Here is a 121,896-nt window from a genome sequence, read left to right as displayed (position 1 = left end):
TCCCAGGAAGTAAGCAGACAAACCCGGGCATCTAACATGATCCCAGGAAGTAAGCAGACAAACCATGGGCATCTAACATGATCCCAGGAAGTAAGCAGACAAACCCGGGCATCTAACATGATCCCAGGAAGTAAGCAGACAAACCATGGGCATCTAACAAGATCCCAGGAAGTAAGCAGACAAACCCGGGCATCTAACGTGATCCCAGGAAGTAAGCAGACAAACCCGGGCATCTAACATGATCCCAGGGAGTAAGCACAAGCTGGAGGGGCCAGTTATTTAACTAAAACTAAACACAAAGCTTTGAGGGAATGCACTGCTAATGAAAAGATCCCGTCTGCCCTCAGAGAAGCACAGTGTGACAAAGACTTAGGCACCTGGCATTGGTGTCAAACAACACAAACCCACATGAATGCCAGACAGCACTTAGAGGCCACAGCTCAGCTCTCTGCCCTCTTTAAAACCCAAGTGGGGAACTCATTTTTAACAATTGTTCCTGAGTTATAATTTTTAAAGATGTTTGTCTGCCTTTTCAAAATATGCTTAACAGCAACAATCTAGCCTTTGAACACCAATCCATCAGACTTCCAGCGGACTACAAAGGACACACACTCACATACACACTCATACAGTGTAATATAAAGTTTGATGTGATTTAAATTAAAAATAGCTTCCACTTTAGATGTCCTAGTACACATAGCTAGGTCAGAACTTACTGTGGGAAATGAAAACACAGTGCCACCAATAAAAGCCAGTCCAGGTTTTGATTTCCTATATGGAAAATTTTAAAAGTGGGAATTTTTCTCACTGTAGGGAGGTCCTCACCAATGACACCCCCCCCCCCCAAGTAGAAGAGAAGGAAAGACAGTGCCTATCTGATGGGCCGGTGACAGTGCCTATCTGATGGGCCGGTGGCCGATGCCTTTGCTTCCATCACCCTCTCCCTGAACAGTCACAAAATTCCCTATGACAGAATATTGCCGCCAATAGAAATGTCTTCCCAGGTCTTCTCCAGAAGGTGTCAAGTGATCATGCTCTTGAAAGAAGCAATAAATACCCATGTAGTCCTCCGCATCTGGCTGTCCCAACTTTTTTCTTGTATTTTTCCTTTTTCTTCTTCTTCTTCTTCTTTTTTTTCTTTTTTGGCAAATTTAAAAGTATATGGCTTCTCTCGCCAATTCTTGTGAGGTTTAGCTTGGTATCCTGCGGTAAAAGTACATATATCCCAGGTCTTTAGGGGGCCTTTCTGAGGCACAAACTTTGTGGTCATTGTAGATCACCCATCTGAAAACAAAGAGAGAAGTCTGTGTCAGCAATGGCCCCACAGTGGGAAGAAGAGTCTCCAATAACTCAGATATTTTAATGCAACCATGGCCAAAACACGGCATAAAAGGAACAGAACCCCACCCCCAAGACAGTGTTTCTGAACCCAGGCTGGCCTCAAACTCCATAAGTCGCACAGGATGTCCCTGAACTGTGCACCACTAGCTGACTAGCTAACCTGAGCCTCAGTGTTTGTGTGTTTAAAAGAGTTGAACATATAACATGCCAGGCACATGTGCATGCCTGTAACTCTAGTACTCAGGAGGCCGAGGCAGGAGGACCTCAAGTTAAAGACTAGCTAAGACTACAAAACAGGTTTGAGGCTAGCCTGAGCTTCATAGAGACTCAGGTTTAAAAACAAAGGTAGGGGAGTATACCTCTTCAACCCACTATGAGAGGCTGGCATGGCGGCACTCACCTCTAACCCTACCCAGCACTATGGAGGAAGAGGCAGTGGGTATGAGTTCAAGGCCAGCCTGCTCTACACTGTGAATTCCAGGCCAGCCAAGGTCTACATAATGAGTCCCTGTCTCAAAACAAAGTAATATGAGAACCAGAAATCATATATATATATATATATATATATATATATATATATATGCTATAGGAACTATATATATAGGAACTACTATAGCATATATATATATATATATATATATATATATATATATATATATATTTAGAATGGCTGAGCCCAGGAGAAGCTTGACACATCTATCCACTACCTTCTAAAAAGACTCACCGTCCCTCCTTCTTGATGTGGCAAACATAATGGCCACTCATTGTAGATGTTCCCATGTGACTGATGAATGCAAACAACTCGTACACTAGGGAAAAGAAAATAATTCAGTTCCAAGGCAGCAGTCGGGAACCCAGCATGCTTCTGAACAGAATCTGGGGCAGCAGGAGACTGACTATGTAGATTAACAGTCCAAGTCTACTAACCTTGCCATGTTGATCACACACACAGAGACACACACAGCACTGCACAAGCACACATGCTCATAAACTCACACTCTTATACACACACTCACACACACTCACACTCACACACACGCATACACACTGATATGGCACTCCATCAGCAAGCAGGAACAGACTATCCTAGTACAGCAAGCACTGCTGATCTAAACTTAGATGTAGAAGCAGGATTAAAATCCCTATTTTCCCAGTCTGGTCAAGCTTGCAGATCTGAAAGATGCATGAGGATGAAAAAGTTGTTTCACTTTTCTGAGCTTGTTTCTATCACTGAGCTTGGAGAAAACAGAAAAGGGAGGAAAGAAAAGGAGAGGAGGGAAAGGGGGAAGGGGGCTGGGAAGAGGAGAGAGAAAGAGGGTTGGAGGGGAGGAAGCAGGAGAGGGAATGAGAAGGGAAGGAAATCAACCACTCTGCAGAGGTTTGTGAAATTTGGGGTCAAATGTCATGTATGGTCAAGAGATAAGATAATCACTGTTTTAGAAAGGGCCAATGGTTCACACAAGATGTCTGACTTACTCATGCTAAAACCTATAAGGATCATAGGATATCACCTTTCTGCTTTTCTAAAGAGATTCAGAGAGCAGGGCTATGCTTATTTGTCGGGCTGTGGGAGGATGTCTTGGTTCTTGGGTGGGCATGGGCCTTTGAACCCCGACTCCCCATTGGAGAAATGGCAGGCGTTCAGCTACGCTCCCAGAATCCAGGCTCCTACAAGCGGTCTACATCTCATTAACCTCAGTAGCTCCTCCCAGAGAGGTTTTTCATCAACATCTACAGCTACAGGTAGAGGGCGTGACTAATAGGCCTCTGCCTCAAGATTTCCATATTCAGGAGTTACCTAAAGACCAGGGGGCGTGGCTCAATTAAGTCCCTCCTCTTTCCCCCCTCCCTGTTTAAGCTGGCACCCCCTGGCTTTTAGGGGGTGCGCACACCATCTACATTCGCCATGAACAATAAAGCTTTGAACTCTTGGACTCCACGTGTCTTCTGGGGCTTGCCGCCAGGTTTCCAGCCTTTGGAACCGGACTTTCTCCTATCTATTGGGACCCGCAGTCCTGTGGCCAGCGTGGAGTACTTCCCTCGACACAGCCGCAGGGCGGACGCTGCTGTTGCATGTATGTGGGAGCCAAGTGCGTGGCAAGCCTGCCCAGGACCCCACCACCGGACCGCCGCAGAGTTTGGTCCCACATTTATTCTCTTCTGAGTTCTTGTTGAGTTAGTTCAAGAAGGAGGAGGAGGAGGAGGAGGAGGAGGAGGAGGAGGAGGAGGAGGAGGAGGAGGAGGAGGAGGAGGAGGAGGAGGAGGAGGAGGAGGAGGAGGAGGAGGAGAAGGAGGAGAAGGAGAAGAAGGAGAAGGAGAAAAGGAGAAGGAGAAAAGGAGAAGGAGAAGGAGAAAAGGAGAAGGAGAAGAAGCAGCCTGGGGCACTTTACTCATCTTAGTCTCACACAAAAACAAAGTGAACTCCATGAACATGTACCGACCCGCTCAGCAAACTCTAGCAGACTACAGTGAGGTGGCGAGAAAGGCAGAGCAAGCCTTTACAGACTTTCACAGTAATGGGTGAGACATCTTCTTAAATGAGTAAGAGACATTCAAACAGGCTTACATATCCACTTCCCAGTAGTCAACTCTCCATGGTCTTTTTCCATAAAGTTCCCAGCCTCTTCTTACCCTTCTTTTCCTTACCCCCATTACTTTTACCTGATAATCAAACCCTCCTTCCCCAAATCATGACCTCTTGGCTGTCCAGATGCCACACTGATGATCTCCAATCTGTCCCATCTTCTGGTACCCCTCACCTACAAAAGTCAGTACCTGTAACTTCAATTTCAGATATTTATCTGCAGATATCCTCTTTCTAGTTAATCCCACTCTGTCTACTGGAACAACTGCTACTGCTTCATAGCTTCACATCTAGAATGCTAATCATTCATACATATGTAAAACTATCTAGGCATGAGATTTGCAGGTCTACAAACCTCAGTAGGCTAAGGCAGAGGATGCAGAGTTTGAGACCCTAATGAAGAAGAAGAAGAAGAAGAAGAAGAAGAAGAAGAAGAAGAAGAAGAAGAAGAAGAAGAAGAAGAAGAGGAGGAGGAGGAGGAGGAGGAGGAGGAGGAGGAGGAGGAGGAGGAGGAAGAGGAGGAAGAGGAGGAAGAGGAGGAAGAGGAGGAAGAGGAGGAAGAGGAGGAAGAGGAGGAAGAGGAGGAAGAGGAGGAAGAGGAGGAAGAGGAGGAAGAGGAGGAAGAGGAGGAAGAGGAGGAAGAGGAGGAAGAGGAGGAAGAGGAGGAGGGAAGAGGAGGAGGAGGGAGGAGGAGGGGGAGGAGGAGGAGGAGGAAGAGAGAGAAAGAGAGAAAGAGAGAGAGAGAGAGAGAGAGAGAGAGAGAGAGAAATGAAACCAGAGCATAACCTCGAATTTTGTACATCTCCAGCAACCTCACAAGGCTCACTTGTCAGTTCTAAGACTATCAATAGAATCATTAAGGTTCTTTACATGTAAAACCATGTCACTAGTTACTTTTATTGACTTGAGGAAGTTTCCTTTATCCCTAGTTTGTTGACAGTTTTCCCTCAGCCTTACCATCCCAGTCAATGGCAATTCTAGTCTTCAATTCCAGTCTTTTAGTAACTTGTGTCAAAAATCTGGGTATCTCTCTTGCTCCTTAAATCTCACCCAGTCACTGTGTCCTTCAATATATATGCAGAAGCCAGTCACCACAGCCTTCTCCACTTGTCCCCCTGGGTCCAGGTCACCAGGGCTCTCTCAGGACTGGTTACAAGTCCCCTGATTTCTGCCCCTCTCTTGTCCCTGACAATTTGGACTACTCTGGGCATGGCTGCCAAAGTGGGCCTTTCCTTTTGTTGTTGTTATTGTTGTTGTTGTTGTTGTTGTTTGTGTTTTGTTTGTTTTAGTGGAAGTCAAACTGTGATCATTACTGTTCCTAACACCCTCTGGTGATTCCTACAGAGCACTGGAACCTCTGATTCTTGCAACAGCCTATTAGATGCCCTAATCCCTTCCCATCTTTCCTCTTACTTCACTCTACTTACTCTGGCCCCTAGTAGGGCCTCAAGCACACCCAGTATGCTCTGGCACAAGCCTCCACACCTTTTAGCAGCCAACTTTTTTCTTCAGTCCTCAGATGACTCCAGGCTTCCTGTCTGATGCCACTTTATAAACACTCACCTATCCTCTACCTCACCCCACTCCGGCTGTGGCCTCACCCTGCTTTGGTTTCCAAACAATGGCAAGTGCCACACACAGTCACATACCTATCTACCAAGTGTTAGCTCAGTCTAGAACACAGCATGACAAAGAAAATTTGTCATTTTTTCTTGAACTATTCTAGGCATAGAAAAAAATGATTTTTATGAGATTATTGAATATTTTAATAACTGAAAGAGGCAAGTAACTCTTCTCTCATGTCCACACTTGTTCTTATAGCTTCTTATATTGAATATAGTTTTATCAACCTCATACCAACATGTAAATTTGGGTATACACTAGTAAGTCAATATTAATAGGAAATCAATCATCTGCTAAGTTTCTGTTGCTATCATATTGACTGGATGAAATGGAATCCTAGTTTAAAAATCAGAAACCAGGAGAAAGAGTTGCAATGACAGTCATCATAACTGGGATTCAATTTTCAAAAGTGTGACCCAGAGATTTTGCATTTGTCTCCCCTCCTCTGAGCCTCCCTCCTAGGCTAAGAATCCACTCTGCCTCAATAGGCAGGAAACGCCACCTTTCCTTAATGAACCTGTCCTTAACACCAAGCAGCTTTGTAAGCAAACCTCTTTAGAACAATTTCATGCCAAATCCCAAATTTTCATTTGAAAAGACACAATGCTACTGTCTCCAAGTGCAGCTCCCCTATAGGTGTTCATGAAGAGAGGACACAGTACTCCCAAGGCTTATCCACCCCATCAACTGTACCCTCAAACAGTGTCGTCAGAAGTTCAACTGAGCATTGAAGGAGCAGTTCCCACCCCAAGCTTGCACCTTAAAGCTATCTTGCTTAGACTGGTTTTTTATACTATCCAAGATCACATGTCCAAGGCCCAGCCCTCCCACACCAATCAAGAAAATGCACCACAGACTGGCCTACAAGGCCAATCCCATAGAGGAATTTTCTCAATTAAGATTCTTTCTTCACAAATGACCCTCGCTTGTATCTGGTTGACACAAAACCAGTCCACAAAGCACTTTCTCTCTGGTTAAAAACTAAATGGGTATGTATACTCAGAATCATAAAAATTTGAAGTTTAGCATGAATTCCAGGCCCATAATTTAAATTAACCATGTTCATCAATAAAAGCAGCTTCCCCATGCATTATTCAAAACTTCCTACTAAGGACTGACAGCAAAAGAGAGGATCTCTTTCAACACATTTGCAGAAGCTAAGTGGGCAAGAGATGCCAATATTTATCTGTTTCCAATAAGACTGAAATGACTATAGCCAATGGGAAAGCTACCCATGGTTCTTCTCTAAGTCCCCTGAGATCCTGTCCCCAAACAAGAACCTCACCATGCACATCCCCTCCTAGACAGAGAGAAAACACAGCTTGAGACAAAAATAAATAGCTCAGAAATGTTGACTTTCAACAGAGAAACATTCAAAGTACCTGGAACAGTTTGAGCACCTGAACAACTGCTACATTCTCCATCTGTAAAGGAACATCCAAGGAACATCCCTCGAAACGACAATCTCAAGCTACCTGTGAAACAAGCACTCTTCTTCCACACAAAACTTGCTCTGTGTGAACTTTATGAAAACTAGCTCAGTCTTTCAAAAGGGGGGGGGGTTTGTTTGTTTGTGTGCTTGCTTATTTATCACATGGTACCACCACCATCCTCATCCAACATAATATCATCTGTACTCTCTACTATTGTTCTTTGAGAAAGCAGCTGTCAGATAAATTCTGTAAAACTAACGTTTATTCTCCTGATAAACTGTCGTCTTCGAGGCATACTGCTTCAGTCTGCTAACTTAGTCCTAGTCCTGGAAGCTTCTAGCCTCTGTACAATCTTATCTCGCCCTAGAATGTTTTCAGCCTCTGAGACTTACTGCCAAATAAGCTCATTCTTTCCTAGCTCTCTCTGATCTCTGGTTGGCTGATTCAACTTAGCTGTTGTGGCTCAAACTCCTCCCCTAGCTGACTGATTCAATCTGGCTTCTCTCTCTCTCTCTCTCTCTCTCTCTCTCTCTCTCTCTCTCTCTCTCTCTCAGACTCTACTGAATTGCTCTGCTTGACCTCATACTAACTTTACAATATGTTCTAATCTTCTGACTCTTTCTCTTTCTCTGGCTCATTTAATCTTCACCGGTGTCTAGCTTATTCTCTCTCTACAACCTGTCTCTGTACCACTGTCCTGGTAAAAGTTCCTCTTTCCTTTCTCCCTCTGCACTGTTCTCTTAAGGAGCTTCCCTTTCCTCTCTCTTCTCTTGAGCGTCAGTCATATCCTATTCTGTCAAATCTATCTCTGATTCATCACTTTGTCTGCCACTCAATTAGACATCACTTTCAAACATGGATGCTTCCTTCTACAAACCAGTTTACCTTCATTGTTTGGGATTAAAGGTGTGTACTAAGGGTGTGTCTATATTCCAGCCAGAGGGATTAAAGGTGTGTGCTAAGGGCTGAGCCACGCCACAACTAGAAAAAAGGGTTTTTTTGGTAAATAACACAATGTTTGCACTGTGAACCCTGCAACAAAATTTCATCAAAGTCTGTAGGTCAAAGAGGTTGACAGCATTTGAATGTCATGTGGATTAAAGGTCACCCAGAGATCACCCACAAGTTAGAGATCCCATGAGTCAAAGCCCACCCTGTAGCCTGCTTTTGTTGAGAAAAGTATGATATGCATACTCAGGGGAGTATGACATAGCTATGAATATGACTGTCAAAATCTGAAAGTAAAAGGTTAGGGTTGTACTCTAATAACTCAAAATTACCCAAAGCAATGACATTAGAGTAACTCTGCTGCCTCCAGTCTGAAGAGTCACCTAGGTTCATCTTACCACTTAACTACTGAACTCCCAAACTTAGGAAGTCACCGCCAAGCTGCACCTTTTGACTAATAGAGATAAAAACCAGTTTCTGTCCCATGGGACCCATATGCTTAAGGATGTAGTTTGAACACATCCCACTTTGACCTAACCCAGATAAGCTCCTCCCAACATTTTTGTTAATTTGTCCTTAAATAGACCAACATCCTGGGCTAGAGCTGTGATTCAGTAATAAAGCTCTGCCTGGTGTGCACAAGATCCTGGGTTCTAGTCTGAGCACTACAAAGTAGTCAGTCAAAAGGCAATAAAAGCGAATACCCTAGTTATTCAGATGTGTTTATGCAGTGGTGGTGTCTGACTGGTTCTCCATCAATCAGCTAATCTGTGAGGTACATTCACTTCATATTCTTAAAAGTCGTAAGTTTGCCTTCTTGAAAATCATACCTTAACTACATGTCATTATACCAATCAACTCCAGCATCAGAATACCTGGCATGAACCCACTGTCACAAGCAATTACTATACACAACCAGCACCAGTCTCCTGAGGGCCCCAGTCTGCCCAGAAAAGAAGAAACAGCTGGTAGATCATTTAGAGGCTGTAAAGCCCAGTGGTTCCTTCTCATCACCTATACTACACCACCTTTGGCATTTGCGTTACAGTATTAACAGCTCACATTTTCGTCACTGTAATTACAACTGGCTACCTCAATCCAGTTGACAACATCCAGACCCTTAGAGACAGAGAGTACTGGAACTATGGTAATCCTGGACAGGTCACCAGAGCCTTAACTCATAGCCTGTTATCCATTTAAAGAGCCACACGTGTTCTTCCGTACCTGCTCACTCTTCCAACAGTCTTAGCCATGGAACCCAGAAGCATAAAAGCCAAGTGCCTCTGCTACAATGTCTCTAAGAACAAGCCACTTAGCAAGTGAGATTGTTGGGATTTCCCTAGAGAACCAAAAGGCAAAACTAACCTCAGCATCTTAGTCTGTTACTCAAGAGAGCTAGGTTTTCCACACTCCCCTGTATCGTCTCCTGACAGCTCCAGTGGCCTGTGCTTGTTCTGGGGCAGGCCAGGCTGCCACACAATCAGAATATCTGTGTAGGATGGTTAACAATGATGGAAGAAATAAAGCTGAAGCTGTTGCTATGGTTACCCATTCCTCAAGGCAGGACTACAGGCAAGTCCCTGGACTTCTCTGTCAGAGGGCGCTGTCTCCCTTTCGCACAAAGTTTAGCCTATAGGTTCTGAATTAGTTTCTTTGGTTTCATTTCTCTTTTGGGGGGCCCTAAAAGTTCAGGACTCCAGTCTCTCTGAGTCTGCACAAGCGTTAATGAGTCAGAAAACCACAGCCTTTACCAATAGTGCTGACATTCTCTTCTGAATAGAAGCAGGTCATTTGCTTATGTTATGCAGCAACCAAGGATTCCTGCATGTTTGTCTGTCTGTGGTCCTGAGGACTGAACCTGGGGCTTCGTGGGCTAAGCTCTCTGACACTGAGCTGTATCCCCATTCTCCATCCTTATCATAATGCTTCAAATTATGAAGATCACGCCTCTCCAAATGTAACAGTCCTCAAGCATTTACACTTAGATGTAAATTAGTTGGCTCCAGATAATGGTTTTTAGGGGAGTTAACTATCCCTTAAGTTGGAAGCTCTGAAGTCTGGGTGAACAAGTACTGAGCAGATGAAATGGGTGTCTGCTTCCTGGCTGAAAACTCTCAGCAGCTGCTGAAGCTGTCTGAACCACAGAAGCAATGCTGGAGGGGGTGCAGGCTTGAAGTAATCACGCGTAATCATATGGTAATTACACCAGCAATCAGTAGGTTCTGTAAAAAGTTAAACACTCATTAAGCACGACATAGAATGGGGATGATTTCGTTACAGCTATGTTACCCTGGTATTGCTTTTAGGGAGTGGTTATCAAGTGAAGTAGCCCAGATAGGCCAGAATAAAGGCTTGATTCCCCCATTTAGAAAATGTTCAAAACTCAACAGAAAATGAGGCATTAGGTCTAAAATGCGAAAGATCCGGCAATAAGTCAGCATAATGAAAAGTGGGCTTTCACCTCCATCCCAAACGAAGACATAAAACTCGATGGCAGACGTGAAACACGGAGAATGGGAAGTGTGTGGTGACAGCTTAGTGGCCGTTGGATCTGATCCTCCTGGTGAGCAGAAAAGAAGGAAGCAAGCCCCTGGCATGCAAGGCTGTGACAAGAGCAGGCTTCTGAAGGCTGACAATGCCCTTCCCAAGCAGTGACACTGCTTGCTCAGTCAGAAAGACAGAAGCACCTGTCGGTTCATTAGCCATGACCCCAAACACTTGGGACCCGAAATGTCCAAGATTCCAAATGTTTTTGCTTTGTTTTTAAATATTTGCATATGTTGGGACCTAAGATAAAACAGAAAGATACTTTCTGCTTCATACACATTTCTTTAAAAGACCTGGAAGGTAAGGTATTATTTCTACTATGCCTGCCTCTGACTGTGACCGATCACATGAGCTCGGGTGTAAACTTTTCCACCTGAGGGATCACGTCAATACTCAGAACCTCCAGACTTGGGAGTGTGTGGGACCCCAAATGTTAAGGTGCTCAGCCCACAGCTCTTTATAACCCACAAAACCTCTAAATGCAGCCGCCGCACATGTCCTCCTTGAGCCTCTACCTTGGCAATAATCACTCCTGAGTCAGGTATCTACCTCACAGTGTACAGTGTTAACCTAATGTGGAAGCTTCTGGTAGCCACTCTCCACTTTCTTACAGCTATGTTACCCTAAAACTGCTTTTCAGAAAGTGGTTCTTAAGTAAAGACTTCATTTCCTAGCAGGCTTCTTGAACGATGTAATATTGGGTAATCCAAATTCTAAATTAGGCAGGTTTGAGAAGGGCCTGACCATTTGCATTGCTGACGTGTTTTGAAGTAAGGGTCTACTGCCCCAGAACACATCTGAACCAGACTTTCAGAAGACTCATACTACTCTCCTCAGCTCAACTTTGAGCTTTCTTGTGTGGGGTCCACAACTTGAACGGGAACATATGACAGACTCTTGGAACCTGAGAAGGCTGGGACAAACCACTCTGTGCTGGTCATCATTAACATAGCTGTAAAGGGGGACCCTGAAAGCCATCTTGGAGTTGTTGGGGAGCCTTGTGAAAATGGAACCGGAATAGAAGCTACAAACAAGAGGACAGAGGCAACCAATTATGGGCCCTGAGCCTTGTGTGTTTTTCTCTATCCCTAATGTGCCTTCAGCAGTTGCAACATCTGAAGTCCCTCTGGAGTTACACCTGGAGCCTGGCCTGGCAAAGCAACTAGAATCTCTCTGTTGTGTAACTAGTTCCTTAAAATTGAAGCATTTCCGAGAGAGAGAGAGAGAGAGAGAGAGAGAGAGAGAGAGAGAGAGAGAGAGAGAGAGAGACAGAGAGAGACAGAGAGAGAGACAGAGAGAGAGACAGAGAGACAGAGAATCAGTTCTTGCAACTGTAGAAGCCAATGAAAGTCACAAGGCTCAGAAAACTCTGAAACTTACAGGACTCACAAGCCAACCTTTCCTCCAAGGTTTTAGAGCAGTGAGAAACTACTGGGAAGAAGAGACTCTACAAGTTGTGCTCCAGGAATGTACCGTTAGAGAGTCCTCACCTACAGTAGGATGGGCATTTTAGTGATGCACAGTGGGATGCAGCCACCTTTGTCTCATTCAGATTCCTATAAGTAACCCCAATAAACTCCCAGGTTAAGTAACCTTGACGTGGGTGGAACAATTTCTTTGGTCTGTCATCAGTGTCACTGGAGTGAGTAGACTATTGCTCCTTTCTCCCCAGGGAAAAAGAAAAAAAAAACTCACAGCAGAAAAGTCTGGTCTCTGGTCAGTACCAACTCCCTTCTTCTAGTGACCTGAAGCCTCAGTTCAATATAGGCAGTCTTTCTTGTATATATTCTTTCATCCTTTGCATTCATCTCCAGTAACAGAACCTACCCACAGCAAGCCAGGACCAGGGACCTTTCAGATAAAAGCAATTGCATCCTGGATCAAATTGCCTAGGGTCTGTTTTGCCTCCATCCCAAGGCTTGCCAGAATTTGCAAAACAATTCATTTTTGCTAAGTTAGACTCAAGATTTCTCAGTATTTGGCTCCTCAAATAGGGACATCTTATGTCTAAATGACATTCACTACCTCTATATCAAATACCTCAACTGATTCACCAGCTAAAATGGGTAGAAATAATTTGGGAATTTAAAATAGTATTCTTGAATGGAACACACATCTCCCCAGGCTAACCTCTATGTTCAATATAACTACAATGGCACCCTACAAAACAGCCCACCACAAACCCAGTAACTCTACAACCCTCAGCAGTGTAAGCAATGCCACCTCCTTGAATTCACTTCATTCTTCCCATGGTCTGCCAATCACTTACTATAGGCCAGTGACAGTTTAAACAATATACAGGAAAACATCTTAAATAAAAATTTAAAGAAGTATCATTCTGATACCCTCTAAGCCAGAAAGAAGCACAATGATTATTTATGAATAAACCCAGAGAGCTCTGGTAGGGTAGGAGGAGGGAATCAAAGAAAAAGTATAACATTGTTCTGTCCCCAAAGACCTGCTTTCATAAATCTTGGAGCCATTCACACAAGAAAATTAGATAGAAAGACCAACCCCAACCCCCACTAAGGGAGGAGTGGCCAATGGGTACATAATGTTGTTTCTGGAAGTCAAGTGACAGGGAGCTGCAGAAGCCTTCAAAGTTTGTATCTCTCCCTTGAAAACTTACAAGAAGCTTAGTCTAAAAATGAAATAAGTGGAGGCCTACCACAACTTATAACATCAGTTATATTCTTCTCCTTTTTTGTTTCCAAGTGTATAGTTTCCAGTGTGTGTGTGTGGGGGGGGGAAGGGTTAGAGACCCAAGGTCAACATCAGGATTGGCTCTCGATTGCTTTTCTACCTTAGTCACTGAGGGTCTCTCAATCAAACCCAGAGCTCACCTAAATAGTGGGTCTTGCTAGTCAGCTTGCTCTGGGGATTGCTAATCTCTGCCTTCTAAGGTTGTAATATAAATAGTACCTTTTCAGAGGATTTCTAGCAGCCCTCCTTCTCCATTGGCACCCTCAACTCTATGGTCTGACCCAAGTGTCTTAAAAGATGCTTGAACACAATTTTATGGTGTTCTGCAAGGACAAAATTCAATATCCAGCAAGACCCGGGTATCCTCACATGGCCCTAAGGTATAGTAAGCCTGGGAGATAATGTGTCTTTTTTTTTTTTTTTTTTTTTTTTTTTTTTTTTTTTTGGTCATTACTGACCACTGACCAACTGACAGCTGGAAGTCTCCATGCCCCTCTGAAGAAAGGAAACCCCGAGGATCAGTGTTGGGAGAATCTTTTTGTAAGATGTTTCTCTGTCCTTCCTTACCTGCTAAGGCATTCTCTAATTGGTTTAATAAAAATCTGACAGTCAATAGTTGCACAGGAAGTGGAAGGCGGGACTTCCTAGTAGAGAGAAAAAGAGACCTTGGAGAAAAGATGAGAAGAGGGGATTCAGCAAGCAGACATGGTGGTAGACAGACGTGAACACGATCGGAGAGGTAGATGGGGCCATGGTGGGATATAGACAGAATTAGTCGGGTTAGAGGAGCTGAAAGGTAATCCAAAGTTAAAGGCCTAAACTTTCAAAATATACAAGAGTCTCTGTGTCCTAATTTGTATAGCTGGCAGGTCCATAGAAATTAGCAATGTCAGAGCCCCATCTCTCTGCAGCCCAGTGTCATGGCAGCTTTACAACCCTTCTACCAAAAGGGCTCAGCATCTCCAAAGACCATCTTGGACATAGATGAAGCAGTGAACCAATGGACACACTGCTCATGAATCACGGATAGCTTGTTTATTATGGCATCTTGTGTTTGGGACTACTGGATTCTGGAAACAAAAACCACAAGACCTTGTAGATCAGTGGTTCTCAAGCTTTCTAATAGTGACCTCCAACCAGAAAATTATTTCATCGCTACTTCATAACTGAAATTTTGCTACTGTTATGAGTTGTAATGTAAATATCTGATAACCCCTGTGAAAGGGTCATTCGACCTCCAAAGGAGTCACAACCCACAGGTTGAGAACCACCACTGTAGATAAATAGGAAATTTGGGAGACTTGTATCTTAATCTTTTCCAACACAGCTAAAATGAAGCATTTCAGTGAGTAAATTTCCATTTTATAGAGGAAGAAGGAAAAGGCTGGTGATGAGGTGAGAAAGAATAGGAGGAAAGGGAGGAGAAGAGAGCAAGTGGCCAAGTTCTGAGCACAAGGTGATGACATCACGGGTTCAGTGATGGAGGGAGTATTTCACAAATAGGGATTCACCTGGCAAGGCCTGGAGCTGACAGGAAGAGAGGATGGTGGCTGAGTGTGGTGCTGTGACACAGGCTGCCGGAAGAAGGATGCAGAAGTAACAAACTCGGTAGAATACAGAGCATGTTATATGGCAGGCTAGAAAGCTAAACGTCATCTGACAGGAAATGACAGCCAAAGAGGAGGCTATCATGACGGTAAGACCATGGATAATGGATGTAAGCTTGTCCCTACCGTTGAAGAGCTGAAGGACCTCAGGGACTCTTCCCACCCCATTTTCTCAAGTGTGAAACTGGCTATGGTAAGACTTCAAGAAATGCTTATATACAAAGTACTTACAATAGTGCCTGGCATCCAGCCACTACATAACAGTTGGCTACGGAGAGACAGAACCGGTCTGCTACTCCTCGCCATCTTGAAACAGCCGTTGAGAAAACTACCAGCCGACAGCCTGGGAATGGGAGAGCCTAAGATTGCTTTTCTATATTCAAAGCATTTCTCTGTGAATATTAATGATTCTTTTGGCCAAAGCTGTCATGCTTCATGAAGAAATGTAAACGTCACTGGAAGAGACACAATTGGATTGGACATGTAGCTCCAAGAGAGACTGCTTGCCTAGGTTGGCAATACCTTGGTTCAATACCCAGCACATACAGAAAGGAAAAAGTCTAAACTGGTACCTAACACACACAGACACACCAACACTCATGTGGCATGACTCTACATTATCTAGATTTTTATCAAATCATGGCAGCCCGAGTGGCAGGGTACACCATTTATGAGAGGACAGCTCTGCACTAAAGTTGGCATCAAAGGTTTCAATACATGGAAGGAGAGGAAGTTGTGGACTGAACGACTGCTGAGGTGATGTCTAGGGCTGGGACTTACTTCCAGACCCATCCTTGACTCTGGGCCCCTCTGGCTTGGCCTCAGACATGATATTCGCGTTCGCATTGTTCTCCATCTCGTTCACAAAGTCACTGTCCTCTTCAAATCCGGGGTGGCTGAAGATCCAGTCCAGGGCTCTTTCCAGGTTATGATTCTGAAGAAAGGAAGTTCACAGTGCATTCAGCATTCAGGTCCTCATCACATCTGGACCATCTGCACCAGATGTCAAGCAGCTAGGCAGGAGGCCCGAATGAACTGGTGCCAAGTACCTCTGAGTGAGAAGCTTGGACTCTGACACTCTCCCACCCACACACTACCACTGCAGTCGCCAGAAAATAGTTCAGAGCAGTGCATTAGCTCCGGAGCCTCCACTTGTCTTAGCTCAGCAGTGCTGCAGGCTGGTGCCAAGGACAAGGGTGTAAAAGGGGGAAGGTCAGCATTCACATGCAGCCCTTTCTCCAGCCAAAGTAATTAAATGCACTGTCTTTTTGACTGAATACATCTTCTGCAGATGATTCTGTGAGATGAAGACGCCCGTGTGCACACCGGGTCAGTGCCTCTGTGTCTTAAGTACTGGAAGAATGGGAAAACAGATGTCTCCGTAGCTAATGGTTGTTTTAATGGAAGTTCAAATGGTTCAAACCAACCAATCATGAAGTTCCTTCTGCCTTCCCCTGTTTGTGACAGCACTAACAAGCTAAAGGATTTGTTCAGATATAGAAACTTCAATGAAGCAAGTAGGGCTCCAGAAAGCACCCAAGGGGGGAAAAATCTCTGGTTTTTTAAAAGGAAAATTCCCATGACCTGGTCAAAACTCACTATAACCTGGGCAATAGGACCTGGCAGGCACCTGGTCAGGACAGGCAAAACGATGTAAGAACAGAATGCCACTCAGAATGAATTCTGATGACAAGAGAGGGTAGGTTTTAGTGTACTTCCTTGACTATTAAACAGATACCTATACCACCCTATCTCCAAATAAATGAAGATATTCATAACTATCAGAAGAACCTCTTTTCTGTAAAGGGACTCAGTGGCAGAGACCTCCAAGACATATTTTGAGAACCTCGGGACATATTTTCCTAAGGTCTTGAGAACAGAAAAAAAAAGCATGATTTCATCTTAAGAACCTTCTTTCCAAGTCAGAACCTTGGCACCCCTTTGCTCTGAAGCTGTCAAGCTCCAGGTAGACCTATGAGCCCCACTAAGGAACAATCAACATCTTGTCACCTTGCCCGGCTCCATATCCCCTTATGGGAAGTTCACCACATGAACCCCTTATTCATTCAGTTTAGTTCTGTGTACACTACATGCAAACAAATTGTCATGAGATGTGATGGGACACAGTCAGACGAAGATGACATAGAATGATCAAAAGGCCTTGGGAGGTCTCTGTTGCTGAAACCCCCTCCAGCAAGGCCAGTTGTCCCAGACTCACAGATCCCCATGCTCACCGTTGCTTGTAGAGCCTGCACTGCCTGATTACGCTGGAATCCCATGGAGGTGATAATAGCTACGATTTCCTCAGGAGGTTGGTTGTCCAGTCCAGTAGCACCAAAGACAGAGGCCCCAGCCCCTCCATAGCCAGGTACGGACAGTGGTTCAGCAAAATCTGAGGAAAATAATTGTACTGAAATTTTTCTGGGTTTTGTCTTGAAGCAGACATTTTAGGAGCAAAGTGGAAAAATACCTACAAAATTATAAATCAAGGGATGTTGTGTAAGGCTAGACATATATGTCAAGTTAACAGAACTGGGAGGTCAGAGAGCCCATAGATAGGTGATTTTCAAGCAGGGTAAACAGTCTATTTAACAACAGTGCTGGCTATCTGCATACAAAACCATAAAGACAGATGTCCCTCCTCACACTACATGTAAAATCAAATCGAGATGGATCACTGTCTTAAACATGGGAACTAAAGGTATTAACTTAATAATTAATTTTAATTTTTTAAATCAAAAGAAAGCACAGGCATCAGTCTTTGTGACATTGGAGTAAACGATTAATAATTTCTTGTATACAACAGAAAAAAATATAATTCATAAAAAGTTGTGCCAGACCTCATCAAAATGTAAAAAAAAAAAATTATTTAGAAGACATCATTAAAGAAGGGAAGACATGGCAAAGCAGAAAGATACCTCTGCAAATCATATTCTAAGAGGAAACCTATATCTAGAACTTAAAAAGAATTCTTAGAACTCAATAATAAAAAGGCAAATAACTCATTATATTCCCAGAATCATTAGTCACTAGGGTAATGCCTCTTAAACAACAGTGACATCCATGGTACATCCAGGAGCCTCTATAACAAAATCACTAACAGTGAGAATCAGAGAGCTGGACCCCTCATTCGGCATGAGTGAGAGCGAAACGTGGCTCAGCACTGTGTAAAATTGCTTCACAGCTTTTAAAAAGTTAGACACAGAACTACATCAGTTCTGCTCAAGAGAAACAAAAGTATAAATCCACATACACAAGAACATGTATGTTTACAGCAGCTCTATAAATGCCAGAAAGGAGAAACAACCCAACTGTTTATCACCCCATGATGAAAGGATACATAAACTGTGGTAGGGCTATACAATGGAACACTATACAGCCATAAAAAAGGAAGTTCCATTCATGCTACAGCATAAGACCCTAAACAGATCATGGAAAGTGATAGAAACTTGACACAAAAGGCCTCGTGTAATACAATTCCATTCATATGAATTGTAAAAAATAGGCAGATTTATAAGAATTGTAGAATACATAGAGAGTAGACAGTGAACACGAGGCACAGGACATAACGAGAGCATGAGAGAGACGGCTCCTGTCTGTAGCATTTCTTTTGGGTATACAAAAGTATTCTAGCATGAATTAGTCCCCTAATTGTGAGGTGAGTAAAATCCATGTGGATACACACTTGAGATGGGTAAACACAGCAATGACATCTTCAAAAGTAGATAAAAAGAAGATGCTAAGGAAAGGGCCTCACTTTTTGGGTTTTCTATTTCCAACTTGAAACAGAGACGGCATCCTTCTGAGGATCTTTCGGATGACAAACTGTGTACACCTGGAAGGCAGAAGCCACTCCAAGAAAGCTGCTGTTTAAAAGGAGACTATGGCTGTGACTTTGCCCAGACTGTAGCAGGTTTCCATCATCTTTAGGGACACAGCACTAGGAACACAAACAACAAAGCACTCTGTGTTGCCACCTACCAGGCTCCTCCATGTGCACGATAATCCAGTTGAAGGCCACCTCAGCCCCAGTGTTCCCAGTGAAGTACACAGCCTTCCTGCAGGCTTCCAAAGGGAAGCCCATCTCAGCCAGCTGCATCACCGAGGACTCATCTATGTCTGAGGCTGCAGGGCACAGCAGAACATCCCACGGTGAGAAACTGAACTACAGGCGTCTTCAACCCCCTTACCTACAGACTGCCTGAACACAGGGCCATTTTGTTGAGTCCTAATGTGACTTCTTTTTACGCCATCTAACTATTAAGCTATTCATAAGAAGCAATGGTATTGCTACCTTAATTTCCAAATGAGGGAACGGAGGTACACAGAGTGAATTGTTCCACCACGCTGGCCTAAGCAGCAAAGGCAAGGTGACCAGGCAGAGCTGCTGGTTCTCAAGCCTACACTCACCCTCCTGAGCCATAAGGGCCACTTAAGAAGCATGTCATTGGGCCTATGTTTGTTATTCATTCAACTTATAAACCCTTCCACCCAGGAATGGCTTCAACTATCCAGCACATAACAATACTTCTTTGCTGAACTAACACAGAGAAATCTGTCATACTGTGGTCTAGAGAGATGGCTCAGCAGTTAAGAGCACTTACTGCTCTTCCAGAGGACCCTGGTTCTGTTCCCAGCATTCATGTGGTGGCTCACGACCCTCTCTGCCTCTAGTTCCAGGGAATCTGACACCCTCTTCCAGCCTCTGTGGGCATCAGTTATTCACATAGAGCACAAACATGCAGGCAAGACACCCATATATATGAAATAAATACGTCTTTAAAACATGGCACACTAGGAACAGATATAAGACACCAAAAACATTTTAAAAGATACCTACGGTCTATCAACTGGTTCATCAAGCGGTCTGGAAATGAAGGGACATGTCATAAGTGAGAGCTAGCCAAGGCCAACAGTTTTAGAAAAGAGATTCCCAGACCCTCTCACTCCTGGTTACCCCACACACATCACCTGCAAAACACAGTTCATTACAGTAGTGAGGGAAGCGGCAGGCTTGGGCACTCAGATGCAAATGAAACAGAAAGTTCTGACAGCTCGGTGAGCTAAATCATTTTGATCCCTGCATGTATTTCTAAGAACACTGTCTAGTTGCAAATCAAGGGTTCTGGCCTGAGCTTTATTGATAGGAGCAGTATGAAAAACCACCTTGGCCTTCTCTGCTGCTCACTATTGCCTGTCTGTCGGCCCTTTCCAGAGCCACCTGCCAACAGGACACAAATCAGTGATGCAGAGTATATTGTATATGTCTGAAGTTCACAGCTGAAGCCAGGCTTCATTCCTAAGTGTCTAGGATGACCTCTCAGGAAGCAGATTCGTGGTGAAACATGGTGACTATTCCAGGCTGGTGGAAGAGAGAGTGTTCTTCCAATAGGGCAGTGGTTCGCAACCTTCTTGATGCTGTGACCCTCTTGTTGTGATGACCCCCAACAATAAAACTATTTTTGTTGCTACTTCATAACTGCAATTTTGCTGTTATGAATTGTAATGTAAATATTTATACTACAATAGCGGATATGTGATCCCTGTGAAAGGGTCATTCAACCCCCCCCAAGGGGTCGTGACCCACAGGTTGAGAACCACTGCAGTAGGAGATGGTACCTTTTGAGTCATCAGGAATGACTATGGGGGGACTGATGTCAGGAAGCTCCTCTTCCTCTGGCTGCAAGCCTCTGGCTCTGAGATGGCTGATATCTAGTAGGTCTGGCATATCAATAGAAACATCTGCAAAACAAAAGATCATATTCACTGGACTCTGCAGAGCCCTCAGTCAGATCATTGTAAAATCCGCTTGTGTTCACTGCATGCATGAATGTAGGCAGCCTAAGGGACACTCAGCACAGATTTGTCAAGCCACATGAGAGGTTATTGGAGGACTCAGGGGGAAGAGCAGAGAGTGATGGGATAGAGGTGACACACTGGACAGTAACAGGTCAGGTAAGACAGAAGCCAGAGACCAGCAGCCCAGGGTATCTGTGACCGAGACTCATTCCATTTGGTGCTTTTGAAATATGGACAAGATTTAATGTTAAAATTTAGACTTCTGGATTTCAAATGTCACAAGGCTGCAGCACATTCTGTGTTAACTATCTGAGCTTCCCTTTAGCTTCTAATCTGGACAATGTTGGCTGCTGGGACCATTTCACACTGACCCCACTGCTCCGTACTGCCCCACACAGGAACATCATGCTTATGGGAAAGGATGTCTTTCTAAGCTGTCATTAAGCACAGTGGCGCCCTCCATGAGGTTGACCTGTGTACCCCTTTACCCAGCAGCTCTCCTTTCCCAGATGCTGCTTCCCCTTCCCTTCACATCTGAGTTCGAAACTCCAAATTGATACTTTTTCTCGAACCATGATGATGCTAAGCTATAAATCAATCATAAAGCTCAAAAGAACTTGGCTGAGTCTTAACTGTCTTAAGCACCCATGGGTGCTCTGGGAGAAAAACAGAGCCCTCATGCCTCAGTTGCTACTACATTTGACTTACTCAAATGCAAGATTTATAAGCCTAAGAGCAGCGAGAGTCAGTGTTGCACCTATGCAAATTGGAATAGAAATGAGTCCAGTACAAGTGCAAGGCTTTGTCCTTCAGGCCGGGAGCACAACGGCCTCCAAATGACGTCAGATATGTAAATCCTATTTAAGACAACAAGGCAGGCTGGGCGTGGTAGCACATGCCTGTAAGCATAGAACTTGGGATGTGGAAGCAGGAAGAGCCGAAGTCCAAGGCTAGCCTCATCTACACAGTGAAGTCCAAGGCTAGCCCATCTACACAGTGAATTCAAAGCCACCCTGGGCTCTGTGAGTATCTCAAAAAAAAACCCACTAAAATAAATGAAACAATAACCCAAGAACAAAAGCTAATATTTGAAAAAGTTAAATGTTAAGGACAAGTAAAACTAAATACAAGGACAGACTCACAAAACGGATTCAGCTGTTCCTCGAGAGAGAAATCCAGGCCCTACCTTGAGATTCCTTTAAACTTGGTCAATAAAATCTGACTTTATTTTTCTTCCTTGACAAAAATTCAAAAGGAAAAGCAAACAAACCAACAAACCAAAACCCTGTCCACAGCAGTCCAAAGCCTGAATGAGTCAAGATTCTTAAGTATCTCAACCCTCTCAGAGGCCAGTGGAGAACAGAGTGGTCAGCACCCTGCCTTCAGACCCTCTCTGCTCCCTAAACTCTTCCAGCAAGAAAATCAAGGGTCTCCTGGGCATTGGGAATAGCCCAGCACAAAGGATGATCAAACTGGCACTCTGGCTTCCTAGGAAATCACCCTGGCTGTTCTCCCTTCTCTCTCCAGGTCCCCTTCTGCAGGTATTTGGATGACTCTTGAGACTTGCATGGCTTTGTTGGACAAATGCCCAAACACAAATCTATAAGAGACTGGCAAACAGTTTGAAGTCCTTGCTAGAGAAGCTATGCAGGGTGAAATGTACATCTTTCCACAAGCCTGGAGGTCACTTAAGGCAGCTCACATTCAACCCTGGTAGCAGAGGAAACTGCCTCATGGCCTTTATGCTTCATCTGGAAAATGAGCCTTCCACAATGGCCAAGGGCCTTCCGTATTGATGAAGACAGTCCATTGAAACCCAAACCACATCCTTCTTTCAACTGTCCAATGCAAATGTTTCTAAGTGATTGGGAGGAAAATTTGTATGACTTACATGAACATCACATATATACAGCACTGCTGTATCTCAAAGGCAGGGAAGGTTGCTAAGAGGAAGTTATATCTCCAGCTACCTACTACTCCAACTATGGTGTCTGGACTGGCAATGCTAACACCATCTGGATAGGTTAGCAACATGGTCTCTCAGCCCACCTACACCTGCCAATCAGGATCTGCATTTTCCAAAGATCCCAGGTGACCTGTACACACAGTAGCATCTGAGATGTGCTGTCATGGGGACTATACTTTCCTTCTCAGAGTCTGGTCCTCCCAGAGTTCAGTGGTGAAGGGGTGGTTAGCATATAATGTTGCTTATTGTAGTGTTTCTCCTAGACTCTGAGTAACAGAGGAAACAATGGGGTGGAAGTGACAGGGGCAGATGTTCCCACAGCCTCTTTTACATGCCATGTCTTGTTAAGTGGCTCACTCTATAGTTGAAGTGAAAGCATGCAAAGGATACCTACCAAATTTTCTGGGAACCCAGTCAAGACCAAAAGTGAACTTCTTTATCTGCACTACCAAGTATTCAGGGAATGAGGCAAAGCGAGATGTTCTGGGAAACACAAGGGGAGGAGATCAATCAAACAAGGCAGAAAGAAAGACGATTGCCATCCATGGCTCACAGGCAGCTTTGTCTGGGGCGCCTGGCAATGCCAAGGACTGCCCTGTGGGGAAGAACCAACCAACAGTCAGTACTCAGGTACTCACGCACTCACTCCAACCTCCTGGCTTTCTCCACAGCAGAAAATGCTGACGGCAGGACATAGTGATCATGGGGTACAGCTATCTCACAGTGACTCTTTGCTGCGATGCTCTGAAAAGTGCTTTTAAACCATTTGGTTTCCCAGCATTCTTGGGATGCTCTTACCTGTGTATGTATGTATCTGTGTATGTTCTCAGTCAAGTATGCACTGTGTCTGTGACAGTCCCTACACGGTGTGGAGAAGCCAGCCTCACTCCTACCTGGCATCACTGCCTTACAGCCTGGACTGGTGCAAGGGAGGGTTGCCAGAACTTGGGTTGAGGCTGATCATTACAGGGTCTCTTTAAAATATCTGGATCGCTGGTAGTATGAGTCCCATAGCTAGCTCTGTTGTGGAGTAATTATCTAAGCTATCTAAATCCAAGCCTTACCTTGAAAAAGATTTTAGTTTATGTGTATGGGTTTAGTTCATGTGTGGATATGCGCCACATTTGTGCCCCGTGTCTGCAGACATAAGAAAAACGGGAACTGGAATCCCCATAAGAATCTCCAGGAACTGGAGCTACCCATGGTTATGAGACACCATGTAGGTCCTGGGAACCAGACCCTGGTCCTCTGTAAGAGCGGCAAGTGCTCCAGCCCCTGAACTTGACAAATTAACCCGGTTAATTCTGAGTTCACTTCAAACTGAAATACAGAGTATTCTGGGCTTGGGTTCATCACTTTTATGCACACACTGACTGTTCAATTTGTACATCAAATCCATGCCTCTCAGTGCTGGAACCCAGCTCATTCAGTCACCAATTAGGTCTTTGCAGGACCTCTTTCTATATAAACAGACAATGAGCCACACGGTTTCTCAGCCTCTTGGCTAAAATCAAGTATAGACAATGAGCCAGAGATGGGACAATAGGTCTCCTTTGAAACAGAAGACTCCGAGCTTCCTCCTCTAAACCTCACTGTTTGAATTAGAGTCATTGCCTTCTATCTGGTACACATCTTTTCCCAGAATGAACAAAGCAAATACCAACGTATTGCTGCCCTCTGGTGCAGAATAGTAGACAGCACAGGACTGACCATGGGCAAAGAGTAGAAAAGTGTGGCTGTAAGTCTTCAATAGGCTCGTAATTCAGTCCAGATCCGGGTGAATCACTGGCCCTTCTGAGGCTCGTTTTACATCTAGAAATGAACCTACTCACGTATCTGCTGCCAGGGTTGTGCTGTGCTCACTCACCCTTGTGAAAACCCCTTTACAACCAGACAGTATTGTAGTAAGGACCTAGAGTGAATCCCATCAGCCCTAAGGCCTTGGACACTGAACTGGTCTGTCACTGGCCTGTATCTTCCCCCCAGACAAGTCACATAGCCTGCTGTGTCTCAAGTTCTCTGTCACAAGGATGGTACACAAGGATGGTTCTCTGTCACAGGCCACAGTGCAAAGCAGCTATGAGAGCTCAGCCTTGCAAAGGGAACGATCTAGGGTTTTCCTGGCTCTCTGAAGAAACTTACAGTCCCTCCAGTTAGGTTCTCTGATTGTCTGAGAGGTCTAAATAAACATCATTCTCATTTAAATGAGGCCCAGACCTCCAGTTTACAGAAAGCCAACAAAATTCACCTGCTATTATGGCATTTTCAACTGATGGGGAAAAAAGTTATCCTTCAATTGTAGTGTGTGTGTGTGTGTGTGTGTGTGTGTGTGTGTGTGTATGAGAGAGAAGGAGAAGAGAGAAAGAGAGGAGAAAGGAGAGAGATGCTTATGTATGTTGTGTTGGTCAAAGGTCAACACTGGGTGTCTTCTTTCCTATCTCTCTCCACCTTAGTTTTATGAGACAGTCTCTACTGGACCAGGAGCTCAGATGAGACCAGTTCTCATGGACCCCAGAATCTTCCCACGTCCACTTCCCACCACTGTGTTTACAGGCATGTCCCATCACACTCTGCTTTTTACACAAGTGACACCAGATCCCACACAGGAAGGTTCTCATTCCTAAGCAGCAGACTTTAGCAACTGAGGCCTCTCTCCTGCCCCAGACCTTCTCTTCTCACATCAAATCTAGGGAAATCGAATTAAATCAATAATATGCAAATGGTGACTCTGGTGCCATGACAGTTATTGATTCTAAACTGGTGAAAATAGGGTCTGGGCAGTGGCTCAGTTTAAGGGTGGGACAGAGGGTGGAGGAATAATTTAAGGCATGACTCTGTAATGGGTAACTACCAACCACTTAAAGAAGTCTTCAAAACCCAGGTCTTAAACTCAACCCCACTGCAACTATTCTACATATATCTCAGGTTCGTCTCAAGAGAGATAAGAATCTCCACTCACAAGCAAGTAGTTCGAGGACACCAAGTTACCGTTAAATCTGACAAAGTATTAAACTGTGCTTTGCAAAAGAATAACAAGGAAGTATAAACAAATTATTGTTGCACACTCTTTTATTCCTAAACTGAATCTGTGGATTTTTTTTTCTTAGAGAACTTTATATTTTTATTAAAGGCTATCAGAATATAAATTCAAAAAAAGTCTGTATGCAAACATAATTCAGCTTTATAAAAAGTTGTTGTGGGGATTAAATTAGTCCGGCCATAGAGAGTACTCAGGATAGGTCTGGGCACTACTACCAGGTTAGCAATTGTATGATGTCTATTAACACTGATCACTAATTATAATTAAGACTAACTATTATTAAGACATCTTATTAAGAAAAAAATGCAAGCTGCAATGACTAACATGGTCTATTCCATAGCATTGAAAATTGGTTAAGTAGAAAAGAGTACTAGACTCTTTCTGGTAAATGTGCCAAAAATATGATTAGTCAACTAAATGCAAACCACATGACCCACAGCCAATACACACACACACACAGATAGGCATACATGCACACACACACAACAACACAGAGAGGAAGGCATCCACACACACATTCACACAGATAGGCATGCACGAGCACACACACTCACACTCACACAGATAAGCACGCACACACACACTCACACTCACACAGATAGGCATGCACACACATATACACACACCCTCACAGAGGCAGGCATACACACACACACAGAGGCATGCACACACATATACACACACCCTCACAGAGGCAGGCATACACACACACACACAGAGGCATGCACACACATATACACACACCCTCACAGAGGCAGGCATACACACACACACACAGAGGCATGCACACACATACACACACACACACACAGAGGCAGGCATACACACACACACACAGAGGCATGCACACACATATTCACAAAAGATCACAACAATGGCAGTGACAATGCTGTCCTTCCTAAAGCTACTGACAGGCACAGGCAAAGCATTTACACTGCTCAGCTCTCTTTGACATCAGTTCTATAAATAAAATCCTTCCGTTATCCCCGCTTTACAGATAGGAAAGAGGGCATTGGCAGGAGAGTCAGCTGGCCAAGGTCACATTCCAGCTGACCTAGAGAGTCTGCTCTGGAGCCCACACTATGCTTCTCTCTCCCAAAAAAAGTGTAAGTGGGAATCTCCCCACAGCCACACTGGACAGGAGTTGGGTCTTGTCTAGCACGCTGCCTAGTAAGAGCAATAATATTTGATAGGTGAATGAATGCTCCAAACAATAACAGGCTTCCCAGACACAGCCTGTCAGGATCACTTTAAAGCAGTGGTTCTCAACCTTCCCAATGCTGCGACCCTTTAATACAGTCCCTCATGTTGTGATGACCCCTACCAAAAAATTATTTTATCGTTAATTTATAACTCTAATTTTGCTTCTGTTATGAATCAGAATCTAGATATCTGGTATGCAGGATAGCTGATATTTGACCCTGTGAAAAAGTCATTCTCTCCCCAAAAGGGGTCTCTACCCAGAGGTTGACCTGTAGGCCCACCAAGATCAACCCACCCTTTCTTTCTTTGTATTGTTTGTGGTTTTTTTTTTTTTTTTTTTTTTTTTTAAATAGATATGCTATGTGTCCAGGCTGACCTTGAACTCTCTGTTGTCTAGGCTGGCCATGAACTCACTAATCCTCCTGTCTCAGGTTTCCAAGTTCTGAGATCATGGGTATGCACTGCCCCACCTGGCCAGCAAGAATAGATGCCTTTTGCCTTTTTCTGGATTTTCGGACTCTGGGTCTAACAAAAGGAAGGTTCAAACTGACATTAATAAAATGTCAGTAGAGTCACAGCCTTGATTGCTAAAAGATAAATTAAAAATAAAAAATTTCAGAAGTTCACTAGCTGGCTTCACCAAATGCCAAAATTTGCATTTGAAACTACAAAATACGTAAGGACCACTAACCATGGCTATGTGTATGGACTCAGTGGATTACGTGGCTAAACCTGGGATAGAAGTGCCATCCCTGAATGCCATCAGACCAGCTGAATCTCCCAAGCATGCCACTTATTGGCCAATTGCTTATCCTTTTACTGCCCCATCTGTAAAGCAGGAGACCACTGGAGCCTACCCTGCACTGCTAAGACCATATTAAATGTGATAACTGGTGGGTGGGAGTTTGGGCTATAGCAAGATCCTGTCTCAAAATACAAGAGTAGTATGGAAAGAAAATAGCTGATAGCAAGTTCATCCCAAGCTCCTCGGTGGGTGGGCCGTAAAGAGGAGATGTTTAGCTCTAGCCTTCTTCGTTCCCTCAAGGACGGTTACTTCAGGTAATAACAATTGCGATACAATGCTAAATCTTCTCATGCATAGAAACAAGCTTATGGAGGCTGAGGAGATGGCTTTTGGATGAAGAATCGCCTCATAGGTTTAGGGATCTGAGTTCAAATATCCTCAAATTATGTGACGCCAGGCAGTGATATACCTCAGTCATCCCAGTGCTCATTCAGTGAGGTGAGAGATGGTTGTCCTTTGACTTCCACAAGCACACAGAGTTAAGTGTGTGCCTGTAGGCATAGCACACACACACAGAGAGAGAGAGAGAGAGAGAGAGAGAGAGAGAGAGAGAGAGAGAGGTCAACAGCTTCTGCAACAAAACTTACCTAAGGAAAAACAGCTGATAACAGAATGAATGGCAATTAGTCTCATCTGCATGTACCTTCTCAGACTTAGAATGGGGCCTTTTGTTTTATTTGCTTTGTTTTTTTTTTTTTTTTTTGGTTTTTTTTTTTTTGTTTTGTTTTGTTTTGTTTTGTTTGTTTTGGTTTGGTTTGTTTTGGTTTGGGGGGTTTTTTGGGGGTTTTTTGTTTGTTTGTTTGTTGTTGTTGTTGTTTTTTCTTTGACATGGTTGTAAGCCAGGTTTTGGCCTTGTTTTGTTTTTCTGTAGTTCGAAGATCAAGCCTAGGGCCCGGCATACACTAAGCAGGAGCTCTCCCACTGAGATGCATTTCTACAAGGTCATTTTTTAAAACAGTTGTTTTGTTTTCCCATTTCTGACATGCATAGTCTGGTCTGAAGAGTCCTGCAGGTGCTGGAGACAGCAACCACCAGCAGCTTAGCTGCCAGACTGCAGAAAAAAAAAACAAAACAAGAAGAAAACAGGAAATTATAGCCCTCCATCCTTCACTCTGTCAACTGAGAGCTGGGTCTCACTCTTGAAAGGAGGGGCCAAAGAACATTTCAAAGTGTATAATTCCAGAAACAAGCTTCCAAGAACTAGGAACAGAGCTTGCTGATGGAGTGTTCATTGAGCGTCTATAGGATCCTGGGTCCAGTCTCCAGCACTGAAGTGTAGAGAAAGAAAAAGCAGATGTCCTGATGAAGAGGAAAACGGACGGAGAACTGAGTGGACAGAGCTCCCAGGAGCCCTTTGTCCTACACACACACTTTCCCCAGCTCACTTGGCGATATGAAGTGTGTTGGCAAGAGCTGGCAGTATCAAATCAATTAAGGTATCAAGTGGAGAAAAGAAAATACATGTACCTGACGACCAAGCTCACAGTGTGAACATGATTCTCTTGACTCAGTTGTAAGCAGCTCACCAAGCAAAGCTTCCCTGGCATGCCCAAAACTTCCCCCAACTATGCTAAAACTTAACCTTAAAATTACAAGACAATGCAGTGGCATTTATATATGGAAGGCTCCGAAAAGTAATTCTGTTTCTTTACCAGTAATCATTCTTGCCATGTGGGAAGAAGGGTGTTTCTCAACCCTACTCTACTCTCTTGGCAAGAGAAAAGAAAAAAAAAGAAGGAAGGAAGGAAGGAAGGAAGGAAGGAAGGAAGGAAGGAAGGAAGGAAGGAAGGAAAGAAGGAAGGAAGGAAGGAGAGGAAAGAAGGAAAAGAGTGGGAGGAAGGGAGGAAGGAAGAGAGAGAGGGGAGGAAGAAGGGAAAGGAAGGGAAGGGAAAAATTACAACCATAAAATAAACCATAATTCTGCTTTATTGATTAAAAAAAAGGAGGTAGACACTCCCAATCCCACAGCATAACCCAAATCACAGGACTGTCTTATTGGTCAGCCTCATCAAGTGAAGTGAAGGACGGCTACATCACAACCCATCCCACCCTCATGAACAAGCACTCCAGGACTCTGAGAACACCCAGTCCCCTCCCCGCCTCACTCGGCCCCCACCTCACTAGGCCCCTCTTTCCCGGTCAACAACCTGGCTTACTCACTTGACCCCCGCAGACTTGGCTTGCAGGGCGCTGCTCCAGAAATCATCCACATTGTCGGGCTCAGCAAAGGCCTGAAGGCAGGCACTGAATGGGATCTTGGCTCGCACCAGCTCAGGAAGGGGTCTTCTGTTGGCTTCTGCTTCCCTCCGCATTAGTTCATAGGCAATCAGCTCATCTGAGGAAGACCAAGGAAGGCAGGGACCTGCAATCACTCTTTTCCTCAGCCACACCCTCTAGGGTAGTGTTTTTCCCAGTAGGTCAGGGCTGCTGCCTTGTCTGTCCATTCCAGAGAAGCCTGCCTAAAGACCCCTCCCAAGACCAACAGGCTTTATAGAGTCAGAAACACTTTTTGTTTCCATTTTTTAAATCCCCTTTTATTTTTTGCTATTTCTCTTTGAGACCAAACAGAGAGAAGTGAGTTCAGACCGTACTGTGAGTGGGACATGAATGGCGGGCACAGGAAGCTGCTCTTCCATTTTCCCCCTCTGCAGTTACCCAGGTACTGCTTCTCTACAGACTTCACACCAAAGTTCTGCAGCCATCTGGAAGCCAGAGGCACCGCCCCGCCCCCTCCCTCCCCCCCCCCCCCACAGCACCCCAAGCCCCGGAAGAAGCTCAAGCTAAAGGTTGAAAATAACCAAACGCTGACAGGCCTAGATTTAAAACCCTAGTCAACAAACGGTGGATGAGGCCCAGAAGGAATTCATCCAAGGCGTCAGAGTTGGGGAATGATCAGGCAGGTGGAGGGAGGCAGAAGGAAGGGAAGAGACAAAGCTCCTGATGCCAACCTCGGGCTGTCCCCAAAGCAACAGGACCAAGGGAAGAATGTAAATGTGGAAATGAGAAGAACTGCCCCTGAGCCCCAGACAATGGCCAGATTAGATGTCTGTGGTTCCTCCAGCAAGTGTGACTGTGTTCCTGGGCCCAAGGGCTGTATAAACAGCATGCCCCTGAGGATTTATCAAAGGTCTCTAATCCACTGCCTGGAGGCCTCTCAGGGAATCAAACGAATGCAGACAAAAAAAGAAGTAAGTGTGCCGGGACCTCCTCAGAGCCATGTTGACACTAACTACACAGTTAAAACACACATGTGCCTTGAATGTCATTTCTGGTTGATTATTTCACAATAGCACAGCCAAAAATATTCCCTCCTAATAGATCGGCTTGTGCACATATGCATCTTCTATAACTCCTCCTAAAAGCTTTTAAAGCCCCTCTGTCCAGAGTTTACAGTACACTACTTCTATCTATACAAAGGTTAGACGTTACTAGAAATCCAGAAAGTAACTTAGAAATCTCCTAGAATACAGTAAATTAGACATCACAGAAGTGTGAAAGCTATTAAGATGCAAACTGCTCCATTCTGTCAAGCCCTAACAACTAAATAAATAAAGCAAGAGCAAAGGAGGGGGTCCTACGGTTATACCTGACATACAAGCCAGCACGAGAGGATCCGAACCCCAACCTTGCATGAAAGATGCTCAACCTGGAGCCTGGGATTACAGAGTGCCACCAGTTCAAACAATACTTCTCATTTTGCATTTTAAAAGATCCCTCTGCTTCCCCAGCCTTAAACACACAGAGGACTTCCTATAGCATGTGTATTCCATTGGCAACGAGACTCACACCAACATGAATTTTACTGAACAGTCTTCATCATCGAGGCTGTCAGAACTGAACAGAACATGCAAAGCTGAGATGAGCAAGGAAAAGTGATAGTTCCTTCTGATGGCTCATATTGATTGTCGACCTGACGGGCTCTCCAGCCAGCTAGGAGATAAGCCTTCAGGCACAGCTGTCAGGGATTATCTAGATTAGTTTAGCCCAGAGTGAAGCCAAGGAAGGATCATCTTGATTAGGTTAACTGAAGTGGGAAGATCCACCCTAAAAATGAGTCGCACCATCAGTGGCCTAGACTTGCACAAAAGGAGAAAGCAAGTCAAACAAGGAGCATTCATCTCCCTGACTTGAAAAGACAATATAGCCAGCTCTTGTCAACACGACTTTCCTTTCCTGAATATACACTATACCTTTGACTCAAAATAAGCTCTTCCTTCCTTCCTTCCTCCCTTGTTCCCTTTGTCAGACACTTTATGGCAACAAAAAGAAAACTAAGACAGCCATCATTCTCAAAATGCAACAAACCACACACTTCACAGTCTTACATACCTTGTATAATGAGCAAAAATCTAAACATAGTTCAAAGCTGTATGCACTTATAGAAAAATAAAAATAATTTCATCTTAAATCAACAGAATCATCCGTAAGGGTTGGTTCTGATGCTAAGGTCCTGTTTCCCAATTGGTTCTTGATTCATCAATAAAGACACCAGTGACCAAGGATGGAGCGGGACAGAGTTGTTGGGGAAGACACAGGCAGGACTGAGTGGGGCTGGGAGGGGGAGCCTGGAGTGGTGGTAGAAGATAAAGCCAACCAGCCATGTGAGTTTTCGGTCTATCCAAATATGTCTGGGGTGGCAGGGGTGGCAGGAGAGGTTAGGCAGTGCTTAGTCATTGAGTTAGCAAAGGCATTCTAAGATTAATTGGTGTGTGTGTGTGAGTGTGTGTGTGTGTGTGTGTGTGTGTGTGTGTGTGTGTGTGTCGTTTTTTATCGGTGGAGTCAAAGTAATCTGGGTGGGGCCTGGTAGCTTAGCCGGGTCCTGGAGTTCAGGCTCGGTAGCAAAAGCTACATGAAACAATCATCACTTTCCAATATTAAATTGGAAATTTAATATTGGAAATTAAATCCCCCCCCCCCAAAAAGTAGCCATAGGAACTTGGAGAGTGCTGACCTTCACATGGATGGCAAGAACCCAAAATGAGCAATGCCACAGCCATTTTGCCTTTTCTTCTCTAAAACACTGACTGTAAAGAAGTCCATCCATCCATCCATCCATCCATCCACCCATCCATCCATCCATCCTGTGAGCTCTGACTGACAGCATGGGGAGGAGCCGTGCCCTGGAAAGGCTACATGGAGACTCCTTTCCTCCGTTTCTAAGTCCGAACCTTCTTCTATTGGGTCTCACTGCTACAAACCTGTGCCTGCCACAAGTTACCTTCAGAAGCCCTGCCTTAAAAACCCAGATGCAAAGCTTGGTTGCTTCCCAAGATTGCACATCTAACATCCAGAGATGCATTTCCATCAAGCTTTACACCACAGCATATTAGCAATGACAAGAGAGAATCTCGTACCCACATCACCAAACAACCTGTCCACAATTATGCTGACTAACCATGAACCACATTCTCTGGGTTCCAAAGTAGCTCCTGTCTATAGCACTTCTAGAAAGCCTGCCAGGATACACTTAGACCCTCCATGGAAAGTCACATGGGGATTTAAAAACAGATGGAGGGGCGGTGCCACCCAAACACAGCCCCATCTCAGTGACTGGCACCTCAACTCTGGTGCAGGTCTCAATGAATGGAGACATGTCAGGCCGTGTAAGGGTATCCTGGTTCTTGGGTTGTGGGTGTTCGGCCACGCTCTCAGAACCCAGGGCCCTGACAGGAGGTCTAATCTCCATTCAACATAACCTGTCAGTCACATAGGGCACAGGTGGAGGGCGTGATTAACAGGTCTCCACCTCCAAAGATTTAAATATTAATGAGTTACCTAAAGGCCAGGGGCGTAGCTAATTAAGTTATTCCCTCCCCTCTTCCCCCTCCCTATTTAAGCCAACCTTCCTCTGGCTTTTTGGGGGTGCGCACCATCTAGACCCATCCACCACACCATGAACAATGAAAGCTTTGGATCCCCTGGACTCCACATGTCTCCTGGGCCTGCCGCCAGGTTCCCAGCCTTTAGAACCTTGGACCTTCCAGATGCAGCTGCCGGCCTGCCCACTGCAACTGCGTGAAAGTAGGATGCTCCGCTGGGGAAAGGCCGCCAGGGACCTCGCCTGACCTCAGGACTTTGTCCCCGCCACCCGACCGCCGCCGCGCGAGTTTTCCCACAGAGACACACATAGTTCTTTTCTCTTGGAGGACTGTTACCTTTATTGGTTGCTGCTTCCATGGCCACAGGTAACTGCATAAGGTAGTCCACCCTCTCCGTGTAGCGGACCTTTCTGGTCTGACAGCATTGAATTCGCTCCTCCACCAAAAACCGGAAAACATCACTTGGGTTTTCTGAGCCAATGCGATTCCTCTGAAGGTCAGACAATACCAGGTTAGCAGGTGCATGGAAATGAAGCTATGAAAGAAAAATAGCATAACTCTGATTCTGGCATCAAGGTCTTACTTTACTGAGTATTATCAGAGTGGACCAGACTAAGACACTGGGATTTATACAGCATCCCCAAATGAGGGGTTGGATGGATGGTACTATTACAGAGCCATTAACCATAGAAGACAGATAGATGGGCATGGGTGTAATTAGAGGAAGTAAGGAAAAGAAGTTAATGAAATAAAAAGAGGAAAAAATACTGTCCTGGGAAAAATCAACGTATGTTTGATACACTTTCAAATGCATTTGATGTAAACTATATGCAAATAAAGAAACCATGCTGTATTAGGATACTTAAGGATATGGTAACATCCTCCCAACAGATGAAGGGAAACACTGCTCACAAACACAGAGAATTCAAACATGGTTGGGAAATGACTGAAGGAAGGGTCAGCTGCCAAGATGTTAACAGCAGAAGTTGCTACTATGGAAGTAGCTACTATGCAGCTCTGATTTTCTCCTCCGAGTTTTCTTCCTTTTCCATACAAGACACTTTCATAACCAGGCGGGGAGGCTGCTTGTTTGTTCTTTTTTGTTTTAAGGTAAATGAAAGGCTTTACTCGGGAATTCTTCATGGCTTCTGTGTGATTCAGCTCTGTTGCATTGGAAGTGGGGTCACTTGAGCAGTACTTGGGTATCAAGTACCTGGAGAGGCTCTCAAGGGGCTCTGTCCGGAGACCAAACACTGTTGGGAGCTGGTCTGGTGCGGTATAATATGAATGCTAAATTTTGAACACCAAGATCTGGTTGCCTCCAAGACAAGTGAATTCTCACATACACCGGCCTTTGCTGTGTAAACCTTGCTCTCCAATTTAAAGCTCTTGGTTTAAAAAAAAAAAAAAAAGTGGCTACAACCACTTACTTGGGAGAAGAGAGGAAGGCAGGGCTTTGGTTACTAAGACAGGAGTCACAGGTAGGGACCACATGGAGAGCAAAGGGAGGAAGAAAGGGGAGGAGAAGGAGGAAGAGGAGAAAGAGAAGGAGAGAAGAGGAGGTCTCCATTGGACATGATGGACCAGGAGCACACGCCCGAGTGAAATGAACCCTGAGGACAGATTGATGAAGCAGAAGTAACCTGAGTGAGACAGTAAGTACTGAGGAGTGCAGCTGGAAAAGTAGCCAGTCTAGCACTAGAAAGATAGATTAGGGTAATTCCCCCAGTAATTGTATTAAAACTGAATAACTAAATCCAAGCCTCATTCTCTCATTTGGGAGCTAGCCAGGGATAGAAATAACTTCATTAATCGACATTTGATATCCAATATAACAGCATAAAACTAAACTTAAAAAGTTCCATGTGAAGACAGTACAAGCACTCCCCAGGAACAAAGCAGTTTCCTAGCTCTTTATTTCATAGATGGCCCAGTCCAACATGGCTGGGACACAAGGCTGGGACAACAGTGAGGAACAAGCTAGCTCATGGGTTCAGAACTGCACGACAGTTTCCCTCAGGTTTTCCTCAAAGCTCTGGCTTGTCGTGGCCCGAGCTGCCCCACACTTGGGGGCTAAAATGTTTGGACCGCTCTGTCAATGTTTGAACCCACACTGCCAGAAGCCTTGGAGACTAACTTTTTAGCCTGCACTGCCACAAGCTGCTCCAGTCTGCAGGTCGGGGTTCAGCAAGAGAGAGAGTGAGAACGAACGCGAGGAATGAAGACCAGACAGAGTGTGATTCAATCCCGTTTATTCTTCAGTCTCTCTTCTTCTCTCCAAGTTCCAAGTCTTGAGTTCCTAGTCCCTAGTTCCTAGTCCCTAGTGCCTCCAAGTTCCAAGTTCTTTCTTCCAAGTGCTAAGTGCCTATTACCTAATAATCTGCTGCAAGTTATACTCTCTAACCTAATTCCTAGTTCCAAGTTGTACTGTTCTGAGTACCTAATTCCTACTCCAAGTTGTTCTCCACTCTTCTGCCTGCCTCTCGCCTTTTATATGTCTCACTTCTAAGCCATGCCTCTAAGTCATACCTTTAAGTCATGCTCTTACGCCTTGTCTCTATATCTGATCTCTAAGTCACACCCTTAAGTCACACACCTTTAATCTCACACACCCAAGGAAAGATCCTGGGTATCTAAACCAAGATGTTATCAGAGTGTGCTCAGTTGTTGTAGGCTATTGTAATCAAATCTCTTATCTGGGTATATGGCTCAAGATGGCTGCAAGGATGATATCCGCCTTCTGTCGGCTCCCCACACTGGCCTGCTCAGGAGAGGTCAGGATCTAATGAGGCAGGTCCTGGTTACAGGTGGAAGATCAAAATGCCTCTTGTCTGTAAGCAGAAAGACAGACAGAGGCCATGGCCAAGCACAGCAGAATATCTGAGATGAAATGTAGACTAAGAGACACACAAAAGATATGCAAAGCAATGGAACTTCTGATAATGTAAAACATGTTTAAAAATCATGCTTTTATGCTAAAGAAAGACAGACACTAAATATAAAACAACACAGACATAATAAAGTCTCCAAAGAAGAGAAAAAGAGAAATAGATAAAAATGGTTTCAAAGGTACGTAGATACTAAAATAAACAAATAAATAAGCTGAACATAATCAAAAATTAAAAATTTAAATAATAAAATATGCATTCATAGATATATATAGATATATAGATATTTCCATATTAAAAGATAGAGAACACTGTCAATGGGGGCATTTTGACCGCATATAAGTTTGCTTTGACTATCAACATACAAATAATAATAATAATAGGTTCAGTAATAAATATAGTTCTATGCATCCTTTTTAGAAAGATCAAACTAAAGCTGACTTAGATAAAGAAAGAACTGATGAATCAGATCAACATATATATGTAATAACTTCAGAATGTAAAACAGGAATTATGCTGAGGAGATTTTACATTGCTTCCAACAGGAAAAGAAAAGCTGTCTCCCATCCAAATTGATAAAAATCAGATTTGACAGGGGGAGACCTCCTGAAGATCTTGGCTATGGACAAAAGGAAAGAGATCAAAAAGACCAAACAAGGCAGGTGACCACATATGAGACCAGCTAAGACACAAATATCTATGTGTAATCAATGAATAAACCTTGTTAGCTACAAAATCCTCAGGACTAATCATGAAACTTTATATTGCAGTTTGGCTACAGTCCAAACTAGCTTATAATAGAGACAGATACACTTCACCTGCTCAAAGACCAAAAAAATCTCCATTAACTGATCTATGCACTTTGCATGTTCCATATATAGGTTAATACAGAACTGTTCATGCTGAGGGCCATGCAGGAGGAACAACAAACTGCTTTAGAACTCATGGAATGCTCCCCAGTGCTTAGCATATCCAAGACGTGTGAGCCTCAGTGAGGCATGGCCCCGAGGACTACGTGTTCTGAGGACTTCATGCTGTTACAGAGTTCTGCTCTGCTTGTTACCCTCATATCCCTCTTGATCTAAGAACTGTATGGAAACTCTACAGGGGGATCTAGCTCCTCACTGGACAGTATCTCTGACACTCACAGTAAGCATGCTTGACCTCTTTCAGGCATTGCTGCTGGAGCAGATTAATGATTCAATCCCTACCCTAGGAAAGAACTTAGAGCTGTAGAAGAACAGCTATGAACTTAGAAAGCATTTGGAATAATAAAATTGTTAGTGAAGCTAGGTTAAGATGTTTTTGCTCCTGGCTCTGATGTAGAATATCTTAGGGGAAGGCACACTCTGAACAGTTAAGCTAGGGACCTGTTATGGTCTGAGAACAAGAACAATAGCAGCACTGGCTGACATGACTCTCACTGAGGCTGGACTGGTGACAATTGATACCTTCTACCGAGTTTTGCCCTCAGCTTCATGATATGATTTAATAAGAAATGATGATAAATAGTCTGCATTCTGAGGGTTTAAAGTAGATATGACTGATATTTATATAAAAATGCAGATTTATAATTCTTTTAAAATTCTTACAAAATTACTTTTAAAAGATAAATAATACAATAATTACTCATTTCTTTGTAACCATAAATCGCTGCCTGCCAGCAAGAGAAACTGACTAAGAAAACTACTTTGCTTGCTCACACCTTGTTAATCTATAACAAGTTGCTTAGTTACAAATGTACCTAGGACTTTGAAGATAATTTGTTTTCTTTACCTGTACTACAAAATGCTATTTCTTATAAACTTTTGGGGAACACAGTGTTTTTTCATAACTATCCACTAGAAGAAAACTAAAATGTAATCACATTGTAATTTTATACTGCTTGAAAGACTTTTCTGGGATATATAAGCTATGAATAAAGAATAAAGTGGTTGGAACATTGTTCTTTCTATCCATCAACTGTATGTTTATATGTATATATGTCTATGTGTGAAATGCTTGGAGACTGCTTGCTGGGGCTTTGTTCCAGCTATTCACCATGTGAATGTGTATATGTCTGTCTGTCTGCAGGTTTGTATGCATGTCTATATGCATGGATGCATGAATGGATGTATGTATGCATACATGTATGTATGCATTTGTATGTATGAAGTTACTGAAGTCTGACTTTTGCTTCCTCTACTCTGTATGTGTACATGTGAATTTTCCCACTTTCCTTTTCTTTCTTTCTGGCTCCAAGGAGTTAAAAAGAGTTCAGAGTTTTTCCGCCGGCTATAGGGAATGCCAACCCCAGTAAATTAAGTTCTTTTTTCCCTCAGAGAAAAGTCTGCTGAGTAATTTCTCTAATCACTGGCTGCCATAGGCAGCAGCCCCAGTCGATATCTGGACTGACCCCCAAGTGCAGCTCTAAGCACTGACCCCCACTGGCTGCCTACCTCGGTTTACCTCCTGGATGCCAAAGCTTTTCATTAGTATGTATATTACTTTTGAGAACTTATGTGTTCACAGAGAATAACAACCAGACAAACTGTTCTAACAAGATGCACCCTCAGGGATGCTGAGATGCTGAGGCATACTGTTCCAGCATTCTGCTGTTTCCTTAAGAGACCTGCTTCCAGGACAACTGCCAAGCAACTAGCTCAAATCGTCCAGCATCACAGACTATTCCAGTCAGGACTTCTCAGGTCTCTGATGGGTTGAAGTCTAGATAGTTACAGTCTCACAAATAAGCTTAAGCTGTTTAGGTTTTTAAAAGAAATTTTTAGGTCTAAGAAAATGATTTTAGGTTAGTAATACAAGTAATGATAGAAAATGCTTTAGGTACAGAACTCTAAAGTCACCAAGATAGAACAATAAAATACTTTATCTAAAATTGCCAAAAACAAATGGACAGGGCATTATAAATGTAACTCCTACCTAAGAGTTTTCATAATTGTTTCGTATTACATGTCATTTATTACTATAAAAGAAAGAGTCTTTTTTTTTTTTTTTTCGAGACAGGGTTTCTCTGTATAGCCCTGGCTATCCTGGAACTCACTCTGTAGATCAGGCTGGCCTCAAACTCAGAAATCTGCCTGCCTCTGCCTCCCAAGTGCTGGGATTAAAGAGTCTTTTCATTTAAACAAAAAGAAGGAAATGTTGAGGGTTGGTCTGGTGCTGTGTATAGAGATGCTAAATTTCAAACCCCAAGATCTGGTTGTACCCAGTCAGGCAAATTCTCACATACAGTGGCCTTTGTTGTGTAAACCTTGCCCCCCAATTTAAAGCTATTGGTTAAATAAAAGTAGCTACAACAAATTCTTGGTAGAAGAGAGGTAGTCAGAGCTTTAATTACTGGTATAGGGGTCACATGTAGGGGCCACAAAGAGAGTGAAAGGAGGGGAGAGGAGAAGGAGAAAAGGTAGAAAGAGAGAGAGAGCAGGAAGTCTCCCTTAGACATGATGGGCCATGAGCACATGCCCAAGTGAAATGGACCCTGAGGTACAGACTGATAGAGCAGAAATAACCTGGGTGAGACTCAGATAGCAAGTACTAGGAAGCACAGCTGGGGAAGTAGCCAGGCTAGCACTAGAAACATAGATTAGGGATAATTCCCTCAGTAATAAATAACTCCTAGCTTCAGTCGCTTTCATTTGGAAGCTAGTCAGAGATAGAAATACATTTATTAATTTACAAAACACACCAATATAACACACACAGCATGAAAGATATACAATCCAGCAGTACCTGGAACTCAAATTTAAGTGACTGCCACATCAAGTGTGCATAGCAGAGACAGCCACCAAGAGGTCCAGTGAGTGACTGAGGTGAAGAGAAGGGCGTATTTGATCAAGCTGTCACCACAGCAGCTTGGTACATTTCTGACCTCCCCAATGGATGCTCTCCAGACTTACCTCTACCAGATTGACCAAGTGCAAGAAAAACTCCTGGGCATCCTGCTGCCTGTTGGAGGAGAATTCTGGGTGGCTCTTGCTGACAAAGGCCTTGAACATACGTGGAGAGATCCCATTCTGCTGAGGCTACGGTATAAAGACAGAATCATCTTATGTATGTGAAAACTTGCTATCATTATTCTGCTAAAGGGACATCGCAATAAAATGACTCCTGCTGACATACTGTACATATATATGTGTGTGTGTGTGTGTGTGTGTGTGTGTGTGTGTGTGTGTGTGTGTGTGTGTGTATGTATATATTCTTAGATCAGAGCCTCACTCAGCCCTCATCAGAGAAGCTTCTTGCCATGGCTGGTGATTAACCATCTGGACCATCATGTGGAGACCCAAAAGTGGACAGTGGCAGAGCGTGAGGGACTTTATAAAGCACCTAGTCCTAAATGGTAAGTCTTTGCCAAACTCTTCCCTTCAAGGATTAAGGGTCTATGCAGAAGAGGAGGCAGAAACATTATAAGCACCAGAAGTGCTGAACAACTCCAAGGAAACAGAGTCTTCCAGACACATCATGACTGATGCACGTATGAACTCACAGAGACAGTGACAGCATTCCCAGGACCTACAGAGGCTCAGCCTAGGTAAAATCCCAGCACTGAGAGGGGGAAGTGGATGTACAATCCCACCTCTAACACAGAAACTATCTGCAGTTTATACTTGCTAATAATAAAGTATCACTGGTTATACCAACAACACTCCAGAGCAGGCCCTATGGCCGGGAGTAGTCAGAAACACAAAATAAACTCCAGATTGTTTTGTTTTAAAATTTTGTCTTACTGGAATTTTTGTTTGTTTGACTTTTGGTTTTTGTTTTGTTTTGTTTTTAGAGAAAGAAGAAGTTGGGTAGATAAAGACTTGAGAGAAGTTAAAGGAGAAGAAAATATGATTGAGATATAGTGTATGAAGTAAGTAAAAAAAATAAAAACACTAAATTAAAAAAAAAAATCAGTAGCCAGCCCTTCCCCCCATATACATTTGAAGCCTGAATGGCAAGTTGGTTTGGTCTACCTGTGAATTCTACTTTTCCAATGAGAAAAAAAAAGTTAACCATGACAAAAAGCAGCATCTACGGGGTACTAAGCATGTCTCAGACACTGCTCTACAAACCTTGTGAGAGCATGTTGGCTCAATCACTAAAGTGTTCATCTAGCCTGTATAAAGCCTGGGACTCCATCCCCACCACCACAGGGACCAGCTGTGGTGGTCCACATCTGTAGTCCCAGCACTTCAGAGATAGAGGCAAGATCAGAAGCTCAATGGTACTCTTAGCTGCATAACAAGTTCAGGACTATCCTGGAATCCATGAGACTGTCTAAACATATGTAGACACATATGTATACATATATGTGTATGGATGGATATAGAGAGGATCACATACATATTGAAACCTTCATGCCAAAACCTTACATAAAAACCAATTAGGACTCCTGATATGGACTCAGAGGTGGGTGTAAGGACGGTGGGTAGCCAAGGCTCCACTTTGTAAACAGGCATGAAGCCCACTATCTTGGTTGTAAGCTGCCTCTTGACCACTCACTTTGTAAAATGGTGGCCCAGAGTCTCCAAAATAGAAACCACCAAGGGAACCTGGGGTATGACTAGTGAACTGTATTTACTTTCTCCATCAGTAAGTAAAAATGAGACCAACTAAAATTAGAGAGAGGACCACAGTACTCAGACTCTCTCCCAGATGCTTACGCATGACTTTGCAACAACATGCAGGCATACAGCCAGACTGTCCACTCGCTACCCCAGAGCCTGGTGTTTTAATTAATAAGGAGGAAGAGAGCTAGCTGAAGGCTTCCAGCACATGGGAGCAATGGTTGGCGATATTTCTGACCACACATACATCTCAACCTGTCCCTAACACAAGATTACAAGAAAGTTGCTGGTTAGTTTCAGCACTGCAGAGCAGTTGCAGAAAGGAGTATTAGTATTATTGTTCGGAATAACTGAGACAGTGGAAATGGATTGGTGCTCTGTGTGAAGGCAGCATGGATGCACCAGTGCCATGGATGGAAAGTTCTGCTGTTACAGCCTCTTCTCCAGCAGCTACACCTCAGGCCCAACTGTGAGAGTGCTAACTGTATCCTCGGCAGCCTTTTCTCCTCCTCCTGTTTGTTTTATCATCTGACGTAAAACAACCAGACTGAAGCTGGCTAATTATAGCTACGGAATAGCATGGTGGAGGAAAACAATCTGGAAAGACACTGTGGCTATGGTTTGATTCACTTAGAAACACCACTGGCTTGGATTTACGTGCAACGAAATGTGCTTTTTCTTGTTTAAAAAAAAAAAAAAAAGACAAGAATGTTACATTTGCCCAACAAGGTAAATATAAATTAAAGCAAATCTCCATGTTTAAAGCTAAAATCCTACCACCTCTCAGTGCAGCAGGATACTGGTTACCTCAGGTGATGTTAAACCCACAGTAGTACCAAAATGATTTAATTTGGGAACCAGATAAGCTGTCCAGGACACTGTTTCTCAGAATACACAACTTCAACACTTCAAACATGCTATTTGTAGAAAAAAAAAAAAAAAAAAAAGAAGATTCAAAAGCACTTGTCTATCATGTGGGAGAATCTTCATTTGGTCCTCGACTTTAAATAAATAAATAAACAAATATCAAGAACAAATGTTTAAGGACATGGTAGAGCACAGATTACATGCTAGGCTAGAGCAATGACTCAGCAGCTAAGAGTGCTTTCTGCTCTTCCCAGGTTCAGTTTCCAGCACCCATAGACTGGGCTGCTCACAATCACCTAATCTCAGCTCTGACCTCCACTAGTGCTTGCACACACACACACACACACACACACACACACACACACACAAATAAAAGTAAAATCTTCTCTTAAATTCTAATACTGGTTGTTGATTGCTCTTGTCAATGTGACACAAACTTAGACATATCTGAGGAGAATCCAGCACAACTGAGACAACGTTTCTATAAGAATGGCCCACAGTCAAGCCTGTAGACAAGGCACTTTCGTTATTAGTGATTGATAAGGGAAGGCCCAGCCCATTTTGGATGATACAACCCCTGGGCAAATGATCCCAGAGTGCATAAGAAAGTAGGTTGAGCAAGTCATGAGGAGCCAGCCAGCAGCAGGATTCCTCCATGGCCCGTTTCAGTTCCACCTCCAGGCTCCCGCCTTGCTTACGTTCTGGTCCTGATTTCCCTCAGTAATGGATTGTTACCTGGAAGTGTAGGACAAAATAAAACCTTTCCTCCCCAAGTTACTTTTGGTCCTGGAGTTTTATCACATCAATAGAACCCATTACAAAGTCACTGGGAATCTTTTTTACATATGAAATGGTTAACTGAGATATTACTTTAAAAATCTAGGATTTTCCTGGGTCTGTAGCAAATGATTTTATATCAGGATGCATATCTATCAGAAATGAACCAAGATACAAGACAGAACACAGAGGTGAGAAGTGAAAAGTCCATGCTAATGAGCTAGCTGGTAATTTGAATACTTGAAATGCCCCCATCCAAGCAAGACCAGCAGTTGTCAACTGCAGCTGCACAGGCACCACATGGCCTGAGGCAACTCCAAAGTCCACAGTGTTCCACTCTTGCAAGACCCTTCTGCATGGATTTGTGTTTCCACACAGGAGAGCCTGGTCCTCAACAAGCATGGTGTGACGTGAACTACCAGCAGAAAATAGTTCCCTCCACCTCTCTACTGTCAATAGAAGTAGAGGTCTGTGTGGACTACGGTCTATTTGAGAAATTGCTTAAACCCCAGGACATGTCAGGACTACAAAATAAAACAACACACACACACACACACACAGAGAGAGACATTCAATTCAACCTCTATCCTGAATGTCACAGAAGCCATATAGACCTGAAACCAAAGACCTGCTCCCATCCCCACCCTGCAGACAAGACCTCTCCACTGCCAGAGAGCACATTGTAACTCACGGGCATGGTTTTTTTCCCTTTTAACTTTGTTTGTTTATTTGTTTGTTTGTTTGTTTGTTTTTGAATGACAGGACCTCATATAGCCCAGGTTGGCCTTGAGCTCACTATGTACCTTGAATTTCTGATCCTCCTGCCTCCACTTCCTTTGTTGTCAAACAGAGTCTAGTAATGTAGTCATGTGAAGAGAATTCTGAGTGCTTGGGAGAAAACTCCAAGAAAACAAGACAAGAGTCTTATGTCCTCAGTTTCTTTAAAACACAGAATTGTTCTTGGACTGTGTCTTCCTTCTTCCTGCTCCTCCCTGGTATAGCAGATAGGAGTGAGTTGACTTCAGATCACTCATTATTGATGGCTGTTGCTATTCAATTAGATGTCTAAACTATACTTTATATACCTCTGTGGCAAACATGTTTTTGCCACATGTGTCTTATTCTTGTAATTGTATAGAGACTGAATATGAGAACTTTACTCATGCAATTTTTCCTTAACCCTCAGAATATAAATTGTCTGATGCTCTGAATAAACTTGTCTATTGTATTAGTCCGTCTCATTTACTGGCTCCATCCCCTGGTGTCCCAAGGCTCATGAGCTATGATACTCAGTGGTGAGATCACAGTCCTGTACCACCACATTCAGTCTCTGCAGGGCTGGGAATGGAGCCCAGGGCTCTAAGCATGTTAGGCCAGCACTCTACCAATTAAAAGTCCCAATTCTTTTGGGATCCTTTTTTCTAGACCACTGGGTCCTGGTTCTACACTGCAGGGAAGGGTTATCTAAAGCATCTAGACCAAAGGTCACAAACCCAAATGCCAGGAACATTAAACAGGTCACAAGCCACAGGGATTAGAGACAGCTGGGAGTCATGTCCCTCCATGTACAGGAGGTCTGCCAGTGGGCTCCAGCTGCCACTGAGGGAAGAAGGCTTGGATATTATGTCGGAAGCAAGAAAACATATTCAGCAGCCAAATACAGCCAAGCAAGGCCAGTCAGTCCTCAGACAGACAGAGCAGAGGTTCCCACCTGCCTACCAACAACATCATGATAGTAGCCAAATGCAATTTTATTTCCAGACAATGCTAACCTGAAGAGTTTACACTTCCTCAAATAAGGAGATGCTAAATGCACAAAATGGTCATAAAATGCACACAGATTTGCCATCATCAGAGCGCAAACTCCTGAAAGTGCCCCCACCCACCTGCAGCCATCTGAAGGTTGTGATTCCATGAGCTATATTCAGTCACACAGCCCTTCAGTACCAGCCTCCTTGTCTCTACCAGGCAAGGCAGAGGCTGCCCCCAAGAAAGCTACCCAAGGCCCAGCACAGCCTGAACAATAGATCAAAACACATTTTTTTTAAAAAATCAATCATTGTTCCTTCAAAGTTTCATAGAAGCTAGAGAAAGAAGCCTGGGTGATCCACCCTCTATCCAAACACACCTTCCACTGTGTCTGCAGTAAAGATCCCCTCATGGTCTGATGGATTTATAGCCTTTCTATTGCAATGCTGGGTAACAAGGCCCTCTGAGAAGGTGTGTTCTCCCTATCCACTCCTTGACTCTCTTGGGCTCTCTAAGCAAAGCATCTGTTTCCCCGCCTCCCTTCTTCCTAACCTGCTTCCTTTCCCCATCCAGATACCTATGTGGGTACACTCCCTTCATCCTTCTTCTCTCCTTTGCCCACCTCCACTAGCAGCTGTCTCCATATGACCAAGCATGAGCTCCCTTCTCATCCTGCTCTTAAATTACCATAGTAGTTAAGGACAGCTGACCTAACAGGGGGTGGGGGTGGGCACAGAGGTCACAAACTGGAGGCTCAGAATGGGACAGGCCTGGGCACTAAGTGAACAAGTGAACCCAGGTATTCTGAACAGTAGGTGGGGATATGGGTCTGGGTTTCACTCAGGATATGTGTGGTCATAAACGCAAGGCATACCGGACCCAGCTACACACACCATGCACTGCATATTGTCATAGGGCACCAATTAAAAAAGAGCAGGCTGCAAGCAGTTCCCTCTGGAGCTGTATAACAGAGAAGTGCAGGGAGAAAATAGCAAACCAGGATGTACATGGAGATCCCTCAAGCCCACCTTTCAGTTCACCTATTAATTAGTAAGTAGCTAACTAACCTTCCCTGGTTGAGCATGCTGGGAAACCACTCATAACTTTCCAACAGCAAGAAGTTAACAGAAATTGTTAATCCTCAGCTCTGGGGAGGGGCTGAGAAAGCCATGTGCTATGGTTTAACAAAAGAGAACCTGTAACAAGCATTCTGGAAAGTGAACAAGAAGAATCAAGCTGGCCTGTAAAGGTCAGGAAGCTCAGGAAACTTACAAGACTCAGGACGGTTCAACACTTAAAAGAAGATGTTCTATAAGCAATGAGTAATTCTGAGGAAGAGGAAGCTCCTCAGTAGAGCTGTCAGCTAATTGGACAGACAGCTTTAGGGATGCTGCTTGCCTGAGTCATTGCCCTTGCTGGGGTGGGCTGGCTTTGAGGCATCCACACTCCTCTCATCCTGATTCCTCTAAATACTCTCCAAGAGACCCATTGGTTCACAAAAGTGAACTTGGATAGATCGTTACTCTAGTCTGCTGTGGGTACCCCACCTTTGGTAAGTACATGCTGCTCATGTCTCTGCAGGAAACGTTATACAACACTGGCCTACCTACAGGGTGAGAGTCTTTCTAGAAGGAAGAAAGTGGGTAGAGAGGGAATGGCAAGGAAGAAATGGAAAGAAGGAAGGAGGGAGACAGGGGACCTAGCAAAATATCTGGAACTTAAGATTGAAAAAACCCCACAAGCTAGGCAGTGGTAATGCACACCTTTATACCTAGCACTTGGGAGGCAAAGGCAAGAAAATCTACTTGAGTCTGAGGCTAGCCTGGTCTACAGACTGAGTTCCAGGACAGCCAGGGCTACATAGAGAAACCCTGACTCAGGGAAAATAAATAAATAAATAAATAAATAAATAAATAAATAAATACAAACAAGCCCTGACTGGAATGGGGAAGGTTTTTAAGTTTTTAAGCTTCATGCTTCCAGTCCCCCTCTGCCTAAGAAAATCATAAATGAGGGCACACATATGGCCCCTGTTGACCCAAGACAGTGGGAACTCTGACTGATGCTGCATTTTCCTTACCAATGTTTGTAAGAACTCAGGGACAAGGCTCACTCACGGTATCCTGACAGCTCACTGAACTTACAACAGCCCTTTGCCAACCGGTGGAATCCCATTACTACCCAAAGTCAACCTGCACTTGGGGACACATACCTTGTGTTCCTCCTTCATCACCTGTTCAATGAGCTCGGATTTCACCGGAGGCTTCGAGTACTGGCCAGAGAGGAGGCCATGTCCCAACTTAGTCCTAGCCAGGAGAGAGACAAACAATAAAGAGGCCACTGCTGTTTCCCACAGAGATGTGAAGATGACCCATGACTTCTTGTAGCGGGGCTGCTCTCTATCCGGATTCCTCACAAACAGCTTGGTATTCTGACTCCACTTTCAAAGTTTCCTCAGTACTTTATAACTTTATTAATCTCTTCTTATAAAGGTAACACACACCCATTCTAGAACACTTAAAAATACAGAAAATAAAGAAGAAAAAAGAATTGCCTTCAACTCAGCAGTAACCAATGCAAACACTCAATCGGAAACTTAAAACACAGCACTGGGCACTTACATCTGTGTGTTGAAGTCCTGCGTTGGATCTAACGGCGAGTAGTCAAATATCCTTGGGAGATTCCCTACATACCTAGGAGACAACAGCATGGTCACCACATAGAAATAGGACAACAGAAGCAAGCTGTCACTCTATGGCCACCCAGCTGAAGAAAGGCTTTCCTGAGTTCCTCCCTCAGAGCAGACTCACGAGCCATCCCCAAATCCGGAAGCTTCCATCGATGAGTGTCACCTTCCTTAGAGCAGCACCCTTCAGATGTGCCAGTCTCCTCACCTGAGACACAAGCTTAGGATTTCGAATTCTGCCAACAGTTCTCTACAATCATTCTGACATATCAGAAACCATGTTGTCACAATCACTGCTTCAAAAACAAATCGCCTTCAGCAGATGGGGGTGGTTAAGGCAAGAGGGTTGCAAGTTCAAGGCCAGGCTTCTTGTGCTTCATAGTAAGACTCAATCCCATGCAAAATAGGTAAGGTTACTGACAGTCTTCATCTTCACCCAAAGTGATGAGCATGTCCTGAACTCTGCCTAGCTCAGCTGCAGACTTCCTTCTCTGTCTTTGTAGAGTCTTTTTCTTGCCTGTGAATTCTGCTCCATCACTTAATTGAAAGTCTCCATCCTCAATAACAAACCAGTATGGCCTAAAATCAACAATAATCTGACTGGAATTTGTTCGGAAAGCTGTATCCTTATGTTTCCTCACAATGATGCTCTCTTCTAAGCCTGACCATGCTCTTTGTTAGACTTCTCTACTTGGCCTTGTTGGAGTCATGACCAAGTCCTTCACCATGGCCCATCTTGAATAGAGATCTGCCATTTTTATCTTAGCAAATATTTAGGTAACATTTTCCTTTACTGTTGGGAATCATGCCAATAATTTTAAAATGAAGGTATCAGCAATGACACCTACTCTTTCTTGAGGTAAGCCTTTCCTGAGAAAAGGCTTCCTATATGGCTAAGGAATTTGTCACTGCATCCCTATGAGCAAGGGGTCGATACTGCCACTATCCCATGATAGGAATAAGAACTTGGGGTATCACTTTCCTGGGTAGCATCCAATAAGTAAGTGATGGGGCCCAAGATCTATCTCTTCTCTTCTCTTCTCTTCTCTTCTCTTCTCTCTTCTCTTCTCTTTTCTCTTCTCTTTCTCTCTCCCTCTCTCTCTTTTTCTCTCTCTCTCTCTCTCACACACACAGAGACAGAGACAGAGACAGAGAAACAGGAGAGAGAGAGAGAGAAAGAGAGAGAGAGAGAGAGAGAGAGAGAGAGAGAGAGAGAGAGCCTGGCTCAAAAGCTGAGTTCTGATACTTTGCAGGCTGTCACTGTTTGGCTACCCTTCCTCCTAACAGGCCACAATCTTAACAAAACACTACTAGTCTTAATTCGACATCTGATATCAACATGTCCCTCCCTCCACTCCCACCGTTCATTGCTTCTCCACCCTCTCTACTTGTCGTTGTTCTTTTGTTGTGATTTATTTGAGACACAGTGTTGTCACTCTACAGCCCAGGCTGACCTGTGGCTTCATGCAGCCTACTGTTGCCCACTTCTCTGATCTCATTTGTAAGCTCTCTCCTGTCCAGGATGCTCTAGCTACTCACCCTCTTCACCCTTGCTTCAAGACCAGGCCATTGCTGTTTCTTTCCTAGGTGCTTGGTAACTTCCTCAGGTCTGTTGGAAGCCTCCTCCCCAGACTGGGCAAAAGGAAGGATGGCAGCTCACCATCACCCTCCCAGTTCCCTGCTAATGGCTCAACTTCTTAGACTCCATTGTTAGTTGGAATTACACAGCTTGTTTATACTCTTCATGATTATCTGTGACTCAAGAGTCCATACTAAAGTGTAATCTGTGTAAAGATGGAGACTCCATGTAGACAGTATCTACAGTAACAGAATAGTGTCTGACATAGAAAATATTTGGTACACATCTACTGAATAAATGGACTCATATCATCTATGAACTTAAGGTCCCAGGAAAAAAGAAAAGCCGTACCTGAGTTACAGATTCTACAAGCAAATGATTGAACTTAAAAGATTATGGACAGTTAAAATGTAACAGACCAAAGCTAAATTATCTTGGGCTATTTTTAGTTCCTTTGAAAGCCATTCATTGCCCGTTCATGTACTGCATCTAACCTAACATCCCATAACTACTAAGGTCTTTACAATCCATTCTTAGTAGACTATTAGCTTGCACAAATCCCAAAGCTAAAATGTCAACAGATAGTATCTGATACCTATAGTAGAGATTGTCCCCTCTCAGCTGTGACTTGTCTACCTGTGGTCCTCAACAACACATTGGATTTATGACTTTCTCTGTTCTATAACTAATAAAATTCCATGTGACCAGTCCACAGTGAGCTTGTCTTTTGGGGCAACCTGAATACATGTTCTTTGGACATGGTCACGTGTTTGACTCAAGAGTAAACAATCTGTATTCCTTTGGAGATGAGAGCTATGCTTATACACTGAAATGTCACATCACCAATTTCATCAAACAATTACCAATAACCAAACAAGAAATGAACTACCAAACTTGGATGCCTGTCCCCAAAGGCCACATGTTGTTAAAAGGCTGGTTCCCCAGCGTGTGGCATTATTGGAAAGTGGGGCCTAGTGTGAAGACATAGAGTCACTGGGGAAGTGCCTTCGGGAGTCAGTGGGAGCTCTCCACGCCACACGAAGTGCCCATGAATGACTCTTGTCCACACATTATTGCCACCATGGACTATGTGTACTGGCTGGTTCTGTGTGTCAACTTGACACAAGCAAGAGTCATCAAAGAGAAAGAAGCCTCAGTTGAAGAATGCCTCCATAAGATACATTGTAGGGCATTTCCTTAATTAGTGATCACGGAGAAGGCTCCAGCCTATTGTGGGTGGTGCCATCCCTGGGCTGGTAGTGCTGAGGTCCATAAGAAAACAGGCTGAGCAAGCCATGTGAAGCAAGCCACTAGGCAGCACCCCTATAAGGCCTCTGCAACAGTTCCTACCTCCAGGTTCAAGTCCTGCTTTAGTTCCTGTCCTGAGTTCCTCTAATAGTGGACTATGATCTGGAAGTGTAAGCCAAATAAAGCCTTTCCTCCCCAACTTGTTGAGTTGTTTGTTTGTTTGCTTGCTTGCTTGCTTGTTTGTTTTAAGTCATAGTGCTTCATCACAGCAATAGAAACCCTAACTAAGACACTATCCCAAAGGCCCAAAGCAGTGCAGCCAATTGGTCAAGAATAGAGAGTAGCTGGGCAGCAGTGGCGCATACCTTTAATCCCAGCACTTGGGAGGCAGAGGCAGGCAGATTTCTGCACCAGTCTCTAGGAGCTCGATCAATTCCCACCCTCTCCTCACTGGGGCCCCACACCTATCAACCCAGGCAATCATATCTCAAAGACACACCATTAAAAACAAATAGTAACCTAAAATTCTCCATGATGAATACACGCTGGCCACACCAGCCTTCTACTGGCCCATCTACAGGAAGGATCTGGCAGGTGTGCTATGAAGAAGACGGAGGCAGATACAGTCTTGGCACAGGGAGTGTGGTCTAGGAGCCATGGTGACTATGAGGGATTGCTCAGTCTCCAAGCACTCTCTGTCTAACCTGACCCTGTAACACAGGATAAGCATTCTCACCGGGCCTCAGGGTGAGAAGCCACACTCCCACCATGACACAATAGCAATGGGTTTCCCCCTAACACGGAGCCAACTAGCCCAGGGAGACTGGCAGCACAGTGGCTGTCAGCAATGGTGCCCACTTACGCTCTCTGGAACTCTGGGATGCTGAAGATGGCCTGCATGACAGAACTGAGGTAGCAACTGTTGCCCAGGTTCCTCAGGCCCGTGTACCCTGGGCCGTACATCGGCTTCAGCTTAGTCCCTGACTCCTGGATCACTTCCCACTCGCTGACTCTCGGCTTGATGTCATTGTCCCGGAGCCCATTCTCTGTCTGAGACACCATTAAAGAGAGAGAAAAGAAAAAGGCTTTAAACAGGACTTACAATCAAAACTTTTTTCTGATGTAATGGGTATTTCTGACATTTTCCTCTGATAACATGGAAAAAATAAATAATCTATTTAAACAGATCAAGAGACAATAATAATTACATAAGAATGTAAATGTACTCAATGTCACAAAACTGTATACTCAAAATTAGCTAAAAGGGCAATTTTATAAATATTTTACTACAATTTTTTAAAACATGAAAAGGTTTTGGTTATTCCTTGGTTTTTGTTTTTGTTGTTGTTGTTATGTTCTGTTTTGTGTTTGATTTTGTTTTCAGGTAAGAGAAAAGAACAAGAAGGAAGGAGACAGAGCCAGCTAGTGAGGGATGGAGCACAAGTGTGCAGAGCATGAAGGAAGTCCTGAGTTCCTGGAGCTGAGACAGGAGGATCAGAAGTTCAAGTTCATTCTCAGCTACATAGTGAGAGGCCAGCCTACATGAGACTCTCACAAACACTAAAAGCAAAACCTGTGGTAAACAAAAAGACAAGTCAGTTAAAGAAGAATGCTAAATGGAAGGTGAACGGAACCACGGAAGCATGGGCGCACCTAGGAGAGGGAGGAAACGAAAGGGCAAATGGGCGGGTAAGTGAAAAGATGGGTACCAATGAGAAAAAGCCAAATAGCATGCAAGCATAAAGACAAAGTGCCAACCTGGGAGGAAGAGAACACAGCCTGACACTGAAAAAGGCCTCACAGGCAAAAATACTCTGTCTGTCCTTCACTTTCACATTGAAACAAGCAAGGAAGCAAAGCCTCAACAATTAACTCCACCCACTACCCAGCATCCCTCACTCCCTTCTGGAAGTTACTTAAAGTGCTGTAGGTCACATATAATTTTAAAGGTCATCATCCTGTACTTTCTTCCTTTAGTGAAGAAGGCAGGGATTTATACAACTGCCCATCAAAGGAGACAAAAATGTTGCATGTAAGCCCCAAATAAACTACACCTTGATAAACAACCAAACGCTAATATAAAACGCTAATCAACTAAATTCTACAAAGTAGTGCAACATTTAAAACAAAATCTATGAAGTAAAGACACACATTAGTAGAATTCCATATTAAACAAATTAAAGACCCCCCCCCACCCATCACTAACACAGTGTAGAAATAGAGATAAAAGATTTTCTCACCCCTTGCGTGTGAAGCATGTCAATCCCAAAATGTGCTAAGTGTTTGGCCAAATGAGGATCGGAAACAGGTCCCTCTTCTTGAAAAGAATAAACATCTGGAAAGCGAAGAGAAAACAGCACTGAGCTCTGTCCGTGGTTCCCATGCAACACTGGGCATAGCTGACGGAGCCTGCAGGAGCGCTGGCGCATACCAACCAGAAGACCACAAACAATAGACAATGTGAACACATATTTTGTAAACACAAATCATCTTCACACACTTAAAAAACACTGAGTTCTCTAAAGCAGACAGAGAGGGGCTAGCTCAATGTAAGATGACTTAAAAGGAGGTCAGTAGGAATACCTGATTTTTTAGCTTTGTAACCACAACCCATGAGGGCATAATTCCAAAGTTGGGAAGCAAAGAGAAAGGGGGGTGGGGGAGAGGGTGACAGCTATCTGCCAGTGCAGGAAGAGCAGGGGGAGACGGGGTGCAGGCCCTGTCTGGATGGTGGGATGTGGTCATATAGGCTTTGGGGCTCTATGTTGCCTTTCCCCTTTGCCAGTCTCTCTGTCTTCAGTGTCCCAGAATCACATGGTGGGAATCACATGGTAGCTCACAAACATCTTTAATGAGATCGGGTGCCCTCTTCTAGCCTGCAGGCATTCATGGGCAGAACACTGTATACTAAATAAATAAATAAGAACATACCATTTCCTACCTCGGATGCTTAAATGTCCAAAAATAATCACATGATTTGGTCAAATACAATAGTCACTTCTTATCCCAAAAACAAAACAAGGAGTGCTGTACAAGAAACTGAAAATGAACTTGTACCTCCTGTGGCAATAAGAAAGAACTTTACAAGTGACACACACATGTTCAGATGTGAGTGGACTCGGGGCTAAAGATGTTGCTTTCTGTGTTTTCACTGGGAAATTCACGTTATCTCCAAATTCAGCTTAGCAAAAGTATCTTAGCTCATCTTATCCTATAAGTACTGCTGGCCAGGGTGCTTCCAGACCCCCTGCTGTGGCCTAAAGCCTAGGTCAAAAGCCACAGTGATGGGGCCCAGAGAGAGGTTCCTGGGCTAGTGCAGACAGTGCTCAGTGGGTATTAGCTGACCAGTGACTCTGGGTTCCAGTTCAGTGAAAAGCTAAGCCAAAGAGCCAGAGGCTGTGAACTATACAAAAAATAAAAAAATAGGTTATAAGCAGAAATGGACACTGGGACTGAGGGGTGAAGCAAAAAAGGGATCTGTAAGAAGTAACTGATAAATAATGGCTGAACACAGAGATCTATTTTACTTTTTTTCTATTTTCCCATATTGATTGTAATTTTTTAACTGAAAAAAAAAATACACATAGGGACTGGAGTTGTCTCTCAGTTGGTAGAACTCTTGCCTAACATGCACAAAGCCTTCAGTTTGATTCCATAGCACTGCATAAATCCAGCATAGGACAACACACCTGTAATCACAGCACTTGGGGAGTAGAGGTAGTGAAGAATGAAAAATTACAAAATCATTTTTATAGAATATATATAGAGAGATAGATGCTTTTTAAATTCTGTTAGGGACATGAAAATTCTTCTCTGAAACAAGCCAGGCTAGTTTCAGGAACTGACTGTAAAGAATGAAAGTCATTCAGGTGGCGAAACACAATGACCAGGCTGTGGCTCTATTGCTGGAACAAGTGAGAAATAGTTAATAAATAGTTGGTAAATGTCAGGGTAGGGCACAGTGACATGGTAAAACCACGTTTTTGAGAAGAATGAGTGTACTGAGTAATTTTCATGACTATAAACCATTCAGGGCGGGTTTCTCTTGGAATGTTTCGCTATTCTTATGTTATGTATCCTTGACAACCCCTCACCTCCCTTCCCACTCCCCTGGTTTGTGGTCTACCCCTTTAAAAACCCTCCTCAGACTGACTGGCTTGGTCAAACTCTACTCCTGCGCGAGTGTGCAGTTTGACCACTGGCTGCCAGCTCTCTTCCCTAATAAACTTCTGCTGATTGCATCCAGGTACGGTGCCTTGGAGTTTGTGGGTGGTCTCGACTTCCCGAGACTTGAGTAAGGGTCTCCCTAGTTTGGGGGTCTTCAGTAGAAGTCTCACGAGTTCAAGGTCATTCTTAGCTACATAGGGTTTGAGGTCAGCCTGGGCTACCTGAGACTCTTGTTTTGTTTCTAAGTTTGTAATTCCTACAATTTAATTATCTTAGAGAGTATGTTCTAGGGAGCCACAGACCACTTAGTCAAACTTGTGCAGACACATTGATTAACTCACTCATTGATTATAGTCAAAAAACACAACTGAACACAGAATACACAGAGATATGAGGATGGAACATTATTCAAGATAAGCAGGGTCCCTCCTCTTGTGACTTTAAAGTCTAGTATCTCAAACAATCTTGGAAACAATGCTAGTCTTCAGTGGCGCACCTCAGCAGATAGCATCTTAGCGGAGGTTCATTTGTGTACCACAAGCTCTTAACCTCAAGGAAGTTCTCAAGGTCAGAAAGGAACAGCCAGGTGGTTCCACTGCTTAGGACAGAGAAAACCTGAGACCCAGTCACACACCAAGAAGAGCAGCAAAGGGCTAAGAAAGTGCAGGCTGATTCACAGCACTTGGTCACCAAGAGCTACCTGTGACCCGCAAGCCATCTACCACCCTCAAAGAGAGCTGAGATGAGAGGATGTGCCAGCGGTTGCTGGAACTCAGAAAACAAACACAGAATGCATGTGTTTACGGCATAGGGCCATCCCTGGGGCAGGAGAAACCTGCACTGATGTCAGGAGAGGAGCCCTGCAAGACACAGGTGTCAATATAAGTAAGGATCACCTTTCCTCTTCTTGTTCACTGCACAGATCCTTACTGAGTGACTTCTATGCCTGAGGAGGTAAATTAGAGTTAGAGGACAAGAGAGATGGTGTCCAGGCCTTATGGTCCCCGGCTCAGCACAAGGGTCTATCAGCACACCAGAAGGGGACAAGCAGGTTAAAGCTTCAATGCCTTGACCCCAACAGTATAGACTGTGAGAAACAGAAGGAACCTTGTGCCCAGGTAAGGGATGAAAGCAGTCAAAGACTGAAGGCCTAGGTGAGGAGCCATGCAGCGAGCACATCCAGTCAGACAAACAGTTCACAGCTGCCCTGTGTACCTGGACCATCAGTGTGCAGTCATCCTGGCACAGGAGAACCTTCCCATGTAAACAACCCGTCTCCATGACGGAACCACTACAACCCTCTCCCACCTCCAGCTCATCTTACTCCCACACCGGAGAGCTTGGCTGGTTTGTGTGGTAATCTGGTTCTTGTTTTGTTTGTGCTGTCTGTACCCATGGGGACTCAGAGTGGAACTGGATACAGGGTCCATTTTTATGATGGGTGCCATCGTTTTGGCCTAGCCTGATGGGTCAGGGCTTCTTGGGAAAGCAGAACCATAGGCAGAGGCTTTAAGAATGAAGAAGGTCTCACTGAGTAGGTATAACCTCTTTGGGAAACGAACCGGTAGGGGGCAGGGAGATGCAGACCAGGATACCACTGGATATTTGAATGCACAACCTTAGATTTCATGTCCACCAAGCAATATTCTAAATATAATTCAGCTCCCACAGGGAAAGAATGTACTGGTTATGTTGACATAAACAGAGACTGGCAATAGTGGTTCTGATTATGACCTAAAAGACAAATGCCCTGACTTTGAGACTTCATCTTTTTCACAAGTTAGCCTGAGAAGAAAACCACTTCTCAGACACTCCGACCCTCCACAGGATTTCCTGCCCCAGAGAGTATTCTACAGCCCACACTTCCACATCCACTGAATGCTTATCACTGAACCCTTAAGGAAACGGTCAATCTTAGGAATTTATTTGGCTTACAACGAAGTAGAAAGTTGCAGCTAACCAACTGTTTTAAAAGATATAAGGCAGAAACATCTATTAAAAAGAGGGAAGGAACAATTGCTGCAATCATGATCTAAGAGGAAGTAAGAAACTAAAGAAAGACTTTAGAAAACCAACATCACACAACAAACAGAAGAAATCAAAGGCTGATTCCCCACATTATGAATCTGAAGTCTTAGTATGGAGCACCAGCGGCTTGCTGTACTACCCAGGGTTTTGGATGTTAAAAGAAGTAAGAGCATGTATTCAAATGATCTTGGCCAAAATATATAACCAACGTTTAAAGTTCTCCCTCCTAAGGGAAAAGACAATAGTTCTCGACCTTAACAACAGCTATAGCAGTTGATAATAGAAAGAGTTCATAAAACCCAATAAAAATACCTAACACATATGCTGACAAGAAAAAGCCTATGATACTAAGTGTAGGAGTCTATACCTGTAATTGCAGAGGTGGGAGGATCACAAGTTTGAGGACTTCCTGGATTACAGAGTAAGTTCATGGCCAGCCTGGGCTAAATATACACCAAGATCAGAAAGAAAGGGGAAAAAATATTGTCTAAAAAATTCAAGGAAAAAAAGAAAACTACAAATAGCCAAGAATGTAATATGAAAAGATAGGTGTGTAGCACAGGTCTGCAATCCCAACATGAAAATTTGGAGGCAGGGTGGTCAGGACTTCAAGGTTGGCCAGGGTTACAAAAGATACCCCCCATCCCCTCTCTCACACACACACACACTCACATACTCTCACACACACTCACATACTCACACATAGGGCAAAAAATAAAATAAAGAATATGATGAAAACTGGTTGACCTTAATAGAAAAGCAAATTCAAGTAAGATGCTTTTAATAATACCCATAGTCACCCAGGATTTGTTGGAAGGGTGTTCTCACGCACCTCTAGTGTAGGACAAATGATATGATTCTACGATTCTACTTACAAGGCTAGTGTAACTGAAACAATGACAACTTTAAAAGAGAAAGTTGGGGCAGGAAGATGATGTATGCACTTTAAAAAGCCAAGCACGATGGCATGGAGTTGTCACCCCAGCAGTGAAGAGGCAGAAATAGGCAGATTACTACAATTCACTGGCCAGCAGCCCAGCCCAATCAGCAAGCCCCAGTCTGATGAGAGACCATGACTCAAAAGACATAAATGGTTCCTGAAGAACCATACCTAAGGGTGACCCTGTTCTTAACACATACACACTGACACACTGTACCTGCACACATGAATGTACACACTAAATAAAATTAAAAGATACACAGAAAAGAGAATTAACCTGTGTTATCATGGCAGACTCACTTAAGTAGAAGCTAATTATTTAAATACTCAGTTGCCAGTTGGTTAACAAAACTATTTGTGCCTAATATGCCCAAGATTTTGTATGGAATCCAAAAATGAGTGAAGTATTACCCTGACTTCACTATTAGAATCATAAATAACCTACATTTGCAGATGGGTAAAGGTTGGTGCTGTGTTGGTCCCTCTTGTCAATACTATGACAAAATGCCTGATTTTCAATGAATTCAACCTAGAAACCCCTCTCAAATATATCATAGGTGATTCTAGATCCTGTCGAGTTGAAACCATCACAGTCTGGTTGTTCTGAGAACTGGGTTTCTTATATATTGGTCTATGCTAACTAGTTTTATGCCAAGTAGTCAGTCATAAGTTAGAGTTATCAAACAGAGGTAGCCTCAATTGAGAAAATGCCTCCATAAGACAAGGTTGTAGGCAAGTCTGTAGGGCATTTTCCTAATTAGTGATTGATGTGGAAGGGCCCATCCCATTATGGGTGGGGACATCCCAGGACTGGTGTCTCTGCTTCTATAAGAGAGCAGGCTGAGGGCTGGAGAGATAACTCAGCTGTTAAAGCCAGGCTCACAACCAAAAATATAAGAAAGCAGGCTAAGCAAGCCATGTGGAGCAGGCCAGTAAACAGCATGCCTCTATGGTCCCTGCATCAGCTCCAGCCTCTAGGTTCCTGCCCTGCCTAAGTTTCTGTCCTGACTTCCTTCAGTAATGAACAATGACTTGGAGTGTAAGCCAAATAAACCCTCTCCTCCCCAACTTGCTTCTTGGTCATGGTGTTTCATCACAGCAATAATCACCCTAGAAAACACTGCCCAGGATGACACAGAACATAGAGAAGTCTGAACTGTAATGTTCTCTTCCTGTATTAATTGCTTTTTTGTAATGATAAAATATCATGACCAATGCAACTTATAGAAGGAAGACTTATTTGGACTTATGGTTCCCGAGGGTTAACCTATAAAGGTTTGGCGGCATGGGAAACTGAGACCGCATCTTGACCTTACAGAGGAAGTTAAAATGGGAATCAAAGCAAGGCTACATAAACCTTCAAAGCTCACCCCCAGTGACATACTTCCTCCAGCAAGGCTTTATGTTCTAAAAGTTGCCTAACCTCCCAAACAGCACCCGCAATGAAGGACCAGATATTCACACACATGAGCCTATGGAAGATATTTCTCATTCAAATCACATGTTCCTGCACTGTAAACCTTTCTGTAACCTCTGAGGGACATAGAGAAGGCTTTCTGTGCCTCCCCCCCATTATTAAGTATTCCTCTCCAGTCAGTCATTGTTGTTACAGTGGTGACCATCACCTGTTTGTCAGTATTGTTACAGTGTTGACCATCACCTGTCTGTCAGTATTGTTGTTACAGTGTTGACCATCACCTGTCTGTCAGTATTGTTACAAAGTTGACCATCACCTGTCAATATTGTTACAAAGTTGACCATCACCTGTCAGTATTGTTACAGTGTTGACCATCACCTGTCTGTCAGTATTGTTACAGTGTTGACCATCACCTGTCTGTCAGTGTTGTTACAGTGTTAACCATTAGGACAGTATTGTTGCAGTGCTGACCCCAAAAGCATAGGCTGAGGTTTGTTTGGTTTTTTTTTTTTTTTAATCCCATAACACTCAGAATGAGACCCAGTTTGTGCAGAGTCATTTACTTGGATAGAAAATATTTCATACTTGCACCTCATACCTTTGCAACCACTATTCTTTAAGAAGTTCCAAGAATTCCCTGATGAGAAATTAGGGAAGGAGAACAAGTTTGAGGCCAGCCTAAACTATATAGTAAGTTCAAGGCCATCCAGATATACAGTGAGACTGTCTCCAAAAAAAGTCAATAATAATAACAACAATACTAATTCCATAAAATTTGAAATCAGGAAAACTTTCCAAATGGTAAACTAAAGAATTCTAACATGCCCTAACTAGTAGCCCTCAACCATAAAATGAAAGGAAAATTCAGCCAGTTCACAGGAAAGCAATGGTCAGACCTGAAGACCAACTCTTGAATAAGAAGGCTTGAATAGGAAGGCTTTGGTCAGTGAACTCTGAGGCAGGCTAATTCCATCACAGATAATCACAAAGAGGAAAGAAAGAAGATGATGTCTTTATTCTTCTACAAACATCATCCCAGCTTAGAGCAGAGAGGAAACAGACACAAAAGAAAGCCGAAAGGATGCAGATCCAGGGCTGAGAGCTGCTCTAGCTGTGAATTTAAAACCCGTGGTGACAAGATGATGTGCCCTCGTGGCCACTGCTCAGGATTTAGGTTTTGTATCGTGACTTGGTATTATTCCCCTTTTCCATCTCAAGATGGTAGGAGGAATGAATGAGGTGTACAGATGTGGCCCAAAGCTAACCATTTAGAGAAGATGGATTGGGAGAGGAGAAAGACAGAACAGCTGGCTGTCCAGGCAGGAATCTGACCTTCTGGTGACATGAGAATCATCATCGCTGGGCTCATATCAAAGCAGGGTTTTCTTTTTTCTTTTCTTTTCTTTTCAAATTTTTGTCTATCTATCTACATATTCATACATTTATTTACTTACTTGTGTGCAACCATGCAGATACACACACACACTTGCAAGAGATGCTCTTACAGGCTAAAGCACACCTATAGAGATGAGAGGACACCTTGTGGGAGTTGTCTCTTTCCACCATGTGGGTCCTGGGAATCAAACTGTTCAGTAATCAAGTTGTCAGGCTTGACAGCAGGCATTTTACCACTGAGCCAGATTCTCCAGCCCCACTGATTTCTTGTAATATATTCATTCTTAAGTGGTACAGATAATACTCATAATCAATTCTAGGGTTGCCTCCTACCACCTTAATAGAAGATTCAATATGCACATCATTTCCTCCGTTCTATTTCCCGCTTAGATCTCCTTAGCCATGAGATATACAAAATCAGCTAATTTTTACTTACGCTTTACTGAAAGCCACTGGGCTAAAAACGTCAGGCTCATGAATCACACTACAAGAGTAGTACCAACAACAGCTCCAAGACAGGGAATCTCAAGTACTCACACTACAAAGAGGCAGACCCCAGGTCTTAGACCTGAGCTGAGACAAATGTGAGATGCCAGTCATGCAAAGCCACACTCACCTGCCCCATCAGGTGTGATGGTGCCCAGCTTCACGGCCAGAGGATAGCCCATGTCTCTGTAATGCTCCAGTGCATGGCCATTGCCCCCTGAGCTGTCAAAAAACCACTTCCCACACAGAATAGAGCCGTCAGTCAGATTCAACCAGAGATTCTCCCGCAGGTCACATTGGGCACACTTCCAGCCACTAGAAAGTCACCAGAGAACAGTCAGAACAGCCAGTACTTGGGAAAACATTGGCATGTGAAAAATGAACAGTGTATCCTACTGGCTGAACTTCCCCAGTTCTTACCCTGGGATATTACCGTTCCCCATCCAGAGCCCAGGACCACCCAGTGCCCTTCCTGCCTCTGAGATGAGGCCATAGACTGTCAGTACCTCCTACATGTCTCTTTATTTAAAAAAAAAAATGGCAAATGAAATGAAGGGCAAGAAAAAGGCCATGTCCTCCAAACTCCCACTTGCAGGACAGTGGCTTCTAAATAGGGAACAAACATGTAGGATCCTATGTGGAAGACATTTCCAAAGCATCCCACATACATGACAAAACTAATGTGGATAAAAACTTTGCTGTAGTCCAACTTGGGCATATCCCAGGAAGGACTGTATGTTAAAGCCAAGGTTTTCAGTGTGGTGTTATGAAGCCAACATGGTTTGGAAGCTATTACATAGACATAATGTACCTGTTAAACAGTTGTCTAAATAGTTATGTTTGGGGTTGTAGATTATTGGTACAATCAGTTTTGGCCAATGATGTTTGTCTTTGCAGTGGGGGGCAGAGACCACAGAGAATCACAACAGCATGTTGCAAACAAGAGACTGTAGAACGCTCAGCTATACATAAGCTTCTACAATACCTCCTCTCCGGCTCATAATACTGCAAAAAGAACATGAGATGTGGAGTGTTGTAGAATACTGTCTTCTAGATATGTCACAGCTACTGCTGCAGTCCTGAATTCATAGTGGCTGTGACTACAGGATTGGACCCACCCCATCATGGAGTAGGAAGGTATTCATGAGGCCTGCCCATCTCTGAGAACTTATAGGCAATTAATAGGCCTAGGGAGGGAAAACATTTTCTTCAATGACACAGTCATTGATAAGATGTCATTGCTTCTATAAATAATCTGTCACCTGTGCTTCTCTAAGCAGCCCTAACTAAACTCATGATGTTCCAAAAGAGAAAAGCATTAAAGGGACTGGTTTGAAAGAAGAGGAAGATCTGCAGGAGTGACAGGGGATGCAAGGGGTAACAGGAGTGAATGTGAGCAAACGATTACGTATGTGTATGAAAACATCATAATAGTGCTGGCTAGTTTTTATGTCAATTGACACAAGTTAGTTTTGTTTTGGACGAGGGAAACACAATTGAGAAAATGCCTCCATAAGACTGGTGTGTAGGGAGCCTTCCCAACCTAAGACAGAAGTACATTGCTTTGGATAATGCATATTCCATGACGGGTAAGGAAGGCATTCTTGTCATGACCTAACACAGGCTCAGTCTTGTTAATGAAATAAAAAAGGGGGAGAGGCAGAGAGCCTTTGGGGCTGCTTGGCAAGATTCTGACATGGGCCAAGAACAAGAAAATAGGCTTCTTGTCAGGAATATGACATTGGCTAAGGACAAGGAAGTAGGCTTCAGACAGGAATCAGACATTAGGCTAAAACACAGAAGTAATTTCAGTTAGGAATCTAAATCTTAGGCTAGAACAAAGAAGTAATTTCAGTTAGGAATCTAAATCTTAGGCTAGAACAAAGAAGTAATTTCAGTTAGGAATCTAAATCTTAGGCTAGAACAAGGAAGTAGGCTTTAGACATGAAAATGATTTTGGGCTAGGACAGGGAAGTAGGCTCAGATATTTTGGTCATCCTGATAAGCCCTTAGAAACAGTGATCATGGGAGTGTCCACATAATTGGGTTTAATACCTTGCTTGTTCTTTGACTATTTGTGTTTATTGTCTTGCTTGTTCCTTGATTATTTGCATCTCTTGTATTATTAGACCCTCAACCTATAACTGACCTTAATACATGCATATAATTAAAATGGTACAAAATCAAAAAGAAGGAGGGGGGATGGGATAGGGGGTTCTAGGGAGGGGAAATGGAGAAAGGGGATGACATCTGAAATGTAAATAAATAAAATATCCAACAAAAAAAAACAAAGAAAGAAAATTAAAAAAAGACACTCCCCCCCCCCCCAAAAAAAACCATTGGCCTGTGGTTAAACATATACTGCATTTTCTTGATTGACAGTTGATATGGGAGGTACCACTGTGGGTGGTACAACACTTGTGTAGGTGGTCCTGGGTGCATAAGAAAACAGGCTGAGCAAGACATGAGGAACAAGACAGTGAGCAGCATTTCTCCATGGTCTCTGCTTCACTTCCTGCCTCCAAGTCTCTGCGCTGCTTGAATTCCTACCCTGATTTCCCTGAGTAACAGATGTTACCTGGAAGTATAAGATGAAATAAACCCTTCCCTCCATAAGTCGCCTTTGGTCATGGTATTTTATCATAGAAGTTGAAACTAACTAAAACAACAATCAAATATGAAACCATTATTATGTAAAATAAATACATTTTAATAATTTTTAAAAGAGGTATAGCTGAAGAGAAAGTTCTGTGTTCACTGAATATATTTTTTATTTTTAATATTTACTTACTTTTATGAGTACAGTGTTTTGCCTGCATGTATGAAAGTACGCTGTGTGTGTGCCTGGTGCCATTGGGGGTCCCCCTAGAACTGGAGTGAAAGACAGTTTTAAGCTGCCATGTGGGTGCTCGGAACCAAACCCAGGTCCTCTGCAAGAGCAGCAAGTACTTTTACCCACTGAGCCACCATTCCAGCTCCAACTGGAAAATACTTTAAAAGAAAACATTAGAACTCAGGACCTGCCTCTTCTCTCTTTTCACCCACCATGAGCCTGTACCACCACAGGTACCCCGCCTGAATCACCACTGCCTAAAAGCAATGGGGCCAACTAACTGTGACTAATGCCTCTAAAACCATGAGCCAAGACTAACTCCCCCTTATGATACTGATCTATCTCATGGGTTTGTTATAAAGTGACTGACATATCCTACCACACTACAAATAGAAACTAAGTGAACCAAACTGCACACTAAATGCCAGTTATGTGTCAAGTGACTCGCAGAAAGCACCCTCGTCTGATTCAACAAATTCTGCTCAGTGTCAGTGTAACCATGCTTCTTCTATGGAAGAAGAAAATGAGGCCTAGCAGTGATCTGCCCTACCCAAAACTACTGTCTTAAGACAGAAAGTAGAGTAGTCACACGTCAATGAAACTGGACATATCTTTAAGGGCCACTTGCTCTTTCTCTGAGACCTGCCTTCAGAGATGCTACTGAATCCCTGAGAGCATTCTGGCCTCCTGAAGACAGCCCAACATTGTCTCAAGTCAGGCCCCCCAGACTGAACTCAGATCTAGATTATGGGGGATGAGCCCAGCAGAATGGAAAAGACAAATAAGAAAGGAGAAATCCAGTGCAAGATATGTCAACAAGAAGCCACCATGGACACCTGGCACTCAGGCCCAATGAGAAACTCCAGGGGATAAGTGTCCCCCAAGGGGGCAGAAGGCCTGGGTTTTGATCCACTTGCTCTGCTGCCAGTGTGAGGTTCCAGAAGGGCAATGACTTCACCAGGCATGTCTGCCCATCCATGCACTGCTTAGCAGGCGTGGCAGGTGGAAAGTCCCTGAGACACACATGTGTGTAAATACCAGTTTTGCTGCAGGGCAGTACCTGGGCTTAGGCGGAGGGCTGAGAGCACTCAGAACCTGCTGCAAAGGTCCAAAAATGTTCAGAGAGAAGCTTTCATCTCTTTGATTTTTATTTATGTGTATGTTTTCTTTCTTTTGTAAAATCATTTTTAAAGTTAGCATATAAAATGGTGGGTCCCTTTACGACATTCCATGCATGTGAATTAGTATAGTTTGTTCTGAAAAGTCTTCCCCCATGGCCCTTCCTTATGCTTCTTCCTCTCCTTCTGTTTTCATATCATTATTACTCTATCACCTCTGTTTCACTCTGTCTCTAGAGATCTCTTCCGCCAGTCACAATCCCCTTTCAAGCCCCATGATCTGTACATACACAAATACACATGTGCATACGTGTATGTGTGCACACACATACATAAATTTAACTCTAAAGTCCACATAGGAGAGAAAACATGAGGGATTTTGTCTTTCAAAATCTGAATTATTTCTAATAAAAAAAATGTCCAGTTCTTAGTGGATTTGTAATAAAATGCATCAGGTAAGAAAATATAAAATTGCTAGTTCAGAGAAAAAAAATCAGATATTGCTTTGACTAGTTTGGAGACTAAACTTCCATCTTGCCAGCAGACTCTCACCTGGGAGGAATCCTGACCCCGTTCTCCAGTTGGACGAGGTTGTTGGCATACTTCGACACTGGCAGCTCATTTTCCCACGCATCTGGATCCTGCTTCCTGTACGGGGACTTTGAACTGAGCACTGCATCACAAGCAATTGTTACCTGGGAGACAAAGCCAACACTGAGAACTCAGCATCTAGAAGTGAACTCAAAAGCTTATTTTAATAAACGGATCTCAACTACCCCACAGTGAGGTCTGTTCCCCTCGGTCTGGCTAGATTTGACCCCGACCTTGGGGTACTGATGGTGACTGGAGAACAAGGGAGCACATTCACCCATCAGCTCAAGCTTTGAGTTCACACAAACAATCCCTCCCACTTGGCAAGCGGGGTTAGAAGGGTCCTCCTGATGTACCAATATATCCAACATCCTCAACTCAAATGGTACGAGGCCAAGGATACGTGAGAAGACTGTACACAACACAGCTCCACTTCTGAGTCTAATGCAGTTAGGACACTGGCAGAGGACCTGTCTGGGTGTCCCTGTGCTAGACGAGTCCATTCCCAAACATATATGTGGTGTCCTGCTTGGCGTCCATGGCTCAGCAGAACAGGAAGACAAGATGCCCTGCTTTCTCTTGACAACCTAGCCTAGAGCTGTGAGCTTTTCTCTAGCCACCTGCAAAACCCAAAGTCTGCTAGATAGTAGCAATGCAGCCACTTTAAAAATGGTCCAGTAATTCCTCAAATGCTTAAGCAGGAGGCCCAGGACCCAGTCGATCTGGAATACATCCAAGAAACATCAAAACATTTGCCGGCGGGAGGATAAACTGAGAGATTTTTTGTAATAGCATTTCAGCTACAGAACAAAAGCAGAGCAAATGCCTATCAATGATACATAGAACAAAAAACCAAATGTAGTATGTTCGTACAATGGGATTTTATTTGGCAATAAAAAGAAACGGGATGCCAATATATGATGAAATGTGGATAAATCTGGAAAATGTACACTAAGTGAAAAAAACCAAAAAAGCCAATCACATTTCTTTCAGACCTCGGGAAGCTTAGTCCCATCAGCACAGGCATGTGTGGATATTAGATCTCTCAAAATGGCTACCCTTATTCATCCTGTCCTGTATATAACCTACAGTGACCTGTCCTGCCAATCATCACAATGCATCTTCCACTACCCAGCCAATTCTGTGCTTGGACCCCGAAGCCTCAGCATTTCACCCCAGCAACCAGTGTCCTCAGCCCAGCCTTCCAGCAGCTGCCACAGCACGTGTCCCAGCTACCTGGATCATGCTTCTCCTCTGCACTTTCTCCATGTGCCACACAGCACTGTCAGGAGCTCTGACTTACAATCTTCTTTCTCTTAGCATCTTCTCTGGAGACATCCAACAAAATTTCGTCGGGCCTCTGGGCCACCATAAAACACTGGCAATGCACTTTTCAGGCTCGTAGCTGCCGTGAGGCTAGTGATGATGCTCTAAGTACAAGGACCAAAGTGAGGAAACCTGGACTCTACCTTAATACTCACAGGCCTCAGAGCCAATGCTGCCCTGGAACTGGTTCAAACTGGCCTCTGAGTGATGATGAGTTGATTGTTAAATTTTAAGAAATTCAGCATCTCTGTTCCAGCACTAATTCATAACAGGTAAGAAAAAATTAGAAACAAACAAACAAACAAACAAAAGGGGGGCCTATCTATTGACGACCAGAGAAAGAAAACATGACGCTTATGAACAACGGAATGCTGGATATCCATGAAAAGTAACAAAATCCAGTCACTTCCAATAGCATGGATACAACTGACAATCATCATGTCAGTGACATCAGCCAGGTACAAAAATAATGGGCACCACATGCTGTCACCCACGTGTGCAACATTACAAAGTGAGTCCCGGGAAGCTCAGCATCAGCTTCCTCAAGTAGTTACTTGGAGCTGAGAAGAGGAGCAAGCCCAAAAGATAAAGACTGATTAGTGAGTACAATGAACTGGGTATCGGTTACGTAAGGGAATTCTGGATACTTACACATAGTACAGTTTTCACACATAACAAAGGATTCTGAAGGTTTTCACCATAAAGATGTTAAGTGTCTGAAAAGACAGACATGAATCCCAGCACACTCAGGAGTCAGGAGGGTTGTGTGATGGAAGGCAGCCTAGCCTAGTATAGCAGCACCCTGTCTCAGAGCAGAACAAAACAAAGGCCACTTCACAAAACCATCACTGTGCCACCGAACTATACCCCCAGTCCTGCATCCATGTTTTTATATATCAAATAAGTTTAAAAAGAAAGGAAATATCAAGACATTTTGCTAGAGACCTGATAAATGCAATCATTATTAAAATTAAATTACTTAACCTTAATTACCCTTAAGAAGGCTTAAGTCGGCAGCCGATTACTTATCACCCACAATTCCCTCTTCTTTCTCTCTCCTCCAGCCGAGCAAGATGCCCAAAGGAAAGAAGACCAAGGGGAAGAAGGTCCTCCCTCCTCCCACCGTCATCAAGAAACAGGAGGCCAAAAAGGTGGTCAATACTTTGTTTGAGAAAAGGCCCAAGAACTTCGGCATTGGGCACGACATCCAGCCCAAAAGAGATATAATACGCTTCATCAAATGTCCCTGCTACATCAGGCTGCAGTGGCAAAAAGCCATCCTCTATAAGCGGCTCAAAGTACCTCCTGCCATTAACCAGTTCACCCAGGCCCTAAACAAGCAAACAGCTACCCAGCTGCTTAAGCTTGCCCACAAATACAGGCCAGAGACAAAGCAGAAGAAGCAAAGGCTACTGGCCCGTGCTGAGAAGAAAGCTGCTGGCAAAGGGGACGTCCCAACTAAGAGACCACCTGTCCTCCAAGCAGGAGTCAATACAGTCACCACCTTGGTGGAGAACAAGAAGGCTCAGCTGCACTGGTGGTGATTGCCCATGATATAGACCCCATTGAGCTGGTGGGTTTCCTGCCTGCCCTGTGTCGAAAGAAGGGGGTGCCCTACTGCATCATCAAGAGAAAGGCCAGGCTGGGGCTTCCTGGTCCACAGGAAGACATGCACCACTGTTGCCTTCACACAGGTTAACTCGGAAGACAAGGGTGCTCTAGCTAAGCTGGTGGAAGCGATTAGGACCAATTATAATGACAGATATGACGAGATCCGCTGCCACTGGGGAGGCAACGTCCTGGGTCCTAAATCTGTGGCTTGCATTGCCAAGCTGGAAAAGGCAAAAGCTGAAGAACTCGCCACTAAACTGGGTTAAAAATGTACACTTGAGTTTTCTGTACATAAATATAATTACAAAATTTTTTTTTAAGGCCACATAATCAAATCCTGTTCCTTCCTTGCTGCTTTATGTACAGTCGCCTCTGTGCTCCTGGTGTTTTGACATCTGTGGTAGCTGAATGTTGCAAATTCCCAACAGTAGTGATTCTTCTCAACACATCCAGAGATGCCGTAGTTGGCCTGGAGTCAGGCATGCTAGGGGTCTTGGTGCTTGGCAATCAGCAAGCACCAAGCAGCCTGTTCCACTCAGAGCTGTTGGGCAGGTCCAAGCACACAACTTCTGGAGCGCCTCTGGTAAAGGCCCAGGTTCAGATTCCAGGGTCTGGGAGCCCCTCGGGGTGAGCCCCTCCATTCAAAGGTGGTCAGCCTCTCTGGGCGATGCAAATGTGAGTGTTCTGTGCTGCCACACCCAAGATGTGAAGGAAAAACTATCTGTTGAAGGGTTTGTTCAGACCAAGCATTTTCTTTTTATTTAAAAGTTCAGAAGAGAATCCTCAAACGCTGAAAACATAGCAGACGCATAAAAAGAAAGCGAGCTAACTAGAGTCCTTTGTGTAGCTACCACCTGTATCGAGCACCAGAGACAGAAAGTCAGGTTTCCTTTCAACCTGCTCAGCCTACCTTCAGAGTTCGTTTGTTTTCCAGTTTTTAAACCATTCCTTAAAAAGAATTTTTATTCAAGTTTTCACTTTAAAGTAGTCTCAAATACTGTTATTAAAAATTATGCTGTATCGTGCTAGCTTTGGGTTTCCAGGGCACTTCTTCATTTTTTATACTCTGAATAAAGGGATGGTATAACAGTAGTATATGTGGGTGGCTCTTTGTCCTTTGAGCTTTGGTGTGGTTTGGTATCTGTTTTGGTTCTTGTTCGAACCAGGCTCTTATATAGCAGTGAATTCCTAGCAATCCTCCTGCCTCAGCCTCCCAGTGCTAGATTAAAAGCATGACTCACTGTGCCTGGTTTGAGGCCTTTTCTTAATATTTACTTTTCTCACATAAAAAAGTGAATGAATAAAAAATCCTCATGACATTTATTTACAGTGTGCTTCTTTACTTTTTTTTTTCCCATGGCAATTATATTGAATTATATTGAATTGGAGCAATAAGCATTGGGACTGGAGAGATGGATCAGCAGTTAACAGCACTGGCTGCTCTTCCAAAGTACGCCAGTTCAATTCCCAGCATTCATACGGCTCACAACCATCTGTAACTCCAGTTTCAGGGGCTCTGGACACCCTCACACATACATGCAGGTAAAACACCAATGCACATAAAATAAAAGAACTCTCAGCATTGGAGACGCAAGCATCAGTACATTTCAGGCTAAGGGCTGGCTGGCATTAGACCATTTTATCCACTAATTGGTTTTATTCCTGGTAACAGCCACATGAGTCAGCTCGAGAAATCTGAGAAAAGCAACGGCAATTCATTTCCACAGGCCTCACTGAGCACTGCATCTGGAAAAGGATGCCTTAACTTAGTAAGTAGGAGGGCTGTAGTGCACAGACGCACAGCGCTCTTACTTCCCTGGTCTTAAATTTAGCTAACTGATAAATCTGAAGAAGACAGGGTACGTTAGAAACCTAGTCCCTCTGAACATGGAAACTCTAAGCACAAACATTCCCTTTCGGCAGAAGCAACTGAGCAGATGGTTCTCACTGGTCAGGGTCTGTCAGAAAGTTATGGGACCCACTAGCCTGGCTTTGATTCTGATACAGTTTGAAGGGTGGTATGGGGAAGGAATAAGCTAGCATGTCTAAACTCAACCCACTTTGACCCCACTGCCTTCTGGAGCAGGCTATAAGAAACAGAGGCATCCATGCACACGATGGAAAAGAAGACAGATAGAGTATTGGAGGCCACACAGGAATCAGGGAGAAGAAGGGAAAACATCTTGGGTCACAGGAACCCTGGGACCTCTCAGAGGACCCAGAATCAATCGCAATAGGCATCTTCCCATCTGCCACCAACCCAGCACCAGTTCCCACAGAAAAATCAAGACCTGTCCTTGAAACTGACTTCAAGAAGAACACAGGAAAGGGAGTGGGAGTGGGGAAGCTCACTAATGTAGATACAAGAAAGCCATCTTGGTTTTCAGCAAAGCCAAGGGGAGGTACAAGCAGCTGCTTCTTTTTATAACTGCACCGCTGCTGTCCCAGCAGGCAAACTCTTCCAGTTTCTCAGACAGAATCTTACACAGGAGAACAGCATGAAAATCTGACAAACACATTGTCATCCCTCCAACCAAAACACATTTCTTCCTAGCTGTTCCAGCACCTGTGAGGTGCAGGCTTTGACAATCCCAGCAACAGATTGGCCAAGCCAGAGAAGCACGGACTCATGGGCAATGAAAGCCAAAGAGAGGTGGCAGAGCTGGAGTGGGCAGCAATCAGGAAAGGCCACTCTGAGAGATCACAGAGGAGACAGATACTCCTGTTCACACTTTGTTTTTATTTACTTATTTTGTTGGCTTGGTTTGGTTGGCTTTTGAGACAAGTCTCTCTACAGGGCTTTGGGTAGCCCTGAACTCACTATTTAGCCCAGGCTAGCCTCAATCTCATGATTCTCCTACCTAAGCATCCTTAGTGCTGAAATCACAAGCAGGTGCCACCACACCCATTGTATCCTCTTCTTCCTCTGGACCGGCCTTCCCCACCAACACACACACACACACACACACACACACACACATGCAAGCACACATGCATGCGCACGCACACGCGCATACACACACACAACATGCAGCCACATGCACACTCACTGACCAGGGCTGGTAACTCCTCAATGTTAGGAAGGGCTATTTCATAGTGGTCTGGGAATATAACAAGTTTGGCTTCGTCTTCATATTCGTAATCGTCACTATTTAAATCGTCATCCAGATCTAGATCTGAGGAGAGAATAAAAACAAAGAAAAGAAGTAAGGAAAAGGTGGCCCATTGCCGAGGCAGCCCTCACAGGGAACCCACAGAGTTAAAACACCAGAGACAAGATCCAACCCTGACAGGATTGGCCATCCTCCTACCCCACACTGGGAGAAACGGGCCCTGCCGTCTTTCCTGAGAGGTGCAGATTTGTTTATAAATGACTGGGTCACATCATGAAGTTTCACAGGGTAGACAGGAATTCATACACTTTGAAGAAACAGATGTTTGCATTATGAGCTTAGGGCCATAATCTCACCAGATCAAAGGAAACAAGGGTGTATGCATGCGTGCGCGCATGTGTGTGTGTGTGTGTGTGTGTGTGTGTGTGTGTGTGTGTGTGTGTGTGTCTGTGTCTGTGTCTGTGTCTGTGTCTGTGTGTCTGTGTGTGTGGCCAAAGGTCAAATCTAGGTATCATTCCTCAGGAGTCCTTGTCTTGTATTTTGAGAGAGGGTCTCTCACTGGCAGGGAGCTGAGTGATTCAGTGAGCTGACTGAGCCCTAGAAATCTGCCTGTCTTGGCCTTCTTGGTGCTGGGATTACAATCGTGCATCACCACACCAATTTCCTGAGGTCTGCCGAGGCATTCAGGTCCCCATATTTCCACAGCAAGCACTTTACTAACAGCGACTTCTCCTACCCAAAAGCACATGAGTTTCAGAGTGGGTAAGGCTGGCTTCAGTGCTTGCTCACACATTTAACACAACTTTAATCAAGTCACAAACTCTACCCCATGTACTGCCCTTGTGTCCAGCATGGAGAAGATAGCACTCCCCTGACACAGGAAAGACATAAGACCTGGTAGAGAAGAGAGCAAACACAAGGTAGGTCTCCAATAAACAGAAGCAGCTATCTAGAAACCCAGCCTTCTCTCTCACTATGCCTTCCTTCTCTCTGCTCTCCTCATCTCTAACAGTGGTTGGAATCTTGTAAGCCAGAAGAAACACATCGTTTGAGCAGTCCTGTTGTCCTAGGACCTAGAGAATTCTCCATTAATAAAACAGGTCTCTGCAGCCCGCCCTGCCAGGCACCTTCTGTGCTCGGCTCCTCTCTGCTGAACGTTAGCTCATAGCTCAAGGAAAAGACTGGTCATAATATTTCCATGGATGGTGCAGCCTTGCCCTCGCAAGGGGTGCCAGTGTCCCAGGTCATGTTTGTGTGTTTGTATGTTTGGGACTATGGTGACAAAGACAGTCATGTGATGCTGCAGTCACATACAAAGCCACACAGACACATAGACTCTATGGAAAGTTCCTGGGCTACACGGACTACAACAGGTACTTGAGAACCAATAATCTAAGTTCTATTATCACCTTTAACAAAATGCTGGTCTACTTCCATGTGCAACTCAGCTTTTCACTCTCAAAAGCAGGATCATTTTAAGTTTAAAAACAAAACAAACAAAAAAAAAAAAACAGCGAAAGTATAAGCCAAACATAATAAAAGACTCTTTAAAAATCCTAAGAATCAAAAACATCCAAATAAAGACCCCAGTACTGTAAAGGGTGGTTTCAAGACCCCCAGTACTGTAAAGGGTGGTTTCAAGGAAGAGTCAAGTAGTTTAAGAAGCAACTCAAGAAACTTACTGAAAGGGAATAATTCAAACAAAAAAGGGAATAATTCAATGTAGATGTGTCATATAAAAAACTGAGGCTCCACCATCTATAACAAAAGTTAGAATTAAATGTTCAGTGAGGAAGGTGATCAGTCAGTTCAGCACCACAACAGAAGTGTAGAAACATTTACTGCATAACAATGAAAATAAATACCAAGGGACCCTCAAGGCAAAGGCAGCTTTGTTTTAGTCCCATGCACAAAAACTGGAAAGGAAGGGAGGAAACTGAGGAAACGGAAGTTTCAAATGAGTTGCTCCCTCTCCCCATCCCTCTATTATTAACATATTATGCACATAGAAGTTGTAAGGGACAGGGCATGAATCTCACCCTTTTGTGAATGGACCCTGTACGCACCAGATATGACCTATTTCTTCTCTATAGAAAACATATTCACCTAGTGCTTTCTCAAATATTACCTGGCCTGAATAAATAAAGTGAAGAAAAAAAAAAAGCCTGCTCCGGCCTTTGCTAAGAGTACAGCTCTGAATGAGTCACCTACTGGACAGGTGGGGAGATTTGAGAGAATGAGGTCTGCAGGAACCTGGAGTTGGATCCAGGATGCTCTAGAGTCTAGAGCCTCCGTAGGTGACTGCCATCATTGCCATCCTCCTCATTTTCTTCTCTAAATTCCTAACAAATAACACAAGGAGCCTACACACACACACACACACACACACACACACACACACACCAGAGCTGGTCCAGCTCTGAAGCAAGGCTGAAATGAGTTTCAGAAAGACCATGTTATGCAGGGCTCTTCTGCAAGTCATCTGAGTGTGGAGATGATGGGATTCCACATGCTTCAGTATAGCTCAGAGAAAAGGAACAAGACTTATCTGCCTCTGGCATTCCTGGCTCCATGTACTAGTGTCCTGAAGCCTCTTTGGCAGACATGTTCTTTGTAATATATGCTGTCAAAGAGGCGTCAGGACACCAATACTATCCTGTGCCCAACAAGCAAAAACATCAAAAGGGGTACTACTGCTTATACTGGCTGGTTTTGTGTATCAACTTGACACAAGCTGGAGTTATCACAGAGAAAGGCGCCTCCCTTGAGGAAATGCCTCCATGAGATCCAGCTGTAAGGCATTTTCTCAGTTAGTGATCAAGAGTTGCAGGACCCATTGTGGGTGACACCATCCCCAGGCTGGTAGTCCTCGGTTCTATAAGAAAACAAGCTGAGCAAGCCAGGAGAAGCAAGCCAGTAAGAAACATCCCTCTATGGGCTCTGCATCAGCTCCTGTTTCCTGATTGGCTTGAGTTCCAGTCCTGACTTCCTTTGGTGATGAACAGCAATGAGGAAGTGTAAGCTGAATAAACCCTTTCCTCCCCAGCTTGCTTCTTGGTCATGATGTTCGTGCAGGAATAGAAACCCTGACTAAGACACTATTAAATAGGTAACCAATCATACCTGACTAGATTAGAAGTCTACTCCACAGGAGGGAATCCAAACCTAGCCCCTATAAACTTTGTTTAAATATATATGTATGTGTGTGTGTGTGTATGTATGTATGTAATATATATGTTTGGTTGGGAGATCATAGGTCACACAGGGGAACTGAATATTATGGTTTAGCTAACCTGACACAGAATCAAGCTGCCTACTAAATATTTATGTTTATGCCAATAGACAAATGCTACTCTCAGCCTTAGTCGAGGAAGCTTCTCTTTCCAGTGAATGCTGGTGATGCAGAGACTCGTGGCATCACAGAGTAGTGAAAATAAGTGACTGAGTATGGCTCAGCCCTATGCAAAGCACTTAAACCATATTTACCAAACCTTGGGGAAAACTGCAGAAGCAAAAAGACAGAGGAAAGAGCTACAACCTGCCATTTGCTGGGCATGCCACAATCATCACAAGCACACACTCACAGCAGCCGAGGATGCTTGCACTGGGTCTGCACTAGAATGGGACCACACAGCGGTCCTGTGAGTTTCAGAGCTCTAGACCGCTGAGGAAGCACAGATCGAAACTTGTCTCAAAGGCTTCACTGAAACACAGTGGTGGGCAGCAACAAGGACTCGGAGGCTGCCTTCCCGTTCATTTTTCAAACCATTGCTTGACAATAACCTTTGCAATCGAAATAACTGCTAGAAAAATAAAAGCTCAAAAGTCTTTCAACACCAAAGTTGAAAGCAAAGAGGTTAGCTAACTCCTTCATGCAGCCAAAGAAAATGTGGATGATGGTGATGATAATGATTGTCATTAGTTGTTATTATTTAAAAAGCTGATCATAGTGGCATACGCCAGTAATCCTAACACTTGGGGGATGGAGGCAGTAGAATTACAAGTTCCCGGTCAACCTCCACTCTAGTGAGTTTGGGGGCACCCTAGGCTACATGAGATCCTGTGTGCAAAACCTGAAACAACAGTAACAACAAGGTCAAATCACTTAATGGTTACTACCCCTACAAAGACCTCACTGATGTCATCTGACTGGCAAAAGGTCACATTCTAGATGACAGTGGCAGGTGCTGGGACACCGACCTGTAATGGCTTGACCCTTTCCGCCTCGGAGCTCACTTTAGGCTATTTTACGTAGCTTGGCTGTTTGTCCAGTGGTTGGTGAGGCTTGAGATTCAGGGTTAGCTGTGCAATGAGAAAGGTTGCCAGGGAAGAAAAGCTTCTCCAGGCGAGGCTCCTCAAGGGAGTTACAAGCTGGGAGCAGGAGAGAAGACACAGTCTGGACAGCACACAGTACTAAGGACCAAGCCAAGAAGCAAACCTAGCTCTATGGCTGTTTCAATGGCTTCACTTCTCAAACAATTCATCTGTCTTTGTGTATGTTTGTCTGTGTGTGCACATGTGCACATACATGTTTGCACGTGCAAGTTGAAGGCTAGAAGTTGACATCAAGTGTCTTTCTTGATTACTCTCAATTTTTTTTTTTTTTTTTTTTTTTTTTTTTTTTTTTTTTTTTGAGGCAGGGTTTCTTACTAAACGTGGATCTCATTAGTCCAACTGGCTGGACAATGTGTTCCCTGTCTCCAGTGATGAAGTTATACATGTGCCACCACACCTGACATATATGTGGCTATAGTTGCTGAGGAGCCCAACTCCAGCTCTCATGCCAGATGGCAGGCCACAGTACCAACCCCTCAGTCTCTTTTTGTTACAATAACACATCTGACAGAGAAAAGCCAGCTGGGTGTGGTGATGCACACAGTAGTCCCAGCTACTCAAGAGGCTGAAAAAGGAAGCTCACTTAGACCAAGGAATTCCAGACCAGCCTGGGCAATATAGAAAGACCACAGCTCAAACAAACAAAATGTTTTAACATGGATAAGCCAAAAGAGAACGAGAATCAGAAACAACTTAGTCTAAGAAAAGAGGTACTGTTAGTAATCTCCTAGACGCTGCCAGTATTACAAATATGTACATGTGTGTGCTGTGCAGGACACGCACAAATGTGCCTGCATCCACATATGTACATATGCATACATGTATCTACACAAATATAGACATGCATGCATGTATACACTTAGGCACATGTAGACAATAATGTGTACAGTTGTTTTTATTAAAATGAAGTCATACCATGCGAACAGAATTGAAATGTCTTTCAAATAATAATTGTAACCACTCAGAGACATACATACACTCTGTCAGATAATATCAATTTTTTTTATTGCTGAGAAAAACCATAGCAGAAGCTTAGCACAAAATCTGAAGCTGGGATACTTTTGTGATTTAGAAACCAGTAGTCATTTGCGTAAGCAAGACTAGCTCTTCTTAATGAGGAAAATCAAACAACAGTAGCAATCATTGTCGCAGGCAAGATCTACTGATTGGTGCTAAAATTAGCAGGCTAATCCAGGTAATACCTTTGGGACGTTCCTGATTGAACATTTTAGTTTGTAGCTGTATGTACATGTGTGGGGGTGAAAACTGTGAGTGAGTGTGTGTGTGTGTGTGTGTGTGTGTGTGTGTGTGTGTGTGTGTGTATAAGATTAATGTCAGGTAGTTTCTTCAACTACTCTCCACCTTATTTTTGAGGCAGGATCTCTCGCTGGCCACGAACTTCCCAAGTAGTCTAGGCTGGCTGCCAGTGATCCCCAGGTATCACCTATCTCTGCCTTGAGCTGTGGAATTACAAACATGCATTACCATGCCCAGCTTTTAGCATGGGTGCTCAGGATCTGAGTTCAGGTGCCCCTGTTTGTGGATCAGGCTGCTGTCTGAGCCATCTCCTCAGTAGACACCACTTTAGCAAGTGATCAAGTTCAACATCACCAGCATGAGGTCATATCAGCATATCACACACGTCTCAACACCAGCAACTGAGCAGGACTCACCGCCTCTGTACTAGTCTTGCTAAAACACACGACTTCAGATCCTCATGAAAAACACCAAATAAAATGCTTTCTACAAAATAAATGAGGAGTGCCCTTCAAAGTATCACTTATTAAAAATAGTCTAATGTGAAGAGCTTTTGGGGCCACTTGGCAGGAATCCGATATTGGCCAAGGACAAGGAAATGGGCTTCAGGCAGGAATCTGTCATTGGGCCATCGCAAGGAAGTAAGCTCAGGCAGGAATCTGATTTTAGGCTAGAATAAAGAAGTAGGCTTCAAGCACAAATATGACTTTGGGCTAGGACAGGGAAGTAGGCTCAGATATCTTGGTCACGGTGATGAGCCCTTAGAAACAGTGATCACGGGAGTGATCATGGGACCTTGTTTATTGCCTTGCTTGTTCCTTGACTATTTGTGTTTATTGTACTGCTTGACCTTATTACTTGCATGTAATTAAAATAGCATAAAAGCAGATTGGCAAAATAAATAAGTAAATAAATAAACCTGCCTCAGCCTCAGAACTGGCTGGGGTGACTCTACAATGTTGTCTAATTGTCTGTTTTCTTTTTCATCCTCGCTCCTGCCCTGGCGAACCTGTTGATTGACTGAGCTGACTTGCTTAGTCTAAGGAAATAGTCCTCAACCTGTGAGTTGCAACCCTTTTGGGGGTCACATATCAGATATGCTGCATGTCAGCTGTTTACATTATGATTCACAACAGAAGGAAAAATTCCAGTTATAAAGGAGCAAACCAGAATCTTATGGTTGGGAGCCACCACAACGTGAGGAACTGTAGTAAAGGGTTGTAGCATGAGAAAGGTTAAGAACCACTGGTGAGGGATGCAGAATGCCTTGGGTGAAGAGAACTTGTTCTTGCACAGGACCTGGATTCAATTCCCAGCACCCACATGGTGGATCACAACCATCCACAACTCAACCTCCACGGGTTCTGACACACTCTGTGACCTCCACTGAAGCAGGGTTCCACATGGTGCTCAGACCTACATGCCAACAAAACATTCATGCACGTAGAATAAGTCTTTTAAAAAGTTTAAGCTGAAGAACTATAAGACATTGGGAGGGCTAAGTAAATATGTCAGGTGGCTGTGATACAGTGCTCTTGGTTGTTTCCTGAGGCCAAAATGTTCTTAAGTATTGTTGAAAACATCAGTTTGAGTCTAATAAGACCCATTGTTTGTTTAAATTTTAAAAGAAAAAAAAAAAAAAGACTCTCTCTTTGAGACAAGAAAGAAAGAGAGCAAAAGGGCTCTCGGGGCTTGTACAACTCTGGCCATCCAGGTATGAAGACTTGCATTTGATCCCCAGAACCCACACTAAAATAAAAATAAATAAATAAATAAAAATCCAGGTACAGGCACGTGCCTGTAACCCCTGTGCTAGAAAGGCAGAGGCAGGAGGATTCCCGGAGCTTGCCAGCCAGCCAGTCTAACTGAATTGCTTGCTAAGCTCCAGGTTTGGTGAGAGACCCTGTCTATAAAATAAGGAGGGTGACTGATTGAGAAAGACACCTGACATCGACCATGGACTACAGGGGTGGGGGAGGGGTGGGAATGACACAGAGACATTAGAGACAGAAAAAGACACAGAAGCAGAGACAGAGACAGGAGAAACACAGAAAGAGACCACCAACAGGACCGTAATTCCTCTCTAGCTGCCTTAATTGCTTCAAAGCCCTGGGTCCAATTTCACACTCAAACCACGGCTAGGAAAATAAAAAGGGAGACAGTGTATAAACCGGGGTGCCTCATCTCATTCCTAGACATAAGAAGACAGGGGAAGGCAGAATGTAGCACTCACACCATTGATAATTATCTTACCTAAAAATATTTTGGAATTCCTCCTTTTGGGTAAAGCTCCACCAGAGGCTCCTCTTACCTTCTGAAAAGAAAAAGAACAGATCCTTAAAATACAGCCCATAAAATACAGTCCAATAGCAAAGGGTGTGGCACAGATGTTCCCCAGAATAAAAGGCCAAGAGGAAATATTCTCCTGGACTAGAGATGTTGGAAGAAGCAGAAACTGGACCTCAATCTTTGCAGACACTATGTGTTATTTGTTTGTTTGTTTGTTTGTTTGTTTGTTTTTATTGACTTTTAAAGCAATCCCGCTTGGAAAGGAAGTACAAACCAGAGAAGGAGATGAAGCTGATTCTTGAACTTTGGTGGTCTGTGCTCCCTCCTGGGAGAGCTAGAGTCCGTTATAAGGGGCAGACTTGGGAAAGAAAATTGTGCTGAGCTACCTTCTCCCTTTTCTACACAGGGATTCTCAGTCCTTGTCCCTGGGTATGCTCAACAGTAACTGTTCAGGGACTTATTGACTGTTGATATATAGTCACTGATATTCTGATCATCTGAAAAGATAAATAGACCCATCTAAATGTTTTTGGAGAACTAACAGAGAGCTTGCTGCCATGGCAAATGTCGTATGTTCCCCATTGGTGAGAGTCCTCAGCAGTAACCATCAAATGGTTGTACAGTAGCAGTTGAATATGATTACAATAGTTTTTTTTTTTTTTCATTTTTTCATACACATATCTTCTTGGCTACTAGAGAAGAACACAGGTTTATTGTAAGCAGGGTCCACCCCAGGACCTTTTCACACAGCTACACGAGTCAAGGACACACTGTGCATTTCTTTCTCATATGCTTGTCCTGTGGGTCCTAAGTCTACTTTCCCACATTTTATTATTTGATACTGAAAGCCAACTCCTCTTAGTTATTCTTACACTGATTCAATAGCTTCTACTATGGGTTTACAGTTGTCCTCATAGAAATCTTAAAGTTACAGAACACTTAGCTCAAAGTCATATCTCTCCAAACTCTAACGCCAACTAGGTATCTCCTTAGAATCCCTCCCTTCCATGATTTCAGAACCTCTGTCCCCTCCCCACCACTCACTTCTCTCAAAAAAGTGAGCATTGTGTGGGGGAAGGAGTAAAAGGAAGACCTATACCAAAGATTCTCTTCAAAATCCACAGGCCGCTTGTCTCAACAAACACTGTAGACTTCAGACTTCTGTGGTCTTGTTCCATCTCTATTTCTGCAGATGGAAGAAGGAAATGAAAAAGCGGATCTGTGTGGAGGCTGGCTGGAGTGTGTGTTAGTTCCCTGATGGTTGGTTCAAACCACAGACTCGGATTAGAATACGCCCTACGTGGGAAAAAGAATAGGACTAACATCTAAAGGCCTGCTCCTATGGCAGGGCTCAAGCACTGAAACTCCTCCCGAGCAAATAGCACCGTGCCCATTTGTCAAGTTCCATATTCGAGCAAATTGAACAAACACAGGTTCTTCTTCCAAGGAACTCACCAACACAGAGGGTAACTGAGTACAGGCAGAAAGCACAGTGGGTTATGGGAAGTACGAAGAGAAATCCAAGAGATGGAACAACTAATGGAGGAAATGGTTGGTTTATCTGGAGATAAGATAGGACTGGTCATGTAAGAAGAACACTGGTCCTCAAATATAGAAGATACTTAGGATGGGTCAGTGGATGGATGGATGGACGGATGGATGGAAGGATGGATGAACAGATGGATTGATGGATGGATGGATGAAAAGATGGATGGATGAATGGATGGATGGATGGATGGATGGATGGATGGACAGATGAATGGATGCATAGATGGAGGGAAAGAGGGAGGGAGGGAGGGGGAGGGAGGAAGGGAAGAAGAGAGGGGAGAGGGAGAAATGGATGGATGGATAGGTGGTGGTAAGTAGGATGTATAGGTGAATGGACTATTTGTTTGTTTGTTTGTTTGTTTGTTTGTTTGAGACAGGATTTCTCTGTATGTAGCCCTAGCTGTCCTGGTGGAACACTCTTTGTAGACCAGGCTGGCCTCAAGCTCAGGCCTCAATCTGCCTGCCTCTGCCTCCTTAGTACTGGGATTAAAGGCCTGCACCACCACCTCCCTGCTTGTAAATGGATATATTTTTAACTGCAGAGAATACAACAGGTAAAAGAGAAATGAGGACATAAGTAGATTTTAAAAATCACATACATATGGAGAACGTACTACCCAGCACTAAGCCACGGTACATTCCAGGACGGAGAAGCAGCCATGTGGAGAACACAAATTTGGTGCAGTAAGAAAGGGTTGAAGAGGCTGTGTGTCCCAATCATGAGCCAAAACATAAAGTTCTGTGTTTAAAGGAAGGAAAATTAATCAGCAAGTTACAGGACATGTCTACCACAGGAACACTCTAGCGACGGCAGCCAGGTTAGTGGAGATTGGATGGACTTCAGAACTGTGTTGGAAGCTCAAGTAACAAGACCTGGTTACCAGGAAGATCCACAAGAAAATCACCCTCACCCCCATACCCCCCAAAAAATCGTCTGGATCTAGGGAACTCACAGGGAAGGGTGGGGCTTGCAGACAGAATGCTGTGTGTAGCCTGGCATGCTGAACCTGAGGAGCTTCTGAGACACTGAGAAGAAAACCAGAGATCAGATTTGGATGGCCCAATCCAGTTCCGGGAAGCGATTTATTCGGAAGCCTCCAGTTAGAACATGCAAACAAGGACGGGGAAAATGAGCATGTTCAGAGAAAGAGAGCAGGCTGGTCATACTGCATCCTAGGAAAGGCATGTAACTAACAACTAACCAAAGGAAGGGCCTGAGCTTAAAAGGAGCCAGAAAAGAGAGACAAGAATGGGTGGTGCCAGAAAAAGAATGCCGAGGGGCAGTCTCAAATCTTCAAACTCCTAGAACGTAAAGTAACCTCAGACCTAAAATGAATCCAGCAGGTGTGGCAACCAAGCTCTCACTGAAGGCAGACACTTCCAGGGATCTGCAGGATTACTCAGTCAGATGCAGTGTGAGCCCTGAAAGGAGACACAGCCATGACTGGGGGAAAAGGTGTTTAAGAGGCTTCAGTTGAAGATCACAATCTAACTACAAGAGGATGGAAGGAGAGGGTGGACTGTTCCGTTTGAAGACCTGAGGAAAGAAGCTAGACCCAGTCACAGGAAAGAGGAGGTAAGCACAGTGAGTTCCCCAAAGCAGGGGCAACTGGGAAGACAAAGACAGCTGTATGTAGCTTTCTGTCAGAGTGAGGGAAAAAGGGATGAAAACCACAGGCAGGCAGCTCCAGAAGGTGAGAAATACTAATACAGTCACAGGTCCCTGCAGACTATGTAGAATCCAAGGCTAAACACAGTGACTAAGCACTACCTGAGGCAAGCAGCCGGCGCTCAGTGGCCACTCAGAAGATTGGGAGAGCACAGAGCAATCGAAGGGCCAAATAGAAGACTGAGGCCAGGATGCTGGTCCTGCATGGCCGAGTATTAGACACTGTCCACTCCTCTTCTCAAAGGCTCTTGTATTGTAAGCTTGTCCCTTTGCACGGTATTGGGCAAGAATAAGAACGTTAAAACTGAGGCAAATTGTACTCTCAGGGTACGTCCTCAGAAAGAACTGTGGAGTCCCATCTCTCCTACTTCCTGTTTCATAATGTGCCTTCCACACGGGCAGACTCTGCCATCTACAAGTCCTTTGTGGGATCTTACCAGAACCTGTACAATGCTTTTTGGATTTCCAGACCCCAAACTATAAGGTAAATAAACCTCTTTCTTTATAAAGCTAGGCTATCTCATTATAGCAACGCAAAATGGACTTATGTCATCTCAAACCCCACAGTGGTGGGAGAGTTCCAGCATTAGTACAGGGAGGCATCAATGTATCAACTGGATAACATCTGGAGCGTTGTTAAGGGCAAGGGTCAGTTAGGGAGACAGTTGTTGATACAGTGTTTTAAGCTATGAGTCATAAGAGGCAAGCAGGGCAAGTGACAGGCCTGGAGGCCTGGAGCCCAGAGAACAGCAGATCAAAATAGGAACACACAGGCAAAAGGGCAAAAATGAGTGGGGGTTGCCACCAAAGACGGAATCACTAAGGTAAAGGTGTAGATGCAGAATCACACAAACGAGGTCACCAGCAGTCCACAACGACACCACCACCCCTGTGACCCTGAGCAAGTAAAGTCTCTCGGCCTCCATTTTAATTCCATCCCTTTACACTAAGATGGTAAAGTGACCTGAACGTCATAAGAATTATCCCAGGTCCTAACAGAAGACACAGGTGAGCAACACATTATCAGGACAAATATTAAATATTCCAAAGCTTATCTTTGAAACTGTGACTTCTTGGCATACCAGGTATGGTGACATGGGAAATGAAGTAAAACTCAAATCAGAATCCACTATGTAGAAGATCAAAGACATTTTGTAAATTATTAGAACTATATAAGATGGATATTTGAAAACTAACAATATCAGTAATCAAATAAATCTGCAATAAAATAAAATAAAAGCGGTAACAAAAATGAGGGGCCAGAGATGGCTTAGTGGGTAAAAGCACTTGGCATACAAGCCTAATGACCTGAGTTTAATTTCAGAAACACATGATAGAAAGGGAAAACCCACTTGCAAAAGTTGTCCTCTGACCTACATGACACACACACACACATACACACACACACACACCTTGGGTGGTTTGATTGAGAATTGTCACCATAGGCTCATATATTTAAAAGTCTGGTCCTGTGGAACTGCTTTTGGAAGGATTGGGACGTGTGACCTTGTTAGAGGAGATGTGTCACTGGGAATGGGCTGCCCAGTCTCAGTCTCTCTCAGGCCTTCTCTCTCTCTCTCTCTCTCTCTCTCTCTCTCTCTCTCTCTCTCAATCTCTCAATCTCTCTTAGTCTCCCTCTCAGGTTTCCTCAGTCTGTCTCTTTCCCTCTACCTTCACTTGTCCCTCTCCCTCCCCTTCCACTTCCCTCCCTCTCTTTTCTCTTCTAACTCTCCCTCCCTCTGTTCCCCTCCCTCTCTGTCCTCCCCTCCCCCTCTCCTCTCCCTCTTCTTACCCTCCCCCCACCTTATGCTCGGGGATCAGAGTTAAGCTCTCTTCACAGCAATAGAACAGTAACTACAGAGAAGTAACTAAGGTGACACTGAATGATAATCATAACTTTCTAAATGACTATGAATACATAAGAAAATAGTCAATCACCACAGAATGAAATGCCAAATATTTTTATGTCCCTTCTCAATTATTAGACTAGCAAAGACTGAAAGTCTGGCCAAAGAACAATGAGGGTGTGGACAAACAGACATTCCTCACCACTTAGACAGGGAGACACCCTGGCACTAATACACTGGGTAGAATTACCCTTCTCCTGACAAGCTGAAGGTTGGCACCCACAAGCCAGTGGGATCTCTAGGGTAAGTTTCTTACAAAAATCTTTGCACAAGGGTGTCTGTAGAAAATGCATTACAATGTTCAAGGTTGCACTTTTTGGCGTGGCAATGAACAGAAGAAATCTAAACGTTCGGCAATAGGAGAAGGAAGGAACTTAGAGATAAGCCTGGGAGAGAATACTAAACATCTCTGAATGAATATGAAGTGAATACATCCACATGCATCTCAGTGTGACTAGAGTCCAGAACAACACTGAGTGTGGTGGTGAGGCACTCTGCGGAATCACAGGTGAGAAAGAGCAGGGGTGTGCATCTTCATCTTTAAAATGCATGGTCACACGACATACTACATACTATCCATACATAAATACAGATATAATGATGTGCGTGAGAATAGCAATGAGGATGAGTGGTGCTGCCTCTGGGGGTTATGAAGGGCTTCAAAGCAATCTGGGGCTATACCCTCATTGACAGAGTGCTTGCCTGGCATGCACTAGGCCCTGAGGTCAATCCCCAACACACACCGGTAAATCCCAGAACTTAGGGTGAGCTAACCAAAACTAAGGATATATGAAAAACCTTACATAGACACCCACTTGTTAGTAAGCCAACTTCAAAATATAACTTTGAAAGAGTTCAACCAGAATTACTGTACATGGAAGGACAATGCCACTCCTAGAAAACATGGGTTATTAAATGCAGGGTCCAAGGCCCCTGAAGGTCTTCAAACAGCACAGGATATTTCGGTTACCCTTGGTCACTCACCATAACTCCATGGTAAGACCCTACTGCTGAATATGCCACTCATCTGGCTGCAGGACATAGAGAAATCAATCCCAAACAAACCAAGAACCATCCTTTCCACTGGCTAGATTTCACAGTTTCTAGGTAAGCTTCTGAGAGAAAAGGAAATTCATTGGTCTTATTAAGTGCTAGACCCCACATGAGGGAACATCAGCCTGACATGAAAGATATTCCTACTGGCCTGATCATTACAGGGTAACTAACTGCTTTCTGGTTGGATTTGAGCCCTACTCCACAAGAGAGAGATTCATGCTTGATACCGTAAGCCTCGTCAAAAGACCATGGCAGGGTTGGTCATAGGCCTATCTATGTAGGTACAGTCTACTCAGGTAGAATCTGCTATTATAATTTTGCTATCTACCATAGGTAGATAGAGTCTGCTATTATAATTTTGCTACATGGTCACATTGTCATTGCTTTCTAAACATTTGTGTTTATTTATAGCCCTAGATTTCTTTCAATATTGGTCAAAGACACTTCTCTCTGAGTGGGCAGTCAATCAACTCTGAGATCTGTGACCGACCAGTCAAAGTGCTCAGAATAAGACACTGAATGTTCGATCCCAAGTGGGGCATCTTTATCAACCCATCACCACCAAGGCTGAGGGGACATCATGGAAGAAGAGAAATAACGTAGGAGCTGGAGAATAGGAAGCAGCCCTCTGACTTGACGTGGTTCTGACCCTCATCGACTCACAGAAGCAGTGGTTCTTAGCACAGACTTCCACAAGATCAAGCCAGCCACAGTCCCAGCACATGTGAAGCATGTGCTCTCCAGGCCCCACCACTTACTGAGGAGCTACCAGCAGCTGACAGCTGCTGGAGAGGAAGAGCTGATCTTCTTTTAAATGGGTGGCTACTGGTAGACCTCCCATGCTCCAGAGGATGGTCACACACCTATGCACATATGGGTATCTCTAAACAGACTCAGTGGGTTATCAAGAGATAGAACATAGATCATTGAAAGAGACATATTGGGGGTAACTCAGGACTATAAGTTGGAGGAAGAACGTGGGTGGCTGTGATTATGTTTTATTGAATAAATGTATAAAGTCTCAAGAATAAAAAATATTATCAGGTGTGGAGAGAGAGGGCTGGGAAAGAGTGGAAATCAATGGGGGAGGGGCATCTCTGGGACTAGCTGGAGATGTGGGATGGAGAAGGCTCCCAGGAGTCTATGGGGGTGACCCTAGCTGAGACTCCTAGCAGTTGGGGATAAGGAGACTGAAGTGGTCACCTCCAGTAACCAGGCAGGACTTTTAGTGGAGAGAAGGGGACATCAACATACCCACAAAAACTTCTATTCAAAATTTGTCCTGCCTACAGGATGCATAGGGATAAAGATGGAGCAGAGACTGAGGGAACAGACAACCAATGACTGACCCAACTTGAGACCCATCCCATGGGAGAGAGCCAACCCCTGACACTATTAATGATACTCTGCTATGCTTGCAGACAGAAACCTAACATAACTGTCATCTGAGAGGCTTCATCCAGAAGCAGATGGAAACAGATACAGAGACCCACAGCCAAACATCAGGAAAAGCTTGGGAAGTCTTGTGGGAGAGTGGGAGATAGGATTGAATGAGCTGGAGGGGTCAAGGACATCAGAAGAAGACCTACAGAGTCAACTAACCTGGGCCCATGGGGACTCACAGAGACTGAACCACCAACCAAAGAACATGCAGTGTCTTGACCTAGTCCCCCTACACATTTGTAGCAGATGTGCAGCTTGGTCTTCATATGGGTTCCCTAACAATTGGAGTGGGGACTGTCTCTGACTCTGTTGCTACCATTGGATCCCTTTCCCCTAGCTGAATTGCCTGGTGAAGCCTGAGTGGGAGAGGAGTCACTGAATCCTGCTGGGACTTGATATCCCAGGGCAGGGTGGTACCCAAGGCGGGACTTCCCCAAGGGGTAATGAAAGAGGGATTTTTGAGGGTGGGACTGGAAGGAGAAGGGAGGTTTTAAAGTGAATAAATAAATTAATTAACTTTTACAGAGTCCAAGTTCTCTTTTTTAAAAATTAAAATTTTTTTAAAGAAACAAAGAGATATGAACTTTCAAGACAGTCGCTTCTCCTGCTTAAGGAAAACACTGGGATACCGTAGTTTTGTACATTTTTATATTTTTAAACTTAAAATTAATTTTTCCAATCAATCAACAACATGGCCTCTTAATTCCAACTGGTGGCCTAGAAGAAGAAAAATGAAACTAGCTAAGGTAAAGGACAGGGGTGGGAAGGAACCTCGGAGTGTCTACACGCTGCTGCCGTTTCCTGTCATGGAGAATATGGAGTTCTGAGCGTGAAGGGAAATCCCCGTAGCGAACATGCAGGAACCTTCTCCAAACATCCAGCTCACCTCTCGCATGTGCCTCTTCAGGTGCATGTACACGCTCTGTCCAGTTTTTCGAAAATGTCTTTCAACGTGTTCCCTTCCAAAGGCCAAAAATGTGTTCATGCATACATAGAGTCCACCTTCAGAGTTCTAGAAGAAAGAGACAGGGGACAACGTCACCAAGGACACCTGGCCAAGTCATCAAGATACAGACAACTGGAAGAGAAAGTCGATGATAAGGTCAGCCTCAGCAAAGGTTACAGTGACTCTCATAGGTATCTGCTGGAACCACAGACGGCTTTACTCTCCCTAGTAGAGCTCCAAGCTTATTGAGTGCAGGCTACTTTCACCCCACGTGAGATACCACAGGCTCTAGAAAGATGTGTGTCAGGAATTACGATCGTTGCATGTCATGAAGCACATCTCAGTTTTCAGTTTGAGCGGAACTTCTGGGTTCATGTGAGTTTCCAGGAGAATTTGCTAAGGAGATAGACCTTCCCTGACCATGAGCTACAGCAGACTATAGGCTATGGACTAGGTAGAATAAAAGGAGGAAGAGGAGGAGGAGGAAGAAAAGGAGGAGAAGGAAGAAGAGGAGGAGGAAGAGTCAACCTGTAACACTGTCATTCTCTCTCTGTTTCCTGAACACAGTGAGGTGAGCAACTTTGTTCTGCCACACACAGCCTACCACAACATTCAGCCTCACCAGAAACCACAACAATGGAGCTGGCCAATTATGTCCTAAGACCTCTGAAATCATGAGCCAGACAAAAATCCTTCCTTGTAGGCATAATGTTATTGTGCACTGTGTAAAGATTGCCCTTGTATTATTCAAATGCTGATTTCTCTGCCCTCCTATCTGGCTGCAATCCAGACATGGCACTGTAATGATTATTCTATGTATCTCCTGCCTCAATATTGTGTAAACATTGTTCCCCATTGATTTCCGACTTGTCAATAAAGGCTGATCACCCAAAAGCTGAACAGAAGAGACAATAGGACTGGACTTCCAACCCCAGCCAGGGGAGGGGGAGAGAAAGAGGAAGAGGAGGAGGAGGATTTACCACAAAAAAAAAAAAAAGAGATCCAAGAGACACCACGGGAAAACATCTGGAGCAGAGAGAGCCGTATCAATTCTAAAATGCAAGTATCTCAGGGATTTTGGCTGGAAGATAGCCAGATGAGCTGAGAGGATTAGAATAGATTAATAACTAGTCAGTTGTTGTGCCATAAAGGTTGATTGGATAAATCTAACAGTCTCTGTCTCACTTATTTGGAAGCTAGCCAAGATAAACAAGAAACAACTACTTTTAAATTTTCTTTAACACTTCCTTCCTCCATTAAACCTTTCTCATGTGTTTGTCACAGAGACAGAAAGACTAACAGACATGCCTGGCATATAGCCCATGAGCATAGGTAATAATATCAGCTACTTCAAGTTATTTATTAGTATTTCCATTTCATCTTTTAAAAAACTAATCACGAGTCATTTTCCCAAGTATATACAGCCTGGAATTTTCAGAGTTAGATTTCAATCTGTTTCTCCTTTTATCTCTCCTGCTATATTTCAAAACACATGAAGTTATTTCATTAAAATGAAATCAAGATTGATGCTCACACTCCAGGTGCTTGGTTTTCTGTCTCAATTTCATATCTCTTTCTCTCGCTTTGCCTAATGAGACTCTCTGAATAATACTCAATCTATAAAATTACCCAGACTTTCTTCAAAGGAAGTGGATCCTATTAAAAACCCTGCTAGTCTCACCCCTCCAAAAGAAAACAAAAGAAAGGAAGAAGAAAGGAAGGAAAGAAGGGAGGGAGGAAAGATGGGAAAGAGGGAGGGAGAGAGGGAAGGAAGGAGGGAGGGAAGAAGGGAGGGAAAGAGGGAAGGAAGGAGGGAGGGAAGATTGCAGCAGGTACATAGACATGCATGCAGTAAAACACCCATACATGTAAAATAATAATAGAACAAAATAAAAGAAAAACAAACTTAAGCCAACACCTATCCAGAGTCCTTAAACTAACTTCAGGTCTAATGAGGGTGGGGCAGAAAGACTGTAGTTTGAAGCCAGTGCGGGCTACAGAGTGAGAACAACAGAGGGGAGGGAGGGAGAGAAGGAGGAAGGGAGGAAAGGAGGGAATAAGGGAAGGAAGGAAAAGAGAACAACCCTTTAGCTAAAGAAAGCATTCTCTTGATCAATACATTAGAGGTGTCTTCAAATGATTTTCTTTCAGGTAAACATGTTCTCTAGCATAGTTACACTCAGTAGTAGATACACATATAGATATATGGGTAGCATATATGCATAAACATCTATAATGGTATTTGACTTATTAAATCAAGCACCATATATTGTGACCAGAAAAAAAAAAAAAAAAAAAAAAAAAAAGCAGTTCCAATTGGTCTCAATAAAATGTGACCTCAGCTAAGGAACCTGAACCTTAAGTATGTAGTGGAGGTGAGGGATGCATGGAACTTGTAATAGAGGTCGTGAAGCAGCCAGCTCTGCACCTTGATGGGCACCCAAGACATCTTAGGTTCCACATTTTCTGGAAACAAAGTGTGATTGCTATTCTTGGTTGTCCGCTTGGCTGAATCTGGAATTAACTACAATCCAGAAATGGAGGGCTCACCTGTAAGAGATTTTCTACTTGGTCTGAAGTGGGTAAATCCACTTGTAGTCCAGACCTTTGAGGTAGGAAGATGCACACCTTTGATCCAGATCTTAAGGCCGAACGACACACCTTTAATCTGGGCCATACCTTCTGCTACAAGCCTATATAAGGACACAGAAGGAAGTTTTGACCTCTTCCTGCTTGCCCTTGACTTGCTACCACATCTATCCCTTCACTGGCATTGGAACCTACTTCTTCAGGATTCCAACAGGTACAGAAGACCAGCTGAGACACCCAGCCTTGTGGGACTGAGCAGCTGCTAGAGCCTTGGAGTTTCCATTCACAGCTAGTCACTGTTGGATTAGCTGGACTGTAGCCTGTAAGTCAAAGTAATTCAAATAAATCCCATAGATAGTTGAATGGACAGACAGACAGACAAGTGGAAGATGGATGGATGGATGGATGGATGGATAGCAGACAGACAGACAGACAGACAGACAGACAGACAGAGGTTTATTCCATGAGTTCTGTAACTCTAGACAGCCCTGACTAATATACATGCCTTTGGTAACTCCCATCTCATGAGACTGCCTAACTAGAAAGGAGGAAAAAAACACACCAAAAAGCTTCTTGTGCTACAAAACATTACATAAATGTTGGTTATCTGCTGTTATAAGGTAATTATCCTACTGGTGTAGCCACTTTATAATTGGGGAAAATCAGCAGAAGGGAAGTCAAGCAGTTCTAACAGCCATGCAGACCAGGGCCAAGAAATATTCAGCAGTCAGAAAAGAAAATGTAGGCAAGTAGTGAAAGAACAGAGAAATTAGGAAATGGAAGAAGGAAACTGCTATACAATAACATTTTCCTAAAGAAAAATATACAACTGTTCTACAGTGTAGATTCCAAAGTAATAGGCTAATCCTTGGATAATCTACCAAAGCCATCTAACGGGTTTTGTTTTGTTGTTATTGTTTGTTTTATTTTCTAGGGCATTTGCTGCATTAGAAATTTAATGCACCAAGCTCTGGGTGCATCTCTAGGGCTGTGTGGCATTGAACCAAGTCCATAATCAAACAAAGCAACTCTGAACTCAGAGAGAAAGAACCAGCAAGAAAGCCTGTTATAAACACCCACAGAAGTCTGTCATCTGACACACAAGACTGGCCTCTGAAATAAGGAGTGGCTGTGGTGTCCTCGTGAAGGTATTCATAGGGACTTGTCAAGAGTTCTGCAGTTCAAGGCACACAGCAACAGAAAGCTTACCCATATTATGGGACAAACAATAGGAACTGGATGGAAATAATTTACCTTCCAGCTGACCTTACATACACATACAGTCACACACAAAAGACAGACAAACTTCCCAGAGCTCTATGATGAATTTACCTGACAAGTTCTCCCACACAGGATCAAATACTAAACAGGCAGTGTCAAAGCCCGTGCAATGCATTTCAACATGTGTATGGCGTGTACACAACCAGTACTAACTCTGTATTACCCCACGTGCTGAATGCATTTCAACATGTGTATGGTGTGTACACAGCCAGTACTAACTCTGTATTACAACCCACATGCTGTTCACGAGTACCATTGGAGGTGAGGAGACTTCTTTTCCTTTGTCTGCCATTTAAAACAATGACAGAAGATTCCCACACATAGGTCAAGGTCACAAGTCTCAAAGGCACAAGTGAGCAGCCATTTCAAATAAAAACACTCCACATTGTCAATCAACAGGTGTTCAGAGAATTCTGTTCACGAGGGCGTTTTCTTGGAGAGGAGCCTCACTGGCAGGCAGAAACGTAGAATGTGCCTGTGTGGATGACAACTCAGGAAGCTGGGGACACTTCCAGCATCTCCTGGAAAACAAGTGGTCACTACCATAATAAGCATGACACAGGGAGCCAGAGGCAGCTCGGGGCCACAGCCAGGATGGAGACTGACCCACACACTTTTACACTAGGAAGACAAAATGGACAAGGGCACAGTATCTTCTAGAACACTGACTTCAAAAATAAAAGTAAAGGAAAAACTCACTAAATCAGTTGCTTGGAATCATGAGATGAAGTAACATTGATTCATGACCCATCCTTGACATGTCAGCCATAAAAACAGACTTGAGAACACATACTGAGGGAACACATGTGTAGTGATTTTTCCCGAAAAGGAAAGGTAATCAGCAAATGTGGTTGTACCCAGCTGTAATTCCAGCCCTCAGGGGGCTAAGACCTGATGTTTGAGAGTTCAAGGCTAGCCTGGGATACATAGGAAGACCCTCCCACCAAAAAAAAAAGTAAATAACCAAACTATATGTGTGCATTATAACAGACACAACATATAACCTCTGGCATGAGACATTTTCTTCATGTGAGAGGAAGATAATGTGGACTTGTTTTCTTCACATTCTTTTATCTGTGAGAGGACTCAAATACATGTGAGCACACATGTCCAAGTACATGGACAGGTGCCTGTGCATGTGTGCACATGTGCATGTGAAGGCCAGAGATCAACTTTGGATACAGTTCTTTAGGCACAGTCTTCTTTGATAGATGAAGGGTCTCCTGTGAGCCTGAACTCACCAGCTAAGCTAGGCTGGCTGGCTATCAAGCTCCAGGAAGCTACCTGTCTTTGCTTACCCATGGCTGGGGTTATAAGTGCATACCAACACACTTGGCTTTTTTTATATAACATGAGTTCTGGGGTTCAAACTCAGGTCTTTGGTTGGGATATCTTCTCAGCCCATATGGCATTTTCTACTTGTTATTCAGGAACATAGATTTGTTCCTTAATTTAAGACGAATATAAATTGGGATTGGACAATGGTTCAGCAATTAAGAGCACTTACTGTTCTTTCAGAGGACCTGGATTTGGTTCCCAGAACCCACACTGGGTGGCCTACAACTTCATATAACTCCAACTTCAGGGGACCAAATGCCCTTTTCTGATGTCTATAGGCACCTGCATATTCTCTCTGTCTCTCTCTCTCTCTCTCTGTCTCTCTCTCTCTCTCTCTCTCTCTCACACACACACACACACACACACACACACACACACACACACACAATGATAAGAGGCCAGGCAAGTAAAGAAAGATAAGCAGCCTAACTAGATGCCAAACTGATCTTCAAAGCTCTTTAAAGAACAAAAGAGACAACAGGGATGTAGCTCAATCAGCCTAGCACTGCCTATAATCCCAGCACTTGGGAGGTAGAGGCAAGAAGATCAGCAGTTCAAAATCATCAGCCACATGAGGAGTTCAAGAGCCTGTCTCAAAAAACAGACAAATAAAAAGAAAACGGAGTGGGAAAAAGCCAGGGTGCTAAAGGAACACGAGACAGGAGGGCAGGGTAGAAGAGGAGGAGAGGCTCCAGCTCTGGAGACCCCACTAACAATAGAAAAGCTCCTTTGTTAGGATTAAAAGCCACTGGAAGTATTTAAAATGGAAAGTGCCACCATCCCATCACATTCACAAGGTCACTCTGCCATCTCCCCAGCACAAGGACTAGACTTGGGAGCCACCTGTTTACCAGGCCACTGAGGAGTCAGATACTTTTTTCCTCACCTATAAAACTGAGTACCCACTCTAGATGTTCTGAGCAACAAGGATGCTGTCACCAGCAGCAGCTGGGAAGCGTGATGGCACAGGGCACAAAGGAGAGCTACCAGGATGCTCACAGGGCCATGGGTGATGACAGCCACGGCTGACTGAGGACCCAGCCACCAGTGCTATAAAGTAAATCTAAAACCCAAATATGTAACTCGCAGGTTTAAAAAGGGAAATGGGGAAACCACCTTATTAATAATAAACCTTTTCTGGTTATCTCTTAGCTCAACTTTATTTATTATATTTTAATAATATTTTATTAATTCTTTAAGACTTTCATACAATGTATATTGACCATATTCATCCCTGTCCTCACCTCCCTAGCCACCAAATACAAAATTTTCTTCTTCATTCTCCACCCCATCCAGTCAAGTTAGGGTTGCCCAGTCTTGGGAGGCAGCATGCCCTAGAGTGTGATCACCCTACCAGGGATGATGTTATTAAAGAAAGATAACTCCTCCTCTCCTGGCAGCTATCAAACATCAAAGGCTCCTCAGCCGGTGATGAGATTCTGCCCACCTCCTCCCCTCCACCTTGGGATTTGTCTGCCTTCAGCTTTCACAGGTTTCAAGCATTCTGTGAGGTCATATGTGCAACTGCCCTGTTGTGTCCAGAAAACACCATTTCATTGAAGTTATCCACACTCTTTCTCCATCACCATGAAAATCCGGGAGGCTTGAAGGAAGAGTTGTGAGCTGTGTGTCTCATTTAGAGCTGAGCGCTCCACTGTCTCTTACGCTCTGCATGGTGACTGGCTGACGGTCTCTGTGCCATCTGCTGCAAGAAGGTTCTCTGATGAGGGCTGAGAAATGCACTGGTTTTATGGCAGTAAGTCATCAGAACTCATGTTATAGTTCATACTATGTCCATTCAATAATAATAGTATTAGGGTCTCCCTTGGGCCTAGCCTATCTCACCACAGTTCTTGGCCATGCTTATACTGTCATCTACAGATTTTATCTCATGGAGCAGGACTTAGAAACAACTGGAAAGTGGCTGGTGACTCCCAAAACGTGTGTCCCACTATTGCACTAGCGGCTGTATCTTGTCAGGCCACTCACTACTCTAACTTGCAGGGTTCAAAACTGGATAAAAGTGATGAGGACTTTTCTCTTCTGGTTGTGTGCAGCGGACCTTTTAGTACAATAAAATCTACCCATTGCGTATGAAGCTTCTAGGTCAGTACCATCTTAATTGCTCCATTTCCTATCACTCAAGTATGTAGCGTCTTAAACAACAGGGTCCTACCAGTTCAGGCGTGTAGCCAAGAGCACTGGCAACAGCCTGTAAGGTTTGGTGTTTATGGGACATCATGGGTCAAAAATTCAAAAGGAGATTTACTTGAGGTATAGTCTCTCCTCCACCCCCTGGATCCATTATAGGGTAACTCCAATAAAACACACAGACAGACACACACACAGACACACACACACACAGTCTGTTAGTGGATTTCCATGTGGCTTTTTCAGAATGGATTTAGTGTTAGCGATCCATGTTCGTATCCTTCCTCCACCCTGCCCTGCCAGCCCCACCCCACTTTAATCTTTCCTGTTCCATTACTCACCTTTAACTCTTTGTACTGCTCTGTTCTATCTCCTCTCCCTCGACATCATCCAAAAGCCCCTTACTAAATTCCTGACATCTATAGGTATTCCAAATGCACATATCTGAAAGTTCAAAGCTAACATACGGAAGTGAGAGAAAATGTGTAACATTTGCCTTTCTGAGTCTGGATGACCTCACTCAGAATAACTGTCTCCGGCCCCATCCATTGACCTGAAAATGTCATAATTTCATTTTTTCTTAACATCTTAGCTTAATTATATTGTTCTTTGTGTGTGTTCATATTTGTGTGCATGCTCTTGAATGTACACGCATGTAGAAGTCAAACATCAGCTACGTCAACTGTGGGTATTGGTCTTCAGGCTCCTCCCTCTTTATCTTCTGAGGCAGTCTTATTGTCCTGGAACTTGTCAAGTAGGCTAGGCTGGCTAGCCAGTGAGCACCCAGGAGCTACCTGTCTTCTGTGTTCCCTGCACTACATAGCCTCGCCCAACTGTGATGTGAACCTGGGATCCAAACTCGGGCACTTACCCACTGAGCTGCCTCCACAGCCCATGCCAGGTGATTTTAAAACATGGATACTGAGGCTAAGATGCAAGCCTTATTCCTTACCAATTGAACAATCTCTCGAGACTCTCATTTTATTCTTTAAAAGAGATGGGTTCAGGATGAAGCTGCCCACCCTGATTAGACTTTGTTAAATGTGAGGAGTGGGTTTCCAGGCAAGCCCATAAAAGCACATCTTGCTAGGCTGATACAAGTGTGAGCAGTACTGAATGGGGTTCCCGTAAAGAGCCAGCAAATGCTAAGACCTACGATCCTCACAGTGGGCCCAACTTCTCACAGGATCACCAAGAATATCGTGCCTGTGCTTGCCAAGCCCAAGACAAGATCCTATGAGTGCTATGTCACCTTTTACTCAGAGAGGACAGACATACACACACATACACACAGATACACACAGACACAAACACAGATACACACACACACACACACACAAGAAAAACACAGACCAAAGATCATGGGTACTGTGGTGGTTTGAATAAGAATGGCCCCATAACCTCATATATTTGAATCCTTAGGGAGTGGCACGATTTGAAAGGATTAAGAGGTGTGGCCTTATTGGAGTGGGTGTGGCCTTGTTGGGATAGGTGTGTCACTAGAGTTGGGCTTTGAGGTTTCAAAAGCTCATGCCAGGCCAAGTGTCTCTTCCTGATGCCTGTGGATCCAGATGTAGAACTCTCCACTTCTCCAGCACCATGTGCCTTGTATCCCACCATGCTTCCCGCCATGCTAATATGAACTAACCCTCTGAACCTGTAAACCAGCCCCAATTAAATGTTTTCTTTTAAAAGAATTGCCGTGTGGTGACAGCCACTAGGCAAGAATTGCCTCTTTCCATCTACAGACTAACTACTGTCCTGAAGAGGACACACATGCAGAATAGTCGACTGATTATATCTGCCCAGACAGAGTAATCAGCCCTTAATAATCCTGCATCACTAAGGTCTGTCAGATGACTCTGGGCCAGAAGGCTAAAGATTTGATGCTCGAACATTCGGTAGTATAGGGGCTTTTCAGGTGTTTAGCGGTCTCTATAAATTGGCTAAGTTTTAGAAGCTATGTTTAGTGCTTCCTATAACTTCAGTTAACTCAGTCATTCTGGATTTCTGACGGGGTTGAAGACCCATAGTCTCATAGCCAATCCTGGCTATTTACTTTGAGAGAAAAGATCTGAGTAGATGGTTTTCAGCTGACATTCATTATAAAGCCAAAAAAAAAAAAAAAAAAAAAAAAAAAAAAAAAAAAAAAAGCCAGGATCAAAAGTAAGTGTTTTAGTTAGAAGAGATGACAGAGGTTCTGGTTAGTCAACAAAATGATGGACTGGGTATTAGAACTATCTTATACCTCACTGGTACAATTAGGAATAAGTATGCTCTAACTGTATTTTGAGAGAAAAGTTTTACTTTAACAGGAAGAGTGATATGTAGGAGGAGCTAAGTGGGAAGGAGTACTGAGAGGAAGAGATGGAGTAAGGAGAGAAGATGAAGGAGAGGAGAAGCTAGGTGATGAGAGAGAGAAAGAGAGAGGGGGCATGGAGGCAGATGTTCACAGGTCTCCACCAGTCAAAGACAGTCTTTATATCTAGGTTGGGTATTGGATTACCCTTCTGATTGAGCATTACCAAACTTATAAATCCTTTGATTAACATTTTAAAAAAATTGTATAAAAGCAAAAAGGAAAGGGGGGCATGGGACAGGGGTTTTCTAGGAAGGGGAAATGGGGAAAGGGGATGGCATCTTAAATGTAAATAAAATAAACTTAAAAAAAAAACCAAAAAAAAAAAAAAAAAAAAAGAATTGCCATGGCCGTGGTGTCTCTTCACAGCAACAGAACACAGACTAAGACAGGTTTATGAAGAACATCAGGAAGCCATGTATGACAGGCAGCAGAATAACACAGGTCCTAAGCTGGGGACCCAAACCTCCCATATATGTACAGAAATGAAACCACTCCTGAGGTCACATGGTAGCTAAAAGAAGGGACTAGATTGAACCCGGGCTAGCCTGCCCCCAAGGCTCCCTAGTGTGTCTACGAAGCAGACGTCATTTTGCTGGCAGGAGCTGGGTGGGCGGCTGTCAGCAAGCACAGCAGTCTCCGCCAGAGCAAAAAAAGAGCAGCTTTCCCTTCCGGCTGTTGCATTCAAGGCAGAGGGGCAGGACAGGGACAGCCACCAGACTCCAGTGAGGGACCTGTGCCAGGCACTTTGCCAGGCTCTCCTGTAGAGAGAAGAAAGGTGTCCCCTTCGCAAATGTCAAAGGGTGACTGATTCCCTGCAAAGTGGCCACTCCTGGATGAACTCTCCCCATTTAGCCAGTTTCCAAGACCCAGTGGAAGCTGCTCAGAAGATGCCACTGAGCTACCTGAAGGTCTGGCAATCCCCTCGGTCTCTGTGCCCTCATCTGCTATGTCCAGAAATCAGATGGAGAGAGAATTCACATTTCTGAAGCTCATCATAAAGCCTCAGGCTGGAGACCTGCTATCCAATACAGTGAACCCCAAGAGGCCATGCACATAAGCTTCTTGTCCCCCTTCCTCCCACATCCCTGCTCTTCTGTTCTCTTTTCTCCTGCCTAATCTTGTTCTGGTCCCCTCAGCAGACCAACAACCCTGTTTCTAAGAACTGCTGGGAACTGACATCTACAGCCAGGTCATGCCTCCTCCACAGTCACACCCAAAGAATTAGCCAGTGAGGGGAGGACATTTGGTGTTACTAGGAGAGAGTCTGCATAATTGCAGCCAATTGCAACTGTCTTTTAAGGCATTTCTGCTTCCTAGCTAACCGTATACACAGTAGATCTACTCCACGGTGGTTTTAAGTCACCTATATTCTGCCCAGAAGAGCTGGTGATAGCCTGTTCACATGTCTAACTTCTAGAGAAAATACTACCCCAGGCTTCTGCCTGAGGGTCCCTGAGCTTGAGCCAGTCACAGAAAAGGAGATAAGGACACAATGGGCATTGTTTCCTCCAAGAAATGGGTGACAAGATTCAAGGAGCACAGAGGTGGGTCCCACCCCCTCACAAGTCTAGAGTACTCAAACTAGGCACTATCGCATCCCCAGACTCCAACCCTGGCCTCTGAGGTCCCTGATTCCTAACTTCCCAGGCTGTACAAACAGCCCACTTGTATGTCCCATCTCATCTTCTTCATGGCCACCCTTGACACACTCTATTCCCAGGACACTGGTCTGGGGTCCTCCTCCATCCATGCTCTGTGGGACTCTACTGGGTCTTTACCTGCTTCCTCAAGCTCCACCTCCATGGCCTTTGTCCTGATGAAGGGGTGTCCTCCAGTACAGAAGCAACCTTCTATTTGGACCTTTAGCTTCAGGTCTCCAACTACCCCCACTCCAGGCCTAGTCTACATTCCACTTCTAAAATGGACACCTCATCTCCAGCCTCTCTATTCCCATCTAGCCTAGTCTTGTTTTAAGACAGAGTCTTGTATAGCCCAGGCAATCCTTGAACTTGCCTACCTAGCCAAGGCTGACCTCCTGGCTTCACCTCCCTCGTGCTAAGATCACAGGCACTTGTCACTACTGCCAGCTCTCCACCAGTTCAAATCCCATCAAGATCGTCAGCCTCTAGAGCCCACAGAGTAAGGATCCAACTGCTACCGAGTCTCCCCACTGACTGGCTCTTCCAGAAGAGAATTTACTGTCTCAAATACATGAAAGGCCTCCTCCAACAAGCTACACATGTGAATCCTCCAGGAGCCCAAGCCCAGACGCACTGCTTGTCCTCAGGCCTGAAATCTTCCAGCATACATTTTTAAGTGCCACATTAAATACCCTGTACTTTGGGGGCCCTAATTGCATAACATATCAGAGCTTACATTGCATCTCTGTTATATCCTAGACGAGCCTTGAAGAAGTTCCCTAAAGTCCTTGATGTTGGGTGAGTCCGCATGGACACATTAAATTAGCATGCAGAGATCTGTCACTTTCTTCCTGCTCTTGGACCTCTGTCTCCTCCATGGACACATCTCTACCATTATGTCATCTACCCCAGTGCAGGCTGAACGGTGGGGTCTAAATGAGAAGTGACTCAAAACAAAATGGGGGTGGGATAAGGGTATCACATGGTCCAGGCTGGCCTTGAGCTCGCTATGAATCAGAGGACGACTTTGGACTCCCGATCCTCTTGTCTACATCTCTCTAGTGCTAGAATTGTAAGCTTGCACTTGCACCCGGTTTTGTGCATTTCTTGAAGTAGACCAAAGCTGTGTACATGCTGGGTAAGCACTCTACTCACTGAAGCCAAAGATTTTGATTCCTATCACTGGAAACACACACTATCCTGCGTCCCAGGCATTGGCTCAGTAGTGAGCATGCGCAGATCCATCATATTCATTCATTATTACTGTTCCTGCTCTTATTCAGTCACTGGACCTACAGATAAGGGGGCCTGCGACCAGTCATACAGTACTGAACACAGCACAGTCCTGGTGGCATCCATAGAGGCCTGGCCTCTGGTCCTCTCCTCAGGGAACGCCATGGGGTCAATTCTACAAAGCCCCAGGGACATCTAGAATCACAGTACACAAAACACCCAAGACACTATTCCCTGGCATCTTAAGGGTCAAACTTAGGACTTGAACAATAATATAGCAAAATTAAAGTACCACGTTGGTAATTTAGTAATGTTTTTCATTCCAAGATGCATGTTCAGGGTCTTAAAAATAAGCAGAGGAAAAGATTCAGGCTTAGTAAGACAGACTTCCAAATGATGTAACTTTTAGTTTTCTGTTTCTTTCCCTTTGATTATCTATTCTGGCCTTACATATTCCATGGTGTGGACAATCTGCATCCTACCTAGAACAGCAACCAAAAAAGAAAAAAAAAAAAAAGTGGCATAGAAACTAAAAATAGCTGGGCGTGGTGGCGCACGCCTTTAATCCTAGCACTTGGGAGGCAGAGGCAGGCGGATTTCTGAGTTCGAGGCCAGCCTGGTCTACAGAGTGAGTTCCAGGACAGCCCAGGGCTACACAGAGAAACCCTGTCTCAAAAAAGATAAATAAATAAATAAAGGGGAGAAAAAAAAAAGAAAGGAAGGGCCTAGCCCAGCTTGGAGGGAGGGGTCCTCAGAGTCAACACCCAAGCCAGCCTCAAAGCATGGCTGGGTCACCCAGGGGAGAGGTGACAGAGAAAGTATTCTGGCTGAAAGAGCCAAACCACAGGCAGGGGTGAGGTATGGAACTCCTAACCCTGGAAGGTGCCTGGGAGCTAACACAAGACAGGTCAGCCAGGTAAACTGAGGAGACGAGGCAAAGCCATCTGATCAGCAACCCTGCAGAGATCTGGGTAGAAAAAGAGGTATCAAACAGGCATGGAGAAAGGTTACAGAGGACAGGGAGCAAGACTGGAGGAAGAAGGTGGTTGGTTAAGAAGCTTCTGGAAGAGCCCACCAAAAGCTGATGAGGGCTTAACCTTTGGCCTGTGAGCAAGAGAGGAGGCATCTCCAGATCTGGTGATGACAGGATGGAGTGTTTGAAAAGGCAAATGGCGGCTGGGCAGTGGTGGTGCAAACCTTAAATCCCAGCACTTGGGAGGCAGAGGCAGGCGGATTTCTGAGTTCGAGGCCAGCCTGGTCTACACAGTGAGTTCCAGAACAGCCAGGGCTGCACAGAGAAACCCTGTCTCTAAAAAAAAAAAAAAAAAAAAAAAGACAGATGGCTGTTTGTCATGGCATAATTCACAGAAGCCAAAGGGAGGAGCAATCCAACAAACAAATAAACAGATGAACAAACCAAGGAAGTATCTGTTCACACATATACACACATACACATATACACACACATACATATACATACATATACACATACATACACACATACACACACATATACACACATACACTGCTGTTACATGAGTTATATGAGGTAACTAGAATAGTCAAAATTGTAGAGGCAGAAGTAGCATGGTAGAATATGAAGGGGACTAACTGGGAGAAGGAGGAGATCAGCAGGCTGGAGGGAGATAAGAAAGCAATAATGAGGTGAATATGATTGAAATTCATTATATATGCCATGAAAATGTCATAATAAACCCATTATTATATAGAATTAATATGGGCCAATGAAAGACATTTGTTAAAAAGTATGTGTCTGTATGTGTTTGCATGTGAGTTTGTGTTTATATGTGTCAGTATGTATGCATGTATGTGGTATTCATGTGTGTGGGTATGCATCCATGTGCCCATGTGTGGGGTTCATGTGGTGGGGGCAGTACGTGTGTATTGTATCCACACAGGGAGGTCAAAGGTTAGTTGTCTTCCATAATCATTCCTCTCCTTATCTTTTGAGACAAGATCTCTCTCTGAACCCGAACCTGGACAATTTAGTAGACTGGCTGACCAGCAAGTCCCAGGAATCTTCCTGTCTCCCCAGCACTGAAATGACAGACACATGCCACCAAACCCAGCCTTCTACATAAAGTCTGGGGATCCAAACTCAGGTTCTCACATTTGCATGGCATTACTGCACTGACTGTGCCATCTCCCCAGACCCTGGGATACTGCTTTTAAAACACAAAATAACTAGTCTCTCATGACATTTCTTTTTCAGAAGATCCTGGTTGGGAAGCCAAAACTCCCATTTCTAACAGTTCCAGGCAACACCTGACTCTGTAGTGGGTGTTTGGTGACACTTGGTGAACAAGTTCAGGAAGATTTACCAAACCCCTAACACCCGAAGCTTTCCCTGGTTAGCTAAGTCAGTCCTAAATACCAGGCCCTTCTCCACTAGAATTTTACAAAGACTCCTGGGGGTACAGAGAATCAGCCATGATGTCACCATCTAAGAACCTTGGGAAGTGGAAGAGAAGTTCCTTCTTCACAAAGGTCCTGCTACTGGCAGGGAGATGTGAGCTGCTGAAAGGCTCCTCCCAGCGCTGTTGCTCCTGGAAGCCTGGGAGGCTGAGGAGGACTTCCAGAGCAAATGCTGAGCTGGTAAGTGAGGGTGTGTCCTGGGAGCAGCAGGGAGAGGGGGGAGCCAGAAGATAAATAGCCTCCCCCTCTTCTGCACCTCATGTGGAAGACTGGAGGTGCATTCCACAGCTTCCCCTCCCTGAGACTTGTTACCAGCTGCAGGCTGCTTAAGCCAGGGCTTTCCTCCCTTCTTGTGGCTATCCCTTCCCCTTCTCTGAGACAGCTTGCCAACACAAGCTGCCTGTTCTGAAGCCTGCTCTTTGCAGTGACCCAAGATAAGGCCAGGGTGACCCTTAACATTCACTGTCAACTTGACAGGACCCAGAATCACCTAGGAGACAAACCTCTCCGTGGCTCTCGGTTGGGTTCAAGTCAGTGGGGAGACACTATCCTGGGCACTGGGTTCTAGGCTGAAAAACAGAAAAGCAACTAAACACCAGCATTCACTTCCCTGTTTGCTGCCTGTGGGTACAAGGTGATGTGCTTCCTCTTATTTCTGTGACCATGACTAGTCCCGCCACCTCAAAGGACTGCGCCCTCAACCGCAAACCACAACATGGGCTTTTGTTGTGGAGTCATAACAACAACAAAAGATGGCTAAGACAACAAAGAATAGACAAGCAGCTCACCCTGCAATCAGAGGAGAGTAGTGTGCCCTGAACAGAACCTCCTGCTTCATCCAAGACTTCACACCAAGTAAGTGCTTCAAAAACAAGAATTAAAGGAAGGAAATAAAGAGGAAGAGATGATACGTAAGTGCAGGTGCCTGTATACACCACAGGCTATGCAGTGTAGGTCCTCGGGGACAGCATGGAATCAGAAGTAGATGAGAAAAAGCCCTGATAAACAATCACCATGGGAAAGTGGTATTAGTCAAGGAAACGCCTGCTGCACAGCAAGAAGCCATAGACTGGCCTCACTAGACTACAAACAGAAAAGTACAAAGTACACAGCATGAAGAAACAACTCAACCTCAGAGAGAGCCATGTTGGGTGTGTGAAGGCACAGAATAGATGGGGGACCCAACACAATCCCCACCCCTTCACCTCACAAAACTTGCAACACAGTATCTGCCGTCCGGCTCCACTAGGAAGAACATTACAGGCTTCATGAGATGAACCAAGATAAGGAGAGTTGAACACACTGAGGCTGGAGACTAGACCTGGGCAAAACCAAAAAGGTAGGGGAGCAAACTTGTCTTTATCATCGGTTCTGTACTAGATGCTTGAGGGAGGGAAGGAACTGGGAAGTCCTGAGTCTCACCCTGTCCCGCTCACCGCAGCCTGCAAAGCTCCGACTGTGCCTAGGGCCTGGAGCCTCCATGATACAAAGGCTTGGACTGTCATCCTCCATCCTTGCTTTGCAGCACCAACTTTTCATTATTAGATTCAAACTGCCTAGGGGACAACTGGACAAGAGGGATTATTATTTCTTACCCGTGGTCAGGTGGCCCCGTGGACTTGATCAGAGACGTCACAGTAGAGGGAGTGTGTGGTAAAGGTGCTTCCTACCTCATGGCAGACAGTAGACGAAAGAACTAGGAAGGAGCCAGAACAAGACACCCAACAAAGACCCACCCCAATAATTCACTTCCTTTCTTAGACCTATGTCCTGACGTCTTCAGAATCTCTCAAAATAGCGAGACCGTAAGCTAGGGAATAATAGCATGGGAACCTGGAAAGGCTATTTCATAGCCAAACCATAACACATATGAAATCATGTTACCTAAAAGTAGCTTTACAAGAGCCAATTAAATGGAGGACCTGAATTCAAACCCTAAAATTTAAGACTCCTTTTCTATTTGCAAGTTGTACCCTTAGCTCAACAAGGAAGCCATGGCTCATGTGGGTGCAGCGCTCTCTCGCTTGCGCTCTCTCTCTCTCTCTCTCTCTCTCTCTCTCTCTCACACACACACACACACACACACACACACACACACACATGTTCATCAATCAAATCACTTCATTTAAAAACACAATAGATTTCTAAGCCTGGGCTGGTGGCGTAGACCTGTGACCCAGCTGTTTAGGAGACTGAGGTACAAAAGCCCAAGTTAAAGGTCAGCCCCAGGGGTCAGAATAATTTCAAGTAAGTTGTCTCAGCAACTTACTTAGTGAGTGTGTACTTCAAATTATAAAAAGATAGATATATGGGGATATAGCTCACTGGCAGAGTACTTGTCTAACATGTGTAAGGGCCTACACCAAGATCAGGTTCAATGTTAGGATATGAGGTTACCATGGACAAAGCCATGAGTTAAACCCCAGCTCCCACTACTGCGGGGTCTCTGCTGACCACAAGCAAAACAAAAAAAAAATGTATATGTATAATTTATTTTATATATACTGAATACATATTCATTATATTTTTAAGTACCTTTTCAGGGCTCTTTCTACTCCCTTCTTGGTTCTGAAGTTACATCTTATTTGCTGCTATGATTTGAGTCCATCCCCATTGCCCGGCCCCACCCTGTGCTCAGGTGGTAGTACTATTAAGAGATGGGGTGGCCAGGTGGTGGTGGCACACGCCTTTAATCGCAGCACTTGGGAGGCAGAGGCAGGTGAATTTCTGAGTTTGAGGCCAGCCTGGTCTACAGAGTGAGTTCCAGGACAGCCAGGGCTACACAGAGAAACCCTGTCTCGAAAAACAAAACAAAACACCAAAGAGATGGGGTGGTAGAACCTTTGGTGTAGTCTGCCCAGAAGAAATGGGTCACTGGGGGTTCTGTTTGCTTCTGATGTTGACCTGAGCCTTCTGCTTCCTTGAGCGGCCACACATAACTCCACCATTCCCTCCTCTCTCACATGGACTGCTCAGTGAGCCAACGTAAATCTTGCCTCTCAATGGCTGCTCCTGTGGGGATTTTATCTTAGCAGCTAGGAAACTACCACCCCCTGCCAAATCAATCTTTTTGTTTTTCAATACATTATAAGCAAACAAGAAGGAAATATTTTTGCTTTGTGCATTGGACCACGTAACCCCCCTTGCTTAGAATATCCACCTATTTTATCTTCTATCATCTTTAGCTATGAGCCTTTTCAAAACAATCTGAAAGGAGGATGTCTACCCTCACCCCCACCCCAATGTCACTGTTTCTTACCTTACCCTCAGAGCCCCACAGTTCTTATGAATGAAAGGTTTTGCTATGTTTGACACCATACAACTGTGTTTCTCACTTGTGTGAGTTGGCACTAAGTGAAGTGCTCAAGAAACACTGGATCCGCACTGAACTGCTGAAGTCCCCCAAGAAAAAAAACTTCTCATTATCAGACACCGTGCTTTAAATGCTCTGTTATAAACACTCGTCATCTTCCCTGAAATATAGATAATGAAACAGGATGATTCATAGCCTGTCAACAGAACCAGTCTCCCCCCCCCCCACACACACACACACAAGGAACATGGCAGCATGCATGAAATCATCACTTACACGGACAAGAAGCTTCTAGAGCACTGGCTGGCACACAGAAAACCAGCTCTGATCTGTGGAAACCGGTTTCAATAATCCAATTGTCCTCACACCTGCTCTCCAGTACCAGTCTACCATCAAAGCTGGTAGTCCACCATAGAGAAAGCCATTTTATGTGTCCTGATAATGTTAAGCCACCTTACAGTGTCTGTAGTCTGTCCACAGCTTAAGGCAAACGCTAGCCGTGTCCCACTCTTGGGTAATGTGTGTGTGTGTGTGTGTGTGTGTGTGTGTGTGTGTGTGTGTGCGAGTGTGTGTGTGTGTAACCTACCCCACGGGGTCCACACAACCTGAAAACAGTCTTTCCAAGAATGGTATAGGGAATGGGATATGCAACAGCCGCGCTGACGGTCGCCGCGAGTAATGTGTTCAAAATGTGCCAGCTATTAGATGTAATCATTCGTCCCACTCCACCTGGGCCTTTTTTAAAGATATGAAAAGTAAATAATTAACAGATTAGTTAGGTGTGATCCCCACATCATCTGGAATAGTATAAGAGAAAAACTAAACAGTCCCAGAGAAGATAACACCAGACCCACAATGTATGTCAAAGAAAATAAGCCTCACAAACCATCCCAAGTCAACCAACCCCCAAACTAATAAATAAATAAATAAATAAATAAATAAATAAATAAATAAATAAATGGAAACTTCTGAGATTTTGCCTCTCATTTAAGGTCGATCTTCCCAATAACTCTCTATACTCTAAGAACGAAATATGTTGGACAACCTCTGTGAAACCCGTCTCCCCCTCCAACCCATGCACTTCGTGATGCCCCAAGATCTGCTGGGTGACATATGAGATACAAAGTGGAAGGATAAAAATAGCCCGGTCCTCAAAAAGGCAGATAGCCGCCAGACAGCTGAGTCACTTTGAAGCCCATTTTGACTACTGGAGGGGGCATATTTCACCCTGCTTCTGCCTCACAGGCTTTCACACCCTCACAGCCCACCAGGTGGGAAACCTCTTGCAGCCTCCCTGCTGGAAGGCCAGGGTGCCTCTTAACTTCCCCTCCTCCTGCGGGGTCACGAATCGGGAGTGAACTTTTAATAATTCACATAGCGCACGTCAGCCCAGTGACTCACTTAGAAGGGAAAGATTTGAGTAAGGCTCTAGGGGGCCATCATATGCCAGCGGCAGACCCCTTATTTATGCTGCCCTATTGGGACCATCAGACCTGACAATGGCCAGAAAGAAATGGGATGGGAAATGGAGAGAGGCGAGCTCAGAGGCCATCAGCATTGTCCCGCAGTGGGAAACCCAGGGCAAGAAAAGGCTTCTAAGAGAGAGAGAGAGAGAGAGAGAGAGAGAGAGAGAGAGAGAGAGAGAGAGAGAGAGAGAGAGACTGTGCGTGCCGCGGACTAGGGGACTCTCCTACCACGTCCCCACCCTCTGTCACCCGCGAGAGCAGATCAGAACCCTGATCTAACTCTTGCTTGCTTTTCTAGACGGTGAGGCTGTAGGCAGAATGCTGACGACCGGGGCCCTGGCAGCCCAGACGCACGCTAGCAGAGCGAAGGGCCCAGGGGACCCAGTCTTCGACCGCCGCAGCCCGGGGACTCTCACTTGGTGCCAGGGAGCCTAAGCAAGAGGAGAAGCAGCTGGAGGAGAAAAAGTCCCGGGCCCAAAGCTCATCGGATCCCCTGCCCTGCGCGCCACCCTGTTTCCCAGGCCGGCTGCGCGACTGCGCCGTAGGTCTTCCTTACCGGGGAGTCGTAGGAGAAGGCGCACTCGTTCTTGTAGACTCGGTCCCCAGACCTGGGCACGCGGATCGTGGGCATGTGAGGCACCAGCAGCTCGCCCAGGTCCTCTGCAGCCATCTTCCCGCCGCCGCCCGGCACGCTGAACAGGGCGCCCCGGCGCTGCATGGCCGCGGAGCGCAGCGGGCCTGGGGAGGAGCGCGGCGCAGCGGGAAAGCAGGACCTGTACCGGCGGCCGCGCGGGCTGAGGATCGGCTCAAGCTGGGGAGGCTCGGCCCCTGCCCCGGCCGGCCGGCGGGCGGGAGCTGCTATTTTTAATCCAATGGCGAGTCGCCGGCCCAGCTGCAGCGTCAGGCGGGGCGAGCGCCAGCCGCAGCGCCGGGGAGGGGGATGCCGCGCGGGCGGGGACGCAGGAGTGGGAACCGGGCAGGCCCGGAGGTCCCCAAGCACGCCTCCCGACCCGCCGTGGGACCCCACCTCGGGGATGTAATCCCCAACTGCCCAGGATCAGATCCTGGGAAGCCAGCACAAAAAAAAAAAAAAAAAAGCTGTGCGCAGCGCGACCTCCCCATAGATCGGAAACGTGTGGGTGGGACTCGGGTGTCGCCTAGCTCTCAGGTTCTTGCTCCTCACTTTTTTTAAACATGGAAAACTCTCCAAGACACTAGAATCCATCGTGCCTGGAGAGGAAAGATGTATGTTTCCCTTATATATTGCAAGGGTCGGGGCTGTTGTGGGAATTCTACCCCCTGCCCCCACACACACCCCGTAAGAAAAGGATGTCGATTTTTTTTCTGGCTTTACAATGTCTTCGTATGACTCAAGGTCTCCTGTCGAACACTCGGTGGCCTGATTTGAGGATCCATGCGCAGACCTACAAAGTCCTGCCCTTGCTTGTGGATTCTTCAAAATAGAATAATGGATTCTTCAAAATAAAATAATAAGGGGGGGGTTAATAGTGTGCAAATAGAGCATGTCACGTGGTGCACACTCTCATTTCTATCATTTCCTTTAAAAAGAGTAGATAAATAACTCATGGAATGAGATAGAAACAGGTTCAGGAGCTGCTGTCTTCAAAAACAAAAAATACCCACCTATCCTACAGTGAGGTTTAATTCTATTTTTTAAAGCACAGGTATTACGTTGAGGTTTCCTAACTATAAGCATCACACTACCAGAGCATAGCTCTTCATGCTACCCAGAGGCAGCAAATCCAAGGCGTTCTGTAAGACTCTCCAGATAACACTATCCTTAAAATCCTTGTTGCTGTTACTACATTTCTCTGCCTCATATTGCTCAGAGCAAAGAATTAGACACATGTCTTGGCTTCCTCCCTGTCTAGTAGGAGTTCTGCCTGTTCACGAACTGCTTACAGAAAGAAAGTTGATTTAAAATGTTCAAAGCTTAATATCCAATCTTGAATTTAAACGAAAATCAAACCAGTGAGATTTGCTTCTCATCTGGCAGCTGATAAAAGATTTATCACATTGGTCCAGGCTTGAGAGACATTCTCATACACGTTGTTGGTGGGAACAAAAACTGCAAATCTATGAGAGGGTATTTACTTTTATTTTTGTCATTGTTGTTTAAAACAGAGTATCCGAAGCTTTGTATCCGAAGCTGATCTTGACTCCGGGTGATCCCCCAGCCTCAGTCCAAGCCATCACTCCCATTTGGTTCCCCACTGCTAGGATTTCAGGCCTGTGCATTCTGGAAGGAAATTTAGTAACACTGATGTTAATTTTATATGTATATATTGTTTTTCAAGGGGTATACTGGGTGATACTTACGCCACATTTAAACTCCATCCGGTAGGCTACTTGTTGGAGCATGGTTTATAACAGGAGACTGGGAACAAAGAAAAGATCCCTCAGTGGGCAGCAGTTACTGTAGAGTACCCCTAAAACAATGAGGTCACCCTGCACTGTCATCAGTCACAGTGCTAGATAAAAACAGAAAGTAATTCTGTGTGTGAAAGCCAGGAATGTGCATGGGGCTGGCCACCTACAGTGTCCTGATGGCTTTCCTTCCAGTCCTTGAGAGGTTCCTGTACACACCTGTGTGCATGGCTTTTGGCCCCCATGTATGGCTTTAAAAATGTGCAAGCTGTATAATTCAAGATTGTTGAAACAGAAAGCCTGCAGCCGTGGGGATTCCTTACCATCCTTTTCTTTTCTATGTTGTTCTAATAGTTTTATTTCCCTTTGCTTGTCTGATTGAACCCAAGAGCCTGCATTATTGGGAAAACAATAATTCGAACACTCTGCCTCTGTCCCCACTCCTTTTAAAACTGTATACTGAGAGGAACCTAGTTGTGTTGTCGAGACTGGCCTTGAACTTGCCACTCTCCTGCCTGTGTTCCCAGTAGCTGAGATTATTATAGCCTTGAGCCCCATACCCTACCTTCTTATTAGATACAGTGAAATTGCTCAGCAGATAAGTGTATGCTGCTTAAGCCTAAGGATTCAAGTTCAATACCCAGAACCCACATAAAGGTAGAAACAGAATTGACTCTGTAAAGTTGTCTTCTGACCTCTACATACTCAAAGTGGACACCCACATATACCCTAATAACAAGAATGAACTAAGATTGTGTTATAAAAACATCTCAGGTTTAATAGCCAGTTCAGATGTTGAAGGCCACTGCTGGATCACTGCAAGGCATACCAACCCTTCTCATAGAACAACACAGACTAAAGTGATGACCATGAACCAATAGTGTTACACACCTGAAATCCCAGCAATTGTGGGGGTTGAAGATACCATGAATTCAAGGCCAGCATTGGCAACACAGTGAATTCCAGGCCAGTCTGAGCTCCAAAGAGGATCCATTTCAAAAGAAAACAAATGACCAGAAGAGATATTTGTAGAAAACACCAAAGCCAAAGAGGCTTACTGCAGCCTGCAGCAAGGGCAACTAGTCTGGGGTCTACAACAACTTCAAGTCCCACCTATGGCCTTCCAGAGAGCTAATGGGTGTGCACCAAGAGTGCAGAGATATAAACACACATACATTTGCATATACATAAATATCGTATATGGATACAGATACATGTAAAACCTATCTGCATAGCAGAATGCCAGTGGCATGCCAGGTAACATCTCTAATCACAACAGAGGAAGTGGACATCAACTGAACATAGAGAGATAACTGAACTATGAACACCCATCTACACAAAGGGGCAAATCTTCAAATGATCATTATGAACATTACCTCAATATTTTTACAGCATCTTGGTTAACATGCGACGCTTATGCTATACCACTGAAAGTCAGTTAAATAAACATATATTTGTGATGTGACTAGAAAAACATAAAATTTAAATGGTTCTGTTTGAGAGCTGGTCATAGGATTCGTTTTCTATGTGTTTCCAACAAGGTTATATGTATTGTGCAATATAAGACATTATCAAAACAAAAGTCTGAGTAAAAGAAACTTGACTGAATTAAGAAAATGTTTTTATTGAAACATTTCAAGTCTGGACACAATGACACATGCAGATTGTCCCATCTACTTGGGGATCTGAGTAAAGAGGTTGTCTGGGTCCAAGAAGTCATGACCAGGCTGTGCAATACACTGAGCTTATCCAAGAAAGGAAGAAGGGAGGGAGGGAGGGAGGGAGGGAGGGAGGGAGGGAGGGAGGGAGGGAGGGAGGGAGGAAGGAGAAAGGAGGGAGGGAAGTGTTGGGAGCCGACTTTAGTAGAAAGCAGCTAGATCAACTTTGCAGCCATCTGGAACCATATACCCTGATGAAAGACTTGGTTGTCAAAAGCCTATATAACATCTAAAGCACACTCTGATAAATATATTGTTTATCCCACATAGCTTGTTTTGCTGTTTAGTGACTTCACCTGTATGGTGCATGTGGTAAAGTGTTTTCACCTGTGTTCTCCTGCTTGTGTATATAAATACCTCAGAATTCCCTTCAATAAACGAGACTTGATCAGACTTTCTGTCTTGTCTCCATTCTTCGTGTCTCTTCCCCTTTATCCTCTCTCTCTCTCTCTCTCTCTCTCTCTCTCTCTCTCTCTCTCTCTCTCTCGCTAGACCCTGACCCTCGGACTGGAGCGGCAGCTTGGGCCAAGACACAGTGGCCGCCAAGCGTGGAGCAGAGCAGGGCGCAACATTTTGGCCCACAAAGCCGGGCAGTACAGGCCGGGACAGTTTGGAGCCCAACGTGGGACGACACAAATGTTGTGGCCTTTACTCTACCTTAACGCTTTGCCTCAACGCTTTTGTCGCTAGGTGCTCTGATCAAGAGAGAGAGTGGGGCTCTTGGGGCAAGAAACATGAAGAATGGAGACAAGACAGGGTGTGATCAAGTCTCTTTTTTATCAAGTCTCTTTTATTGAGTCTCTCTTCTATTTTCTCAAGTCTCTCCTATTGAAGGGAATTCTGGGGTATTTATATACACAAGCAGGAGAACACAGGTGAAAACACTTTACCACGTGCACCATACAGCTGGGGTCACTAAACAGCAAAACAAGCTATGTGGGATAAACAATATATTTATCAGAGTGTGCTTCAGCTGTTATAGGCTTTTGACAACCAAGTCTTTCATCAGGGTATATGGTTCCAGATGGCTGCAAAGTTGATCTAGCTGCTTTCTACTAAAGTCGGCTCCCAACAGGGAAGGAGAAAGGAGGGAGGCAGAGAAGGAAGGAGGAGGGAGGGAGGAAGGAAGGAAGGATGAAGGAGGGAGGGAAAGAAGGAAGGATAGACATTAGAGGAAAATCTGTCTCAATTACTGCAAACTTTAAACTTAGTTTTTCAAATTCTAGATACGAACTCATAACAGGACTCTGTTTCTTTTAGGCCAGTTTCTGAACATAGATCTTAATCAATGCACAGACTGAAGGAGAAATAATGAATAAATACTTCTAACAGATCCAATGTCTCCACATTTCACACTGACTTTTGCCACATCAGGCCATTCTGCTTCTGGCAAGTTTCTTTCAAGATGTCCTGGCGGAGCCCAGCTAAGCAGGCAGCACTCTAGGGCCCTCCCCTGCCCTTCAGACTCCACCTCACCCCAGTCCTTCTGAAGACAGCAAGTGACTGTTTCCTAAGGAGAGATAAGTAGTTCCAGCCTTGGTTCAAAAGTCTCCCTTCTCATATCTATCATCTCAGTTCTTTCAAAATGTACTTGTTTCAGGAAGCCCTTTCTGACAGCTCCAACAACTCTCAGAGATCCATCATTACAAATTATAGCAGACTCAGCAGTGAAGAAAGTATACTGTTCTTGTAGGGGACCCAAGTTCATTTCCCAGCACCCACCCCAGGTTCATAACAACCTGTAATTCTAGCTCCAGAGGGGTTCAGCACTTCTGACCTCCACAAGCAACATTGTGTACACACGCAAGTGTGCAAGCATGCATGAACATGCATATAATTAAAATAATAAATCTCGGTGGTGAAGGATGCGTGCTTATCGTATGCAGAGCCCTGCGTTTGATCCTGAGCACACAACAATGAATGGCTACAGAAATTACAAGCCCTGTTGCCTGTCATCAGAAACTCTATTATGATGTGTCTGTCACTGTTGCTCGGGTTAACTTAGGTTGCATGTCTAAATCTGCAAGCTCTGTATTGGTGCAATGTTGACTGCCCAGAATGGTACCTGACAAGTGACTGACTCACCTTAGTGACACTGTAACAAATGCTCTCTGCAGTCAGCTTTGTCCATTTTTTGCTACACAAATGTTATTTCAAGAACTGACAGAGGTTGCATCAAGTTGCTCTCTGCAGTCAGTTTTGTCCATTTTTTGCTACACAAATGTTATTTCAAGAACTGACAGAGGTTGCATCAAGTGTGACATGAATATTAGTTATAATGACTAATGCCAAGAGGAAAATCAAGGAAATCTACAGTGTAAAAAGATATCATAATTATGTCAATTAACAGACTAGCTCTTGACCTCAAAGGCTCGCCTGTAATGTAAGGGATCCCAAAGAGCCACTTATTGTGAAACCTGGGGATAGTGAACCATATGATCTTCAGTCCTGTGAGAAACTTCCATGTGAAGTGCTGTTGATTAACTGCAAAACAATGTGTACCGATAAAAGAAAATCATGGTGTTTTCTTCTTGAGGCTATTCTACAAAGGCATGAAACATACATAGATTATCCAGGGGCTGGGGAGATAACTCGGTGGGTAAGAATCTTTCTATGCAGATATTAAGACTTGAGTTCAAATCCCCAGCAAAGAAAATCCCCCAAGTAAAGAAAAACAAAAAAAGAGCTGGATATGATTGCTCTTGGGTATCCACCATAACTAAATTGTCGTATTTTATTGCTGAAGATACAACACCCTTGGCTGCAGAACATAGAAAAATCAGGCTGAAAGTGACCTGGAACATAGCCTCCCCTAGCTGGCTTTCATAGGGCTGAATGTGCTATACAGGCCACTAAAGTGGGAAAAGACATCAATGGTCTTAGCCATCAGTGAAGACTGAATGCCACAATACCAAACTGACAGGTAAAACATGGTCACTGACATAAATGTGGCATGAATATTATGGGGGAAAGTAACCACTTGCTAATCAAATTTGAGGCCTGCTCCACAGGAGAGAATTCATAACTGATACTGTAAACATAGTCAAAAGCACATGCATTCTAGACAGCAGGGACCCTGTTGATGTTGTTTTGATAAATGGACATGCCGTCAAACTACCTTCTAAATATTTCTATTAGTAGTGTAGCCCTCAACCTTGGCCAAAAAAGCTTCTTTCTGCAGTAAGCAGCAGTTAATGCAGACTCATAACTAGTCAATTTGACCAGAATAAGTGACCATCGTGTGCTCGGCCCTATCAACAACAGCAAGCAAGAGGAATCAGAAAGAATGGAAGAGCCAGGTGGTAGAGAGGAGTGCTGTGGAGGACTATCCTGTGGAAATGACATAGCCATTGCACTCATGAACACACTGCAACTGTAGTTACCTGCACAAGACATATATAAGGTCAAGCCAGCAAGATCAGTCAATGTTCCAGCAGGCAACATTAAACAGACCCAGTGAGTTAGAAAACAAAAACAAACAAACAAAAAAAAGACAGTCCATCACCATTGGAAGCCAAGGCAAGAACTGAAGCAGAGTCCACAGAAGACTGCTGTTTGCTTGCTTATTCCCATGTGTTCTGTAGCTGTTTCCTCTGAGATAGAAACACTTAATCCTTAAGGGGAGTTTCTTAAGCCAGAAGGTAAACAACTCAAAATAACTTCAGGAAGTCCCTGAAATTGATCAGATTCACTCCCTTCCAAGAGTACAGTAAATGATGCTGAAACTCACTCCTGTGGGTCTTCCTGCTCTCGTGGATCATAGGCCCATAGGGTCTACAAGGACAGTGAAAGCAAAGACAATGAGGAGGTTGGGGGTTGGAAACCCTGTGAGTATGTACAGTGCATAACCATGTTGTGACCAGCTATCACGAGGCAGATCAACTTTACTTAGGGTGGATTCAAGGCTTATAAAGTTTTGGAGGACTGAGGGTAGGAACATCAGGCTAGACAAAGGTCATTGGCTGGGAGATTAGGGTACCTGGAATGCCTCATTAGCACTAGGAAGCATTTTAGGAATCTCGGGTGCTGGCTGAATAGGTTCTTATCTGAAGAAAGGAAATTGATCCTGTAATCTAATTAAGTCTATGTGACATTACCCAGGTAGAGGCAGGCATAAGTGGGGACTTAGAATTCCCAAGACAAGGTCAGAGAAGGAAAAGCCCCAGCTAATAAAGGGAGTCTCCCATATTGCATCAAGCCCAGAGGCTATCCAATCCTGGTAAACTTCAACCTTAGTTAACAGAGTTTCCCCACAACTTCCATACAAGCCAAAATGCAAAGAGATCAGACCAGCTGCTGGGAAGAAGCAGACAGCAGCCAAGCTGCCTGGAAGAGGTTTAGAACATCTGAATCACCTAATGATATTCTGCTATACTCAGAGATCAGTGTCATATCTAGCCATCATCAGAGAGGCTTCCTCCTGCAGTGGATGGAAACAGGTGCAGAAACGGACTGCCAGACATTACACAGAAAGAATCTAAACAGGATGCTCCCACCAAATCCTTCCCTTCCGAGCTCAGGGAGTCCAAAGAAGAGAAGGCAGAGAGGTGTGAGAGCCAGAGGGGATGAAGGAAACTAGAACAGGACCTTCTGAACCATATGAGCTCACAGAGATTGAAGCAGCAAGCACAGGGTATGCATGGGTCTGTTCCAGGTCCTCTGCCTGTATATATAATACGGCTTTTAACTTAGTATCTATATGGGACTCCTAAGTCTGTGAACGGATAGGTCTCTGATTCTTGTGCCTGCTCTGGGGCTCTTTTCCTTCTGCTGGGATGGCTTGTCCAGCCTCTCTGTGATGGTTTTTGCTTTATCTTATTATATTTCATTTTGTCATGTTTAGTTGTTATCTCTTAGAACCCTGTTCTTTTCTAATGAGAAACAGAAAGGGAGTGCATCTGGAGGGATGGAGATGTGGAGAGGAACTGGGACAGGAGATATTATATGAGAAAATAATATATTTTCAATAAAAGAGAAAAATGGAAGGGAAAAAAAGAACATGTGATTTACTTGGCAGGGACACCCTCCAACCTGCTGAGCTGCCTTCAAGTCACATGTGCAGTGAGTTCCAGTGTCCCAGCTTTGTGAGCTGTCATCCATGCTGGTGCAGGCTTTCGTGGTGCAACTGTCTTTGAGTCATTTCTGCTCCTGTAAGTGGCCCCTCACCTATATACCTGTAAGTAACACCAATAAAACTCATTGATCACAAAGTTGGATTTTGATGGTTTTCGTACATTGGTTTATACTGGGATGGCTATCTGGAGTGATGTGCATGTAGTATCTCTCCAAGGAAAGTCACACAATGCTGTAGCTTACTCAGCCCACTTTCTTATACAACCCTGCCCAGGGGAAGCACTACCCACATTGGACTGAGCCCTTCCGTGTCAATTATTAATAAAGAAACTGCCCCCACAGAGTGGCCTACAGGCCAATCTAATGGAGGCAATTCCTGAATTGATATTTTCTCATCCCAGATGACTCTAGTGTGTGTCATGTTGACAAACACTAACCAGCACATCATCTATTTTTCACGAACCCCAGGGAAGTGTTCATTTTTTGCCATGTTATTGATCATGTCATTCTTTCTTCTGCTGGATCTTACTTGTCCCTTTCACCATGCATATAAAGTAAGCAGGTTTCTGCTGTTAAATTCATAAAACATTTGTCTAACTAGATGGTAGACTTGTGTCACAATGAGCTAACTCCAGAGGGTAGCTCTCAATATCAGAATGAGCTAAGCCCTTATTCAGCTTTCCAGAAGACCTGGTACCTGCTCATGATGTGTAATGCTTTCCACAGTCCTTCAGGAGCCTGGCTCACAGGATACTTACATTGATGGGCAGATCATCTCTCAAGGCAATCCAACAACACAGTCCTTCTAGTGCCCATACTTCCACAATGGTGGAAAAACCACTATGAGCATAGTCATAAACACCAACCTCCAATGTTGTGTTTCAGAGCTCAGCAAGTTGGATAAAGAAAGATCTTTACATGTGGTATGTACTGACTCCAGAGGAATCACAGGAAGTTTATTGAAGACTATGCCACCTTCTTGGTGTTCAGAAGCAAAGATGGAAAACTTAACCTCTTTCTAGATTACTATGATGCTTCGTCTTCATTATTAACTTGACTGCATGTCTGATTGGATTTGTTTTGCCTTGGTTTTGTTTGTTTGGTTTGGTTTGGTTTGGTTTGGTTTGTGTTTGTTTGCTGTTTTTTGTTTTGTTTTGTTTTGACACCAGGCCTCAGTCTACAGCTCAGGCTGTTTTTGAATTCCTGGCAGTTCTTCTCCACTTTGCCTCCCAAAGGCTGTCATTATAGGCAGAAGTCAGTGAACCACTAGAAGAGATCATTGAGACTCACTTCCGGGAGTGCCCAAGAGGACATTTTCAGAAAGGACTAGCTGAAGGGAAAGATTTATCTGAATATGTGTTGAGAACCACACTAGCCCACGTTTGGGTGCCAAAAATGTTGAGAACCGCGCTGGTCCCTGTTCAGATGCCAAAAATGTTGAGGCCAGAGCTGCCCCACTTTGGGCGGCCAAAAATGTTGCAGCCCTCTCCACTCCACACTTGGCGGTTCAGCAAGAGAGAGTGAGGATGGAGACCAGACAGAGTGTAATTCAATCCCATTTATTCTTCAGTCTCTCTTCCTAGTCCAAGTCCCAAGTCTTGAGTTCCTAGTTCCTAGTTCCTAGTTCCTAGTTCCTACTTCCTAGTTCCTAGTTCCTAGTTCCTAGTTCCTAGTTCCTAGTTCCTAGTTGTACTCCTCCTAGTTGTACTCCTTTTGTTCTCTTCCGAGTGTCTAATGTCTACTCCTACTCCTAGTGTCTGAATCTCTGTTACTCCAAATTGTTCTGAACTCTCCTGTCTGCCTCTCACCTTTTATATGTCTCACTTCTAAGCCATGCCTTGTGGTCACGCCTTTAAGTCATGCCCTTAGGTCTTGTCTCTAAAATCTGATCTCTAAGTCACACCTTTAAGTCACACCTTTAAATCACACACCTTTAATCTCACACACCCAAGGAAAGTCCTGGGTATCTAAAGCAAGATGTTATCAGAGTGTGCTCAGCTGTTGTAGGCTATTGTAATACAAGTCTCATGTCAAGGTATATGGCTCAAGATGGCTGCAAAGCTGATAGCCACTTTCTGCTAAAAGTCGGCTCCCAACAAATATGGGCATTTATCTGAATATGGGCAGTACCATTCCCCAGGGATTGTCACTCCCACTCCCCACACACATGTCCTACTAGAGGAAAGCAACTGAGCACCAACCTTTCCTCTTCTCTTTTTCCTAGCCATCATTAAGTCAACCAAGTCACCCCATAATGCCCTCACTACCACAACGAACTGAACTTTTGGAGCCAAAATAAGTCCCTCCTCCCTTAACAACTTAGCCTGTTTCTGTCTGATATTATGGTCACAGGGACACAAAGGTAACCAATAATCACTAAACTTTCTCCAGAAATTTCACCCCATGGTATGCATGGGTTAGCTGCAGCCTGTCTCTGTTAGGCCTAAGGCTGCTTTTCTGCTTCAGGTTGAACAGACACATCCGATATCTCATGGCCTAAAGAGCAAATACATTTACCATACAACCCTTTACGGAAAAGGTTTGCTAAACCCTGGTCAAGGTCTCTGAAGACTCAGAATTGGGTATTCGACATGACCCATAGTAAGGGAGTACGTTGGTCATCTTACCCTAAGGTTTAGCTTAGTGAAAAACCAGTAGCTGCAAACCAACTGCAAGAGATACTTTAACTTGTTTCAGGGAGATCATCTTTGAAACTATCCAGACTGAAATCACCACAGTGTTCACTATTGGGAGGTAGAGCATCGTAATAGTTTTCCAATCTAAAACCAAAATCAAACCAGGAACTTGGAAAGGACAACCATGTTTACTTCTAGGTCTTTAGTAATGATGTAAATTTCAATACTGAAGTTTTCATCATAGTTGTAGTCTGTTTAGGGACGGACTACCAGTTCATCTTCCTAGTCCTTTCTGCTATGGTCATTCTGGTTCCATGGGTCAGGGATCCAGTGTGTGGAGACCCTGGGCAGTAGATTCCAAAGATACCTTCAGAACATAGCTACTACCTGCAAGATAAGCTGACTGTCCTACTGGGCCCAGCAAGAGATGTGCTAGCCCCCAATAAGTTGTTTCTGGCCGAGAGGCTAGGCACCTGAACATCCTCCAGTTTTGTTCAAAGCCAATGTCCAGGGGTCTCTAAAAGACCTGAAACATATAACTCCTGTGGAGTGACTACAAAGGAGAGTGGGTTGTAAAAAGTATTTTAATCCATCAACATGACTGCTCCGACTATATCCAAAGACCTTCTAGGTCTATATCTGGCTAGAAGGCAAACAAACCCTTAGTGCACACTGTTATGGTTTGACACTGCCCCAACCCCCAGAATAGCTGCAGCCATTTTGTTCCATGCCTTCCAGCTATTTCATATTGTTGCTGTAACATACCTGCCAGTCACTGACAAAGAGAAGTGACTTGGCTCAAGGACACGCTGACCACATACCCTGTTTTGTTCTGTATGAGATTTGCTAATCTTAAGAAATTCCACCTTTTTGGAGCATGTGATGGCTGTATTTTGCCTTTTTTACTGGCCTGCTCAGTTGGTGTGTTCACAAGTAATATCTACTGGAAGAGAGCAGAGGAAGGGAGATTAGGAGGGGGCAGTCTGTGAGATCCATAGGAGATGTAGGCAAGAGGAAGAGAAGCTTCAGCTAGTGACCTGCTGTAGTATTAGGAACTACACTGAGGGATTGTTAGGAGCCACAGTGAGTGTGACAACATTCGCCATTACAAGATGGCGCGGGCATCCTGTGCTCCCACAAGTAAACAACTAACTGCACAGGTACAAAAGGCAAAAGCATACCAAAGTCACTGCCCATCCCCGGGGCATAATATGGGGTGATGAGTGAACAGCCAATCAGAAGTGAACATGCCACTCTAGGGTACATATAGCAGTGCCTTTCCTGGGCTTTGGGTCTTTCCGCTTCTGCTGATACAAGAAAGCCTCGCTGTAGTAACCACCCGAACACTGCCTCACGTGTCTCTTTCGCAGGTGAAGGGGACTCGAAAAGGGGCGCGGAACAAGGGATTGGGTCTAGGGGAACACAGGGGGAAAGGTTGGCAGGGTGCCTACCTGCTTTGCTGGCTGGAGTGGGCTGTGGTTGATCAGGAGATACCTTTTGTCATTAGGGGCTGTGGCGCAGTGACTAGTCGTGGGAGGAAGGTGAGTGGGGATGACCTGTGTATTCGAGGGGGTGGAGGGGGGCTGCAGCTGATTAGCTATTGCAGTATTGTAGTACTAGAGATGAGATGCTGGATATTTCTATTTTAAAAAATCCTATAATAAATATGTTACACCATCAAAAAAAAAAAAAAAAAAGGAAATTCTACAAAGCTTTCCATAGGACCCATAAAATCAAAGGTCAATATGAACTGTTATGTCTAAAATGGATTGAGTCAGAACTGACCACCAGGCAGCCCTTCCTTCACATACGTATGAGATCACAGTGGGTTTTGTGGCTGACACTAAAGAATGCTACTAATAAGCCAAAAAATTATGATTATAATACCCGTGCTCTGTTATCTCAAAGTTCTGAAATTCCCTTGTTCACCACCCATCCACCAACACCCTTACCTTACTTGGGGCCATTCAGCTTAAAGGTTAGCTGATAATTCTTTGTCTATTAAGCCAACTGCTCCTTTCCTTGCCCTTTAA

General features: G+C 44.2%; 1 protein-coding gene across 1 annotated transcript; it reads right to left on the bottom strand.

The window, feature by feature from the left end:
- Positions 1-1,056: 1,056 nt before the first annotated feature.
- Positions 1,057-108,883, bottom strand: Usp13 (ubiquitin specific peptidase 13). Its single transcript, XM_034500171.2, has 21 exons — positions 108,605-108,883; positions 88,180-88,305; positions 79,635-79,695; positions 71,731-71,852; positions 65,701-65,843; positions 61,328-61,512; positions 53,005-53,099; positions 51,627-51,814; positions 47,873-47,944; positions 47,464-47,557; positions 40,203-40,328; positions 33,755-33,908; positions 29,760-29,934; positions 22,946-23,034; positions 20,406-20,528; positions 19,627-19,653; positions 18,768-18,911; positions 17,021-17,178; positions 15,567-15,720; positions 2,066-2,150; positions 1,057-1,284 (listed from the first exon to the last, which is right to left on the bottom strand). Exons 1-21 carry the CDS (start codon positions 108,764-108,766, stop codon positions 1,191-1,193), a joined length of 2,577 nt encoding a protein of 858 aa, XP_034356062.1. The 5' UTR covers positions 108,767-108,883; the 3' UTR covers positions 1,057-1,190.
- Positions 108,884-121,896: the final 13,013 nt, after the last annotated feature.

The sequence above is a fragment of the Arvicanthis niloticus genome, chromosome 4, assembly GCF_011762505.2.
Source record: "Arvicanthis niloticus isolate mArvNil1 chromosome 4, mArvNil1.pat.X, whole genome shotgun sequence".
NCBI classification, from domain to species: domain Eukaryota; kingdom Metazoa; phylum Chordata; class Mammalia; order Rodentia; family Muridae; genus Arvicanthis; species Arvicanthis niloticus.
The sequence above is the reverse complement of the archived record's forward strand: the minus strand, read 5'-3'. Positions and strand labels throughout refer to the sequence as shown.

What these genes read in the sequence shown, in the direction of transcription:
- Usp13 (XM_034500171.2), bottom strand. Translation starts at nt 108,766, where the DNA reads ATGCAGCGCCGGGGCGCCCTGTTCAGCGTGCCGGGCGGCGGCGGGAAG. An exon ending in ATCCCAGAGTTCCAGAGAGC is followed by an intron (nt 47,945 to 51,626) that starts GTAAGTGGGCAC and finishes GTTGTCTCCTAG; the next exon opens with GTATGTAGGGAATCTCCCAA. An exon ending in CGTGCACATGGAGGAGCCTG is followed by an intron (nt 17,179 to 18,767) that starts GTAGGTGGCAAC and finishes TATTTTCCTCAG; the next exon opens with ATTTTGCTGAACCACTGTCC.